Genomic DNA, 130,513 nt, shown 5'->3' on the forward strand with positions numbered 1-130,513 from the left:
TGGAAGGAAAGCAAACATTCTAGCTCGAGGTACAGTGAACACCCCAGGTATACCTAATCTCAAAAACGTGCTATTCGTTGAAGGCTTAACTGCAAATCTGATTAGCGTAAGCCATTTGGCTGACGACTACGAAGATGTATGGTTTAACAAACAGAGATGTTTAGTCTTAAATCAGAAAGGAGAAGGTGTCATGGGAGGTAAGAGATCTTTTGATAACTGTTATCACATTCAAGCTAATGAATCTTCCAGCTCGCAGCCCTGTCTGTCTGTAAAAACTACAGAGGAAACCTTTGAACTCTGGCACAAAAAGATGGGACATGTAAACTATCAGGACTTGCTGAAATTATCTTCCAAGCAATGTGTCCGAGGATTACCAAATTTAAAGGGCAAAACTGACAAGATATGTGGAGACTGCAAAATTGGAAAGCAAACCAAGGCTCCTCACAGGGTGGTGAATTCTGCAACAACCACAAAAGTCTTGGAACTTTTACACATGGATCTCATGGGACCAGCTCAATCTGAAAGCATTGGAGATCCATCACCCTCCTCTATCACACCACCACCAATTGCAGAAGCCTCAACTGATGAAGAGGAAGAGAAGATCCCCGACAACATTTTTGAACCAGCTCCCATCCAAAGGAACGGATTCAAGCAAGTTCAAAAGGACCACTCCTCTCAAGATATCATTGGAAATCTGAAAGATGGACTGACAACAAGGAGAAAAGCTACAACTCAGGTAAGTGCTTCTAAGGTAAGTGAAGGAAATGTATTACTTTGCTTTATTACTGAAAATCTGCTAAGCATGAACATTATATCTCATTTTGGTTTTGTGTCTATCGTTGAACCAAAAAAATATTAAGGAAGCTTTATTGGATGATAATTGGATTAGTGCCATGCAGGATGAGCTAAATCAGTTTACTAGGAATGATGTGTGGTACTTGGTACCTCGACCTAGTAAATGCAATGTTATAGGAACCAAGTGGATTTTCAGAAACAAAAGTGATGAAAGAGGGAATGTGACTAGAAACAAAGCTAGACTAGTAGCTCAAGGATACTCTCAAATTGAAGGTCTCGACTTTGACGAGACATTTGCTCCTGTGGCTAGATTAGAATCAGTTAGATTACTCCTTTCCATAGCATGTCATCTTAGGTTCAAATTGTTTCAAATGGATGCCAAAACTGCTTTTCTAAATGGGAACCTTCAGGAAGAAGTTTATGTGGAACAGCCACCAGGTTTCCAAGATCCACATAACTTAGATCATGTCTACTGTCTCAAGAAAGCTCTCTATGGGCTAAAGCAGGCTCCCCGAGCCTGGTATGAGAGGCTCTCCACTCATCTTGTAGAAAAAGGGTATGCCAGAGGGTCTATAGATAAAACATTGTTTGTAAAACGAACCAAAAATGACATTATCATTGCCCAAGTGTATGTTGATGACATCGTTTTTGGTTCCACTTCTAGATATCTTGTCAAAGAGTTCCAATCTGTCATGGAAAGTGAGTTTGAAATGAGCATGTGTGGTGAACTAACCTTCTTTCTTGAACTGCAAGTAACTCAGATGGACACAGGTTTATTTCTCTCTCAAACAAAATACGCTGAAAATCTGACCAAGAAATTTGGTCTTGAATCTAAGAAGACAGTGAGCAATCCCATGAGTACCACTACTAAGCTGAGCGAAGACCAAGATGGGAAATCAGTTGATCACACAATGTATCGTAGTATGATAGGCAGTCTGCTCTATCTCACTGCCAGCAGACCCGACATATCTTACAGTGTAGGAGTGTGCGCTCGCTTTCAAGCTAATCCTAAAGAATCACACTTGGAAGCTGTCAAGAGAATCATTCGCTATATATCTGGTACAGTTAACTGTGGAATTTTCTATACCTTCGATACTAACGTGGAAATTGCAGGATACTCTGACGCTGACTGGGGAGGAAACTTAAAGGATAGAAAAAGTACTTCAGGGGGATGTTTCTTCATTGGCAACAATCTGGTTGCCTGGCATGGCAAGAAACAAAATTGCATCTCTCTATCTACTGCAGAGGCTGAGTATGTTGCAGCTGGGAGTTGTTGCACACAAATGCTATGGATGAAACAAATGCTTCATGATTATGGCATTCCTCAAGGTAAGTTGTCTATCTTCTGTGACAACACTAGTGCTATCAACATCACCAAGAATCCTGTTCAACACTCTCGCACAAAGCACATTGATCTTCGATATCATTTTATTAGGGATTTGGTTGAACAAAACATACTTGAGTTAAGCTTTGTGCCCACTGAAAATCAACTTGCTGATTTGTTCACTAAGCCTCTTGACACTGCTAGGTTTGAGATGTTGAGAAATGCCCTAGGGATATGTTCTAAGCATTAAGGCACAAGAATGAATGTCCACTATTGATTGAGGAAATTGTGATCTTAGTATCCCTTGACCACAGTCACTAGTGAAATGTACATATTTTCAACTATGTATCTGTTATTGCCATGCCTTATTCTGGACAAATACAATTGTGTACTCATGTTTAGTCACTAGATCACGTAACCCTACTATGCACTCATAGCCTATGTGGTGGCATACTATTTGTTTCCTGTCACAAGAGATTCAGTGAAGTAGAAGAACTGCTTAAAATGCTCAGATGATTCATTCCCTCTTCTCAAAGTAATCAGGTCCTAGTTGAGGTGAACTTTCTAGGGTTTGCAAGAAACGAGAATGGATAACTATCTCTCATCTCTCCGAGTAATCAGGCCTTAGTTGTGGTGAACTTTCTAAGGTTTGCAAGAAACGAGTTGGTGAGTGATCTTTGCACGTAAAATACAATATTGCTGACCACGACTCGAGAATCTCTCCATGGAGCATCCTTGATATGTTTAGTACCCTAAGAACATCTGTTCTGGGAGTTGCTGAGAAGATTCTTGCTACATGAGTTCAAATTGTCACAAAATAAAAGAGGTCACTGACTCAACTTAAAATTCGTGCTTGGGAACAATATTCCCTACTTCTTCTCAGTAGATATCATGAGCTTGGTTACATGGTTGGTTCACCTACTTCACTCCTTCTCCATGTCACTAAACCTATCTCTAAGCCCCACATCCTGGTTATATTCACTTTCCTCACAGCATTATTATCTAAGGTCTGACTATGAGTACCAATTCTTTTTGTTGATAGAATACATCATGCTTCGTACTCTGAACTATGTTCCTTTCACTACGTGCTTTGTGCTTTCTGTGATTAAACTATGCTATATTTTCTCTCTTCAATATGACCAATGCATTCATTGCCTTGATACTTAGCCAAGGAAACGATCATGTGATATAATTGCAGATTATGGGAATATTTCTGTCTCTTCGTTTTCCTTTCACTACAAGAAAAAGAGTTATTAACGACATTTTATTGCGACACATGGAAGCGGCCGTCGTAAATTATTAAAAAAAATTGGGCGGTTATTCAAACCTTGCGCGGTAAATATCGGCCCTTATAGATTTCCGACGCCTGATTTAAAAACGTCGCACAGTTGTCGTAAATAAAGGAAAACATGTTCGTTTGCGACATATTGAAGGTGAAAAAAAAAAAAAAGGGTTTTTTCTTATCTCCTATCTGAGACGATCTCACCCTCTCACGCATTAGCCGCCCACGCACTCTCCATGAAATCTCTCGTCGTTTATTTTTCGCCCACTCTCCTATCTGAGACGGTCTCACCCGCTCCCCAGATTTCTGTCTCTCTGAATGAGGTTACTTCTTTGCTCTTGTTAAGGTTTTCGAAGTTCTATTATTTCAGAAACTAACACGCTGTCCGTCTAATTTAGGTAAACTTATTCAATTCTCTTAATAATGTTTACGGTTGTGGTTTGACGAATCTACTCGCCTGGATGTATCTATGATTTCTGTTCTGCTGCTTTTCCAATTTGATTTCGACATTCACTTTGGGGTTGTCTGTATATCGATCTCCAATGGTATCCTGTTTTTGTTTTTGTTTAATTCTTCAAATTCCATCACTTAATTTCCAATTTTGGGAATGAATTCTAGTTTTTTATGTGCAGAAATGGATATATCAGAGTCTGGGGCTAAAAACCCATTGATGCTTTTGTCTACTTGAAGTGTATTTGGTAATTGATGCTATTTTGTTCGGTAAGATTCATCAAATTTTGCAATCTGAATTACTGGGTGATTGAATTGACTTGTGACCTTTCGTTTTCGAAAAAAATTGTCGCTGCAACTAAGGTTTTAGAATACTCTGATTATCTTAATGGTATTTGAAAGGGGGTGTTAGATTTTCTATGCAGTTAAATCTTGACGTTTTTGTTTTTATTGACATTGTCTTTGATAATTTATGGGTTTTATTTGTATATTATATGAGTTCTTTTTGAATTACATGTAGCTGAAAAAGCCATGAACTCTAGACAGGGCGAAGCTGGCCTCCATGGGTGGTGATGACCAAGGGAGATTGAAGCATTTGGAGAATGCTGAGAGTCTGTTGATACTCAATTGAATAAATAAGGTAGGAGTATTTTAAGTTCCAAGCGTGCAGGAGATGTTTACAAAAGATTTTTGTGTAGTTTGTTTATGCATTTTATTTGGGCTTACCAATTTTCAGGTATTGTTAATTAGAGAACGAGGACTTCAGACTTTACTTTTTTCCTTATAGCAAGAGAATTGTGTCAAACTGACAATAAGTTAATGCTTTTGCTTGATGCAGGTGACACCACCTCATTGTCATCTGAGCTTCACAAACATTGTGAGTGGAGGTATGCTCTTCTCCTCTAATTTAAATGGTTACTGCACTGGGAATTTCCTTTGTGTCTTTGTGTCAGCATAGAATATCATTTCGATCTATTGGCTTTTACTTCAGCAGCTTTACATAATGCATGGTTATTGCTAGGTTTGGTTACTGTATTACTTTGTGAGCTACCATTTGCATAATCAATTACAATATATTTGCAATTGGTTATCTTTAATACTCTACTTTTAGTATTCTATTAGACTTTATTGGTTACTATTATCATCTTTAATTGAGCTCAGATCAATGAATTTTGGATGTCTCTACTGTGAACTAACCTAAGATCTTGTGAACATGCAGACCTTAGACTAGACTCATAAGCCCAAAAGCAATGTACAGATTAAATTTGGAGATTTTACTACTACAAGAGGTGTCAATAAAAAGAGAACATCATTACCAGAGAGTCTCTGTAAGACACCATTGGCCTGCCCAGGGAAATAGAAAAAGAGAAATACGAATGGGATCAAGAAGACAAGAAGCACTTGGATATCTTCCACTGGATTGACATCTACGTGTAGAAGACTTTTCTGAATAGCTTGAAGGCAGTTGGTTTCAATATTAGTAGGAATAAGAATACAAGGGTGCTCTTATTTTAGTTCAAAAACGACCTCATGATTATTTTCATGATATTATTTCCTATTGACATTCAATTGGAGATAATTGTATTTGTCAATTTGTTATTAATATAAATTTGTTTTTTATCATATGATATATATTATGACCATAACTGGGAAACAACATCAATATTGTAATGTATGGAAATTAGTAGAATGAAAGTAGATTTTAATTAAATTTTTTTTTTTAAAAATAGAACAATTGCGACGGGACTCTAATGTCGCCAATAAATTTTTGACTAATAGTGCATTTTTTACGACATACAAAAATGTGTCGCAAAATCCGTCAGAAATAGTATTTACGACGTGTGTAATCTGTCGTAAATAATGGTTAAACATTTGCTACGCGTTTTTTAGCGACGCGTGCTCAAACGTCGCAAAGCCGTCGTAAAAAACTTTTTGCGACGCTTTTTCATATTTTTACGACGTTTTTCATCCGTAGTAAAAAGTCAATTTTTTTGTAGTGTTTCTTTGCTTGCCATCTGGTTGCACTTAAATTCCTTATTGATTAAGCCTAAGTTGAGGGGGAGAAGTAAGTTGCATGCGTGTATCTCGGAACACTAATTGTCATAATTCCTTTCCCCAATTGAGACGATATCCCAACCGGTGTAACCTTTGGTTTTCTAACCCTACTGGTTCAATATATATAGCCTCTCTTGTCTCCCTCGGATGTGCAGGTTCTTTCACCAACTGCCTTCTCCCCATGGTTCGCACAAAGCAAACCACTCGACTTGGTGGACATCGCCGCCTGCCTCCTCCAGAGGAAGGCCGTCAGGCCGCTGCCAGAGCCGGTATTCTCCATCCCGGCATGCATCGTGCACGCAGTCGGAGCCCTCCTCTTCGCTCCTCTGATGCATCCTCTGCTGCTCCTCCTCCTGTCTCTCTGGATAGTCTCCGTGACCAGATCTTGGTGGCCGACTGGCGAATTGCCTGCCTTACTACGGACATGGACGACATGCATTCTCTTCTGGTTCGTACTCGTCATGCTCTGACCACCCTCACACAGGAGATCCGGAACATGCAGCGCCACCCTCCCGGGTTTGACGCTCCCCGTCCTTCCAACGTCATGCAGGAATATCAGGAGCCTATCGCCCCAGAGGCGAGCTCGGATTCCATTGATGAAGAAGAGTTTCTGGACCAAGTCACCAAACTTATTGAGGAGTTCGACGTGCCCTCCCATTCAAAGGGGGAGAAGTAAAGATTTTTTATTGATGTTTCTGTTTTTGCACTTTTAATTTTTTATGGACAAAGTTATTTTCTTTTGAAGTTGTAAGTGCATAAGCACAGATCTTGGGATGCTTATTATTATTAGTATTAAGTAGTTTTATCTTGGCAACTTGGATAGGAAAAGGATGGAAACTGATTCCTTTTTCCAAGTTAGCACCTTTCGTTCACAATATGTATATGTCTGTTTAAAACATAACATGCAGGAATACCAAGATGAAAAATCGTCATATGTTGAATGGGATTGCCCAAAGGGGGAGATTGTAAGTACTTGGACTACTCCCCTCAACACATGACTTTCCCAAGATCTCAAGGAAAACATACATGCAAAGAATAAGGAGGTTATCTCTCCTAATTGCTCGGTGACCTAAAGCAAGGAAAAGAAGATCGCAGAATCATATCATGAAGAGAGATTCAAAGAGGTTGATTCACTGATCTTGAGATAGAGGTGTATTTAATTCATATCATATTTGCATGATTCTAAATTGATATGCATTAATTGTACTTATGCTCAAAATCTCTTTTTGTATGCATATCCGATTACTTGTTCAAAACAGTTTTAAAAACCTTTCTATATTTATCTTATTTTGTAATTAAGATAAGATTTGATTGAGGGGGAGTCTTGCTTCCCTATAAAAGGTTTTGAAAACTATTTTCGATGTAGAGATTTTCCATTTGAAAAAATTGTGGTTATTGAATCATTAGTATTCGTGTTTCAATCGTTTTCTGAAAACTCTCATTTATGTGTTTCATATGTTCATTTGCATAATCAATCATGCTCATAAATCATTCTCAAGATCAGTGATTCGATCAAGAGCAGGGAAGGATTGAAGATAGATTGTCTAGAAAGGTCTATTGTGTTAGTTAGGAGTTAGAACAATTATAAATCAAGTTGGCATTTGTTGCTAAGTGAAAGTGTTTGTTATGAACAACACTACTTGTATATTGTAAACTCCTTTGATTCATATTGGATTGTTTATTCGTGTTGGCTACGTTAAAAGTCACGCAGTGAAGTTTCCTCAGTGGAGAGGTTTACACTGCTTTAGCAAATCTCGTGTTGTGAATTGTACTTTCTCTAAATAAATTCATAGAAGTAAAGTGATTCATCAACACTTGTTCCATCGAGTATTTTCAGTTGACCCGAGGAATATTGCCCGTTTTCGCGGTTTGCGGTGGTGAAACCCAAACTTAGGTCACTTGGGTCAGGCGTTTCGGGCGAGGATTATGAAGAGGGAAGAGATGGAGGGAAGAAGGCGAATTTGACAGCCAAGGTAGAGCACACGCACCCCATTCACAAATCCCATAATAAGATTCAAGCAAAACAACAACCTAGCTCATTGAGTGAGGACAAGATGATAGGCTTCAGATGATTGAAATGGATTTTGGCTTTTGGGGTTGAAGGTGAATGGAAGTACCCACTAAAAAGTTAGTTTGAGGTTTTGTGTTTTGTTTTGTTTTGCTGGAAATGTGTAAGGTGAGCTCATGAGTGAGTTGGATTTGTGAGAGTACTGCAGACTACAGATCGGAGTTCCCATAGAGAGAGAGAGAGAGAGAGAGAGTAGGAAATGCTAAATTACTCTTAAAAAAATGAATAATGACATAGGACTAACGGCGTTATTAATGTCATGTACATATTTTCGGTCAAAATTATGTTCATGTATCGTTTTGATTTGTTTGAAAGAAAATATACCGAACTTCGGAGTCACTCATTCAGTAGTCATTTGTGGGTACTGTTGGTAAAAATTTCCCAAAAGAATAATAGATGGCGTGTAATTTATTTATTTATTTTTTACACTACACGAGAATCAAATCCTTAATCTAATCTAATTTAATTCAATGTAAATGAGCACCGGAAGAATGAGCCAAATCACAAACCAACAAAGGGCCCAAAACAGACAAGGCCCAAGAATCGCCGCTGGCAGTATCAGCAGCATTGTTGGGCCGCTGCTAAAAGCAAAAACCCAGCCTAAGAAAGCCAATTTACATAGTGAGAAGTAAGAACTAAGAAGTAGTTCATCGATCAAGAATGTCTGCTTCCCTGAAATTCACATTTGACAATGATGAACTCTATACATCAAATGGGTAGGAGTTTGATTACATGTCTTGGTGATTAAGGCAGAATGTTACAATTAAGAGAACATGTACAAAAAAAAGAAGAAGAAAGGTTATTATTTTTCTCATATCAAATTATGATATTACAATACTGCGAATGCATGTTATCGATTAAAATTTCTGATTTAAAATTAAAAAGGAAATTAAAGACCAAGTATTTCAAACAACTGAAAAAAAATAACAAATTAAAACTTATCTCAAGTTAAATAGTGATTCATGATTAAAGTTGATATCAAAGAAGGATCCAAAAATTAACCGATCCTTATCGGGAAAAAGAAAAAAAAAAACTCCTCTAATTGATCTTTCGATACATGATGATCATCTTTAAATTTCGAACAATCGCCAGAAAGAAAAGAAAAGAAAAGGCATGTATGTTTTCTCACTTTTATCACCTTTACTTTGTGCAAAGCAAAAAATCAAATGAAAATCACTTTGATCATCTACACACCAAACTAAAGTTACTTACCAAACGAACCTTTAGAAAGTCAATCATAACCGCAACATGGGTTAACATGGCTTTCCCAAAGAACCCGCAATTCACGCTCGCAAATTCAGCAAAAAGGTGACCCCGGTCAACTGGTCAACACCCAGATCCCCTCCTTCTCACCTACACTCAATCTCCGACGTGTAACCTACCCATTGGCCTAAATAAACCAAAAGTCAAAAAACAAAATCAACGACTTATGTTCCTCCAATCCTCATACACCACGTACCCCATCACAGTTAATCCCATTCCACACTGAATCCCAAGAAACGCTTTCTACTGCACCACCACCTTTTACAGGACCCGGTTTACCGACCGAGTCGTGACTCGGACCCCCACCCAAGGCAGCATCATCATCACGCACCCATCATCCTCGGTACCACATAAAATCACACAAGGTGCTTCCTTTCGATGATGGGTTTTGTCCCCAAGCTCCTTATTAATCTCTTCTTGCTGTGAAGGACTGACTAAGCTGACTTGGTTTCTTCTGCAATGGCAGCCGAACCGGTTCCGGGCACGCCCGGTATAAAGGAAATAAGGTCCGACTCCGGGCCCGAGATGTTTCAGTTTAACACGAATGCTGGTCATGGAGGAGGTTCATTGTCGCCGAGTCCGCCGCCCGGGATAAGGAGGGTGAGTTTGAGGGCCGAGATTGATACGTCGCCGCCTTTCGGTTCGGTCAAGGAGGCTGTGACCCGTTTTGGCGGCAGCGGGTCTTGGATACCATACTATAAGCTCGGAGAAAACTATGTAAGTGTTACATGTCTTACTATGCAAGCGTGTCTTTTTTCCACGAAAACTATACAATAACAATTTCACACATTTTGTTACAATTCTTTAGCACAGTTACTAGTATAGTATGATAAGTTTGTTGCCAAGTTGAAAAATTTATACCTTCATGTAAGTTGATAGAGTTTTAAGGTTGGCAATTTGATCCATAGCTTTGAACTTTGTCTGTATATGAAGTTCTTTGCTTTCATTTATACAACAATTCTATGCCTTGTTTCTGACTGCAGAATTTAGCTGTCCAGATGATCACAAACACACTGTTATATGCACTTCTTGCTATGTCTAGCGGTTAATCTAGATAATTAATTAGATAGTAGCTTTTCCGAATGTGATACTGGATTGAGAGCTCGACAATATAACATGTATACCCAGCAGAAGAATTTTCTCGTCTCTCTGTCTTTACTGTGTGTGTTATTTAGTAGTTTAAATGGTGATTCATGAATTAAAAGTAGTGTATATTCTTTCATAATTCTTCTTGGTTTGATTGGGTGTCGTTCTTGGTTTAATTGGAATTTATAAAAGCAGAATGGGGGTGAAGAGTTTGACTTAAAGAAAGTTGAGGAACAAGCAGCAGAGTTGGAGAAGGATCTGATTGTAAAAGAGCTAGAGACGCTTGATGTTTTAGAAGAACTAGCAACAACAAAGAGAATTGTGGAGGAGCTAAAGAGACAGCTGCAGAAAGAAGCATTGAAATGCTTGACAGTTCCACCAGAGTACCATTCAGAAGCAGAGCACATGTCACCATCCCCTGCCATCAAAGAAATGAACAAGGAAAATAATTTCATGATGATGGGAAATTCAAGTCCCAATCACCCTTCTTCCTCACCTGATCTGATCTTGATGGAGCTGAAACAAGCGAAAATGAACCTCGGTAACACGATCAATGACCTAGGGGTGATTCAATCTTCTGTTGAATCTTTGAACAAGAAGATGCAAAACGAGAAAATTTTGCTTGAAAAAACCCGGGAGAGGTTGACTTCACAGTTTGCGGGGGTGTCATCACTAGAGGAGGAGATGAATAGCATAAAAGTGAAGACAAGAGCAGCTGATGATGCAGAAACCAAGACTAAGAAAATGGCCAAAGCTTCGAATTTTGAGGCCAAAACCAGCATGAAGAAGACTGCTGAAATGAGGTGGGTTGCGGCGAAGAAGATGGAAGAAGCAGCTAAGGCAGCAGAAGCTGTTGCTCTTGCTGACCTCAGGGCTCTAACGAGCTACTGTGAGAGCTCATCAGGGTATGTCCTTCCGGAACCGGAGAAACTGAGCTTGAATTCGAGAATGAAATCACCTATAAGCTCAAGAGCTCAAGAAGCTCATGGCTGGTTCAAGAAGAAGCTAGCAGATGCCATGTTCGAAATTGATGAAGCTAATGCATCCAAATTGGCCATACTAAAGAAGTTGAAGGAAGCAACAGAAGAAGTCAATTACAGTAAGCAATTCTTGGAGGAGGCATTGAACAATGTAGAACTCGCGAATCGGAAGCAACTTGCTGCTGAAGAGGCTCTACAGATTTTGGTGCCAGAGCATGGTAAGGGACAGGTGGCTTATAACACAAGCAACGTAAACAATTTCCAACCATCGAATTACCCCCGGAATTCTCCCATTAATGAGATGAGCAGGTCATCAGTCCTAGCAAACGATCTCCATCGTTCAAAGCCCCTTCTAAGGCCAAACGTTTCACTGCGAGATGTACTTAGCAGGAAACAGGTTCTCCCCGAAGATTTTGTTCCGAAAAAGGAATTGGATCGCGGTCATGCTGAGACACATAGAGTGGCTTTGAGTGAAATGCTTCATGCACTGAGGGAGGATCTGACATGTCCTTCAAAAGTTGAGCAGAAAGATGGGAATGATCGACAGAGGAAGAAGTTTGGTTTCATCCAGATTTCACTTCCCTTGTCAAGGCCAAGTAAGAAAAAGATGCAAACTTCGAACGCCAATGGGACACATTAGACTGAGTGATTTGGTACCAACATACATATATATTTTTTAATATTTCGAATTCCTTGGTATTGAGTATGGTTTTGTTAGTGTCTTGAAGGAGTTGTTTTATAGGGTTTCAATCTGTATAGGTGATTTTGTATCGATTGATCTGTATTATTTATTGGAGTGAGAAATGAAGTGATTATTTAGCGTGATATCTAATTTGTTCATAGAATTTAAATGTGAAAACATTTAATTATATTATAAAACGCTATTCAATATATTTTTGCCGAATGTGTGAACATTTTTATTCTTTTCATCTTTCATGACTTATGAAATACTATACTTTTACCAATGAACTTATGAATTATATTGATAATTTATTTGAAAACTTATCTAAGTAGTTGAAAAAGTTGTATGTATATATGATTGTAGTATGGACTCTAAAAATCCAAGATGAACTCTAGGCACCAAGCTGAAAAGAGAGAGTCGCTATGTAGTCTGAGTGGAAGGGCAATTCAAGTGGTTTGTGGTTGTGTTTAATTGGCTTATGATGATTGTTTTTAACAATTTACTCTGTACCTGTAACGCACATTTATTCTAGAGTTATTTGTGGTGCTCTCATTACTCAAATTGTGGATAAGAGAATAACCACAACTTGTCACTTCCATAGTTTGTATTCGTTGTTTATCTATATTATTATTAAGAGAAAATGTCTTATCAGCCAAAATCAAAAATTTTGAATCACAAGAATAAACATAACAATTATAAAATAGATTTTTATTAAAAAAAAAATAAAAAAAAATTTATCCCACAACCCATTCTCTCTCCCACTATTTTTTCTCTGCAATAACTATTTTATTTCATTTTTTTTTTCATTTCTTAAGAAAAAAAAAATTATTACACATACAAAGTATGTATGAAGACAGCTAGTTTAAATAAAGATTTCTTTTATTCTTAAAAAAAAAAAAAAAAAAAAAAAAATAGAACATCGGTAGCATATCGAGGTATGTACGAGGAATGTCATTTGATTAATTGAAAATTCAGGCGCCATTTACATTCGCGGGTTTTCTAACTCACCGCGGGAAATAACTTTTTTTACTTCTCGAAATTTACAGCATTCACCGCTTCCCGCCCAACACTGTAGCGCGCAAGCTAGAAAACTCACACATCACTCGACTACCGTGCACGTCTTTTCGCGCTGGCGCACTATTCCGTAAAATGCGTTGCGCGGGCAATGAACACTCGGCGCTGCATTTTAGGGAAAAAGATTAACAGTGAACCTCGTCTTTTCAACTCGCAGTAAATAATAGCAGAGTCCTATTAATAATCGGAAAGTTTCGAACCCAACAAAGCAAAACAATAAAAAAGTTGCAGAGCTTTCTTCAATGGTGAATCTGAGGAGGACCCGGAAAAGAGTCCGTGCAATCCCTCGTGCCCCAGATGGAAGTGCCTTTCAAAATTGGTATGGCATTTGTTTAGTTTTTTTTCACTCTCCTTTATATTTTGGGTGAAATATTTGGGTTCTTAAATGTGAATTGTGCAGTAATAAATGTGGGGTTTCTGTGCCTATTGCTTTGGCTGTGATGCATGAGTGTGAACCCAACAAGGAGGTGAAGAGGTTTAAAGGTGTAGGCTATGATGTTGAGGAGAAGCAGAGCTTTTGGGACCAACTAGTTGTGATGGCGCCTTTTCATTTCTTCATGTAATTTTTGGAGTATTGTGTTGCTTTTTGTGATTCTGTTGTGTTGATGAGGAAAGGTTTTGGGTTTAATTTTGTGGGTTTATCAGGAAAGAGTTTACAAAGACCAGGAAGGGTGGAGATTGGGTTGAGACTAATCGAGACGGGTTTGAGGTGTGGAAGAAAATGTCCGAGAAGGTAAAACTGTACAAGTGAATCTTGATGCTTATTACTTTATTAGTCCTACCCTGTTGTTACTTTGGGGGAACATATCACATTTGTTTCGAATTTGTTTTTGTTTAGGAGAGGCAACCATATGTCAAAGAAGCAGAGAGGATTGATGAGGCTTATCAGAAAGCTTTGCTCAAAGAATCAAATGATGGGCTAAAGGTATATGGATGCCAACTAAGTTCTGAATATATGGTATTGGAGAGTTAAAAAGGCATATCAGGGATAGAGTTTGATATATAGGGGATGTATTTCATATTTGTAGTGATATATTCGATTGTTTTAGTGGTTGCTGAAGATAGATTTTAATGACTTTCTTGCTCTTTCTTCTATTCCATTTGTGTATGGTTCTGTGTAATTGCGAATGGTGATTCCCTTTGGTGATAATCATGTTCCCAATTTCTAGTGAGGATTTCTGTAATTTAGTTAAATTTAGTTTCAAGAATTCTGCATGATATAAAATGTAGTAGGTGATGACCATTATGTGCGCTTCATCTATAGTTTTACATGTGAAGAGGTTTGGTTGTGCATAGCCACCTTCACTGAAGTGAGTGATTCATTTAGTTGACATCATGTATGGTCTCAAGTTATTTTTTGTCTTAGTGATACCAATTGGATGAGGAAAAACTGTCCTCTCTTTCAAAGTTGTATCCTTTATCTGATGTTACAAACTTAGTGTTACTCTACTTCAATTGCATGTGTTCAATTTGATATTAATGCATGTAGACCCTCTAGCTTATCTCCAGAATGTATAAATCTTACTCTTCCCCTACCCACATATCCAAGAATTGAATATATGATGAGATGGTTGCTCGCAGGTAGATGATGAAGCAGATTCTGCAAATACAGCTGGGAACAATGGGAAGTTTGGTGAGGTGTGGATTGCATTAAGATTCAAGATTCATAATACATTTCTTGTTTATTGGTTGGTTTGATAATTATCTATATCATTCTGATTGTTTCTATCCAGTATGCTCATGCTCATAAACTAATTTTTTTTCGTCTTATGGTTTAATAACAGTTGTATGAAGACTCAGACAGTGAGAGTTCTGATTTTCTTGGTGAATCATGGGACAATTCTGTTAGAACTGGATCTTGGCACACCTACCATCGGTCTCTCTCTCTCCCCCCACATTTGTTCTCATTATTGTTTGGCTACAATTGTTTTTTCCTTTGATCTTTTGTTCTGCATATTCCTGCTACATTCATAACTTTTGCCTTGTGAAACAGGCCAGTGGTGCATCAGTTTACCTCATGAAATAGACAAAAGGTGATTGCTGAGAACTGCATGAACTCATGAACTCTATGAAGTTAAGGAACCCTCCACAAGGTTTCCCTTTTGGCATCTGATCTCATTTTTTGTTCCATTTCAAATGCTTTCAAAGGCAAGTCATTTGGCATTTTGGCTATTGTATAGTAATTGTAGAAGTTGGGGTGCTAGTTTTTTCTCTAGAGTCGAAAAGGTTTGATTTTGACTCACCTAGACTCTATTCATGAAGAAAGAAGAGGTTCGAAACTTTGTAAAAAGTCTGCTATGATTATATTTCTTATATGTTTATTTCAGATCCCAATAATGATTCTATTGACTCTAACGAGGTTATTTGCTAGTATCCCGGCGTGGTGTGTACTTCAGATAGACATGTCTTCGTGTATGTGATACACTAATACTCGTATTGTGATTAATATCTCCATGGCTACAAAACTATTTAGAAACCTAGACCTATATAACCTATTTTTAGGCCATTATCATGACATATGAACGCCGAACGTGAGATATAGCTACAAAATCATTCAGAAACCTTTTTTTTTTTTTTTTTTTTTTTTTGTATCAATTAAATAGAGGATTAGGCGATATTAGTTCCTCTGCGACAGCCGATATGGGGTGACTGGCACCCACCCACAATCTCGAAAGAAAGGGGGCCATCGCAACCGGGAACCCACCGCCCATCCCTCTATTTTATTTTATTAAAAAAGGAAAAGAAAACACAAGAGGAGAGAGGGGGACAAGAACCAAAACCTCTCTGAAAACAAAATGAAATAAAGTACTCAAAGTGAGCACTGAGCTAAAATAGTTACGAACTAATGAATAGAGCAATCATGCAGCAGAAACCACCGTTGCATGAAATCAATCAAGCACTTCAGAATTAGCTAATACGGAAATTCGGTAACCCTTGCAGATTGTGAACAAAGGCAGCTGATGCACAAGGAGGGCAAGAGTCCCACCAATAATGCCCCTCATGATCCACCCCATAGTTAGCTAAGCAATCAGCCACTTGATTCCCTTCTCGATAAATATGTGAAAACTGAATCTGCATAGAGGAGAGAATGGTACAACAATTGACCCAATCAACACTTAGACGCCAAGGGACTGAGTAATTTTTATTGGCAAGAAAGTGAATTGCTACCGCTGAATCACACTCAATCCAGAGAGAAGTCCATCCTTTTCCTGATGCTATTGAAACTGCATGAATAATGGCTTGAAGCTCTGCTTCTAGGGCAGTAGCAATACCCAAGGAACCAGCAAAACAACCCATACAATTACCCAAGTGATCACGAAAAATACCTCCATAGCCCGCGAGTCCAGGCGTCCCACGAGCAGCACCATCTGTATTAACCTTTAATTGAAAAGCACAAGGAGCATGCCAATTTACCTCACGAATTTGATGTGATCTTGAGGCTCTACCGCTGATTCTAAGAGCACTGAAAATACAAAGCTCATCTACTGAGTTACGCATAATTCCTAAACCCCAAGAATCAACCTCTCGAATTTGCTGCTTGATAGAGCGAATCAAATAATCAGTAGTTAAGCGACGCTCATCAAAACGGATAGAATTTCTAGCCTCCCAAAGAGAGTAGAAGCCAGCTCCCATCATTCCCCACCATAGCAATTGCAATTGAGTACCAAAACCATGTTGCAGTGGGTAAGAGAAGAAATCATATATATCCAAGAAATGAATACTAACTTTAAACCAAGATAAAACTGCAGACCATACCTTCATAGAGAAAGAGCACTCAAAAAAAAGGTGGGGGGCAGTCTCAGCAGATGCATGACAGAGAGAGCACATAGAAGCAAAAGAAATGCCTCGCTGAAGTAAGAGATCATCTGTTAAAAGCTTACCATGAAGAAATTTCCATAGAGTAACAGAGTTTCGAGGACGAAAGCATTGACGCCAAACCCATCTATCCCAAAGAACAATTGCCTGTTTACTCCTCTTGAACTCATAGGCTATAGATAAAGATAAACTCCCATCAGAAGAATCCAACCACACCAGCTTATCCTCCATGTCTGAATAAGGAAGTCTAACAGCTGAAATTTCTGACCAAAGTGCAGAAAGATCAGCAATCAAATTTGTAGAGCAATACCAAGAGCCATCTCTGATGAAATCAGAAACTTTGGCACATAATAATTTGCCAAGCGGATGCACAATACCCAATCTATCAACAACCGAACCATTAAGCCAATTACCATGCCAAAAATCAATTGATCGACCATTGCCCACTAACCATTTAGAGTTGTAGAAAATATCCATAAACAAGGGTCGCATGCCAGGCCAAATAGATGATTTTTTATAGTAAGAACATGGCTGACCTGAACGTTGAAGAAACCGAGCAGAAAAAAAAGCAGCCGCTGGTGTAGACTTAGTTAAGAAATCCCAAAATTTTTTTAGGAGGAAACCCTTATTAAGAGCCATAATATTACGAACTCCAAGACCACCCTCCTTCAATGGAGCACAACACTTTTTCCAAGAGACTGGATAATAGGCTCTAGAAGACACATTGCCGGTCCAAATAAAATTCCTCATCCAATTTCGAACTTGTTGCAATACAGTCCTTGGCCAAGCATAAATTGTGAAACTATGGGAAAGCATACTAACCACCACAGAATTGACCAGAGTTACCCGTCCTGCCATGGAAAGAGAATGCCCTCTCCAATTAGACATAACATTACGAATTCGATCAGCCAAGACTTGGAAGTAAATTCGCTTTGGACGGCCAACAAAAATTGGCACACCAAGGTACATGAAAGGCAATTTACCCACTGAAACACCCAACCAAGAATATATTAGAGTACGACGATGAAGAGCTGACTTCCCCAAATAAACATGAGACTTGGTTTTGTTCACCAATTGACCCGAGTTGAGTCCGTACTCCTCAAAGAAAGCCATAAGATTTAGTAGGCTTCTTTTATCTCCCTTACAAAAAACCATTATATCATCAGCAAATAAAACATGAGAAGGGACTTTCACAGCACGAGGAGAGGATATAACTTGGACAAACCTGTATCAGCAATATTTTCTGAATCTGAAACCATTGAAGGAATAATATTTTCAACCAAACCTGTATCAGCAATATTTTCATTCAGAAACCTTGATCTACAAAATTCTTTGTTATGGCATCTTTCATTTAGTACGTAGGTTTTCTTAATTCTCTACTCTTTATGACTTTTATACATAGCATAAATGTGTGGGTTCATAACCACTATAGTCCCTGAACCCTAACTCTCTTCTTCTATCGATCAGCTCGATCGACTTCTCTAATAAGTCTATCTGTTCTCTTCAGCTGGAAAAGAAGCTCTGAGGGCCAATAAATAAAATTCGAAAGTCAGCTCCTCATAATAGGATGGATGAGTTGTCGGATTCCATTCTGGAATCATGCATACTTCCCTTGTTACCGATGAGAGATGAGGTGGAAACTAACCTGATTTCCCATCGGTGGAGGCGCATCTCGAGGCATTCAATTCTCACCAGGCGCAATCTTGAATTCGACATTGCAAATGTCTTTGGAAATAGACCGAGGGATGATATATATGGAGAAGTTTGTGAATGACTATTTGGAGCTCTATCAAGATGAAAGGGTATACTCTTTAAAAGTGAAGCACGTATTTGTCTTAGACCCAGAATCTACTCGCGTCCTTGATCATTGGGTTCGTTTTGCAATTGCAAAGGGAGTTGAAGAGATGCAGCTTTTGTTGTATCGGTCTTTTGGCTACTCTTATAATCCAAGAAACGATATTTATGTTTTTCCTTATCAGTTGCTACTCCAAGGCGCAAGTCTGAAACATTTGTCGTTGCATGGATGTGTTCTGAGACCTCCTCCTGATTTTGACGGGTTTAATAAGCTAAGATCCCTTCGTCTAAGTGAAGTAAGGGTTGATCAAATTTTTATGGCACATCTCTTGTCTGTTTGTTTGTTGCTTGAAAGCTTGACAGTAAAGGATTGTAGGGGACCATCACATCTCAATATTGCTGGTGACCATCTAAGTGATCTATCTGAAGCTGTTGCAGCTGTCGGATTGCGAAAAGATTGAGATTTCGGCACCCAATCTCGTCTCATTGGAATATGTTGGTAATTTTTTTAGGATTGTTTTTGTCAAAACTCCACCACGGTTAGCAATAATTTATTTTGTAACTACTGTCAAATATAACGATACATTACCTTCAGCTCTAACCCAAATTACATCGGTTCCTCTGCCCGAGACTCTTCTGTGGATGTACGACGAAATACCCCCAAATGATCAGCAGCCTCCCTACCTTTAAAAATCTCAAGCAATTGAGCTTAATTTTCTGGCAATGCATGGGGTAGTATATCTTATAATCTCAATCCTCTCCGGTATGTGCCGGACTCCTCAAGGTTGCACCCCTTTTGGAAGAGTTTGTGTTGACTGAATTTACCTTCAGGTTGCCCAATAAGATGAATCAACTAGAAATAAGGAATCTAGAATGTTCAAGATCATTTACACATGATCACTTGAAAAAGGTTAAATTGCAGGGGTTTCATACTTTCATGGTAATTGGTATGAGATAGAGTTTGCCATTTGGATTCTAAGGAATGCAGCAAAGCTCGAGATACTGGTGATTAATCCGGCTGGACAATTCTACGATGTATATTTAGAAAAATGGTGGGATGTTCGAGACGTACAAATGGTACGTATGTTCATCATCTTGGAGAGAAGACAGGATACTTGTCCAAGAAAAAACTCGAGCAAGTAACGACTAATGCTCGACTTATAATTGAGACTGATTTTGTCACTTGAACTCGCAGGCCATTTCTCAAGTATCATGAATTATTCATGATTTGGCAGCAGAACTACCAGTCTACCACCAATACTTTGCTCATTCTGAATGATATATCCGGTTGAAATTTGCATGGTCAACTGTGAATAATTAATCATGTGAAAGCATAATTTCTTTGTGGGTTGTATTTTTTTCTTTTAAATTCTATTAATGGAGTAACAATTACCTATCTAGTACAATTTGATCATGTTACATTACTATTTTTTTTGTTTAGTTGTGTCTAGTACTTGCACTTGGGGGTGTTTAGAGCTCTCATGCTTATTACTTATTAGAGTTACAATTTGATACATTATATCACAACATTTTGGTTGTCTCATCATCCTGATGTTAGATTTTCAATTCAAAGTCAAATTATGGTTCGCCAAAACCATACTTTTACAGTTTTACTATACTACATGATGGGTATGTTTGTTTTATAGGATTGTCATGCCCAACCTAAATTTCTATAGGAATCCAGGACTCCTATAACTTAGCTTATGCTAAATTAATACCTGACTCATGTTTGGTGCTGCATAGGCCTAAGGAGTAGACCGGCATGGTGTCCCTGACCGATGGCCTCCAAGTAGCCACCATAAATCTCTCTCTCTCAAACAACTTTTACGTAACTAGAAATAGAATTCTACAAAGATTAAACAACTTGAGCAATAGAATTCCCAACACAATTTCTCACTGCTCCACCCTAACTTATGTTGATCTTAGTCGAAACAACTTGGTTGGGGAATACTTAGTAGAAACAACTCTTAATCTCTCCGATAACAATCTTAGCCACAAACTCCCAACCGGAGGTCAATTTATGGTGTTCAGCAACTCGTCCTTTGCCAAAATCCCCTTTCTCTGTTTGCCACATAACCTGTCATGCCTGACTATTTGAGCCCTTTGAGCCCACAAAGCATTTGGTACCTCCATGAGAGAGAGAGAGAGAGAGAGAGAGAGAGAGAGAGAGAGAGAGAGAGAGAGAGAGAGAGAGAGAGAGAGAGAGAGAGAGAGAGAGAGAGAGAGAGAGAGAGAGAGAGATATATATATATATATATATATATATGACACAATTAAAGAACCATAAACCTTTCTACATAGAAATAAAGAATCGATCCGAAGATATTGAAAACCCATACGATCCAGAAGGAGCTGAATTGCATGTAAGTAGGTGAGAATGATGAATTGCATGTAAGTAGGTGAGAATGATGAGGCGAGACTGAAGCGAAGAATAAGGTTTCCACAGTTCGATGATTTTTGGTGTCACTCTAGAAGAAGGGGTTGAGTCTTTTTTTGGGACTCTAGAGTCTCATTTGAGTCATGAGTGATGCCAAACACGGGATACCTTCTGTTACACTAGATAAGGCTGTCTGATCACATCTAATCTCACATAACAAACATGCTTTACATGTAGTACGAGTACTACGATAACATTACAGTTCAAGAGACGTTAAACAAGATCACAGAACGATTTGTAATGCAATCGACTAGTTGTATTATAATTACATGCACATAAAACAAAACAACGATACATACCAAGACAAAAAAGAAAAAATTAAATCAAAAACTTGTTATTTGTTCGATTTCCATGTTGAATCTCGGTTGAGCTCTTTTACAGATAATGAGATAAATCAAAATCTCTTTAGCCAAAACAATATAGATCAAAAGAATATCCCCAAAGAAGGACCTATCACGTGACTTCAATGAGCTACGGTCACGTGCACTTCATACCCATCTCAACCCCATCTACACCAAAGATCTTTATACAATTCCACCCCAAAAACCTCAATTTTTTTCCTTCTTTTGTAAATAAAAATAAAATGAAAACCAAAATACAAATTCCAAGTAAAGCAAACTTCTTCTCCTTCTAAGCTTCTCCATTTCGTCTCTCATGGACTGCGCTTGCAGTAATTTCAGAAGCTCTTCTCTGCTTCATCAATGGCGATCTCCCTCTCCGCTTCCTCACCGTCTCTTATCGTCAAAGCTCGCCTTATTGGTAAACCCCCTTTTCATTTCTTCCACTACTTTCTTTTGGCTCAATTTTGGGTGCTGATTGATTGGTTCTGTTTTACAGAGGGTAAAGCGTTTGAACCTGGCTAAGCATGGCCGGCTGGTCACCAGAGCTTGTGGGTCTGACGAAAATAGCTCTGTTAATGGGTTTAACATCACACCCAACAAGCTTTTCATGCAAGAGGTACTCATTTCTCAAACCCCTTTTACTGTTTTGTTTAAATATTGGGTCTTTTTGTATGGTGTGAATGAAAAGCTTGAAAAGTTTCGGTCTTGAATTCTGGGTTTTGGTTTAACTTATCTCTTGGTAGCTAGTTTTGTAAAAATCGATGTTTTCATTTTTTTTTTTTGGTGTTTTAGGCCATTGGAGCTGAATATGGAGAAGGGTTTGAGACTTTTAGACCGGATGGACCTCTTAAGATTGATGTGGTAAGGAGGTTATGAGCTTTCTTTTTCTATTATAAAGAGGATTTCACTCCTACCCCCATGTGACTCGAACCCATGACCTGGATCTCTTAGGTAGTGGGTGCTCTAACCACTAAGCTAACACCACTTCGTCAGGAGGTTATGAGCTATGTGTGTTGTAATCAAGTTGATTTTCTGTGTGATTATGTGAGAATTTAGTTGGTTGTTGTACACTTTTTGATGCTGTTAGTGCGTGGAATATAACTAACTAGTGTTAATTCTTATTCCAAGTAGGATTTTTTGAACGATAGACTGCAAGAAGGTTTTCTTAAACGGATAAGATATGCCATGAAGCCGGATGAAGCTTATGGGCTTATTTTCTCTTTCGACAATGTTGTGGTAAGTTTCTGTAGCACTCATTAGTCGTTACTTATGTGTTTCAAATTTATCTAAGGTTTCTGATAGTCAGAGATGGAAATGTTATTGAATCTGCAAATTTTATATATGACATATCTTGATAATCAAGAAAAGCTTTAAATGTATGATTCTTGGATGATTTGATTGCATATATGCGTTTCAGGCTGATACTCGAGCTTTGAAATTAAATGCTTGGAAGCAGCTTGCTGCAGAAGAGGGTACGTGTAGCCATTTCTCCCCTTTATTATCCCCTGCAGGGCTTTCAGTTTATTCATAAAGTTCAATTAAATGTTGAACTGGTCTGTGTTAATCAGTGGTTTTCCTCTTGGAAGTCCATTGGCTTAGATATTTCATATCTATCTAGGCTTTAGTTTGGAAAGCACTCGTTTATATATATTTGGGTATATATTTTACCTTACCTCTGATATCATGTCTTTATTTTCTATTTTTTGTCAGGAAAGGAAATTCCAAAAGAGGCTGATGTGCAAGGACAGATGCTTTATGCAGGTGCTGATCATGTATTACATAAGGTTGGGATTAATATTCATTTGAGGATATGTGAAAATCAAGTAGACTGATATTTTGAAATGCATCTCTTGTTGGATTGTGGCATTTCTTTATCCTAGACATATCTATCCATTTTCTCTTACAAGTTCCAAAACTTTCAGCTTTTACTCTGGGATAAAGCAGAGACAGAACTGACTAGGTTGGCGTTAAGGTTTTCGCAACTATTTTATGATAATCTTCTCAGGGTGAGTGCTAAACTGCTTGTAAGCTATTTGAAGGACTTCTATATTACGATAATCTTTGCAACTATATATTATGATAATCTTATTTTTCTTTTTCTTTCCTTTTCCAGCTTAGTAAACCCATGGAGGGGCTCAAAGAATGGCTGGAGGCTGTATCTACAGCACGCATCCCTTGTGCTGTTGTTTCAAGTCTTGATCGCAGAAGCATTGTCAAAGCCCTAGAACGAATGGGACTCGAGAAGTATTTTCAGGTTGATGTCCTTTTAAATTACAACATATATTCTTTGAAAATTGGTAGTGAGTTGAGTACCTTTGTAACCAGTACCAGCACATCTCTCAGTTTGTTGTTTCTCACTGACATATAACACATTCCTCAACTGATTGTCATTTCCTTGGGGTTATAGGCAATTGTGACCGAGGAAGATGGCATGGATTCTATAGCTCATAGGTTTCTGTCTGCAGCTGTGAAGGTATTGTTTGCAACATATGATTATTATTTCACAAATGTGTAATACAAGTCTGACCATTAAAGATTGGCTAGTCCGTCACAATGTTTGGAGTTGGTCCATCACTACTTGTATCTCCATATCTTATGGTATATGATAATATACTTACAGAGTAAATCCTACTGGATTAATTTTTCTAGCATCACTCTTTTACCATTTTCATCATACTCTTTGCAGCTGGATCGGAAGCCATCCAAGTGTGTAGTGTTTGAGGATGAGCCTAGAGGTATAACTGCCGCTCACAACTGTACGATGATGGCTGTAGGATTGATCGGCGCCCACCCTGCGTATGTGATCTCACCCCCATAAATATAGAAAGTTTTGCTATTGAAAATAACAGTGTATACTGAGTCTGAGATTCATGGTTGCACACACAGGTATGATCTGGTGCAGGCTGATCTTGCAGTTGCTAGTTTCAATGAACTTTCCGTAATCAATCTCCGAAGACTATTTGCAAACAAGGGTTCTACATTCATGGACCTCCAAAAACAGATCATAGAGAAATCTCCACCGAAGAGGAAGCTTACAATCGATACTATTTTCTGATTCATTTTTATTCTCCTCCCCCTGTAATCTAGGTCATCTAGCAGCTGATATTTTTTTTTTCTTTTCCTTTTCGGTTCTTGGTTTGTACTTCATCTCTTAATTAGCTTTTGTCTTTGATATACGAATTGATTATAGTGAAAAGCAATTCATGTGGATTAGGTCCCCCAGTCAAACTCTTATCCCAAAGTTCCCCGGTCAAACTGTTTTTGGTTTGTACACGATCTGCCTTCAATTTCAGAAAATAACAGCAAACCAGATGTAGACCACAGAATTCTCTCAAAAAAAAAAAAATAAATAAAAATTGTAGACTACAGAAGTTAAATGGATGTGTACAGTCTGCCTAGTGTCGTAAGGGTGCCAATTACCATACCGATCAACACTGTCAGTTTTGGTTAATGATGACTGGCGGATAACGCCACCACCGATCTCTCTCCTCTGTTTTAATGATGACCGGCGGTCGGCGGTTAACACCAACACTGATCTCTCTCTCCTCTTTTTGGGTGGCGTTGATATCGATTTTGTACCATTTTCGGTCGATATCCATCAGTGTTGGTGCTGGAAAACCCCAAATTGATGGATTTAATTCGGTCGGTGTTGGTGTCTCGTGGTTTCGGTTAAGACACCAACTCCGACCGAATTGGACCGATGCCAAAGCTCAAACAAAGTGCCCTAACTATTAAGCAACGCTTAAATGAGCAAACGACAGTCGTATAACCACATCCATTTCCTTAACCGTTGACTGTTGGAGGGGTGTGACATGGCAAAAATCAGAGCCCCCTTATCGTTATTATTATCATCGTCTGACAATCTTGTTGTTCTTCCTTTTCTGTCCAAACTCATACACACTGATATGCAAAGACCTGCTTCTTCTTCATAGAGTGATAAAAGAGACCCAAAGCTTCTTCCTTTGCCTCCAAATATGTCCTGCATTCACAGCTATGGCTCCATAGCTTGCTTCTCTGCTTCCTCCTCCGCTTCATTAACAAGAAGGAGATCCACTCTCTCTCCCAAGCCTCGAGTCCTCTGCGCCGTGGGAGGTAACAAGTTCAAATTTCACATCTTTATTTCTGGGTAATTCTGGGTTTTTTCAACTGTTGCATGGAATTTAAGAACTGGGTTTTGCCCAAGTTGGGATTTTTAAGCACAAAGTTGGTTACTTTCCTAGTTTGATAGATACCCAATTGGGATTTTGACATATTTTGATTCAGGGAGTGTGGCTGAGCCCCAAGTGACCTCTGTGGCTGAGCCGCTTTTGCTCAATGCGGTTCGGGGTGAAGATGTGGAGAGACCTCCGGTTTGGCTCATGAGGCAAGCAGGGAGGTACATGAAGGCAGGTTTATGAATCTAGTACTGTATCACATTGTCTCTGTTAATTGATTCTTAGCTGAGGTATGGTTTTGTGTAGATAGGCTAGTAACTTGTTTCAGTCATTTTGAATTGACAGAGTTACCAAAATCTCTGTGAGAGGCATCCTTCTTTTAGAGAAAGATCTGAAAATGTAGACCTTGTAGTCGAGATTTCGCTGCAGCCCTGGAAGGTTTTCAAGCCTGATGGAGTAAGATCCCGCTTATCTCTGCATTTGTATGATGCCTGTTATCTCTTGTATTAGGTTGTTTGTGTCCTCATTTTCACAGTTCTTTCGCATTGTGACAGGTCATTTTGTTCTCGGACATTCTTACTCCGCTTTCTGGGATGAACATACCATTTGACATTGTTAAAGGCAAGGGTCCGGTGATATTTAATCCTTTGAGTAGTGCTGCGGATGTTGATGAAGTGAGAGAATTTGTTCCTCCAGAGTCAGTTCCGTATGTTGGGGAAGCACTGACAATATTGCGAAAAGAGGTCCCTATGTCTCCTTATTCAATTTCGATATTTTTCATATTCTCAATGTCACTGTAAAACTAGAGCCAGCTATTCGAATGGATCACTAACAGTGTCTAGTTGCTATGGTGTTGATAGTTTGCTGAGAGATATGGAAATTTGGAATAAGTAGCTCTATATTTGCTGTGATGATTGTATTGTTTGACCTCATTCTTTCACAAATTTTACTATATTATGTTGGACAGCATGGATTCTGGAAAATTAATACTGCATACTATGACAATGGATCCCAAATGCTACCATGGGGAAACTTTGAAGTTAACAGCATGCCAAAATTTTACATGATCCCATACTTATAAGTTACAACCTTTACTTGTTTCACATTATTGATATGGATACTTTACATCTAATTATTAGTTCATTATTTACACTATAAAGTTATTGATATTGGATGAAATTTGGATGTCTTTGCTTCAGCGAATATTATAACCTTAGGTATATTAACCCGTGTCTTTACTTTGCCAGGTAGATAATAAGGCAGCGGTGTTGGGTTTTGTTGGTGCTCCTTTCACGTTAGCATCATATGTGGTCGAAGGTGGTTCATCAAAGCACTTCTCAAAAATAAAGAGATTAGCTTTCTCTCAACCCAAGGTAATTTCGGTGCTGCACTGCTGCTTGTATCAAGTTTTACGCAATCTTTTGAGGTTTATTAGCATAGCTTTTACTTTTGCGACTTTATGACTACTTGCGGGGCTTATTGTGTTCTGGATCATTGAACCCTAATGGTTGCAGTGTTACTCCTTTGAAGTTTCTTTTCTTTTTGTGAGTCCAGCAAGTCATTGTATTTGATCTTTCGTTATTCAATCGTTGTTACATGCATTGTGAAACAACCAATATGTAGGTTTCTTTAGCATCCATCTATATTTGCTAAATTTACTAATGGTAATTAGCTCTCATCATCTGGCACCTCTATATTATATCATCTCGGGAATTGGTCAATAGCTTCTAGGGTACTTTCTTTGTGAGGATTTTGTTTCAAATCCATCTTAACATTTCACTAGTACTTTGGTTTTTTCTTTTTCTGGGAGTGGTAAATCTAGAAGTGAATTCGTTTTTTAGTCTACGAATCATTCGTATCTTCTCTCTTGTTTAATGCCTTCTCCTCCTCTTCTCCTCTTTTCTGTCTGTTGACTTATGATTCCTTCCTCAGGTCCTCCATGCATTACTTCAGAAATTTGCAACTTCAATGACAACATATATACAATACCAAGCTGATAGTGGAGCACAAGCTGTTCAGATATTTGACTCATGGGCCACAGAACTCAGCCCTGTGGATTTTGAGGAATTCAGTCTTCCATATTTGAAACAAATTGTGGATGCAGTGAAACTGACTCATCCAGATCTCCCTTTGATTCTTTATGCAAGCGGGTCTGGGGGTTTGCTTGAGAGGCTGGCTTTGACTGGCGTGGATGTAGTTAGCTTGGACTGGAGTGTTGACATGGCTGAAGGTAGAAAGCGATTGGGACCAAATGTAGCCGTTCAAGGTAATGTGGATCCCGGTGTACTCTTTGGTTCAAAAGACTTCATCACCAGCAGAATACATGATACTGTGAGGAAAGCTGGTAGAGGGAAACATATTTTGAATCTTGGCCATGGAATTGTAGTAGGTACACCTGAGGAGAACGTTGCTCATTTCTTTGAAGTCGCAAAAGACATCAGATATTGACAATTTTGCTTAGTTGAGTTCTGTCCTCTGTAATTTTTGGTTCCAATTTGAGTCTTCCCTTGTTAAAGTATACTGCTTTATATAATTTGTTGATGCAGATAACGTATAGTTCAGTTCACCTAGCTATGCTCTCTAAGTTTTTTGGTGTATTATTTCATATTGGTGAATCAATAATCATCAAGGTTAGGATAATGCAACATCTGAGGTCCATGCATGATTATGATTTATAAGGCATAGAGGATCGCACGGTATTCAAGCAATGCGAAATGTGAAGAGTATATGTAGTAGAATTAAAAGATATTGGACATAAAATACTACATTTAGGAAATAGCTTCTTCCCCCTTTTCTACCTTTTCCATTGTTTATATTTGGTGTGGTGATCACCTGATGACTAAGAAATTGATGTTTTAATCTCAACCATTGAATAGAAATCCAATGGTAGGTGACCATAGGAACATCTCTGTTAATTTTTCTTTTATCTTTTAGTTTCTTTGATAAACTGTGAAATTCTGGAACTTGTTTTACATGTGCTTGAGACTTGCCATTCGATCTTTAAAGCCTTTGAAATTAGTATCGTGGAGGTTGGATCCTTGACATGAATAGACAGAAGGTTTTGCCAAGGTCTGTGTATTACTGTATTAGTATTAGTATGTGTATTAGGGGGTTCAAGATTTTTAAATTAGATTCAATTTAGATCTTGGGTAATTTCTTTCTTTTTTTTGTTTTTAGGTCTGAAGATTTTGGACATGTTTTGGAAGATTTGGTAATTTTCTAGTTTCCAGTTTCTTTTAGGTTACTTGTCTTCTAAGCCAAGTTAGTATATTTCCTACTGTTGGTTAAGATTATTTGCTCGTTATAGTAGTTACTTACCGTTTTCTGTTGGTGTCCTATTGTTCTCTATAAAAGCACTTGCTCATGCTTGTAACTTCAGTCGATCAAATTATCAATGTAGTTTAGAGAGTTTCTCTATCTTCTCCAGTGAACTCCAATTTTGCTAAACCTGTGTTCGCGTGATCTTGCTGTGTAGAAATTTCTGAAAAGGGTACCGGAAACTAGTTTTACTGCTGTCCATTAAGGTTCAAGAATGGACAAGAAGTCGAAGGTGTTGATGCAGAAGTTCAAAGTTCAGAAACTTTTAGGGCAAGGTAACTTTGCAAAGGTCTATAGCGCAACGAACCTTGAAACCAATCAGAGTGTAGCCATTAAGGTAATCAGCAAAGACATGGTTGTCAAAACTGGACTGATTGATCAGACCAAAAGAGAGATTACTGCTATGAGATTGCTTAAACACCCAAACATAGTGCAGCTATATGAAGTCATGGCCTCCAAAGCCAAGATCTACCTCATCATGGAATACGCAAAAGGTGGTGAGCTTTTTCAAAAGATAAAGAACGGAAGGCTCAAGGAGGAAGTTGCATGGAATTACTTCCAACAGCTCATCACTGCTGTTGATTTCTGCCACAAAAGAGGTGTTTACCACCGCGATTTGAAGCCCGAGAACTTGCTGCTAGATGAAAATGGAGTGTTGAAGGTATCAGATTTTGGTTTGAGTGCACTTGCTGAGTCGAAGAGGGAAGATGGTTTACTACATACAAATTGTGGCACTCCTTCTCATGTAGCTCCTGAAGTAATCCGCTGTAGAGCCTATGATGGAGCTAAAGCTGATATATGGTCTTGTGGGGTGATCTTGTTTGCACTATTGGCTGGTTATCTTCCCTTCCATGATTCAAATCTAATACATATGTATAAAAAAGTATGTGCATCAGAGTATCAATGTCCCAGGTGGTTTTCGCGTCACGTGAGAAAGCTCTTGCATGGAATCCTCAACCCTATTCCGGATCAAAGGTTTCTTGCTTCGGAGATTATGGAAAGTAGCTGGTTTCAGAAAGGGCTCAACTCCAATTCCATAACAGTAGTGGAAGAGCCAGGTTCGTTGAATGCTGATGGGGGGTGTGATGACTGTGACAGCGAGAACCAAGAGATTATTACACCCACCACTTTGACTGCTTTCGATTTCATATCTCTTGCAAGTGGACTTGATTTATCTGGCTTGATGATGCAAAAGGATTCAAAGAAAGCAGTGCACTTCACATCAGCGCAATCTGCCACATCCATCATGTCGAAGCTGAGGGAGATTACTCGGAAACTGAAGCTGAAAGTGAAGAAAGAAGGAGCATCACTGAATTGTTGGTGAAATCCATGGATGGAAGGACATTATCCATAGAAGCCGAAATTTTTGAGTTCACTCCATCCTTTCATCTAGTGGAGATGAAGAAATCTAACGGAGATACATTCGAGTTTAGGAAGATGGTAGAAGAGGATATAAGGCCGGCTCTCAAAGACGTCGTATGGGCATGGCAGGGTGAGCGCAGTAATAACAACAGCAGCATCTGCGTTTGATATATACAAAATTAACTGCATATATACATTTTTTTGTGGTGCTTGTCTTTAACTGCTTTCAAATTAGATCGACCTATTAAGTATATTAGACTGTAAAGGTGACATGATAATGTAGCTGTTCAATTACCAAGTGACCAATGCTTATGTTTGAGCAATTGAGCTTAAAATTAATACAAATTAATTTCTACATATATCGGTCTGGTATAAGTTTCCTGCATTTTCCATACAATATTTGCAAACAATGGCACTTGTATGTTTCCCATATTAAACAGGAAAGAAGAAAGCTCATGAGTCATTGAGGTGAGAGTTAAGTACTGTGACTCTAGTACTGTTTCATGAATGTTGTATCAGATTTGCAAAATACACAGCTTAAAATCTTGATTGCACATAATCTCTGTGCCATATTTATTCCCGTTATTTGGTCACATTATTCTTAATCATCATATACACATGTTCAAAGTAGGTGGGAAAAGAATGAGCATGCTGGAAAGGACTAGCTAGTGCCCCAGACACCTCTGCTTTGTGCAAGTGGTATTGGTCTTCCCAGTTGGTAAGTAGATGATTACATGTAAGAAAATAAATGCTTGTGCTCGTTTTACTAAAATTGTGGGGTAAAGATAAAAAGGAAATTACTTTGTTACAAATCTTAACCCTAGAGAAAGCCGAAATCTTACAACAGTAAAAGTGTTTCAGATTTCAGAGCAACGTACCTTCGGCAGTTATATAATAAGCCAGGTTAGCCAGCCATGCTTTGGATTGAGAAAGAGATTCAATATTAGTTGGAACTAGTTTTAGAAGGTTTTCAGGATAAGTAAGGTTTCAATTGAGCGTTCTTTAGACTTACAATGAACATCTAGTATGTTGCTCAAATAACATGGTCATTCTACAGATTTTTAGGCCATTCCGGTGATGAAACTGCTTTAGGTAGACCATTTCGCAAGTAATCTGTATCGAAATCTCTTGCCTGCAATGCATGCATTCATCAAACAAAATTTGTAACATCCAGAAAATAAAAAGTACTTTTCGAATAGTTTCCAACATCCCGAAAACTACAGTAATGACATCCAGATCTTCTAAAATTTTCTTTCCTTAATTAATTTGGTTCTACCTCAAAGGATGTATAGGATTATCACCCAACGGCAAATTCAGTTTAGGATTTTTACTTTAGAAATTAGAATTATCTTTTACAAAGTACAAAACGGGAAGGTTTAGGATAAATCCAGTGTTTCAGTATATGTTATTTCATTTTTTTTTCTTCCTACTTTCCTGTTTTGTTTAGTTTTGTTGTCTTGTAAGCCAAGTTTAGTATTCGGTTAAGATTTTGTTCGTTATAGTTACTTCCCGTTTTCTGTTATCCGTTCCTATTTGTTCTCTATAAAAGCACTTGCTCAGTCTTGTAAACAGTTTATCGAATTATCAATGTAACTAGAGATTTCTGTCTTCTCCGGTGTGCTCGAGATTACGCTGTGTTGGAAATTGCTGAAAAGGGTTGAGTAATTTCGTGCCGGAGACTAGTTTGTGGTTATTTTGTGTACTAGGGTTGAAGCTAGATCGAGTTTGAATGGAGAGGACATTCAGAAGTACGAAGTTGATAAATTTTTAGGTCAAGGAACCTTTGCAAAGGTTTATAGAGCAAGGAACCTAGAAACTAATAAGAGTGTGGCTATTAAAGTAATCGCCAGAGACAAGGTTGTAAAAGATGGATTGGTTAATCAAACCAAAAGAGAGATAACTATCATGAGAATGCTTAAACACCCAAACATAGTGCAGCTATATGATGTCATAGCCTCCAGAGACAAGATCTACCTTGTCATGGAATACGCGGAAGGCGGTGAGCTTTTTCACAAAATAGTAAAAGGAAAGCTGGAGGAGGAAGTAGCCAGGAACTACTTCCAACAGTTGATCACCACAGTTGACTTCTGCCACAGGAGAGGTGTTTACCACCACGATTTGAAGCCCGAAAACTTGCTGCTAGATGAAAATGGAGTGTTGAAGGTATCGGATTTTGGGCTAAGTGCGCTTGCTGAATCGAAGAGGGAAGATGGTTTACTACATACAAGTTGTGGCACACCTTCTTATGTAGCTCCTGAAGTGTTAGGCAGGAAAGCCTATGATGGAGCCAAAGCCGATATATGGTCTTGTGGGGTGATCTTGTTTGCACTATTGGCCGGTCATGTTCCATTTCGTGATCCAAATATTACACTCGTGTAGAAAAATTAAATGCCCGAGGTGGTTTCCAGATGAAGTGAGGAGCCTCCTGTCTGGGATCCTCAACCTTGATCCAGATAAAAGGATTCTTATTTCAGAGATGATGGAAACTTGCTGGTTTAGAAAAGGCTCCAAATCCGTTACGACCATACCAGAAGTGGAAGACCCGGGTTTGTTGGGCGCTGATGCAGGGTTTGATGATCGTGACAACAGTGAGAAACAACAGCTTGCTAGACCAACCCTCTTTGAACGCTTTTGATATCATATCTCTTTCAAGTGGATTAGATTTGTCTGGTTTGTTCAAGATATGCCTGGTTCGACTTGTCAGCGTGTGTTCTTCGAAACTCCCAGCTACACTTTCATGAAGTTTGTCTTCAAGTCAAATGTAATTGCAAACTCGTAGCTGCTATACTTTTCAACTGTCCAAATTATACCTTTATTGAGTGGTAGTCTGTAAATGGTGACATGGTAATGTAGCTGTTTACTTGGTAACCAATACTTGTATTTGAGCTCAACATCAATACAAAATTTCTGCTCGATCAGTTCTGTTGTACGTTTTCTACATTTTTTCACACAATACTCGGAAACAATGGCACTATAGTTTATATCATATAAAGTACAGTGGTTTTTTCATACCATCAAATTGTATAACTCAAACAATCTAATAGCAAGTTCTACTCGTTTGTTAAACAAGAGGAAAACTTGGAAACAGAAATTTGTAGGATCTGACATAAAATTGCACTTAATAAGTTGCATATCTATACATATTGTATCAGATTTTCTTGCACAGCTTAAATACTGTCATTGCAATTCAGTGCCACATTTATTTACTTTGTGCCACAGTATATACCTAAGCTAAATATTCCTTGAACGAAAAAGGTTGAGCATGCTGGAAAGTGGCAAGGCATGCCCCAAATACCACTGCTATGTGCCCAACACTGTTGCTCTTCCATGTTGATCAACAATGATTTGAACTTAAAAAGGACATGGAAACCTGTGAAGTGGAGAATAGTAGGTAAGCTGAAAAGCAACTTTGTTATGCTTTTGTTACTTTGTTAAGCTAGAAGTAACTGTGTTATGCTTTTAAACAAGTTAAAACATGACTTTTTACCCAGAATGTGGAAAGAAAAAGGAAACTGTTTTGTTAGGATCTAAAAGTGTACTTCAGAGCACCCTCGGGAAGTTTACAGGCAGAACAGTATTTACAAGCCAGCCATGCTTTTGAGAAAGAGTTTTCAATATCGGAACTAGTTTTAGAAGGTTCTCAGGAGTATAAGTATTTCATTTAGTTTAGTGCCAAATTGTATGTCATGCTGGCAGATCAACTACATGAATACTCGGCCAGTAAAAACATGGTTCTTAGAAATCTCAGACACAGTACCTTTGAGCACAGCCTGAGATTTCGAAATAGACTATCCTGCAATTATGGACTGAAGTTTAATGAGAGAAAAGAAATTGGTTACCTAAGTGTTCATGTTCCACGGAGAGAAATGACACGGTCTTGAATCAACTTCCTTTCCCAATCTGCCATATCCTCAAATGCATATTCAGGAAGATTCTCAAAGGGCTCCTTCCATGGATCATTTTTGGCCAGATCATAAGTGGCTCCTTGTATTGCTCTCTTATTGGGTCCACAGGGTCTCTTGGATGTCAGTGCATCATATGCTGCATTCAGCTGCACATATCCACAATTCAATAGTTGTCATGAATCTAAACAGAGATGAACACCCGAGTTTCTCAAATATATGGTCATGCTTAATTCGGATTTCATAGTACTTTAGACTTCACCAAGGCCTCATTACTACATTGTTGGAATGCTGAAAAGTTCAACAAAAGGATTTTGGCACCATGCATTTTCTTGATGGAACCAAATCGAACCTAGATAAACAAGGACTCACACTCACATTCATTCTGAGGAACCAGTACATGTAAGCTATTGCCACAGCAGGGGCCCTTCCCAATCCAGCAGTGCAATGCACGTACACTTTTCCTTTTCCCTCATATATGGCCCATTCCAGTGATGAAACTGCTTTCGGTAGACCATTTCGCAAGGAATCTGGATCAAAATCTTTTGCCTGATACATAAACAAAGGCAAATGCGCTAAAGTTGTAACATCCAGAAAACATTTACTAGTCATCGAATGGTTTCCAAAACCGTCAAAAAAATAGTGCAATGGATATTTGCTTACAGGCCTCCTCATATGACGGATTCCGACTTCTTTACATCTTTTTATTATCGACTGCAAGTCAATTCCCCAATATTCAACATCATTGTCCTGCTGCAAGTTTAGAATGTATGCCACATTCTCTACTTCTCTCAGGTGATCTATATCTTCTGGTTTCTGAGGTTGGGAGCCCACGATCAAGTTATCCGTTATCAGTGTGTAGTTCATGCCTGAACATTGGACAGTAGCAATCACATTAGCTGAAGAACCAGAATCAATTCCATTGTATCATTCTTCCTACTATCAAAATAACATTGGCAATTGCTTTTTTTTTCTCTTATCATTTATTCCGAATGCAAAACCCAAGCTCTCTTAACTCAAACTTCACCTATTACAATGCCTAGTTATTCTGAATTTGAAGAGAAGATAATGCAACATAAGGTTCTTATTCATTAATGATTGATTGAAAAACTATTTAGGATAACAATTTGACCAAAATGACAATGCTTGCTGCTCAAGTAGTTCAAATAATCAAAAGGCATTTCAGACAAATTAACTAATTTTTCCGACTGTTAAAGAAGAACAGCCTTCTGGGCAAAAAGGAGAAAAGAGAACAAGAAAAACATTTTTAACAGTGAAATGTAATACTGTTTCTGTGGCACCCACTTCCCAAAGTATTAAACTTTAACAACCTCTGAATCTGCTGCAAAGTTTCTTTAAAAAGTGGCCCATTTTCTGGAGAGAGTTGCAATGAAAAGTCAATTAGTCTACCACATTCTAGTAAAAAATCACAACAAAAAAGCTACCCACTGACTAAAAAATCCAAACTTTTTCAATTCATGGGACAAATCTCAAATCCACCACAAGAAAATCCACAAGAAAATGATGATAATTTCAAACAACCTAAGGCATTGGTGGGTTTGGTTTCAATTCCCAACTGTGAATGCGGCAGAAGACAAATAAAATAATATAATGATGGAAAAGAGAACTGACCCAGATCATGATGATATTCATATGGGTTCCTCATCATCCTTTTCATAGCTGTGTTGTAATCCTCAACCACTTTCTTTGAATTTGAGGCTGTGCTGCTTGTGGGTTTCTTTTCAATTCCACTCTCCGGCAATCCACAATAGACTTTGTTCAATTTCAAGGAGTTGTTGGAACCCATTAAACAACTGCATGAACATTTCTTCATCTTCTTCAAGAACACATCTTTTTCAAGAGGAGCTGTGAACACTGAGCTAAAACAACTGTTCCCAACACCGGCCATTTTTCTCCACCTACAAGTGCTCTCTCAGATATCTACCATGATTTGGGAACCAGAAATTATATGTACCACACGACTGGTTTGTCCAAATTGCCCTTGTCCTTCATTCAAAATACCTATTGTGAGAGCCCTCCAGCTCCAAGTTCCAAGATGATATTTTTAGGATCTTTCAATCAGGTTTTCCATGTACCCTATTGATTGTTCAATAAAAAATAAAACTTCCTCTTATTTGGGTAACAGTGTTCTCAATCTAATACACAACTTGTAATTATATTATATATTAAACTTTGGAAAATGGAGACCATCAACTTGGTCACTAGCTCAACAGCATAATCTAAATTTGGTGTCAATTCACATGAGAACCTGCATAGGTGTCCCTAATCCAATGCTTATTTGTCTCCTGGGTCAATGCCTTGAAGTGTTTAAAACAAATCCAAATTGGGGGACACATGCACCACCACCATGTTTGATGTTTCATGTCAGATCAACACAGGCAAGACCGCAAGAATATGTTCTCAACTCAGCTTTGCCCCTTCTCATTTTACCTTTCTTTAATCCCACTGCAGAATTATGGTTATGATCGATAGCAAAAAGAATATTGATCATCTGTCAATTAGACCAGCTTAACCAGCCAATCATGTTCACCAAGTTCTGACTATGTCTATTATTATGTACAAAGAAAAAACCAGAAGAGAGTTCTGGTGCTTTTGGTGCAATCAGTTAAATCCCCACTAGAACAACACAAATGGACAGGTCAGAATTCCCCCACTAAATCCTGCCTCGAAGAACCTTGTGAGTTGTGGTCTTCATATGGGCCAATTCAAAGCCAGAAGTATATGTATGCAACTTTTTCCAGATCTTGACATGAGAATCAGTTGTTATTCTGAATCTGAAGTTTGATTCTACTTCATGTCCTGGTTGTCCTTATGGACTGGATACTGGCCAATACCAATGTACCTTTATTTGCTTCGTTTACTATACTTTATGTCATTGATCTTATCTTGGCAATAAAAATGTATACTTTATGCTTTTCTTGTTTTCCATTGTTTAGTCTTAGTTAGTACCATAACCAATTACAAAGAAGAAGAAAATGACATCTGGGTCAGATAATAAGGTCTTGAGACTTGAGGATAAAAAACTTCAATGGGCCACAAACAAAAAGATAAGAATGAAAAAGATATAGAGAGCTTCTTCTTTCACATTGTCCGGTCTATCTTAACCAATACAGGAACCCATCAAAAGAAACAAAGCGAAAAAACTGTACAAGTCTAAAACTCTAAAGCATGAAATATGTCATATGTAGATCTTGGATAAACAAAGTTCAGCGACCGTAAAGCATGAAAGGTGTTATAAACTGAACTGAATTCTAAAGTATGTCATGTACCGATTCATAATAAAAACGACCCTCCAGATTCAGACAATACATGCATCCGGGTCACAAAAGCAAAAAAAAAAATGAAAACAGAGTTAAACAATATGTAAGTATTTACGTTTATGAATCGAAAATTAATCACTTACCAAAGTAAAAAATAAAAATAAAAAAATGGAAAAAGCTAAACTTCAAGCTCAAGTACTTTTGAAGTTTGGTCTTGTTTGGAATGATCATGCACCACCCCGTTGGACCCAACAGCTTCTTCTTCCTCTTCTTCACCTTTCAAAACTCCCAGCTTGACCAAAAGTTCTCTGCTCCAATCCCACAGGTGCAGAACAATAAAGGTCCCAATGCCACCAATCAAACCATAGGCTATTGAGTAAGTCAACGGCATCAGTATCAAAGTCACAAACGCCGGTATCGCCTGCCTCATATCATCCCACTCTATCTCCACCACCGACTTCATCATCAGCACGCCTACCAATATCAGCGGCGGGCCCACCGCCCAAGCCGGAATGGAAGCCAATAACGGCGTGAAGAATAACGCAAAGAAAAAGTACCCCGCCGCCGTCAGCGCCGTCAGTCCAGTCCGCCCGCCTTCTCTTATCCCAGTCGACGACTCGATAAACGTCGTCACCGGTGACGTGCCGAGCAAGGACCCCACCACGATCGACGTGGCGTCGGACATGAAGGCGAAGTATTGACCTTCGAAATTACCGTCCTGGTCCATGAACCCTGCGAAACGGGCCATGGAGTAGAGGGTACCCGTCGTGTCCAGTATGTCTACGTACAGGAACGTAATTAGGGCTTCCCAGAAATACCCTTTGCCGAAGCTCTTGAAGCTGAGGGCCCCCGCCGTGGTTTGGATCGTATGTACGTCGAAGACTTTTTTGAAATACTCGTAGGCGGTGTCGCCGGCGGCGGTGTTGGGGAACGCCGTTACTTCTGTGTTACGGAACCACGAGACGGCCGTGACGAAGACGATGCCGTAGATCATCGCGCCCTTGATGTTTTTGACGAGGCAGTAGGCGATGATGACGAAGCCGACAATCCCTAGCCAGAATGTGGGGCTCTCCATGCGGCCTTGGGTGCAGAATATGTCACCCGAGACGGTGCCGCCAGCCAGCAGGCTGACGGTGCCGTTCGCGGCCGTTACTACTGGCGCGAGCGACACGCGCTTGGAGGCTGGGCAGGCTCCGAGCGTGACGAGAGTAGAGGAGCTGTAGCCGACGAGTCCGATTCCCTGGTTGGACTGCAGGCCGATGAAGGCGAGGAAGAGGCCGATGCCTGCGGAGGAGCTGATCCGGACGGGTTTGGGGATCAATTTGGCGAGTTGAGCGCGGAGTCCAATTGCGGAAATTAAGAGGAAAATAAGGCCTTCCATGAAAACGGCTGCCAAGGCGCTCTGGTATGAGACGTTGCCTGATCCGTGAAACCCGACGACGGTGTAGGCGAAGTAGGCGTTGGTGCCCATTCCGGGGGCCAAGGCGAGAGGCAGGTTGGCGAATGCGCCCATGATTAGGCAACCGACGAGGGAGGAGGCCACGGTGGCAACGATGAGGTCTTTCCGGACGCGGTCAAGGCAGGCGGTGTAGCCGGGGTTGACCGGATCGAATTTGCATGACTCATCGGGTTGGATGACTGTTCCAGTGCAGTTGTTGACGGAGGATAGGGAGGAGTCGGAGCAGAGGGGGATGCAGTCGGAGACGGAGCAGGTGCCGCCGGAGTCGGTGAGGATGGAGGCGTTGACGGCCAGGATGTATGCCATGGTGAGAAACGTGGCGGTACCGGCGCGGAGCTCGGTGGTGAAGGTTGAGTTGCGCTCGGTGAGTTTGAAGCGCTTGCCGACGCGGCTCTTGGCGACGTAGGTGTTGAGCCGAGTTAAGTGACTGGGCTTCGCAGCCGGCGGAGGAGCCTCCATGACCATTGGTACGTGGAGGTCTCTTGAGGGTTGTGATATATGATGATGACCGTGTGTGACAGTGGTGGGTTTCTGTATATATATATAGTAATTGGGGATGTAGATGGAGATGGGGTAGGGGGAAGAAGATGGAGGATTAGTGACTTACTTGCGTATAAAGGGAGAGATTCCAAGAGGAGAGGGATCTTCTTTTTTAATGTGGAAAAAAGTATCTGGGAAAACCTTACTAGGCTATGATTCTCATTTTGACTCTCTTTGTAAATAGTTTCTCTAAATTGATTTGTAGCAAAACTTGATCCATGAATTTGTAAATTTTTTAAATGATAGAATCAAAATCCAATGAGTATAAATTAGGGTCTTTCTTTTTATAGAATTTTTATAGTATTACATAAATATTAATATTTCGCTTCCATACGATTTTCATATTATATGGAATAAAATATGACAAAGTGTAACATCACTAAAACTTTTGATGACGCTCAATATACACTCGTAGCCAAGGTGAACCGTACCAATGCCACACCAAGCATCAAAACCCCACGAATGCATAGTGAGCAAGGAGATCAGTCACTTTACACTTTCAAGGTTTGTAAGAAATGTGACAAACGCCAGCATGTTTAAACAGCTTGCTATTCCATAAGCAACATTGTTACCATTTCTATTATTGTAACACCCACCTCATTTGTTAAAGTTTTCTGTTTTCTTAATTAGGGACGTTAACAGAGATGCACCTTTTAAGAATAGGCATATGCAACCACGTGGTGTGGTGTGTTGGTCGAATGGCCTAGTCTGGAACCCCCAGGTCTAGCGTTTGAATCCCAGCTCCATCCCGTGGCCAACAGATTTGAGGGACCCTTTGGGTTCGTGCGTCTGCGGTGCAGTGGATTAGTCTAGCTTTGCCAGGCTTTCGCCGCAATGTCGGTGCAGGTGTCCTGACGCTGAAATACCACTGCATAGGTGTGTGAGTTACTAACAACTAACCCGATCAAAAAAAAAAGAAAAAAAAAAGAATAGGCATATGCCATTTAAAGTACTGCAAACACAGTATTATTTAATAAAAGGCGAATCAATATTTCACTTTGTGCTCAATTGTTAAAATGCATTCAATGCAAAACTCGATATCTTGTTATTTGCAAACATTTCGAGAAAGAACGTATCAATATATAAGTTAAGTATTGAATCGGTACTGTATAATACTGTTCTACTTTATTTCAAAAAAATAAATACTGTTCTACTTAATTACATGACGCTTGTTGGAGGAACATGCATGCATGTTTTTTCTTTGGTACAGATGAGGGCCAAATGCACCAACCAGAAGCAACAAACATGAACAAAACATTAGCATGTGCTTCTTCGACCCAAAAAAAAAAAAAAAAAAAAGAAGAAAAGATTTACAATGTATTGATATAGTAGGAAATTATCATCTGGCCAACATTTCCATTAATTCTTATTTACCAGATATATAGCAAAGAAAATAAAAGGAATATTATCTTGGTCAAATTAGGAGGATCATATATTTCTCCAAATATGAAATAAAATTGCGACATATTTGTCAATTGAGAAAGAAAAATTGGTAGAAGCCAGAAATATATATGCATGACGAACTTTTTGGTAATGCAAATGTCATTTCTAGGGTTTTGTGTGTGCGTGTGAAACTGTGAACTGTGGTGTCAAGTGTGAACAATGGATAAGCAGTTTTGTTCTTTCAAAAACTTTGAAATTCAACTATGAATTAAAATAGAGACCAAAATCCACTTAGACCCGTACGCAATTGGTACTCCTAGAGCGTCGGAGTTGAATTAAATTTGCAGAACTAGGTCATTCATCCAAGCAAAATTGATAAAGATCGTGGGTGACTTTCTATAGCTTGAGGCTATTTTCCAGGGCATAGATAGCAACTATTCTATTGTTTCATAGACTTGATTAAAATGTGTGGAGAAAATTGTTTCGTGAATTTTAAACTAATTCCTGATAGAGACAAATTTCTACATGGTGAGGTCGAATCCGAAGTTGACTTGTTCTTCGGAAAATTGTTGTCTGAAATGAATACAAAACTTGTCCTCAGTTATTTTTCTTAGCAAGTAGCCTACTTCGATACCACTCTCTCCCATACGACTTTGACAAATATAAAAACATGCTTGGGAATTGGGGATATTATAACTCATACGTAGCTAGGGTTTATATTCAACTACAACCATAGACTAATTAAGTAATTTAGACCAAATTACCCTAAGAATCTACCTCAATTATACTACATACATAAGAATCTTCTCATCTGCATGCTTAATAATGCACATTGGTGCCTTGTGTCAACAGTGTGCAGCTGGAGCCATGTAATCACAAGCTGTTAAATTGTTAATAAACAAAACCATCTAACCGGCCAAAAGTTTGCATCATGATACTTCATGCAAACTAAGATTAGTTTGTGTGTTTCTACACACACCTACTCACTCGATCTCTGAAAAGGTTTCAGATAAATTTTCAAACTTAACCATTTCCAGTCTACGTACATATATTATATTTGATACAGTTATCAAGATCGCTGATCCTTTTAGGTTATCTTATGAAGGAAAAAAATTACAATATATAGAGATGATGAAAAATCAAACAACTAAACTCTAATCCCTACACGTAATGAGTAGTACCGAAATAGAGTATATTCTGATTAATAAGTTCTCGATCATGCGTTTACTAATATACAGGCCTCATCACTAAATTTTCCCTTTCATTCAACAAGTAGATGTAATTGGAGTAGGTAATTTATTCCAACATTCATACAACTTGTTCTTAGTTCATCACTTCTCTATTTCAGTAAGCATTCTCTAATTCGACTAAATTTCCTCATAAATAGCCCTTGCAAACAGAGGGAGAATACAAACGGTACATCAATCATCAAATAACATACTAAACAAGTACACATTCTCTCGTCCCTTGGTCTCTTCGAGTTCGTTGGTTGAATTGCTTATACAAAATCTCTCAGATGAACTTTCGAGCTTCTCATATTTTTCGGGAAGGAAATAAGATAGCTGATGCGTTGGCAAATCATGGTATGTCTTGTTCTAATTTGGTGTGGTGGGATGATCCTCCACCTTTTATCGTGTCGTATTGTAATAGTGACATTAGAGGTCTGCCTCAATTTCGTTTTAGTTAGTCTGTTGTTTGTTTTTGTTAGGAGGTTTTAGTTTTGGTCCCCCTCCTTCGCTCTTCTTCTTTGATTAATAAAATGGTGTGATAGGGAGACTTTTTCCTCTCCTATCCACGATCTTTTAGCCAAAAAAAAAAAACCTTTTTTTTAGAAAGGGATACCCTTTTTTTTATTTATAATTATATAAAAAACCCTTTTTTTATTATAATTATTTTTAGAAAGGGATACCCTTCTTTCTTCACCTAGCTCATTAGTCATTAATCATATATAGTTGAATATTCAAGTCCATAGCGTGTAAGCGAAAAACCACTCTTCAATTATTGGTGGTGACAACTTCACGAGAGGAGTGTCCTTCTTGGTCAGGGCATAGTGGTTTTCAGAATTGAATGCTCCATCTACTCACCTCCATGGACTGGAACACTATGTGGCCAAATTACTAGTTATATCGATCTCTCTGATACTTGCATATGGCTACGTACTGTTATATTAAATATGGCAACATGCCCCAAACAGATCGAGTCGTAAATGAACTGGCCTCGAGTTGGTGTCTTCTTTTCTGTATAATAATTTCTATATCTTCAGCAAGATCATTTTCTTCCTTCTGCACTATAATTTTGATGTTGAAAACACAGCATGACTTTTGCATGCAATAGTCACCTAAAATGTTTTATCCGTGATGAACTTTTCATGAGGAATTGATATATACCTAATTCCATTTGTAAAAAGATTATAACAATTGATTAACAAATTAAGATGGATAGTTTAGCTGGATACCATTATACTTAGCTGCTTTCTGTTGGTATTATATATGTGAATGGTAATGTAAAAATTTTCCTTTACATGATTATGACAACCACGAAGGAATAAATCCAGAGGGATTCGAAATATCCAGTCATTTCTAATTTTTTTATGTTGAATTGTTGAAATAGGTCGGCCACCACTGCCCTACTATGTGATAATAAAAACGCTAATTAAGACAAAGTTGACTGCTAAATTCTTCTAATTGTATGTTAATTTAAGGGAAAATGATGGCACACACTTGAATAATGCAGGTTAGCCATGTCTTTAATTTCAGATAGAATTGATGGTATATCAGTTATCATTAGCTAGGCTGATCCTGCTTGGACGTAGGTTTGTTTGTCCACTTGTATAATGCATCATGCCATATCTACTAGCACGCGCGTTTGGAGAGATTCACATTTGTGTTCTGATCGATTTGGTATATATAATTATTTGGAAGTGTTTTATAGTTAATTAGTTCTTTCATGCGATTGCATAAGTCTAATTTACTAATTTTGAAGTCCTTTAATTGAAGGTCATGACCGGAAAAAGATCAAATAAATATGAATATGTAGTACATTTAATTATGTGTTTGTGTTCAAGCTCGCAAAACTAAAACAAATAAATGGATATCCTATTTTGATCTATAATTGTTAAATGATTAAATAATTTCTTTTTGCTTCGGTTTTATAATTTATGATGTTCATTACAAATTTATCAATTGCTTTAATCGTGTGAATAATGGATGACAATCGTGGTTGTAGGTGGATCATGTATATATATTGATCAGCACTCGACAATGTTCGTGCATCTCAATTAGTCAGATGATCGAGTATTGAAGCCTCCCAAGCAATGTTGAGACAAGATTAAGTGGGATATTGCTTAATCTAAAGAAACACCTTAATTTCTTGGTCCTTAATGATACCATTAGTCTCACTGAAATCCCAACAGACTTTAGACAAAAAGAAAAAGAATGCACTTCAAATGATGAGACAATAAGAGAAATCAAATCTTGGTATTATTTTTTGGGGGCCCACATTTTAATTTTTCCCATGGTTATAATGTGGCACTTTTCATCTGATTCATTCATTCATTCATTCATTCATCCATGGATGTGGGACTTTCAACTTTGAATGGCCAGGAAGAACTAGGAGGTCAGGTCTTGTTTTGTGACTCCACTCCACTCCACAGTTCTGCATACATAATTCTATAAACAAACATATATTTGGGTGTTTTGAAAGCAAGCAGTGCAGGACAAAGCCTCTTTCGGCTTTCCTTTTGGCTTTGGTTAGTGAAAGCTGATTTGATGTGCAAGTACAAGTTGGTTAAAATATCCCAAACCTCTGTCAATCGATCCCCCCAGCTGTTGCTTCCAGTTGATACATATAAAACCAACCAAAAGATCCATACATTTCTCATTCTCTGTTAAATATATAGTAGTTATTTAGATGAGTATAAAGATAAACGAGCATATATATATATATATATATATATATATATGAATTAGTAACATTTTTTGAATATAAACGGGTGAAATAAAATCTCGAACAGTATTTGTACAAATCAGAGTTCGTCAAAGAATATAGAAGTAACCCGCATTAAACTTGAGCATATGATCTATTTAACAACCAGAGGTGAGAGTAAGGAATTAGCAATGAAAGTGGTTATGTGTGATTGCAAGAGACTAGGAATAGAGAGACGCATGGGCGGATCCAGCCATGTTTTGAGTGGGTTTAAGCGTATCCAAGATTTTTGAGATATTCACATATATATAGACCGTAAGACTGATAACTTGAACACAAGTGAGACAAATTAGACAACCCAAGTTCCCTCCGACCAAGAAGACCAAGCATAAACTGTCAATAGCATAACATTTCTTTCATATATTGGATTATTATGATCGACTTTTGTATTTCATATGTAACATAAGGCTAGAGTGCTAGACTGATGCCAAAATTCCCTTGTACCGTTAAGGTTTACCAAAAAAAAAAAAAAAATTAAATTAAAGCCCACCTAGATTTTAATTCCTGAATCTATTACTGGTGAGACGTATATCTTTTCCTTCAATGTGTGAAGGCATGAGTTTGCTTGGCAATGACGCTTTGTCGTGGTTTAGGGATAAGAATAGTAGTTAAAACTTAACAATAGAATGAGGGCTACACGACTGACATGACAATCAAGAGAATGCGCATCATGGAACTCATTTGATTTTTTTCTTTAGTTGGAAAGGAAAGGATAAACCCTACAAAATAAATTAACACTATCTTTCCCCCCATCTCTTTGAAGCTAATGAAGTTAGGCCACTAATTGAATCATGCACTCAAAAATATCCCAATAAAGTGGTAGACCCCCAATACTACTAAAGCATGTCACATTAGGCAGGTGAACTTTCATGGCCTTTTTTTCTTTCTAAATTTTAATTCCAAGAACAAAAAAAACAAAGAGGATGCTTCTTAGCATCTCATCCGATATTATATAGGATCTGATATCAGATGTTGGGGTTAGAAGGAGGAGAAGAGAATGATATCTTGGATAGGGCGGCCTTGTCAAGTAACAAATCAAAAGCCTCTATTCCAAAATCTCAAACTCATATTGCCTCTATTTTTAGTCTGTAATACTAAAATAAGCCTAATACTAAGAGACCTGCACATATGACTAGTTATAATTTGGTGGTTAGAAAAACTCAATAATCTGACCGTCATACTGAATATCTTATCAGAGAATAGATAGAAGAGACTCAAATCAATTATAGATGCTTTATCAACATAATAATAGTACTATATATACCAATATTATCATCTCTTTTTTTCTGTCTTCTTTGTCCATCTTCAATGGGACAGTGGAGAACCCATTTTTGTTTTTTATTCTTTGAGCTCTTTCTAATTAAGCATTTTCTCTATGAGGAAAATACATGTTGTCTCAATCATTGCTTTTCCTCCTTAATTCTCATATAATCCTTCTTCCTTTGTTTCTAATTTGGTTAAACAATCGCAAATGGGAATTGAATTTTGAGTCAAATCCCTAGTGGGTTGGCAAAGCCAGCAGAATACCAGCAGAAATAAAAGGGCCATGTCATGTGGCCTAGCATGTGATGACCAATCTATCTATCTAATCCAAGTTCAAGTTGAGATTCTTGTAGTTTAGATTCTGATATTTAAAATATGGAGGACAAGTGAGTGGTCAAGCCGTTAAGGTCTGGGAAGTGGAAACTAGAGGTCTCAAAACAAAAATATATGCTTGAGCTTGACAGTGATCAAGTATTTAAAGAAAAATGCATCTTCTTCCCCTCCATCTCTGGTGCCACTAAACAATCAACGGAATATGCTAAACATGTCATGCTAGCTGTTCCAAATGATGATAATGATAAAAGGCTGCCTTTATTATGAAAACTGCAAGTGATGAAGTTGGCAACTAGCAACGGTAAATAGCAAGCTAAACATGTTATGCGATTCCGCTAGCACTTTCTTGTTGCTGATTTACTCATGCAATTGGGTTATGAATATAAACAACAGTGTACATTGTAGGCATCTCAGGTGTAACATTCTCTGTTATTTGAATATTGACTATATACTAGTATGCATCCCACGGGGCCGGCAACAACAGCATGGCGTGCTGCCCATTCTGTCACATCTACAAGAGCTAACAAAACTGCTTGTAAATCCCTAAAAGCTCGTAAATAAGTTTCTTTACAAGTAAAAACGGACAAAAGAACACTAAGGAACCATTAAGAAGTGGAGTGTGTCCGGAGCCTTGCAAGTTCTGCTTGACGGCGCCCTAAATGAAATGCAATCACTATCCACAGCAAACAGACCTGGAGAAGACCAAAACGAAATAGGATACACTCATTATTCTTTATTGGAGAGAAATAATCACGAGAATAATACGAATGCTCTGCATACTCGAAGAGCCAGATACAAGTCGGGAATCCAATTTGTACATCCCAAACCAGAGTTACAGGTTTTGGCACTCGGAATATACTCAAACCCACCGGGTATTGATCCCAGGATTCACCTATCCCATCGTACTTGGAGGGGCAGGAGTTAAAATAAGCTCAAAGGGTCATAATTTATAAACCAACTGAAAAAGGAAAGATATTAATGAAGACAAAGAAAATTGACACATACAGGCAGGCCGTAGAGAGACACAGTTGATGCTCTCCCATTAAGAGTGCTGAAAAGTAGCTTGTACATTCCTGCTGCTGTAGCATCTCCCAGTCTTTGAACAAACACATCAATGCAAACCTGCAGTAGCATGTAATCTGTGAAATCATGGTTCAAACTAGCTCAAAACTGCGTGTGGCACGATTGATGCAATAGAAGACTGATAAAGAGGCAATATACATAGTGGCTGGAATGGCTAAAGCAAAGCCTCTTGTTTGGGGCTTCAATTTTATTTTATATAGCAAAGCACCCAGGGACTCATGCATGCAATGGAGATTAGAGCCTTTACTAGGAAAGTAAGAAACCAATGGCAAGCACCAAGTTGGAAAAGATTTTCTGCAGAAAAGAACTTAGAATGTCATACCTTTGCTTTGTACTTTTCATCCTGTGAGACAACAGTAAATAGGAGTTCTCTGCCAGGCCTGGCTACAACATATGTAACAAACTGCACAATACAGAAAACAAAAAAGTGTGAGATTAAACTTCAAATTTTCTCATATTGATTGGCCATCTAACAAATCAAATGCAAACACCTTGGACCAATTAGGTTTTAAGATATAATGTAAAAGGGCAAAGATGGGACCTGGAAGTTTGAGAATACAAACCTTCCGCAGGGTCTCAGAAATAGCAATGGCTACCCAAGTTGGCCAAATAGCAGTTGCAACCAAATTCGAGAAGGCAACAACTGGAGCAGAACAAATAGCTGTAGTAACTCCCACAACAGTGAGAAAATGCCCCTGTGAAAGTAACACAAGAACACAAGAAAGTGAATATACATATATACCAATACATGATGTCAAATAGATGCATCATAAACATTTACTGGCATTGCATGAAAGTAAATGCACATTTCAACCATATATTAGATCACTCACAATGCACTTTCAGAGCAACATACAATAACTGCATGGATTTACTACCAAAATTCAAGAATTGAGGATTCTAAAAGCCCTTAATTGTTTCAAGGATCTTTAATTTTTAGGACTCCTAGAAACAGAACCACTTAATCACAGTCTGGGCATATTTAGAAACAGAACCATGTATTGGGTTTGACAGACGTAAGTCCTTCAGGCCTGATACTAGCTTTCTTTGTTTAATTTAGTGACATCAGAAATCTACAAAAATAGGATACTCATACTCAATTCTGAGGGCTGAAAAGTGACAATTTCAAAAGCAGCTGCAAACAAGAACTAGCTAAGTGACGTGTGTGCTTTCAGGAAGCAAAACACTATGCATAGCATACGAATGATTACAACAATAAAAACAAGGCAAACACCAATTATTGTAAAAGCTCATCCAAAGAATATCATACCGTTATGGTAAGTTGTCCGGCGAGGATAAAAATAGCAATAAAGCTGTTTATCTGGGCAAGCAATTTTCTTCTTCCAAGAGAACTAGTAACAGTCATGGCAATGACACTTACTTTCTGCAGTTACAGAAAAACAGATAAAGTCAGGAGAGACAGACAGACAGACAAAGAGGTGCTGATTAGATTTAAGTTCGATCCCTGTGATAATAGAGTGACTCCTACCTGAAAATAAAAGAATGAAGAGACAACCGCACTCAGCCACAGGAACAAAGACACATACAATAAGTAAGATGATGACAATATAAGCCGAAATCCATCTAAGATGGCCCAAAGCTGAGGCTTCATCACCGGAGTAGAAGACTTGGGAGAAACTCCTTTGATATTTTGAACGGTTTGCCCATCAGGCTCGTTCTGCTGATCAGGCTCAGCTTTTCTAACACCAAAAAGAAACACAATACATAAAAAAAAAAAAAAGAAGAAGAAAGCTTATAAGAAAACCAACCACTTGGAGTGGCAATGATTTGAAGGAAAAACTAAAAGAATCTTAAAAGAAAACCAACTACCAATCAACAAAGAAATTCCTATTAAGCCAACTTCAATTGTTTATAAAGGTTCAAGCATACATCTAACACTACTGATACAAGTATTATCATGCCAATAAATCTCCTTTATTAGCTAATTTTCATACCTAAATTGCAACCTGTGAAATAACATTTCAAGACAAGAGCATGTATGGATTCTCATTGTCATAGCTCATAAAGCACTTAATATGGAAAAAATGGAAACATTACAAAATTGTAGCAGAGAGAATTCTTGGTCTTGTATGCTTAGTTTTAGCATGAAACAAGGTTCCAGAACCCAGTTTACACGTCCTAGAAAGACAAAAATAGATCCAAATTCACACCCAGCATACTAAATCTTGATTGAATGTCATGCTAAACAATTGAAAAGGAAATTTTGATAATGTAGCTAACCTGATGGGTGTTAGTTCCTCATGGAGATGGGGCACATCCTGGGTTATCCCTTTTGATGACTGTGCTGCAAACTCCATCAGCAAAGCAGAAAACAGTAGTAAAACTGCAAAACACCAATTCATGGTTTAAAATCCATCACAGAGAGAGGGTAAGAAATTCATAAAGATTGAATAAACAAACATACATGGCCCCAAGAAAGCCATTCCGGTGGCAAACAATGACCCACAAAGCTGTCCAAGTGTGGCTCCAGCACCAATAAAACCAAATAATCTGGAACCTGACTGAATATGGAACAGTTAAACGCGTTCCAAAAAAATTATATTTGTCATCAAATTCTTGTGGCAGGATACATACCTCACTGTCCATAACATCGATTACTCTAGCCCAAGTTGAAGAAATTGTAATTAGATTAAGTAGAGAAATCTTCAAAAAGAAACAAAGTTTCATCACTATATAAATTTTTGATACTATTTTTGGGAAGTGAAATTGGCGTCACCCCCTCTTCCATTTTTCATGTGTTTTTCAATGAACATGTGCATGAGAATAGGAAGAAGAGGGTGTGGTGTGCAAAAAAGGGGGTGCCAATTTCACCCTCTTTTTCTTCAATATTCAAAATTTCAAATCAAGCTTCAATAGACTTTGAAAAGAGAAAAAGAATATTCAAATATATCCATACCCAAAGAAACAATCCAATTCGAACAGAAACATAGAACCAATCAAGGTGCTCCCAACCTATGGGATATGCAGTACTAGCTTGATTAACATCACCCTTCCGTTCATTTACTGACGTGGATGTGGCAGTACCCTAGATACAGACAATGGAGCCATTCAGTACAAAATAATCTCCAGAATCATATCTCTGAAGTGCAAAAGCACTAAAATCCTAAAAATATACATATGTATCATTTCACTTCACCTTCAACTGTGACTGCGGATATCCAGCCGATGAAGTATGCCAGAGAATAAAGAACACAACAAGTGACACACTAAAAAACCTGTGCATTAAAACCAAAGCCTGGAATTTCAAGAAGCAAGTATTACAGGGCGATACGTAATCAAACATAAATAACATCTACTCAAAATTCACCTTCTAATACAAAGAATCAAGCTTTACCACAAAAATTAAATCTAAAAATTTCAAATTGCATAGTTAAAATTCAATGTGCTTAGTTCAAAATTCAATCCAAAATCATCTCTGAAATTCGAAATGCCAGTACATTCTGACAGGTCCATACACACCTTTCCTTTCGGAACATTCGGCAAAGAGAAAAAGAGAGTTGCGAGTGGTGCAGCAATGGAAGTCAGAAGCAGAGAACCTATAAATAGGCTCGGAAGGTTCGATAGGCCTAAAGAGATTGCACCTTCATCTCGAAGCGGAAGCACCACGAAGTAAGCGCACAAAATCTGCGTTAAAGAATCAAAATTTTGAGCTCAAATCACCAAAAAAATACACAGAGAATTGGAATGAGTGGAATTAAGCTGGAAATGGAACGGTGGAGCTTACGAAGAAGAAGGAAGCCGAGGAGTGGAGCAGAGCTGAGGTCTCGTGAGGGTGCACCGTAACGAACATGGACAGAATCGCATCCACGCGAGACCTGCTCATCTCTCTCTCTCTCTCTCTCTCTCTCTGTGTAAATATGCAGGATTTGATTTCGGTTTTGATTATATGATCCGGGAAGAAGAAGAAGAAGAAGAAAGAGCGTAACGGGTTTTATGGGCCTGGGCCCGGACTTGAGGCCAATATAATATTTAGCGTTGATACCGAGTGACATTCCGAAGGAGGTCCTGCAGCGCTTCGACTTCCTCCAGCGCTTCGACTTTGAGCCAACAAGAAACCGACATGTCACAGAGAACATCTCGATAACTCATATCGAAATCGTAATGTGTTTTGGATTGAAATTGTTGATTTGTAAATTATTTACTGAAACAAATCTACAATCCAAACATGTGATTTCACAAACGAAAGTAAAGATTGCCGATAAACCTTAATCAGATCCCAACTTGATTTAGTGAACACTAAGTAACTAAAAATATATGAGGCGCTCAAAAGTATGGAACTCTCGAGTTAAATAAATAAAGAAGTAGAAAATAAATAAATTTCACACTGAAAATATACCAACGTGCATTGGTTCAGTTGGGATCGGCGTGCTAGTAGTTGAGCCCCATTTCAAGTTTGATTCCCGCTGCTAAAAGTCTTGCTTTGGGTCGCGCAATCTATAAATCTCTTAGGAAAATCCATATCTGGGGGCTGCGGTGATAGACTGACAATATGTATCGCACATAAGTCCTTCAGAGTTGAAGTTGTAGGTCTATTCTATCCAGACGCGGAGGTAGAGGATAGCCTTTTCGTAAAAAAAAAAAAATGACTGAAAATATTAAGACCTTTCTCTTATGAACCCAATCAGATTGTGCCAGGTGGCGAGTGATTTGTAAATTCGCGGTAATCTCTCTCTCTTTTGACTACACCAAATAGGCCATCAGGCCATGGCGAGCTACCTGTGTAAAGCATCAAGATTACTGAGCCCAACTCCGGCGATCAATCCGTGCAGAAGTTCGGAGCTTTGTTAGGGCTAGGGCTAGGGTTTCGACGATGGCGAGTGGAGAAGGAGCAGTTCGGTTTCCTTTGTCTGATTCAAGCACTCTCGTGATACAAATGGGAGGTATCACCAAGTGGTTCGTCGACGGCTGCACCGACGCCATTGTTAGTCTTCCCTAACCTCTCATTCTCTCTCTGATTATTTAGCTACAGCATCTTCTTTATTGGTTGAGAGAAATTTACAGGCAAAGTTTGAGTCTTTTGTGTTCAAACATGTTTCGAGTCTTTTTCATTGTTTTGTGTTATCTTCTGGGCTTGTGATAGATCACATGGACTTATTTGTTGTCTGTTTTTTTAGCACACTATAGTATCAGTTCCACTGAAATCCCAATCTGGTTTAATGTAATTTTTATTATTAATCTCATATCAATTTTGAGTCCAATGTAGAATGCTTTGGAGTTTTTTTTTTTTTTTTTTTTTTTTGAAAAAGGGTGGTGCGGCTACCCTCAAGTCTTGATTAATGAAACTGTCGAATACAAGGGGGGACATTGAACCTTGTTTTTTTTTTTTTTTGGAGTTTTTTTTTGATACGAATAGAATGCTTGGAGTTAATCCAATAACATCATATTGTGTAGGTTAATTCAGCGAATGAGCGAATGCTTGGAGGTGGTGGTGGAGATGGCGGTAAAATAATGGCTTTCTACTGAAGAACTTTGGAAACGAACTGACTGTTAGTATACTGATTTTCGTTGACCTTGCAGCTATACATAGGGCTGCTGGCCCGGATCTTCTACAGGCATGGCTATGGTGTCCCCGAAGCCAGGCCAGGAGTCCGCTGCCCCACTGGAGAAGCGAGAATTACCCCGTAAGTTATCGTGATTAGAGTACTATGTACACTAATGACTTAATTTTGGTTTTGATTAGTGACCAACCGCATTGTAAATGATGCAGAGGGTTTAAGTTGCCTGCGTCTCATGTAATTCACACTGTTGGACCTGTCTACCGTCCTGGTAGCGTCTACCCTCCTGCTAGCAACCCTGAAGTTTATCTGAGCTCTGCATACAGGTGATTAGGCATAGCTTTGTTTCTTAATGCTGTTACTTTGCTAGGAATGTCAAATTTTTATGCTCATTGAGATTTCTTCAATGCAAATTGATAACAGGAATAGCTTGAGCATAGCCAAAGCACACAACATTCAGTATGTTGCATTTCCTCCCATATCTTGTGGTTCGTATGGGTAAGTTCCCAAATGAACTTCCATCATGACTTGGTTCCATTACATAAACTTTACATGAAGGATATGAATCACAGTACTTCCTCATCATTATGGATCAGCGGATTGAGTTATGATTCATGCCTTTCATCACTTGGAGTCGAAACAGAGTCGTGCTTATATGTCATCTGATTTATTGTATTGAAGTTGAGAACAACTGAACCAAGTGACTGACAGATTAATCTCTTCTTAATTTGTCATGTTCTTCCAGATATCCTTATGATGAAGCTGCCCAAGTGTCTCTATCCACAATTAAGGATTCCGTGAATGACATAAAGGAGGTATGATAGCTTATATTTGCTTCTTGACATGGCTGTAATGTGGGTATTGATTTCCATTTTAATTTTCCATTCTTTCTTCAGGCGATTCCACATGTTTAGTGTCTATTGGATGGGTCATGCTTTATTCTTGTGACAAACAAAACATTGTTTTTCCTAAGTTTGGAAACTATCTTGAGCAATATCTTATCAACAAAAGTTAAATAGAATACTGATCAAACCCTCGAACATTTAATATTCTAAAAAACTCACTGACAGCTACATTCTACTCTTGCAGGTGCACTTTGTCCATTTCTCGGAAGATATTTACAATGTCTGGTTGGAAAAGGCAAAGAAATTGCTTAAAGCCTAATATGCCTTAACAGGGAGCTTGCAGATTTATAAGCCGTTCTGTCAGTCTGCAATGTAAAACTTTCATGTACTGGAGCTTGAGTGTGGTATGGTAACCTCTCATGTGTAAAACCATGTGGAAATATCAGGCATACAAAATTAGTTACCAGTAGAATTGCTAATATCTTGGTGAATTCATGGAACTTCAGAAGCTACTCGGTGATTTATGGTATCTGCTTGGGCATCAAATTATATTACAGCATCACATCAATGATGGATTACCGTTCGTTCTTCTTTTTGGTTAATTGAAATAAAATACTTGCTTCAGACAGAGCTTAAAAGTTTAAACAACTCATAGTCATCTGCTATACATTTCACCAGGTGAATGTTCATTTCATTTCGGGATTTAGAGATAGAAAACCGAGAATATGCTGAAGAATGCACTCATCGGATGACCCATAAAGTTTTACATCCTTGTCAAACAATTGGATAGCAACATATCAATGACTGGACAAGAACAACTGCACCTAAAATGATTGAAACTCAGTGTAAGCCTTGAATGGGGAGTCTGTAACACAGCAGTAACATATACATTACTTTCGTTTTGGATTTAAATTGTTGATTTGTAAAACATTTACTAAAACAAATCTGAAATCTGCAATCCAGACATGTGATTTCACAAACGAAAGTAAATATTGCCAATAGACCTTGGACTCATAATCAAAGCCCAACTTGATATATGGTTCACTAAGTAACTAAAAATACGAGACGTTCAAAATTACGAGACTCTAGAATTAAACAAATAAAGAAATAGAAAATAAATAAATTTCATGACTTCAAAATAGAAATAAAAATATACCAACGTGCATTAGTTCAGTTGGGATCGGCGTGCTAGTGGTTAAGCCCCAATCCAAGTTTGATTCCCGCTGTTAAAAGTCTTGCGTTGAGTCGCGCAATCTATAAATCTCTTACGAAAATCCATATCTGGGAGCTATGGTGACAGACTGACAGGTATGTGTATCGCATGTAATGTAAGTCCTTCAACTCTGAAGTTGTAGGTCTATCCTATTCAGACTCGGAGGTAGAAGATAGCCTTTTCGTAAAAAAGAAAAATGACTGAAAATATTAAGACCTTTCTCTTGTGAACCCAATCAGATTGTGCCAGGTGTCGAGTGATTTGTAAATTCCTGGCACTCTCTCTCTCTCTGATTTTGACTATACTACCAAATAGGCCATGGCGAGCTACCTGTGTATAAAGCATCAAGATTTCTGAGCCCAGCTCCGGCGATCAATTTAAGCCGTGGAAAAGTTGGGAGCTTTGTTAGGGTTAGAGCTAGGGTTTCGACGATGGCGAGTGGAGAAGGAGCAGTTCGGTTTCCTTTGTCTGATTCAAGCACTCTCGTGATACAAATGGGGGATATCACCAAGTGGTTCGTCGACGGCTCCACTGACGCCATTGTTAGTCTTCCCCAACCTCATATTCTCTCTCTCATTATTCAGCTACACCATCTCCTTTATTCGTTGAGAGAAATTTACAGGGAAAGTTTGAGTCTTTAGTGTTCAAACATGTTAAATTTACAGTTTCCTTTTTCCTTGTTTTGCGTTATCTTCTGGGCTTGTTTGTGATTCTCTTTGCGTAAGTTATATGTGTATCACTGAAATCCCAATCTGCTGACATTGAATACTATATATTCTGGTTTAATGTAATTTTTAGTATTAATCTCATATAAATTTTGAGGCCAATGTAGAAAGCTTGGAGTAGTTAATCCATTAACATCATATTGTGTAGGTTAATCCAGCGAATGAGCGAATGCTTGGAGGTGGTGGTGCAGATGGAGGTAAATAATGGTCGTCTAATGAAGAACTTTGGAAATGAACTGACTGTTAGTGTACTGATTTTCGTTGACCTTGCAGCTATACATAGGGCTGCTGGCCCGGATCTTCTACAGGCATGCTATGGTGTTCCGGAAGTCAGGCCAGGAGTCCGCTGCCCCACTGGAGAAGCGAGAATTACCCCGTAAGTTATCGTGATTAGAATACTATGTACACTCATGACTTGATTTTGGTTTTGATTCGCACTGCAGATTAGTGACCAACTGCATTAATGTAAATGATGCAGAGGGTTTAAGTTGCCTGCGTCTCATGTAATTCACACTGTTGGACCTGTCTACCATGCTGGTAACAGCCCTGAAGTCTATCTGAGCTCTGCATACAGGTGGTTAAGCGTAACTTTGTTTCCTAATGCTGCTACTTCGCTAGGAATGTAATTTTTCATGCTCATTGAGATTTCTTTAATGCGGTTAACAGGAATAGCTTGAGCATAGCCAAAGCGCACAACATTCAGTATGTTGCATTTCCTGCCATATCTTGTGGTGTGTATGGGTGAGTTCCCAAATGAACTTCCTTGGTGATTTGGTCCCAGTGAATAAGCTTTACATGAAGGATATGAATCACAGTACTTCCTCATCATTTTGGATCAGCGGATTGACTTATAATTCATTCCTTTCATTACTTGGAGTCGAAACAGAGTGGTGCTGATTTGTCATGTGATTTATTGTATTGAAGTTGTGAACAAATGAACAAGTGACTGACAGATTAATTTCTTCTCAATTTGTCATATTATTCCAGATATCCTTATGATGAAGCTGCCGAAGTGTCCCTATCCACAATTAAAGAATCCGTGAATGACATAAAGGAGGTATGGTAGCTTATATTTGCTTCTAGACATGGCAGTAATGTGGGTTTTCTTTTCCATTTTAAATTTTCATTCTTTCTTCATGCGATTCCACATGTTCATTGTCTCTATTTAGATGCTTTGTTCTTGTGGCAAGCAAAACATTGTTTTCCTCAATATTGGAAACTATCTGAAGCATTATCTTACTAAAGTTAAATAGAATACTGATAAAATCCCTGAACAGTTTAATATTCTAGAAAACTCACTGGCAGCTACATTCTACTTTTGTTGCAGGTGCACTTTGTTCTTTTCTCGGAAGATATTTACAATGTCTGGTTGGACAAGGCAAAGAAATTGCTTAAAGCCTAATATGTATAAGGAGCAAGGAACAGGGAGCTTGCAGATGTATAAGTCGTTCTGTCATTTTGCAATGTAAAACTTTAATGTATTGGATCTGGTGTGGTGACTTCTCATGTGTAAAACTGTGTGGAAAAATTAAGCATATATTAGTTACCAGTAGAATTGCCATTATCTTGGAGAATTCATGGAACTTCAGAAGCTACTTGGTGATTTATGGCATCTGCGTGGGCATCAAATTATTTTACAGTATCACATCCTTGGATCACCTTTTGTTCTTCTTTTTGGTTAATTGAAATAAAATACTTGCTTCAGACAGAGCTTAAAAGTTTAAACAACTCATAGTCATCTGCTATACATTTCACCAGGTGAATGTTCATTTCATTTTGGGATTTAGAGATAGAAAACCGAGAATATGCTGAAGAATGCACTCATCGGATGACCCATAAAGTTTTACATCCTTGTCATACAATTAGATAGCAACATATCAATGACTGGACAAGAACAACTGCACCTAAAATGATTGAAACTCAGTGTAAGCCTTGAATGGGGAGTCTGTAAAACAGCAGCAACATATCTATTACTTTTGGTGTCTGAATCTAAAGTATCTGGATTAAGGGTCTTTGTCTTTGGATGTATTTCTGGGAAGTCTGTTAAAAACACTTTCATCCACGATTTTATAATGCCTTGAAAATTGCCGGTGGATCTTTCCGCAATACTTATCCACAGTCCCTTCATATTTGCTGTACAAGGCAGGAATTGTTATGGACAGGACTGAACCTGCCACCATCAAAGGAGAAGTATAAGTATAAAACCATATTATCAAGTTACGTGTATCCCCCATTTTATCTCCGGACCTCGACCATTAATGCAAAATTTGGATGAAAGAACTCATGACTGCACTAGCAACATAGCATAAGGTGCGTGTATCACCAAATTAATCACAACTCATAAGCAGACAATCCTTGAACAGTATGGTAATGCAATAGGCCACAGGGAAGGTATAGTGACAGTCAATATACAGAAAAAAAAATGTGAAAATTAGAACGAACAAGGGAGATTTACGTCTATGAGACATCATGCAGGTCATTCATTTGACACACCAGGAGTAGCATGCACATACCAATATAAGCGAGCGTGAAGAAAGAGAACAAGCTGCCAATGACAGACATGAGCCACAGACAAACCACAACCTGCCAAATGCAAAGTAGTTCTGTTAGATTCCTTTTCATTTAACTCAGTATTTGGACATATGCAAAGTCAAAAGAGAACTAATTGTGTTCTCAGTCCATATATAATAAATCACAAGAAATATATTCTACTAGTAGAGAGCTCTATAAAGCAAGCAGCATTGGGGTCCCAAATACAACTGTTCCGACTAACTGCCCTGCAAACCAACTATAACAAATTTCATAACCCATCTGGGTACTGTATTGTTATCAGAGAGAATATAAGCCACAGTTTGCTTGATGGTGATTTGCCAAACACAAATGCTTAACACTAAAAACATCTTAAAAAGCCAAAGCCACACCAGGCTTGTTATAACCTCAGTAATTCTTGTATTGTATAATAAAATGCAGATTAATACTCACCTTGAAAAACAATTTAAAATCTTTTCCTATAGTGATGTCATGAGCCATAAGCAGCACGTTGTTGATTTTAACACGAAATGATGCTGCGGCATTGTTAACCATTTCCTCTGATACCACTAGCTCTGGTATTGCTTGCAATTGTCTACACAAAGAATAGGATAGTTATCCTCATTGAAAACAGTTTGAGTGCTTAATATAGGTGAAGAGGATAGAATATCATACTTATTTCGGAAAACAGCATAGTTGGCTCGAAGAAATTGCAATACAACCAAAATCAGCAAGATATCTGAGCAGATTGATAAGCATGATAATCCAGATCGCTCAAACAGAAGCCAAGAGACTGTGGCGGCAACAATAGCACCGATAGAAACACGCCGCCGTCTCCACAACAGAACATCAGCAGCTATAATAAGAAGAAATAGAGAGTAAAATAAAAAATTAAACAGAATGATTATCACACAAGAAAAGAGGTGTACATGCAAATAAGCTGTAGCAGGTAAGAGAAAGTGATGAATTATAACGACTGGTTTGATCCAATTTGTTTAAACTAATTGATACTTTTTCCTTTGATTAGTGAAAGAAACTTCAATCTTCTAGGGCAATGTGGATCTTCTTCTAATGGAGAACTACCAGCTTTACATATATTTCAAACGAAGAAAAGATAATTACAGCCACTTAACTAGGCTACAAAGTACAAATGCATACAGAAGGCAGGGGCTCGAATACTACAGAACAGAAAGGGTTGACGATATACAGAGAAGAGTAACCCAAAAAGTATACACACTACTATACATCAACGAAACACCATTCAAAACCATTCTTAGCTCAGCCGCAAAAGTATTATTATTCAATAATAGAATCAATTCCTACATTCAAGTTGTTCACATATGCATGAATGACTTATTTGGGAACAAGTAGCAAAGCTACTTTACATGACTCCCAAGGAGATTAAATGAAAAATGTCCAGGCAGGTAGAATTTAATGGGGCATACTGATAGAAGCGGTGGATTAAAACTCTTAAGACTATCTGCCTCCTTGTAAGCGAGGGTTCCTGAATCACTAGTGTGTCTATCCGATTCAAGTTCATCAGCAATTCAGCATGCATCAACTAAGTAGTTTTAAGCCTTGCACACAAACCAATGGCACAATGGCACACTGGCATTTGCTATTCACCATCACGATACTAATGCTCTTGGAAGAAAATCTAACAGTAGAGTGATTGCGATGCAAATTAAGTATTACTTTCCCTATGAACATGAAAGACAGTAACTCACCTCATGACTCATGAGGCAAGCCTAGCGAAACAGCCATCTTCTACACTAAAACGCAAGTAACGCCACTCCAACAATGTCATTGGTTTCCTAAAAACCAGATTCTACATCATATCGTCTAATTACTCACAGGAACACGAAAACAAAAGCCGAAACCTTTCCCCTCATAATTTTCAGGCATCTTCTTTTCTTCAGAAGTTTTCACTATCCACACATTGTTTTCAACTATGAACATCATTGTCAATCCCCTCCTCATTTCCATAACCTCAACATTACGCCACTCAACATTGCCCCATTCAATCACAACCAACCGTGATCAGCCTCATCATAAGCTAATCAATAAGCTAAACCACAACATTTTCAAATAACAAACCCTGAACTTTACAAGACGGAAAACAAATCAAAGACAGACCCAAATGTAAAAATCTCATACAAGTCTGATAAAAAGCATAAAGGTTCAATCTTTGCTCACCTTGGCCACCCCCAAAGCAATCATGAACTGAGCCTTGCCGCCCAAACAATCGGAAGTCAGAGGCGCCGGCGGGATAAGAAGTGGAAGTCATGGCCTTCCTACCAGTACCATCCCCTTCTTCCTCCTCTATGCAGCACAAATCGTGGGAATTCTCCATAGTTTCCACACCAAGACTTCAACTTTAACCCACCAACTCAAATTTCCACAAACTGAAATAACTTTAAAGAGATGAACAGCTCTGAATTGGGGTGGTGTTTTCTTGTCAAAATTATTGATGAAACGACAGACTTCTTAGTTTGGGGGATCTGATGTTTCGAGAGTTTGGACTGCTGACGACACTTGGTCCAATCACCGACTACAAAGTGTCTCAGCACTATAAATGAAAACAAAAAAAGTAGAAACCAGTAAACTTTTTTTTTCTAGAACTTTTCATTGAATGTGATTAAAAATGTGGGTGTTAAAGGTTTTAATCTTTTTCTTTGTTTAGCTAAATTAAGGGAATACGGGTTTTTACCAAACTTTTACCAAAGGCCAAAACAATTATTAGGAGGTGGGGAAAATTTGGATCCACAGGACCAAGCAGCACACCATTGACTTGTACCACTAATGAAATGGAATCCAGAATGATTTGGCTAAACAGCAAAACGATCTCCTTTCAAAATATGCTTAGTAATTTTTTGTATCTTATGGAAAACGTTGTTTCTGAAAATTGTAACTTTTGATTTGTATTTGTATTTGTATCATGTAAATTTTTAGTTCAAGAACTAACGAAATGAAAAAACGCGTTATATTTTACTTTTAGAAAATTTTGTATGTCCTTAGTCTTTACTGCCCTACATATATTCTACGGCTCAATATTTGCTCTATCATGTTTTTCTTTTTCTGATAGTTATCACTTTATTTAGAGTGTCATGAATCATGTGAATGGAATAATCCTTTAACTCGTTTTTCTTTATTTTTTTATAGCGTCCCCACAAATTCGAATAACTTCTTACCTTAAAACGTTATGATATTATGATATCGTAACTCTCAATTCTTGTCACAGATCCTGATTCATTCATTTGTAATGTTTGTTTAATTACAGATCCATAGTCAAATATTCAATCTGAATTTTCTGTTTTTGTCCATACTCATGGTTCATTCACGGACCTACACGAGTGAAACGACGTCGGTGCCTGAGAAGTAACCAAGTGATCAGAGGTTCTCTGGCATATAAAGCCACCAAAGACCAAACCTTTTTATAACCAACCTCTCTCTCTATCTCTCTAGGAATAAGAAAGAGACCGGAAACCCACTGAGCTGTTCGAGATTTAGATAAATTTCACTGCTTGACGCAATTGTACCGTTCACCAAATCATAGCAAAGACAGCCCAACTCATTTTTTTGACTCATTGTCAAAACCCATCGCAGTAAATTAGGACCCATTAATCTTGACCCTTTTCAGATCTGGGACTCTGATCCTCTCTCTGAGTGAGTTTCAGTTCTCTTTGTGTGTTTTGGTGCTTGTTTTTGTGGAAAAGGGATTGACTTTTTGATGGGTTTGGGTTTCTGGGTTGTTTTGTAGGCTCAGCTTGAAGTTGGGTTGGAGGGAAGAAGATGGGTGAGGGTGAAAGGTTTCAGCTTGGGACAGTGGGGGCGTTGACTCTCTCTGTGGTTTCTTCTGTCTCCATTGTCATTTGCAACAAGGCCCTCATTAGCTCTCTGGGTTTCACTTTTGGTAAGTTCAATATCTGTTTATAATTCTGGTGTGGTCTGATTGCCTTGTATTGCTGTGTGTTTTTTTGTTAATGGATTTGTTCATTCACTTGTGAATGCATTTGGGATGCTTTTTCTTTTGAAGATTTGATTTTGGTAACAATATTTTCTCTCTTTTTTTTTTTGTTACATTTGAAACTGTTGGAGTTGTTGCTCTTGAAAATGGAGATTTAAGAACAATTTTAATTGTAACTTATTGTTTTAAGAGAAGAAGAAAAGGTTTGGTGGTTGGTTATTGCGACTTAGTCATGGTTCTCCTGCATAATTAGAGCTTTTGATTGCAGTTCAACTTTGATTTGCATTTAACTAGATCGGTCCAGTTTTGTAAGTAATGAGATGGAATTGATCCTTTGACAATTCAGTTGGACATGTTTGCATCTGTTGTGAAGGGAATTATGGGAATGTAGGATCGTTCATTTGTGATAGATGATTTATAATCCTATTCATTTTCATTTGCTGTACCGAGGTTGCTGATATGAGATTCGTATACATATTTTTGCAGCTACAACTTTGACAAGCTGGCATCTATTAGTCACGTTTTGTTCCCTTCATGTGGCTTTGAGGATGAGATTCTTTGAACACAAACCTCTGGATCAAAAGACTGTTACGGGGTTTGGTGTTCTGAATGGGATCTCCATAGGACTTTTAAACCTGAGCCTGGGGTTCAATTCTGTTGGCTTTTATCAGGTACTTTTTTTGCCTTAATTTTGACTTCTTATGAAATTTGGTGTTTCACATCTTTCGTAAGATTTGAATTCTGAATTACTCTTATGTTTTGGCATTCTAGATGACTAAACTGGCAATCATCCCTTGTACTGTACTATTGGAGACCCTTTTTCTTGGGAAGAAATTCAGGTTTGTCTTGACAAACACTTTCCCTCACTAAGATCTCATTTACTGTTATGCTCAAAAACATCCAAAACTTAGGACCAATGCGAAGTCAATTGTTTATTATATACTCTTAGTTTAGTCGGTTATGCTGATTTATTCATATATAGTACTGTATATTCTAGTTGTTTATTTCTTTCTAAAATATAGGTGTAATAATGTAAGCTGGCTCCATGTACCAATTCAGAAAATGCTTTTGAGATAATATTATCCTTGCCCCTACTTCCCCCCCCCCCCCCCCCCCCCCCTTGAGCAATCAATATCTGTCATCGACCCTTACCTTTTCTGCTGTGATGCATTTTAGGTGAAGTTTGATTAGTTGATCATACATTTCTGATTTCCTTACTTCCTAGCTGTACTGATACCATGTTTACATTTATTGGTTTTGCAGTAGGAGCATTCAGTTTGCCCTCCTTATCCTCCTTTTTGGTGTTGGGATTGCTACGGTTACTGACGTTCAACTCAATGCTCTAGGAAGTATCTTGTCTCTACTTGCAATTCTTACAACATGCGTTGCTCAAATTGTATCCTCAATAGAATTGTCTTCTTTTTCTTTTTCATTTTCAAACTGCGTACCTCACTTTTAAAATGAATCATTTGCACATGCATCAATGAAGTTTAAATGGTACTTCGTAATCTTTGGTGCATAGTCTCTGAACCTTGCTTCAAAAGTCTTTTGTGGAGAACTCACTGGAGGTATTAGATTAAGAAGTTCCACAAATGTGGTTTCTCTATATGACAATGCATTCTTTGTTCAGTGGAAGATGGCTAGATGAATAACTGACAAGTTGGTTCCTGTGGTTGTTGGTTACGTACACTGTCAAAGTCTGGCAGTTGATAGTGCTAAATATTCATATTTTAATAATGAGCAACACAAGACTCCTTGTTAAAGTTTCTTTATTCTATGCATGGATGGTAAACAGTGACTATATGTAGGTTGGCGTCTCCAGTTTCGTTTGATATCCTTAATTAGTTTCTTTCAGATGACCAATACCATCCAGAAGAAGTATAAGGTTTCTTCAACACAACTTCTATATCAATCATGTCCCTATCAGTCGGGGACATTATTGATATCTGGCCCATTTCTGGATTGGTTTTTGACTAATCAGAATGTATTTGCTTTCAAATACACAACTCAAGTACTGGTGAGAATCAAAAGAATATATTTTTCAGTTTATCTCTTTGCTGCTGTTATTTGAAAGCACTACTGATTATATGCTCACCCTCTGAAATGCAGGTGTTCATTATTCTATCCTGCCTGATCTCCGTGTCTGTAAATTTTAGCACATTTCTTGTGATTGGAAAGACATCTCCCGTCACCTATCAAGTTCTTGGACATCTGAAGACATGTCTTGTGCTTGCGTTTGGTTATACTTTGCTTCATGATCCATTTGACTGGAAGAACATCCTAGGAATTTTGGTTGCAATTATGGGGATGGTTTTATATTCTTATTTTTGCACTCGGGAGGGTCAGAAAAAGGTCGCTGAAGAAGCAACACAGCAATCAAAGGTTCTAGTCACTTGAGTTAACTTTTCTAATTCGTTTTGTAACACTGAATGATGAAGTGACACTGAACTCCTTTCCTTTTTTCATATATGGTTTCAGGCAGGGGAAGGTGAAACCGAACCTCTAGTGAGTGTGGAAAATGGAAGCGGATTAAAGCTCGCTGTTACTCAGATGTCCCCCCCTTCATGGAAGTCAAACAAAGATCTACACGCGTGATGGCGTTTCAATCTAGTTGATTTACACACCTAATGGCAGCAGCATATTGAGGTGTTAGAGCAATGACAATATATTTGGTGTATGAATTTCTTCACCCATCTGTCTTCAGTTGAACAGGTGCGGGTCCTCCCTCTTCTTCATCGGTGTTTATTAAAGAATTATAGTAAGTTGATATGTCAACAATTAGTTCAAGTGAGGAGTACCTATATTGGAGATTGTTACTGTTGCTAGAGTCGAGAAGAATATGGTTCAATTTTGTACGCATTTGTAATGAAATTTTTATAGTCTATTACATAAAGAGAAGTTACATCCTTTACAGCTAGTCACAACTGTGCTCCATTCTAGTTTGCTTAATATCATAGCTGTTCTCCATTCTGGGTTTGTTTGTTGTGATTATATGTAACAAAGAAAAAGATTAAATTCAGTTTACTCCCGAGGTTTGGGGGTGTCATCATTTCACCCTCTCTACTCTCAATTTTTAATTTTTACCTCTCAAGCTTTCCAATTTTAGTCTTCCGTGTCCAATCTCTCATGTTCCGTCAAATTAGACGTTAACTGCTGACGTGGACCCATGTTTGATGGCAAAATTATGCTTGTAACCCCGCCTTAGAAATCAACCCTATCTTCTTCTTCGATCTCCGGCAACCAAAATCACCGCCCCCCTCACATCCTAACCCTCTCCTACCCTGCACAAACCCATACCTACCCACCACCTTCTCTCTCTGAGCTCCAATGGGCAACTCCAATACCCTAACTTCATCATGTAGGCAATCCACCAATACCCAGAATCTGCAAACGAAAAATTCCTAAACTTTTCACACAATTTGCATTTGCAATAACCACAACTACACTCACATGCCCAGATAACAAAAATCCTATCTTTGATCAAGATGTGGAAGAATTAAGAGTTTTACACTAGAATCACAATCAAATCAAAGCCTAGATAAGAAAAAGCTTACATCAGTGAACCTTTACCGCTCTTCTACCTCCGGTGAACCTCCCCACAGCGAATCCGCCTCCTGGTAACCCTCTCTTCTACCTCTGCTTTCGAATTCATCGTTATCCGAATCCAAATCGGACTCCAACCCAACAACCCGAAGCCCTTGTGGAGCTAGAAAGTCATCGAATTCATAGCCGGAGCCCTGAGAATTTGACTCCACCCCAAACCCTAGCCCCGAATTGAAATTTGACCCCGATATCATCGCCGTCGTCACCTTCGATTTCCAATTCAGTCAAGAACAGATCCGAACTGAAGATGAGAACACAGTCGGTCATCGTCGCCCTTGTCCACTCGTCCTTCGCCACCGTCATCGAAACCTTTCAGAGAGAGAGAGAAGAGAGAAGGGGTTGAGACGAGGATAATGGGGATGGTGGAGCAGAGGCCAGGAGGCCAGAACAACGCTGGATTAGCCCCTAAAAAAGGTTTTTTTTTTGTCATGAAATGACCATTTTAGCCCTCAAAGTGGGCCCTATTATCAGAGTTAACGTCTAATTGTGATGGAACATGAGAGATTGGACACGGAAGACTAAAATTGGAAAGCTTGGAGGTAAAAATTTAAAATTGAGAGTAGAGAGGTGAAATGATGACACCCCCAAATCTCAGAGAGTAAACTAAAATTAATCCCAAAGAAAATATATCCAAGCAGCACCATCATTGATACTATTGATGTTCCTCAACTCCTACCCTCTTAAGTCCCAACTTGTCCCCAATCGCCAACCCAACGCAGACTCACATCTGGTGATGCCATGTAATAAGAAATGAGAACCCCCATTGCTATTGCAGCCACGCTTGATTTGGTTGTTGTACAAGAATTTCCAAGTGCTACCTGGAGAAACAGTCGAGTAAACTAAAAGTTAAAAAACCTTTGTGCTTCCAATAAAAACGTTTTCAACAAAAGCATTTCTAGCGAATTGATTTGAGGATGGAGTTGATCTACGCTTTTATTGTTACTCAACCGCTAGTCTTATTATCCAGAACTAGTCTATCACAACCATGGTAGTGGGGGACTCTATCGAAAAATAAACCATTTGGGGTAGCCTCACTATTGCCCATGCTCACACCCGTGCAAGTGAGGTTAATGGTCCTTGTGCAAGCGATGATAAACACACTAAAAGATGTTAGCCTTTCCAACCATTTGGGAACCAATTCAAGAATTTTCTCAAAAAAAAAAAAAAAAAAATGTATGACACACAATTTTTGGGTTAAAATTGCACGTTCTTATTTTTTCACCAAAATTTCTATCATTGATAAACAATGATTTTTACGCAATTCTAAAATTGACGGAATTCAAAAATCTCGCTTCAATTTGTTTTTACTCAAAAAAAAGAAAAAGAGGGATTGTGGCACATAAGACCACTTTTTATTCAAATTTTTCCGTTCGTCGAGTTGATATCGATGTGTTCATGAATATGTACAAATTTTCCAAACAATAACGTAAAAACAGTGGGCTGTAAAAGTCGGGTACACCTCCCCCGGCCCAAAACGCCAAAACGAATCTGTGAGCCTGAAATGCTGCTGCTGTTGGATTCGGGAGAAAAGTCACCTAGATAAATATCCGACTCCACACAGTTCACTCTCTCATTCGTCACTTCCTCACGGACCTCACCTGCTCTCACTTCTTCTCCCTCCCTTCATCGCCGACGACCTCCTCATGGCTCTACGAGCTCTCGCGGCCAGGAAATCCCTAGCCGGATCAGGTTTCCAGAGAATCCTCGGCGCGCGTGGACTGCAGACGTTCTCTCTCCCCGACCTTCCGTACGACTACGGCGCTCTCGAGCCGGCGATCAGCGGCGAGATCATGCAGCTCCACCACCAGAAGCACCACCAGGCTTACATCACCAACTACAACAAGGATTTGGAGCAGCTCGACGCCGCAATCGCCAAGGGCGACGCTTCCGCCGTCGTTAAGTTGCAGAGCGCCATTAAATTCAACGGCGGAGGTCGGTGATCTCTTTCTCGCTTTTTGTATTGGTTTTGTGATTGTCTAACTGCGATTTTTGCATTAGGAGGAATATGTGTTAACTTTGTTTATCTGTAAAAAAGAACGCTTTCGATTGGTCAATGTTCAATGTGCTACTCGAAATGATCGAATTTGCTTAGGGATGTGATGTAATTGGTAGTTGAAATGCTTAAAAGTGTTTATATTTTAATTATGAGTAACCAAATTTCTTTAGATTCTGTAATGTTGTACTGTTAGTTTGCTAGTCTAAGTTATTAACATGTTAGAGGAAGCTATTTGTTCTTGGAAAGGAAAGGTGTCTGAGAATCGAAATGAACTGGTAGAAAAAGAAATGACTCGTTATGCCGTGAATGCTTAATAAGCATATCATAACTAGAGTTGTTTCATTTGATATAATGTCTTGTTTATGTGGTAGATTTTTCTCGTTGCTTTCACCTTGCAACTCCTATAGAAAATGTAATCTTAACAAGAAGAGAGTCTTATGTTACACGATTTTGCCTGTTCTTTGCTCAAGTGGAATGGATTATTTTCTTGCAGGTCATGTCAACCACTCGATTTTCTGGAATAATCTGAGTCCTGTTAATGTAAGTTTATAAGTTTGCTCTGTGCGGCTATGCCACAAGCCTGTTTTAAGTATTCATCTATCTAATGCAATATTCTTTTTTGTGGCAGGAAGTAGGTGGCGAGCCCCCTCATAGTGCTCTGGGCTGGGCTATTGACCAAAGTTTTGGTTCTTTTGACGCATTAATCACAAAGATGAATGCAGAAGGTGCTGGCTTGCAGGGTTCTGGATGGGTGGTAAGTTTTGCATCTTGTGATTTAAGTGGATGCTTATTCATATTGCTTGATGTCTGCTGATTTGTTGACATGCCTTTTATGTTAGTGGCTGGCTCTAGACAAAGAATTGAAGAAGGTTGTGGTTGAAACCACTGCAAATCAGGTAACCTCAAAAGATATACCATATAACTATTTATTTCTAGTAGTAATCAAGAGTATTCCCTTCTATGTCTGCTTATGAGTGGCCATATTCAAATCCGTCCTGCTTTTGTAGTTATTCACATAGGCTTCACTATTGTTCCCATCGACTTTATGATGCTAGAACCATAGAACTAGTGTTGAAGATCTATTGCTTACTTGCTTTCCTTAAAATTCTGTGTATGCTATCTTCTCAAGACTTGTGATAGTTGTCTGAATATGCAGAGTAGATATAGAAATACTGCTTCTTGTTCGTAATGTAGTTATAATTCTGATTACTTTGTTACAGGACCCATTGGTTACCAAAGGAGCAAGTTTAGTGCCCTTGCTTGGCATTGATGTTTGGGAGCACGCGTACTACTTACAGGTAATATATAACTCATGTCAACTTGACTGACCTAGATATTTGTAGTTAGGTTTGTTAGCATTTTCAATCCGTGAAAGGACAGAGCTTTATGCATTTATGATTGTCATCAGCTGTTGAAACTCTTAGCTATTCTTACTCTGGACATCAACTAGTTATTTGTTAAATTATAACACTAGTTTTGAAGAGTATTCTTTTAACTAGTGAACCACAGAGCCTCGAAAATCAAGATATATATCTTTTTTCCTGGAGTATAAGTTCTGAGTTCATTATATGTGTGTGAAAGGGATTTTCCTTGATATGAAGCATGCAGTTCGGACTTTATCTGTAAAAACTTGAATTAGCATCTGAGGAGGTACTGTGCAGACTGCAGACAAGCCCATAATTTATTCATTTACAAACTTACACCATTATCACTTATCAACTAAGTCCCCAATAAAAACTTTTAAGGTTACTTATCAGTTGTTTTTGGTCTTCTTAGCTTTGCGTCACTATTTTGCTTTCCAGATTTCCTCGTCATGTATGATGTGATATGAATTAATACATGTATCTGGTTTTCATGCTGCAGTACAAGAATGTGAGACCAGATTATCTTAAGAACATATGGAAGGTCATCAATTGGAAGTATGCCTGTCAAGAGTACGAGAAAGAAAGCGCCTGAGCTAAACGAGGGTGGGCATTGCAACTAGTTGAGCAGCTGATGAAATAAACAATCCATGTGACAAATGAAGCTTTCTCACTGATGTATGAAACTGAGATAGTATAAGAGCCATGCACTCTTGTTTTTCTTATTCGATGCCCCTGTAATCAATGTCTTTCCGATACTCCAAAACTGATTTGAAGAAGTTAGTTATGGCATTTAGAGGCTTGTCTGTTTTACTTGCTGGAATAAAATCTGTTTGATATTTCACTTGCTAGTCAACTTGCGGTGTGCTTTTTAATAAGTTTTTTTTTTAATTATGCGATTAGGGAAAATGAGTTCTGTGCATTTTCGTTAGCCTTGAAGGAAATCTCACAACATTAAAGATTTGAGTTTTATGAAAAATTGTGTTATTTATAGCACATTTGGACAAAAAAATTGTCAAATTCCAAGTTAGTGCTAAATTTTTATTCATGCCACAATAAAATCATTTAAGACATTTACGAGATGTTTTCATCACCGAAAATTTATTCTCAAAATAACTACTTAAAAGAGACTACAAACAATGTTTTCTCTCTAAACACCCAAATCACAAGTTATAAACGAGACGAAGTTAGAGATGCATCGAATGCTATATATTTTGGGCTCTTGATTTAATTTTTTTTATTTTTTATATTTATATCTTTTTGTCACAATCGTAGTGAATTAGTGAAAAACTTGTAGCCGAAAAAAAAAAAAAAAACTAGTGAAAAAGTTGGGGTAGGAATTACAAATTTACAACAATCGAAGGCCCATTTTGTTAGCTAGGGCGTCATCCCTCCCCCAATATAAAACCCAAGCCTTCCCAAAACCACTCACTTTCTAAGCTTCTGCAGCACCAAAAAAACCCTAGGCCGCCGAGACCCCCAGAGCTGCAGATCTCGCTCCTCTCTCTCTCTCTCTCTCGGAACACCATGGTACATCTCCGCCTCCATCACTCTCTCTCTCTCTCTCTCTCCTCCGTCTCTTCTTCACTCTTGTCTAATCGTCTCTGTTTTCGCAGACTTTCAAGCGCAGGAATGGCGGCCGCAACAAGCACGGCCGCGGCCACACCAAGTTCATCCGCTGCTCCAACTGCGGCAAGTGCTGCCCTAAGGTAACCGTTAGCGTTAGGGTTAGGGATTCATATCTAATCATCTATGTATCTAAATGTGTATAAAGCATGTGAAGTTGTGGCGGATTGGTTTTTGATTCGAGTGTTTGAATTGGAATAGGACAAGGCTATCAAGAGGTTCTTGGTGAGGAACATCGTGGAGCAAGCTGCGGTGAGAGATGTGCAGGAGGCTTGTGTCTATGAGCGTAAGCTTTTCATTTTCGTGTTGATTTGTATTTGAAATTGTGATTTGGATTTGGATTTGGATATGTGAATGAGAGTGGTTTGTGTTCTTGTGATGTGTAGAATACACTCTGCCGAAGCTGTATGCTAAGATGCAGTACTGTGTGTCCTGTGCTATTCACTCTCACGTTGTGAGGGTTAGGTCTCGCACCAACAGGAGGAACCGTGAGCCTCCACAGAGATTCATCAGACGCAGGGTAAGCTTCTTTTTACAGTTTGTAGAAAACCTATGTTAACTTGTTGATTGATTTATTAGTTTCGGGTTTGTAGATGCTAATGCTGTATTGGATGCTTGTTGATTGAATTGTTCTGTTTCTTTGTTTTCAATTGAAACCAAAAACAGTGACTTCTCTTATACATATAAGCCGATCATTGATCCCTTAGGATAAGTATAAGTATATGCCCATAGAAATGTGCTTCCCTTTGACCTTTGTTAGAAACCTGCTGATGTTTTTTTCTTCTGATTCTTCACACGTGTCAATGGCAGTATATGCCCATAGATATGTGTTGTTGATAATACTGAGAATGAAATCATTTAGACCGAGAGATTCATCTCTTCAAGTTCACTGTTTACAGTATTAAGAACTGTGTTTCATAGTGTTAGGTTTGCTTCTATTAGGCTTTACTTCAGTTGGTTCTTGTGGCTTTATTTGAAACGTGGCATCGTCTTATATTGACTTGATGTCACTCATCTATTTCAATCTTCTGTGCTAGTCATTAGAGGGTCTGGTACTCAGTAATATCCTCTTCTTTTAATATCATATAGAGACAGATGACAATGTCCTTAACTTTTTCATTGCTCTATTCTCATAACTTTTATCTTTGATATATTAGAATTAAAATGTGAAATATTGAGTTTACTTGTTCATTCCAGTATGTGATGGTAGACAGTTGTTCCTTTTTAAATGTTTGTTTTGCTGGTTCATCTTTTTAATTTATCTAATATGTTGAACTTTTGGACTTTTTCAGGATGATGCCCCAAGGCCTGGAGCACCTGGTCAGGGACCCCGACCTGCTGGAGCTGGTGCTCCTGCTCGTACTTGAATGAGCATATGAAGCCTCTTATGTTATTGATGTTTCCGTTTAGCTACACAACTTGCTGGACCTGAGTTTTGTGTAGGAAGTCTTGTTATGGTTTTTGTTGTTCAACTTTTTGAGGATTAAACTATTGTTCATGGATGTTTTATTTTTGCTGATAATGCAACTTAAATAGTTTAATTATGATTTTGTTTCATGGTTTGTTTCCTTAGCTTAATCCCGAGTGAGCATCCAAACACTAATTAAATGCTTATGTTTTATTTCTACTGAACCGGCACGAGCATAGAAACTTTATGTTTCATCCTTGAATGGTTATGTTGGTAATTGGTAATGAAGTTCTTTAGTTTCAGTAATCAAAAGTTTAATTTGTACAGCTGGAGGCTGCAAAATTATTCTGCTCAACTGATTCATATTTGACATTCTAATCGGAAGTATATTGCTCACAGCTTGCGGCTAGTGGATCTTCTAATCAGAAAGTATAATGCTTACAAAAATTACTGGATCTTCTAATCAGAAGTATAATGCTCACAGCTTGAGACTACAAATTTTTCTATGCACCTTAAGAGAAGGAATGGTCAGACTCTCTATTTCTCAATTGTATTATCAATGTTCGCTTCTACTTTACAAGGGTTTCAGAGAGTTCCAAAAATTGGTTGTCATAAAACTGTACTTCTATCAATCCCCCATGAGAAATTTTCAGAATCATGGACAAGCCAATTGTGTGGAAATTTCAGACTCCAAATAGTTATTGCATAAAGCACACATTCTTGCCTTGGAGCGACGACATTTCTTCTCTCATTGAGCATCAACTCTAAGCACTTCTCTCATTGAGCATAAGTTAGATGCAACTTAAACTGGCCTGTGTTCTGGGAGTGAAATCATTCAGCTTTGTATCATTGCTGTAGTTCTTGCGCAATTCTAATGCATTCTGACATTGGACAGTTGGTCTTGAGTGCATTGGACTCGATATGTGACCTACTCACAGCATATCCCTCCTGCAAAAGAATATAACCGACCGGAGTATTAAGCTTTGGACCGAGACAAACTGGTTTCCCATAATACTCCTGAACAACCCCAAACTCCAACATGGACTGATATGAGCTCTTTTTAGCTATCCCCAAAGAAATGGTAGAGTACTGTGGGATTTACCTTTTGAAGGGCAGACACCACAGCTTTGAGTGCTGGTGAATTTACTTTTGCACGGCTTGCTACCTGGAACAGATAAAAGAGATAAAGTCATCATCTATCACAAGAAAAACAACTTCCTGAAATAGAGAAAACAATGACAACAAGTGTGTACCTCGTCCAAGTTGATGAAGCCAAACGGTAATCTGGGGTCGCTCTCAGCCACCATTGTATTTAAAAGTTTGTCAAGATCAGTTCCTGTGTCACTGCCCGCCCATCCCCATTCCTTTGCTAAAGTTAACATGTCTGTAATGTAAGCAGCATCATGAAGAGGCCCTGTCCAGAGAGGACCAGAAACAACTAGTGACATAGAAACCTGGAAAGAACTAACAGTGCTTAGTACATATAATTCTTAAACTCTCAGTGCCTATGAGTAAAAATGTACTTTTGAACATTTATCAACATGCCAATGAGAAAAACTATTATGAAAACTCTCAAGAAAAATGAAAATCTTTAATAAGGGAGCACAAATACTGGCCTACAGCAGCCCTGCACTCATATCAGGAGGCTTTGTTTGAACTCCCTTTAATAAGCTTCCATTTCATAAGAGATTTGACATAATTTAAAAACACAGGTAAGATGAGAATTCATGTAATTGACCTCATAGACTGAAATACAATCAAAATGATGATGATGATGATCTCTTCCACTCTATTAGGGGAGAGGTCGTGGATTTGTCTCCCAATGGCATAGCCAAGTAGGTATCAAAGCCATAAGAGATATCAAATAGCTATCCATTCTCCCGGATCATTAAGCAAAAGAAACTACTTTGCGCTGTAGACAACTTAATCAAAATCCAAAGAACCTCAATGCAAGGATCTCTGTAATTATTGTTCTTAATTTTTCTAAACCCCAAGTTCGAGGAGCAAAGGAAAGAAAAATGATGGAAGGAAAGAAAGGTGAAACCTCAACAAAATATGTTTTAGGGGCTATAAATCATATGAGATTAAGACTACACATGTATTAAAGCCTAAATGTCATAGTCAGAGCAAGGCTCTTCGAGTTCTACAAAAGCAATGCATGCTGAATATGAAAGCTTTTCAGGAAAGAAAGAACAAAAACTAGGGAACAAAATAAGATCATACCATGAATGTTTTACAAAAAAAATTGTTAACTTATACCTTTGAATCACTGCAGGGGCAACTGATCCGACCAAGTTCATCCCATGAAAATTCATGAGAATTTCCACAGTCGCGGCAGTAGCTGATAAAACCGTAGTGTCTGTTTCCATGTAAAGCAAGTAATAAGCACCAACGTAGAGGCATTAATAAATCACACAGTTACCCCAAATACAAAAATCATACAATCACCTGCTATCAGGGAGCTTTCCACGAATGACACGTAGCATGACTCTGAAAACGGGTCCATGATACGAATAGTATGAAAACAGCGGAGTAACACGATACCCCATCACAGAAGCCACCCGCACCACCCCTCCTATAAGCATTCTCAAACCAAGCTCATTCGAATATGGCATAGGCCGAACATAAGCTCCATATGCAGCTAAAGTTCTACTCACACAAATACCAAATCATCAGTCCTACTAAATGGTCAAATACATACAAAGCATCAAACTTGAACAACTAAACAGAGCTCCGAAACACTCACTGTTGCGGCCGGCGGCCACCGGAAGAAAAACCATCGGTGGAGGTGACGTACAGCAAGCCATCCATCCTCAAAGCATTAATCGCCGACCTGAGAAACGACGAGTCGCTGCCAAACGAATCAATGTCAATGAGGTCATAGAAATCCCTGTTCAGATAACACTCGGTCATGATCCGATTCGCATCCATAAGCGTCACCTTCCACCTCTCCTCCTCCTCCTCGCCGGAGCTCCTCAAGTTCTCCGTGATCACATCCCTGCTCTCAACATTTCCATCATTCGCCAACACAAAATCGGCCTCCGCCTCCACCAGGTACCGCAGAGACCGAATCCCGCAGCCGCAGAGGGCATCGAGTACACGCAGTTTCCCTCTAGATTTCTTGTACAGCGTCGCGGCCAGAACACCCAAATCCCGGCCGGTGGCGCTCTCGTGCCGGAAAAATGTCTCTCCGGTGTCGAATTTGAGACCCCTCTCGGTTCGATACTCGCATTTTCGATCAATCGGCTCCGAATTGGGGACTGGATTCTGGTTTAGGGTTGCGAATTTGGGGATTTGGTTTTTGGGGTTTGGTTTTGGGTTGGGGAGAAATGAGAAAGGGGATAGGGTTTTAGGAGCGAGAGCCAACAACATGGCGGGAGTTTGTTGGGTTGGGTTTTCGCGGGTCTTGATAAAATGGGTCATCCATGGACTCTCGCGCACGTGTGATACTCTCCTGCACACGTGTGATGCATTTTCCCTTTCAACACACCACCACCACCACCACCACCACCGTCCGATCGAGACCGCTCTGATCACCCAGAGTCGGTACGATCCTGCCACGTCATCAAGCGTGGGACCCACCATCCCATCCGCCGCCTCTTATATAGATCCCAGTTTCTATTTTTGCTGGGGGGTTTAAGATGTTGCTGATCCTGAACCGGTTACCGTTAGCCGGTTTAACGGTTCATAACCAAGCCGTTAAACCGTGGTCCGTCCCAATCAGACGGCGGACAACTCGTCGGCGCCGAAGGTTTAGGGTTTAAGATGTTGCTCATTCTGGGTTCGGGTGGGTCTAACAAAAGAAGGAAGCTTTAGCTTTAGACCAAGGAAGAAGATGAAGCGCAGGAGAAGAAAGAAAGCCATGGGGCATCATCAAAGGTATATATATATTCTAAAGCTCCCTGGATTGATTTCTATATTGGTTATTGTAGTAAATGATTGTCATAGTTTCTTATTTTGATGTATTTATCTGGGTTGAAGAATGTTACTTGGAATTTAGCTCTTTTGGAAAATGGGACTGTTGATTGATTTTGCAGAATAGGCTGTTATTGATGAAGTTGAGTTTTTTTAAGACCGGCATGATAGAAGGGTTTTGGTAGTTTTGTTTCCTTCACGTTTTCGATTGGCTTCCCCGGTTTTGGTTATAGCATCGTATTGTATGCCAGATATCTTTGATTAAGTTTTATTTTTTGGACGTATCTGTGGCACGATGATGTTAACTGTTAGAGAGATAAACAGAAACATATTGGAAATATTGATGCCGTGCAGACATTATAAAAGAGTTGTTCTTGGACGGTTGGTACTTGAAGTACCTAAGCAACCAAATATAGCAAGAAAGTCAAGAACATGATAACAAGATTAGCTGAAAGTAGGTGTCGTAGTTTCTTTGAATCAATAAATTTCTATGTTGGAAGCCTTCTATGGACCATTTACTTGTATTTTCACGTTTTTGATTGGCTTCCCCGGTTTTCGATTGGAAATAAATACTATTCTTTTGCCTATTCTTTTGAGTCATTTAAAATGATGAGGTATCTTAGGGTTCGATTGTATGGAAGGATTTTCAAGGTTATTGGTTTACATCCATACAGGTGATGGCATATGGCCAATGGTTCTAAGTTGTGTTGTAAGTTGTAACAATGGACTCATATACAATAGAATGTGACTCTACATGGCCTCAACAGAATTAAAGGGATTTTAAGATTGGAATTTATTGATGTACAACCATTAGGAATAGAGGGGAAGGGAGAAGCTTAAGAGTGTGTGATTAAGAATTCAATTTTTTCATTATTCAAGTACCCCAGAGAACTAAATGTGTGTGTGTGTGTGAGGACAGTTATTAAAATCAAATCCCTTAGTCAACTCGTTAAATTAAACACTAGTGGAACCCCTATTAACTTCTCTGTCCAAAATTCAGCTGGAATTCAAGTGTCTGGTTCATCAAATACCCAAACCAAATAAATACTTCAATATCGCTAACGACATTTTTTCCCAACACTTATTCTTTCTCTGACGGGAAAAGTAGGAACTAGAATTTGATTTCTCAATCTTGACTTCAACCTCATCGGATCATTTCCCCCTTAATAATAGTCACTTGCAAAAGGAAAGCCAATGGGAGAACACATCAGCTATGCTCTTCAATTAACAATTTGGTAGTCATTGGATAAATGATGAATACTACCCTGACTTCGTGCCTTATAATATTGGTGCAAGGTCCATGAAAAATTTACTTAACCCTTTTTAACTGTACAAATTTTAAAGTACGAGAGTAGGAATGGTCTATAGCATGAGAGAGTTGTTTCTATCAAAAGAAAATTGTATTGTATATTAGCTTCTTGGTATGGTACCTGAGACTCATGTAATAGGTTCAATCTCCACTAGCTTTGTCTTAAGTTATTTTTGGAAATGGCTTGCTTCAAGATACTATGTCTTAACGTATGCTAGAGCTATTGTATCTAACCCCTTATGTAGGAAAAAAATGGGAGTGCTCTAGAGCCGAAATTTGGTTTGAACATTTACCGTAGGCTAGGACATAAAATTATAATGTCTTCCCAATTGGAGATTCATGTAGTAAGTGGAATTCTCAATTAGATTTATATCATGCATTGTCTCTACTTTGATGTTTATTTGTTTAAAGATTTATTTTCTAAAAGAGATATTGTATTTACTATTTAGAATTCACCCTGGACAAATATATTTACGACAAAATGTACAATGTTGTGGATTTTTTCTTTCTTTCTTTATAATTTTCTCATATGATCAAAAGACAGGGTGATGGTTTTTAAGCCCTTTTGAATTCATAATTAATTTCTGTTTAATGTTTTATAGCTTATATTAATGGGTTTTGAGTTCTATTAAAGTCCAAATGTAGTTATTCTTGTTCTTTATAGTGAATATTGATAAGTAGGTTATGGGAATCACCTTTCAACTGGGATGTAATTTGTTGTTGGATTCCTGCAGTCGCAAATTCACATTTTTGCCATGTCACAAAATTCACAGTTTTCTCCAGCCACAAACACTCACATTTTGCGCTTCAATACTAACACGAAACTATAGGACTCAGGTATGCTGAGTCCCCTGAAGAAATTTTTAAATTCATTGCCGTGCACTCTAATGACAGTGTGGTTAATTCCACCACTTTTTCAGTAGTACCAGACCCAGTCCGCTGGCGCATTGAATAATTTTTGCTGGTCATGAGTTCAAAATAAATGTAGACATGCTGATGTGCACAACTGAGGGCGAGTTGGTGTGGGCAATGTAGCAGAGTCAATTTCCCTCTCTAAAATGGTATGTAGTTTCCTGGAGACTTCATTGCATTTATTGGGTACCCCTGTAGGTTGTAACTGATGCTTTAAAAGGAAGATAAGTGACTGTAGTATTGGTATAACAACAAATTTTAAATCTCTTTGCCACCCCAGTGCAGTTTGATTTTTATTTTTTTTCACCACTGCAATTAATACTCAATTTGGGGGAGAATGGATAGGATTCATTATTAATGAGGGTCATTAATTATTGTTAGGGTAAAAGTTGGAGAGGCAACCATGAGAAATACCCCAAGGATGGACTAATGTTGTCTTTAGTACCATGTTTGGATGCAGAATTTACATTTTTAACCTTATTGCATTTATCTTATTCTGTTAACTCATTTATGATGAAGAATCCATTGCAAACCTGCAAATTTGAGTAGAGTGAGACTGAACTTTATTTCGCAGAGACTCTTAATCGAGACCTTTCCATTGTTAGTATGAGTCCCCTTAGCAGAAAGATGTGTTCTAATTTGTCCTATTGCATTTCTTTGCTTTTCACTATTTTGTTTCTTTTCTGCTCTTTGCTTTTAAGTCCAAGTTGGGAGCTTTCCCATGAGGGGAGAAAGGATGACAGTTATTTTTTTTTCTGTATTATATATATAATATATTACTTCTGTCCTTTTCTTTTACTTTTTTTCCTTATTTGCAGAGCCTTTTCTTCATATATTTTCCTTGAGGACTTAAATCTCTTCTTCTCTGTTTTTTCTTCTTATAAGTTCCCTTACCTATCTTCATGTCACACATGTCACAATAGCCCCAATACATCTCTTCTGAGCATGATTTTTATCAGCATGTCCAATGCTATATAAAACAGAGTTAAGGATGTATGAACCTACTCCGGAAGAATTCTTAAATATCCAATTTGGTGGTTAGTTTCAAATTTCTGCTGAACATTCATATCCTGGATTAAGCTGTACTGATCTATCAGATATTTCAATTGCTATTCATCGACTCAAAATTCCCTTGGATCACAAAGTTTTGGTATCCTTCTCACTTTGTTCTCAGAATTTTTTTGACCCATATCATTCCTCCTCCCAGGTCCAAACTATTATTTATTTATTTATTTATTTTAAACTTCTTAATTCCCCAGGGTTCTAGAACTGTGCATCAGTCACTTGTTAAAATCCTCGCTTGGAACTGCCTGTGGATTCCTTTGGTATATTCAACAGCTCAAAGTTTCATCTTTTGTGCTGATGGAAGATTGCTCTTCTTCTGAAATATCAATGGATAAATGGTTGACAGCTGAGCATAGGGTCCAAGAGATTTTATGGGCTGTTCAACCTAATGTAGCCTCTGAGTGGAGGAGGAGGGAGCTAATCGATTATGTTCAAAGGATAATCAAAGGTCATTTCGGAACTGAGGTGTGACTTCCCCCAGCTCCTAGTTTCCCTTCCTTTGTGGGCGTATATTTTTCTTACTGTTTTATTTTTTGTTTTGTTTAGAGGGTGGGGGATGAATTGGTTTTGGTTCACAGTAGTGGATACTTTGTATCACATGCAGGCCATGCTACTTTGGAGTCTTTGGATGATGAATAAAATTGTAGTTAATGAATTGCTTCAGTACCGGGCTTGATAAATAGGGTTTTCTTGGTTAAATCTTTAGGTTGTCTAGTCTAAAACTGGAAGAATGACATAGCTAAAAAGGTCCTCGATTTATTATGGACAGCTCATTTTTTTATAATATATGTGCTCCATCCTTAGCTCTTTGAACCATTCCTGCTATTACCATTATCAGTTGGGATCTGTAGCAAAACATACCTAGGTAATTAATTTGATTTCCCATTTCCATGGAAAGAGCTTGCGTGACTACACGCATTCAAGTTTGGTGTACTGTTACAGCCAAAGAAGCCAAACAAATCTGTAATAATAAACTTCTGGGGTAATACTCTTTGAATTTACTGCTGTCCTTCAATCCCACACTAACTAGCTTCGTAGAACTTTTTATATCGTCTTCTCATTGTCGATCAATTGAACATTTGCTTTATTTTGTATCAGAAAAATCTTTAAAATCTCTGATGAATTCAAAGGTTTTTGAATTTCATTTAAATTTCAAGTTATATTCCTGTATCATTCTGCTATATCTTACTCATGTTTTGGGAACTTATATAGAAAGCTTCCACTTAAGGAATGTTCTATCATACCATATGTTACTTTTGGTGTTGGACATGCTTATAGTATCGGCCATTTGAAGAGTTATCATATGTATTGGCCTAAGTGGCTATTCATATCAGGAATCTCTTGAAATCAATGTGTTTCATTCTGTGGATGTGGACCTAAAGTGCATGTGTATGTTCTTATTAAAATTTTACAGAAGTGGCCACTTTATAGGATCTGTGTCACTTGCATTGATTCCACGTGTTTTATCCTGTGGATGTGGACCTGAAATCCACGTGCTTTTCTTTCTCGATTAAAACTTTGTCTGTGTGACCATACATAGGAATCTGATTGTCACTTGCTTGAAATCCACGTGTTTCATCTTGTGGACGTTAGACCCGAAATTTAATATCGTGTCTATAATGTTCACTCTGCTGACGGAAGTTAATGATTAGTTTATTTCATTAGTGACATGCTTTTATTTAATGTTCCTTGATAAATTGAGGATATTTCCTTTCCCAAATAAAAGAAGAAGAGGTTATTAACATCAGCATGTGCATGCCTTACAGGTGTTGTCCTTTGGCTCAGTTCCTTTAAAAACGTATCTCCCTGATGGAGATATTGATTTGACAGTACTCTGTCATCGGAACCAGGAGGAAGACTTAGCTAGGGCTATCTGCAGTCGCCTTCAAGGTGAACCTAAGGAACCTGGGTTTCTGGTTGAAGATGTTAAATATGTTTATGCAAAGGTTTAGATTTCTTATCTTTGGTCCTACAATTGCCCTGCATTTGTTTAAAATCTTGGTGAAGTATATTCTCTATTTAATTTGTTCTTAATTGTCTACATTTTAGTTGTTGCATCGAGGGCTATTTACATCTTTACTCTTTGAATGGAAAAGTCCAAAAGCTAAAATTTGTCTATTCTTTTTCTTCCTCCCACGTCTTATAGTGTTAATGAGGCAAATCTGAACCCCCTTGTATCATATTAGACAACCCTAATACTGTAGATCCTTCTCAGTATTCAGAGACTGGGCAATGACCTGTATTATGTGTGATTTTTCTTCATCTTGGCAACTAGTGATTTTCAAAAGGCATTTGACAAAGTAAGAAATATCTACTCCATCATCCCAACCAGTACCTTCGGCACCTGGCACTTTAAAAGACAGCCTATTTAAATTATGTCCAGAATATACAAAACAGTGCCTCACCAAAACTGGTTTTGTTCTACTCCCTTCTTCGATGGCTCTTAAATGCTTAACATACTTTACAATGTTCACTTAACAGCTTCATGTACACTCAATGAGTAATCTTGGTCCATGTCCATGCTGAAGTAGGGTCTTATGTGTCTGAGATTGCCTGTTATTTCAGAGCATGACCTGATCTCAGTGTCTGCAAATCTCAGATTGCCAAAGTTTTTATTCATGTTTTTTATGAGAACTTTCGATAAAAAGGTGAATTACGTATTGATGACGCTGAGATCCTGAATCATAAATGTCTCAGGTTGATATGGAAATAGCAACAGAGTTTGGAAATGCATGGAGTGTATAAATTCTCCCTTTTTAAGAAAACTCAAGATAAAGTTAATAATTTAATGTGTTCGAGAGGGAAAAAAAAGAAAAAGAAAGGAAAGATGAGGAATGAGCATAAGAAAAACCTGAAATTGGCTGTGCTTTAGTATAGTTCAACCTAGAGACCAGTGGTCCATTGCTTTACCCCGTCCTTATTTTTCTTATATGCCCCTTTCCCACTTCTGCTCTTAATGAGGCTCAATATCATGCTTTCTTTTGCAATAAGGATAAAGAATTTTGTGCTTCCCTTTTTGGTATGCGAGGATACTCTTCTCACACTTGTGTATCTACATCATTATGTGTACAGAAATTATTTCCAATGCTCATTTACTAGAGGAAAGGAAACATTTTCACTGCCTACGGATTGATTTTTTTTTTTTTTTTGCCAATCATGTTGCATAAAGGAAGGTATTATAATTTCTTAATTTTCTGGACAAAAAGAAAAGGGGGCTCACCTGTATCTTTGTCATCTTGTTTTTGGTTTTTGTGTGGCAGGTTAAGATCATAAAATGCACTGTGAATAATATAGCAGTTGATATTTCATTTAATCAGGTGGCTGGGCTGTGTACACTGTGCTTTCTGGAGCAGGTTCAGTCATAACCCTATGCATATGAAATTAAATAATGTCAAAGATACTTTCTTTCAAGTGGCTTGAATTTTTCCTTATAAGAGCTTGATACTTTTGTACTATTGACTGCGACGCCACTGTTCACATTTACATTTCATTACCTGTGACTTTTTTGTATTTGCTACCTCCTCCATTTCAACTTTATACACGATCTATTGGTAGGTTTGGACCCCATTGTTTGACTTTATCTGTGCTTTTATCTCTTTGTTGACATAAATTGTCTATGTTTTGATGTTCTAAAAGAAATGCAGCGGGGCTCCTTTTGCTTTCCTTTTCTTTTCTTTTTTTTCCGTTGCAGTTTATGTGGTTATCGTATAAGTCAGGTATACTTTATTATTATAATTATTGTTGTTCCATATCAAGCATCTAAAATTTTTGGGTACATTGGTAAACCAAAAAAAGATAAAATATTATCTATTTATAGATACTGACATAGTATCAGAGTCGGAGATCCCCAGTTTGAATCTCTACAATCTGCAATCTTCCAATTCATATTTAGTTTTACTTCAGTAGTTGAAACCCAATAAAACTTAATATCTACACATAGCAATAGACTTATTTTCTTCTTGTGAAAACACTTGGCAGTAGACTTCATGTCTCTTTATTTCAATACGTTCTCTCACTTGATCATTTCAAAATTTCATATGCCTTAATATTTCTATTTTAAATGACATGCCTGGTGTTGCCTTCTATTCAGGTGGACCAGGTCATTGGAAGAGACCACCTTTTTAAAAAGAGTATAATCTTGATCAAAGCTTGGTGCTATTATGAGAGCCGAACTGTTGGTGCACCCCATGGCTTGATTTCAACATATGCCCTAGAAACACTGGTCTTGTATATCATCAATCTCTTTCATTCATCACTCCATGGACCTCTACAGGTGTTTCCTTTTTCCTTTTTCTTAGCATGTCTAATTTTCAGTTTAGCATTGGCATTTGCATTTGTGAAGCTTGAATGTGACTTTACATTCTTTTAACAGGTTCTTCATATATTTTTGGAATACTATAGCAAATTTGATTGGACAAATTATTGCATCAGTATAAATGGTCCGGTTTCCTTATCATCCGTTCTTAAAATCAGAGGTAAGTTATGTTTGATAACATAAATTGTAATTGATCTGTAACTTCTTTAGTGGGGATCTTCTAACTATAGTGCTTGATATAGAGACACCAGAAAATGAGGGGGAGAATTTACTGTTCACCAAGGAATTTTTGAAGAAATGTAGAGTTGCATTTTCAGATCCAAGAAGAATCAGTGAAGCTAGACTGCAGGAATTCCCAATCAAGTGCTTCAACGTAGTGGATCCTCTAAAAGACAACAACAATCTAGGCCGTAGTGTTACTTCAGGTACTTGTCCACTTTTTCTTGCTGTATAACTGTTTGGTCCTTCCCTAAGGGGAAGTGGAGGTCACTGAATTTGCAATATTCATACCACGTCCAATTCCTAAGATTGAAATAGGGAATTATTTCAAAGTCACGGTGATAAATTGGAGCAGAATATTTATGGAGAATAAGGAAGCCAGGAATTATTTGTTTGTATCACCAAAGCAGGCTCAAGGAGGAGAGATTTGAATAGAGCATACTATTAGCATTTCTGCAGGAAGTTCTTCTTTAAGAGTTGACCTAGCCCTTGTGCTTGTCAGTATATTAGTGACTGACAGTTTAGATTTATTGTCTTTAAATAATAATAACTCACTCTTGGAGGATTCTTATATAGAGAGTTGATTAGGAAGATTATGGTATCTTTTAAACAATCTTTCATCCATTTTGGATTACAGTTTATTAAAAGTCTCTAATTCAAATTGCATACATTCCACTCATGTATTTAAATCATTTTCTTACTAGTTTTGTATGTTAATTGGCTAATGATGGTGCACCAACTAATTCTCTCCAGGAAACTTCACTCGCATTAAATCTGCTTTTGCATTTGGAGAAAATGAGCTCAGGAGAATTCTAGCGCTACCGGGTGAAAGCATTGGCCAAGAACTTCAAAAAGATTTTTTTCGCGTCACTTTAAATAGGAATGGGAGGGGACAAAGACCAGATTTGCAAGCTCCTGTACCAGCATTTGGTAGTGGAAGATATGTACAATCTAACCTCACTGGGGACTTTGATTATTATTATGGGGGAATATTGTATGCGCAGTGGCTTCATGATGAAAGCTTACATCTTTCTTCACACCCAAGTCCGCCACCTTCTCAAGTCCAGAATAACACCACATGGAATGCCAGGACTTGGTCAGTGAATGTCTTTGATCAAATGTCAATGAATGCACGTGCATTACCTTTCTATCATCACTGTGCTTCCCAACAGACTGCTCATATAAGGACATTGCCAGGAACTGGCATGTACATACCTGATCCGGTATATCAAATTCACCCTTTTCTTTTCTATTTTTGGTGTATGGACTGTCAAAATTGACAGATTTTTGTCATATGCTTGGTAACTGAGAGACTAGCTGGTTTTTCATTCTAAAACTAAAATGCTCATGTAATTGCAGAGTCCTCATTACAGACAGATGTATTCAAGGGCGAGGGGAAGGAACGAGTCTAAAAATCGTCGGGTGATGATGAAACCACCCCAAAAGGTTAACCAGTCAGAAACAAGTACTGGTGTACATGTAAGCAGCATTGATCTTTCACTTGAGGAAGTTCCACATCTTCCAGGCATTCAACCGCCCCCACCTCCACAAGTCTCTCAATCTGGTAAGCCCTGGCCATCTCTTCAATCCCAGGTGCCCCCTCAGACCAATGAGGATCATAAGCTTGGGGTTTTGGGGCCTGCATCATTGCCTTTGGGAATGCATTCACTTGAAGCAAAGGCAGATTCTTGTAGTTCATATGCTAGCACCGAAGGTCCCTGTAATGGGAATGCCAAGTCAACAAGTACGTTCAAGCATTGACGAGATCAATAAAGAGCCGTTCCAGTTGGAAAATGAAAATAAAGATTTTCCGCCTTTGGGTAGCAAAACAAATCTCTGAGACTTCACTTACGTTCTGGAAGTTCCAAGTTGAGTTTTCATTGGCACCCTTTGGACCGTGCAGAGACTTGTGCATGCATGGAGGGAGGGGCATTCAGGATTATTACCTATTCTTCACTAAAGAAGGCAATATTACAAAAGAAAAGACCTCTGTCTCTGATTGCGACAGTGAAGTTTTGTATCTCCTACCTTTTCTGGATGATTATGCAAAATTTGTTTCATGTGCTTACAGATCTTTTTCATTTTGGTATATTTTCAGTTTAAAGAAAATCTATGTTTATGAGAGAAGAACCTATAGCTTCCATTGATCATACTTATTATCAAATGCAACAGGTGAAGAAATTGCAAGGCCAATGTGCTATTGCTATAACTGAACCCAAATGAGTGACGGAAACAATATTATATGTACCCTGCAGTATGACTATATGAGGATAGGACTCGGATGATGAGCAAAAGTGAAACCGACACTTCCCAAGCACAATACGGTCACTCAGTCCTAGTCCCCTGGTCAGTAGCTGACCAGGGATGATTTGGTCACTGACTGTCCGATTGAGATCGGACGGTTGACAACTCTCATTTAAGATCTCATCACTTAGCTGTCAACCGTCCGATCTCAATCGAACGGTCATTGACCAAATCATCCCTGGTCAGTAGCTGACCAGGGGAACGGGATCGTACTGTCACTACTCAAAACAACTGTAGTATCTATATATGACAGAGATTTATAGTATCTACATATGACACAAAGAACTAGAAGATGCAATGCAAGGTCCAAATACCGTGTCAACACTCAATATCAACTTGATTCAATTTTTGCCCCACAATAAGAATCCTAAGGTTCCCTTGAAAAAAAAAAAAATTTAAATAAATAAATCCTAGTCATTTAGGAGAAGAAATTAAGAATATGCTCCTACCCTTAAAAATTACTTCTTAAAAATTACAATTTTTGCCCCAAATTCATTTTTAACTGCTGGCCAGAATGATATACTCAAAAGAGTTAAAGACTACAATCCATAAGAACAAGTAACTTTATCATGTGGAGAACCTCAAGTTCTGCGTCACATAAAAATCTGTAGTCATAAAGAGGAGGGACTTCAGGCCCTCATATAATTGGAGATCCAAGAAACTTGAGGTTTCAATTTTTTTCAATTTATAACAACCTCTTAAGGTCCTAGATAATTGGATTTAGAAACATTTAGTTTCAATGAAAACTCAAGAGGTTACAATAAATCTGTAGAATAACACAATAGTGCTTTCAAGTTGCTTATTGTAAGTAAAAGACGTCATGCATGTAAGATGAATCTCAATGTTCTTATTTGTCAATGCAATTTAATTTGACCAGTGCCCTTTTGAAAGTGGCTTGATAATCATCCACCATATAGTGTATCATATGCGACACACACCCAATTTACAATTTCCTCACATATGTGGATGTTAGGATAGTATTTACATTGACTCCTGATTTCTCTCTTGCCATGATCCACTTCTGGTGGCATTTCATGGTATAGCCATGTCAATCGGCTTTCTTATCAATGAGATCCATGAGAAGTAGAGGTTATACATCTCTGGTAATATTGGAGACACAGAATGCAAAGAGACAATATATGTGCTCCTCTGGAGCCATCTATCAGATATGTACGATCTGACATGTTGTTATATTAGCCCCATAAACATAAACATTAATAATGTTTTCTGGACACTATGGATAAAATTGCATTGCCTGAAAGTCACTCAAAAATTTTGAAGATGACACAAGTCAAATTCATAAGAATTGAACAGTGGATCTCATAGGATATACACGAAGCTTCTGGTCCGTGTTATACAGGTAAAACATGACGTTCAATTATTGTATTGTTGTTTGATGTAGATCAACATCAAATGCATTTTGAACTTCTGGCCAAAATAATATACTCGAAATGTCGAGTTTAAACTTCATGACCATAACTTATGAGTGAAGGACTTTAGATGGTCATCTAGTTAGTTTGATCATTGAGGAACTTCAAGTCCACATGTAATTAAGGATCAAGGAACTACAGGTTCTGATCTCTTTTAATTACAAAAATTCACGATCACAAATTTGGGGTATAAAACTCTTTTAATTACTCATTCGTCATAAACCAACGGTTAAATATCTGATTACTTTTAAATTGGTATCAAAATAATCCCCTCAAAGCTTCAGGTTTGAGGTTGACCCAGATTAAAACTTTATGATAAATTGTCTATATATTCACTCGAGACTTATGACTCGAGTCTGCACAATTAGAACTTCAGGTTCTAAGGTGGAATGCTTTAAGCAAGCATAAAGAAGAATGTATATATCAATCGACATATGAAAATTTACTCGAACTAGTTGACATAAAGTCAAATAAACTATGAATGAATTATATGTGTAATCGAAGCTTCAGGTTCGAATTTTTTTCTATGAACTGCAAGTTCCAAGATTTTGTAATTTGAACTTGGGGTTCAAATAAATTTGGTGCTCGAAACTTCAGGCTCGAGGTGAGTAAAGTGAATCTTCAAGTTCACTTTTAACTAATTTATATTTTATACTCAAAGCTTTAGGTTTGAGTTTTACTGTTAGAACTTCAGGTTATACTATGAAATTTTGAACTTCTGGTTCAAAAATATTACACTCAAAATTCATATGTTCGAGGTATAAGACTGTTGGTCCGTATGAGTAACAATTTTTTTTTTTTTAAAGATAAGTACTGTAACGAAAGTATATAACAGAATAGGAAAATTGCAGGGAAGAAAAATAAACAAATAAATAGTGCAAACTTCTAGTTCCGTGAATGAATAAAGTACACAGAACTTCTGGTCTGCTTAACTTTACAAATATGATAATCTTGTGTCACTCCTCTAATTGCACAAGAACATAATATCAAAATAAGGTGAGGAACTTCAAAATCACATTGTTGTGCGGAGGAGGGAACCCCAATACCTAAAAATTTTGAGGAACTTCTGGCCCTCTTATAATTATTGGGATAAAAAATATGTGAGTTCATATACTTGATTATATAACTCTGAGGATCTTCTGGCCCTCGTAATTGCATAAGTTCTAAAGAGCTTCATGTCATAATTTCAATTTACATTTCATGACCCTTGAGGAACTCCAAGTCCCCCATATGACCAGGGATCACTACATGTGGTCATTGTATAACTTTCAGGAACTTCTAGCCCTCGTTAAATGTATAGGCTCTGAGAAACTTCATGTTGCAATTTTGATAATATAACCCTCTAGAAACTCCAGGCCCTCATGTTATCGGATCAAGAAACTTCAGGTATCGATCTATTTTGATCCACAACTAGTGAACTATTTTATTATATAAGTTTCTCAAACAAATGAAATCCAAATAATAGGTTAATAAAAAATATACCAAGAACGTACCCAGAATAGAAGACAATATTTGGTATATATGAAATGTTTGGTAGAGCGTGCTTTGCGGTGTGTATGCAGACACAAAAAAAGGAATGCAATAATATATTTGTCAGATGTAATTGCTTTGACTACCCTTAACCAAGGGGTTGAAAATTTGGGAACTGATCAATGATCGATAATAAACGGAAAACAAAAAAGAAACAAAAAAAAACCATTCATATTGGTGAATGAGTAATAACATATATGTGGGCCTGTAATAGCAAATATCAAATTGAAACCATAAACTTACGAACAAAGGATCAGATTGCGCATAATTATCTCATGCATATCAAGTAAATCAAAGGATCAGATTGCTCATATCACGACATTGGGAATAACAAATTGATAAACCAAACAATGAAAATTAAGAGTACTGACAAAGGGTTGCTAAATCCAATCGAACCAAATGATTTGACAGCAAGTCAGCAGCTAGCCGTCCCTTAATCAAGAATTCAAGATGGTAATATATCCAAATCAAAACAATTTGTTTGCATAATTATATAACCTGTGAATCAAAAACATATATAGGTTACACAAAATCAACCGATATAATTATGAAAATTAAAACTCATAGATCATGAATCATGGTCAAAAGCAACAAACATTGCGCCAAGACATCTTAGATCACCATCGAGTTTTTAAGAAAAAAAAGAAAAAAAAGAGCAAAACGTGCTGATAACGTGTTATAAAGTAGAGAGAAGATGGAGATAAAATAGTTGGGAGGAAGTAGAAGTGTTATTATTTAGTCTCATTAGCCTCCTTTATAGAGGTAGGGTTTACATCAAAATACATAACTAATGAGTATTTACGTGAACATCCACATAGATAATTATATTTACAACACTTCTTACTAATTATTATTGATTTCAACAGTCCAGATAATGCAGCGCAAAGCCGCAAATGTGCTGTTCGTGATCCATTTTATTATTTGAACAGCGGATCATTGTTCTATACAAGTACACAGAATATACACACTGGAACACAACAGTCAGACCTGACAAAGATTCAAAATAGATGACAGAGCTTTCAAGTTCGGGTAAAAGCACTGATTACAGCCACAAACTCTTCCAGAAGAAGGTTCCGATGCACTACGAAATGGGCATCCTAGAAGGGTGCTTTAAGCGAAGGCTAAAGTACTTAGTGACTCAGTCTTGGGGGTGAAGAGGTACAGGTGACAGTCATGAGCTTCAACCAGAGCACCAAATGATGATACGGCATCCTCCTTAACTAGTTTGTGCTGCAAGCAGTTGGGATATGAAATAAGTATAAAATAGATAAACTTAGTTAGACAGTAAAAATTGAAGCTAACCAAAGCTGTGACTAGTTAGATTTACATAGAGGTCAGCTTCCTCACCTGCCACAAATCTCTCACTGAGACACTAATGCTGGATTGCAGTCCAAGTGCTTCCCATTTAGCTGTTATAGTCTTTGCTGTTGAACCCCGATTCCAAAGAGCAACAGCCAAACGATGTCCAGATAGAGGACCCGCCCAAACCTGGAAGAACGAATCATATTAATCAACAATTTTGCCAGTCAAGCTACATGCAGCAAGCCAGCAAGGAGTTATTTTCTGCCCAAATAATAGATGTCAGTCATGTCACTGACTCACTGCATAACTACCAGATTTTCTTTGCTAATTTTGCTGTAACACAGAAACTGTTAACCATTTAGACAGCACAGGCAGGAGCATGTGCAACTGCATATATTCTGGATCATATTTTCAGAAAAAGTTGTATCATTATTGGGGGAAGAGGGCAGGCAGAGGAAAGAAAGACACTTCCCAACAAAGCCCCACATGGCCACATTGGTAGGGAGCTTGTAATAGTCACATATGAGTATATGACCTAGGAAAGTTGAGTGGGCATTTTAATGGTTGTAGCATCACTTTTTTAGTTTTTTATCTATTGAGGAGGACGGACCTGATAGACCCCATCTGTTCCTGAAACATTCACTTTCCTTCCCTGAACCCCAAGAGAATCTGCGAAAAAAAAAAGTCATCACTCATTTAGTTTTCACAAGTTTGAATAGATGTGACATGCGATTGTATATGCAAGCAAAAATTGCAAGATACGGCAAAATCTTACTTCAGAGACATTAGACACACAGACACAGGCCACCAACATGGCAACATTAGATATTACCTTGGTTTATAGCAATAACCTCCTCATTGCTCAGAATTTCGTATGTTTCTGCAGTCATGTTTCTAACATCACAACCAATCAAAAGAGGGGCCTGGAAAATCCAAATCCCAATTTTCAGTATGTGAATTAAAGATAGTAAAGCTAATATGGGTGAATGACACAAACGTATATATGTAAATGTCTCATGTGCTGACTGGAATTGAATTAGGTTCATTTATACCCACGGGCAAACAACCAGACTGAACAGCATGGTGGGAAACTAATATTGAAGATTAATAAACCTTAATGAACTATCTTATAAGATTCTTTCTCAAACAACTAGAAAACTGGAAGGAAGGTTCAATCTGAATTACTGGGATAGGATATTTAACAAACTTATGTATATCCAAATATCAGACCAGGAAAAGAGAAAAGAACTTCACGAACCTTCATCAAAGCCCAGATGCTAAAATGAGCACGGTATTCCTGGTAACTCATGCCTCCATTGCCAACTTCCAACATATCTGGATCTGTTCAATAAAATAAGATGGAGAGGTGAGAAAAATCAAATCATAGTTGGTACTAATGCCCTTGCCTTCACAAAATCTGATTCAAAAAGGTCAAGTCTATACCATTCCATCCACCAGGTCCTGCATACGACGCCCACTTGTCATTCAAATCAGCAATTGTAGTCATGCTGAATAACAGAGGAAAAACAAACTTACTAGGTATAAAATTAAATTCAAATAAAACTAACACATTCTTCTTGCGAGTAGAACTAAAGATCACGTATATAAGATCTCGGAACCAAAAGAGAACAGAAAGAAGCAACACAAAACAAGTGTAAAACATTCTATCCCGAACCAAAAGAGAACAGAAAGAAGCAACACAAAACAAGTGTGAAACATTCTATCCCATTGCTGAATTAAGCACACATGTAAGCCCCATCAACTTGGAACTAATTAGGCATTTCAGCATTTGTAAACCTAAAGATTTCATCTGAGGTGAAAGCATTTACCTCAGACTATAGTGAGTGTTAGGATTTGGTTGAATGATTGTTAAGAGTCCTTATTTGAGTTGAGTGGTAAGGATTTATTTGTTTCAGTCAAAATAAACTCCTATTTAGTTGGAGAAGTCTGTTAGGGTTTACCTATTCTTTAGTTAACGAACCACGATCTCAGGGATGTTGAGAAGTGGTCAGCTTTGTTGCTTCCAGTACTTGTAATGGCTATATAAGCCAATCTATGTTTGTTCAATAAAGATATCATTCATCATACTTGAAAACCCTACTGTGTGTGCTTGGTTTCTAACAAAGTGGTATCAGAGCTCCTTATTGGGGCCTGATCGTGAGAGAAGAAGAGTGAGAAAGAAGGTTAGAAAAGAGAGAAACACGAAAGGGAGTGAGTGAGGAATGGCCTCAGAAGGCAACTTTGTTCAGGCAGCCATTCCCAAGTTTGATGGTCATTATGATCACTGGTCGATGTTAATGGAGAATTTTCTTCGATCGAAGGAATACTGGAGTCTAGTTGATGGAGGGATCTTGGTAGTAGAAGAAGGAGTGGTGCCAACGGAAACTCAGAGAAAGACAATGGAGGAACAAAGGCTGAAAGACCTTAAGGTAAAAAATTACCTATTCCAGGCAATCGATCGTACCATTATGGAGACGATACTTAACAAAGACACCTCCAAGAACATCTGGGATTCTATGAAGCAGAAGTACCAAGGGAGCACGAGAGTCAAAAGGGCACAACTCCAGGCCTTGAGGAAAGAATTCGAAGTGCTTCAGATGAGAGAAGGAGAAAAGGTAGATGATTACTTCGCTCGCACGCTTAAAATTGCTAATAAGATGAAAGCTCGTGGGGAGAAGATGGAGCAAGTTGTGATCATAGAAAAAATCTTGAGGTCTATGACTTCAAAGTTTGATTATGTAGTCTGCTCAGTGGAGGAATCAAATGACCTTGACACTCTTACAATAGATGAGCTTCAGAGTAGCCTACTTGTACATGAGCAGCGGATGCGAAGTCACAATGATGAGGAGCAGGTGTTGAAAGTCACAACTGAAGATAGAAGTGGAATGAGAGGAAGAGGAAGAGGAATGGTGCGAGGAAGAGGCAGAGGCAGAAGTAGAGGTTTCAACAAGGCAACCATTGAATGCTATAAATGCCATCAGTTAGGGCATTTTCAGTATGAGTGTCCCAAATGGGAGAAAGCAGCCAACTACGCTGAATGGGACGAAGAGGAAGAGCTTCTTCTGATGGCCTACGTGGAGCTCAATAACTCAAGTCGAGAAGGCGTGTGGTTTCTCGACTCAGGCTGTAGTAATCACATGACAGGAAGCAAACAGTGGTTCACAGAGTTGGATGAGGAATATAGACACTCAGTGAAGTTAGGAAACAACATGAGGATGGCCGTAATGGGTAAAGGAAATATCAAGTTGCAAATTGGAGGAGTAAAGCAGGTAGTGTCTGATGTTTATTACATTCCTGATTTGAAGAATAACCTGCTTAGCATAGGTCAGCTACAAGAGAAAAGCCTGACCATTATAATTCAAGATGGAGCATGCAAGGTTTATCACAAGAGAAGGGGACTTATCATGCAAACACAGATGACAGCTAACCGAATGTTTGTGTTGCTCGCAACTATGACATCACAGCCATCAACTTGCCTCAAAGCAACTACTGAAGACATCACAGGACTATGGCATCAAAGGTTCGGTCACCTAAGTCAGAAAGGGCTTCGAACCTTGCAACACAAGAAACTGGTGAAGGGGCTACCTGAGTTCGAATCCACAAGCAAGGTGTGTACTAGTTGCATGGTGGGAAAACAACATCGTGATGTAATACCAAGAAAAAGCCAGTGGAGAGCATCTGAGAAACTTCAGCTCATACATGCCGATATATGTGGACCCATAACTCCAACTTCAAACAGTGAGAAAAGGTACATCTTGAGCTTTATTGATGATTATAGTAGAAGAATATGGGTGTATTTTCTTACTGAGAAGTGTGAGGCTTTTTTAATGTTCAAAGTCTTTAAAAGTCTAGTGGAAAAGGAGATAGGATTGTATATTTGTTGCCTAAGAACAGATAGAGGGGGTGAGTTCACCTCAAAAGAGTTTAACGACTTTTGTAAAGCTCAAGGAATCAAGAGGCAGCTTACTGCTGCTTACACACCTCAGCAGAATGGAGTAGCAGAACGTAAGAATCGTACTATCATGAATATGGTACGATGCTTACTCACGGAGAAGAACATGCCAAAGACTTTCTGGCCAGATGCAGTTAGATGGGCAGTCCATGTTCTTAATAGAAGTCCCACTGTGGCTGTGAAAGATAAAACCCTGGAAGAGAGCTGGAGTGGTGTTAAGCCAAATGTTGATTACTTCAGGGTTTTTGGGTGTATAGGTCATGTGCATATCCCAGATGTCAAGAGATCGAAGCTTGACAATAAGAGTTACAAGGCTGTATTGCTTGGAGTAAGCGAAGAATCAAAAGCCTACAGACTCTTTGATCCCGTAACCAGAAGAGTTGTGATCAGTAGGGACGTTGTGTTCGAAGAAAATGAGAACTGGAACTGGGAAAGAAGTGATGAAGAGGTCAGACTTGATGTGCTTGAGTGGGGAGACAATGAAGAAGAAGAAGCTAGTGATGCATCTGAAAGTGAGAGTGGGGCTGACGAAGATCAAAGTGAAGAGGTACCAAGCAGTAGCAGCCCACCTGAAAATGCCACACCAAACTCACCAGAAGAAGTGGTACGTGAAGGAAGAACTCGGAGAGTTCCAGATTGGATGCAAGACTACGAAAGTGGGGAGGGACTCTCTGATGAAGAAAATTTGCAGAATTTGGCCATGTTCATCTCCTATGAAGATCCTACATACTATGAGGAAGCTGCAAGAAGTGGTAAATGGAGGAGTGCAATGGATTTAGAGATTGAGTCAATAGAAAAGAATGGGACGTGGGAGCTAGTGGATCTACCTGTGGGAGCCAAGAAGATTGGTGTGAAATGGGTATATAAGACCAAACTGAACGAAAATGGAGAGATTGACAAGTATAAAGCACGTTTGGTGGCAAAAGGATATGCTCAGGAATATGGAATAGATTATAATGAGGTGTTTGCTCCAGTGGCTCGTTGGGATACAATTCGGATGGTCCTAGCTTTGGCAGCTCAGAGAGGGTGGACTATGTTCCAACTTGATGTCAAGAGTGCTTTTTTGCACGGAGAATTGAATGAGGCAGTTTACATTGATCAGCCTCCAGGATATGTCAAAGAGGGTGAAGAAAATAAAGTTTACAAGCTTAAGAAAGCATTGTACGGATTGAAGCAGGCACCGAGAGCATGGTATAGCAGGATTGAAGGATATTTTGCTAAGGAAGGCTTCGAGAGGTGTAGTTATGAGCATACACTTTTTGTGAAGATTGAAGGAGGAGGTAAAATTTTGATCGTAAGCCTTTATGTTGATGATCTAATCTTTACAGGAAATGATATGAGCATGATTGAGAAATTCAAAAGCTCTATGATGCATGAGTTCGAAATGACTGATTTGGGGGAGATGAAATATTTTTTGGGAGTTGAAATTCGACAAAGTGCAGAAGGTATTCACTTGTGTCAAAGCAAGTATGCTAGAGAAGTTCTTGAAAGATTTGGAATGGGAAAGAGTAATCCGGTGAGGAATCCGATTGTTCCTGGTTCTAAGTTATCAAAAGAGGATGGAGGAGCTGAAGTTGATGGCACAATGTACAAACAGCTTGTTGGCAGTCTCATGTACTTGACTGCTACGAGACCCGATCTAATGTACGTGGTATGCCTCATTAGCAGATTCATGGCACATCCGAGAGAAGCACACTTGTCTGCAGCTAAGAGAGTGCTACGCTATCTCAAGGGAACAACTGAGTTGGGAGTGTTTTATAAGAGGGGAGTTGGTGATGAGTTAGTGGCGTACACTGATAGCGATTACGCCGGTGATATGGATGGCAAACGAAGTACATCTGGCTTCGTGTTCATGTTAAGTAATGGTGCAGTGTCATGGTCTTCACGAAAGCAGCCTGTGGTAACACTATCCACTACGGAGGCCGAGTATGTAGCTGCTTGTGCTTGTGCTTGTCAAAGTGTATGGATGCAGCGAGTGTTTAACATGCTTGGCTACTCTCAATGTAAGTGTGTTACTATGTTTTGCGATAATAGCTCTAGCATTAAGTTATCCAAGAATCCTGTTTTTCATGGAAGAAGTAAACACATCGATGTAAGATTTCATTTCTTACGTGATCTTACAAAAAATGGAGTCGTGGAGCTTAAGTTTTGTGGCAGTAATGAGCAAATTGCAGACATACTAACCAAACCCTTGAAGATGGAAAGATTTGAGAAGCTTCGTGGATTACTTGGAGTCAAAGCTAAAGTTGAAGTAAACTGAGTTGCTTTCAGCAGCTTCAGTTTAGGGGAGGGATTGTTAGGATTTGGTTGAATGATTGTTAAGAGTCCTTATTTGAGTTGAGTGGTAAGGATTTATTTGTTTCAGTCAAAATAAACTCCTATTTAGTTGGAGAAGTCTGTTAGGGTTTACCTATTCTTTAGTTAACGAACCACGATCTCAGGGATGTTGAGAAGTGGTCAGCTTTGTTGCTTCCAGTACTTGTAATGGCTATATAAGCCAATCTATGTTTGTTCAATAAAGATATCATTCATCATACTTGAAAACCCTACTGTGTGTGCTTGGTTTCTAACAGTGAGGGTTTTCATGAAACTATTTGTTTCAATGTGAGTGCATGTAGAACAGTAACAAAACACTGGAGTTATAAAGAGTTGTAACCTTGCCCATGTATCATTGATATCATCTGTTGTACGCCAACTATTCCCAAGTCTCCCGGCCCATAAAGCAGGATCATCAACACCCCTGTCATAGTTTATGGATTAATGTTTCTGTCAGGTTAACAGAGAATTAAGCCAGACATCATAAGCACGATCGATAAACTGCATTACCATTCAGAAATTGAATAGAAAATTGTGCGTCCAGATGCATTTAGGGCCTCACGCATGGGTGGGTACCTGGAAATTATGAAACCATATCAAATCAATATAAAGCCACTCTGTGATTCCTTAGCAACTAAAGTGAGACTAAGAGGAGGTGATACCGTTCTTTTGGTGGGATGCCCAGATTGTAACAGTTGTCATACTTCAAATAATCGATGTCCTAAAATGTTAACATTATGCATTGATTATTAGTAATATCCAAGACAAGGAGTAAAATAACAAAGTAACTCCAAATAACACTTCAAACAACTTTTTGTTTGCAAACATCAAAACACAAAAGAAGTCTAATGACATTGTGGGTAATCAAGTTAGAAGAAGAGGCTCTAATTTTCAGTAGAAATGAGCACATCTCACATCGAGGTCAATCTGTTCAATATGGCATGAGTCCACCACAAGGTCACAACTTACAATGCAGAAAACAGTATATAATGATGCCAAATCAAGTCAAAGATACTCTTTGGATCAAAATTCATTCAATCAGAAACTAACCCAAGAAGCAAACAGCTTGGCATCATCACTTTCATGATAAATTGAACCTGGTCGAACTTGACATGTAAAAACCCTACAAAATGCAATTGGTTACTTGAGATAAGTGGCCAGGAAATTCTAGTCTGCATAACGAACAAATATTCAACTAAAAACTAGAAACACCTAAAAGTTTCATCCTACCCGGCATCAGAATATATTCCAAGCTTAAGGCCCTTCCCATGTATATAATCGGCAAGAGCTTTAATTCCCGATGGAAATGTTTTAGGATCAAAGACCAGTTGACCCTGGTCAATCAAATAAGAACTATGAGGAATTCCAAATTTTACTAATATATGCATTCACAAGTCACAAGTGCTTTCCAATGAAAATAAACTTTTCTATAAAAGAAAAGTTTGCAAATATTTCTCTCTTATGAATTTAGACGTATTGAAATCAGATATAGCAGTCACATTTGAAGCAGCTACATAAAATAAATAAAGATGGTGTTCCCCAAGGCCACAAAATCAACAAATGCAGATAGAAATTATAAATAAGGTGAGAACTATATTTTGATCAAAGAAATAGAATTCAAACCGACCTCAGAATTTCGTGCTGGTAAAGACCAGCAGTCATCTGCAGTAAATGATGGTGAATTACGTCATAAATATACAAATTCTTGAATCAACCGAATACTAGAAGGTAAGGCAGAATAATACCTATATTGACATACACATAACCTAAATCAGCTAATCCGGTTGAGATGAGCGCATCAGCTGTCATACATCAAATAAAAGTCAGTGCTTCCGGATATTTTGAGTGGAGGTGAAGAAAGGTTTTCCTTCTTTGAACCAATAGAACAATGCTAGTAACTTTTTCAGTTATAGAAACATATATTCACCAAACATAATAAGACTTTCATGTGTCAGATACTCATCATCACAAAACCGTTGATCAATAACGAATTGCTAACACTTCATGTAAATGACTAAATGGTAAGGGGAAAACTCAATACCTGTTTCCTTGATCACGGTTTCATTAATATCACAAGCGAAGAAATTCCAGCTATTCCACCTGCCCACATATAGGTGAAAACACAAAATCAATACAAGAAGAACTAAACCAACCTAATATAGCAATCATGCAACAACAGCTTCACACAATCAACTACAATTCCCATTCATATATGCAAAACCACCACATGGGTATTAACATAACTGCAATTCCAAATCAAAGCCCCTCCCTAAAAATTCAAAACCCCCCAAAAGATTGCACTTTACCATGAACTAACCAAATCCCAAAAAATGGGTAGTTGTAAAACCAATAAAGAACAGAACTTTATAAACCACAACACAAAACAAAACAATCAGCAAATCGGGACTCACCCCATTTGAGGCGTGTGAGCCAATCCGTTGTTGAGTTGCAGAGTACCATACATTGAAGTATCGTAAATGCGACTAAAAGTTGGTGTCAGGAAACTGGGTTTGTCCTGGAATTGCAACAGAGGCACAGCTACTCTGCCTGCAATTGCAATAGCCAGAGCTGACAGATAGAGAATCAGAGTGAACACAGAGAAAGTGATGATCTTGCTCTTCGCCATGACTCGATGCTCTGTTTCTTTTGTTTTTCTCTGTTCTGTAAAAGTCTTATGAAGGCATGAAGTAGAAGCTTCTGTGTTGAGAATTTTTGCATATGACACGTCAGCATTTCCCTCCATAATTATCTCTAATTAATTATGGATTAGGTTCCCTAATTAGCATATATGTTTTGGCACTAATTGGCTACTAGCCTGGCTTTGCTGCTTGTCGTGTCATGGAAGTATGAAACTCGTGATCCTCTGTTGTTCTATGTGCTATCATATCACGTTTACTGTTACCCTTACACAATCCCATCGTTTTTTAACGTTCATGGTTTCCGGAAAAATTTGCGGAATTTTACTATGTTTCCAAATATGTTATGACATGTTTCTCTACCTTTGATCAGAAGAGAAAAAAAAAAAATTAGAGGAAAAAATTGTACGAAGAATAGTTTTGCTTGTGCAAGAATTGTTCACTAGTGATTAATTATGATTTTTTAGAAAACGAAAAGAGAAGGCACTTGATAAACATATAGGTAGATTTCTTGCAAAAAGTCTCTAATTTGTTCCGTTCTAAATCTTTCATTAGAAGATGATTAGGATAAGATGAAAAGTTGAAAACTTCTCATAAAAGAATATAAAATAATAATTTTGTCAACCCACGTGTTGACGACACCAGCCTTCACAAAAAAACAGAAGAAAAAAACAAAAAACAAAGGCAAAATAGCCAAATTACCCCCTAACTTTTCTCATGACTGTTGATTTACCCCCTGACATTCCAATTTTGATTATTTACACCCTCGCTTTTCTAAATGTTGTAAATTTACACCCTATAGTCAAATTCTCATATGAATGTTTGAAATATTAATGACCAGTCCGGCCTTCAAAGAAAAAGAAAACCAGAAACCTAAATGATCAAAGACCGTTTCTCCTTCAGTGATATGATCATCCAATCATTTGATGTGACTAGCAAATATTAATTAAGCGATCAGTTGCAGGCTAACGACCAATCTTGAAATAAAGGGAGTGAAGAAGAAGAAGAGATGGACAAGGAATAAGCGACAAAGGGCAAGTTTTTTTCTTTTTTCTTTTTTAACGAAGGACAGTTTTGTTTTTTTTTTATCTTTTTTTTATTTGACGATGTGTTGGTTTGTTTAAATTTTTTTTTTTTGGGTGATAGTTAAAAAGACGAAAAAGCCCCTCACGTGCTAACCAAATTAACTGAAAATTGGATGGAAAGTCTAAAAAATAATGATAGGGTGTAAATTGGCAACAATTAGAAAAGTGAGGGTGTAGATAATCAAAAGTGAGGGTGTAGATAATCATAATTGAAGACTGCCCCAATGGCAGCAATACGGTCCAGGATCCGAGAAAGGGTGGTCGAGCTCGGAGAGGGCAGATCGATCTACATCTGTTGTGGTATAGGGGGCGAGAACAGGCAAGGAGCAGCGCTGGGGTGATGGACGGCGGTGGGCTCTGACGTCGCCACTGCGGTCGGGATCTAGGCCGTGGATGGATCTACGTTTTCACGGCGGATACGAGCCCAGAGAGGTTCTGCTTCGCGTGGGGCTCCGATCTCGGTCTTCGGCAGGGCTTTGGGGCATTCTTCGTAAGGGCGCGGCGTTGCAACGGCGTAGGGATGCGCGGCGGAGACCGGGCGGTGCATGGTGGCGGTGTTGTGTTGGGGGAGGGCGCTGGCAGCAAACTTGGTGGAGTGCGGCGCTGGTTTCTGGTGGGAAGAGGAGGTTGGGCCGAGCCTTGGTGTTTGAGCCTTGCTACTTGGACGGGCTTTTGTGTTCAGTTGTTTTTGTTGTAGTTAGTTTGAGTTGTTTACTTTTCGTAGTTTGTGGCTTTATGCCGGTAATAAGTCCTTACCGAGTTGTGGTAGGGCGACGTGGGCTTGGTCCCGGACTGCACATTGTGTGTGCCTGGTCTGCCCTAGGTAGGCGGCGAGTTCCTTGCTTTTGCAAATGGTCGCAGCCTTCTAGTGGCAGTAATGTATCTGCTCTAGGTAGGCGGCGAGTTCGTTGCTTGGTCAAATTGTCGTTGCCTCCTAGTGGCAGGGTGAAACTGAGTGCCACTGGATTTAATTTCCAGTGGCAACATGATGGGAAAGCTGTGCGTATGGAAATTATGCTAAGCTGTAATCGAGTTGCAGATCAAGTTATCTTTCCGTCGTGTCACCGCTGTGTGACTTATGTCAAAGCAAATAGAGACGCCAGTAGAGCGCTCTTTGCTAGTTGGTGCTTTGTTGAATACAGTTGTTTAGTAGAGACTCATGATAGTATTTCAGGATGTTCTCTAGTTGCGTATTGTAATCAGGGGTTTTGGTTCATTGTCCCCCCCTTGTATTCGACAGTTTCATTAATGAAGGCTTGAGCCAAACGCATTATCATCTTCCGGATTCGGTATTATCATCTTCACTTTCATCTCCCTCTTGTCCGGCCACTGGACGTGTGTTTCCCCTTTGTTCGGCCATATTGGATATAAACAAATTTGGATGATGAGAGCTATATGAAGAGGAGGAAGGTGTAACTATGAAATCTAATTTTTTGGGTGTGAGATGTAAAAAAAATGGTAGGTATTTATAGAGAAATTTTTAGAATTTTTTTTCTTACCATTTTGTTACCGTTTGATTTAATATATATATACATATTAATTGTTTGCCATCAGATCTGCATGTTAATTGAAACCAAGGGTTGGGATTTCATGACCGTTACTTTCAGATTTCAAAGCCCTCCAACGGCTCTCTTCCACGTGGATCAGGCCGGCCCATTCTATGTCGCTACGCGACAAGCGATTGCACGCACGCATGCGGAAGTTGCGGCGCCACGCGTCAGCTGCTTGTCCTCCACTTCCGTCGATCAGTGCGTCTCCTTCTCCACTCAAGACGATGATGTCACCCACGTTCCGGGCTGGGCCGAGCTGGCAAACGCCTTGGCTGGGTCAAGGAATTAGTCAGGGCCTTGACTAAATTCTTGGCTTCGGTCAAGAAAGGCTGGCTTTTGGCTAGTCAGAAGCCCACCGCTGGAAGAGAGTTTTTTCCCTTCATAGTCACCACCTCAGCTTTTCCTAGCTGGTGACCGGTCAAATTCACACCGGTGGAGTTGCTCTAACAGAACAAGTGGATGAGCATATTGTCTTTCTTCTTCTTCTTGTCACCCATAAATGTACCAATCGATTAAGTAAATATTAAGAAAAACTTGCATGTTTCACTTATTAACTGAACATGATATATTGCAATTGTAATTACCCCTTGCATATGATTGGTGTTCTGGAAAGAGCTCCAGGACAGCCATTGATGGAGATCGACTAACAAAAAGAGAACTTCACAGGGAGGAGGAGGGAGAAGGAGGAGGGAAGGGAGAGAGAGATACACGTTCTTGGCGGTGGTGCCGCCGGAGAGACGTGGCGTTATATTTTTTTTTTATTATTATTATTTAGTTTTGTATTTTTACCTAAAGTAATTTATTTTATATTTTAATGGAGCTATAAGAACTATCGGTTATAGTTAAATTTAAATGCTAAAAAGGTGTGTAAAAAATGTGTCAAAATATATGTACATTAATCCTGACCCTATATATTTGTTCTTAACCAATCGATTAATGAACTCCTTTTCCCATTCAAATTTGATCTTCATTAGTTCAGCAATTTTCTGTTTGATTTAATTCCCTAATTCATCAACACTTTTCAAGCAATTAAGTCCTCAACAAATTATGGAATCCCACATCGAAATAGTGTGTTAAGAAGGAGTGGAAGGATTAGTATAAAAGAGGTGGACTATGAGCTTTCAAAGCATACTTTTCTCGGCCTCTCGGCTAAGATCAAGTGTAGTATCTGTTCTTATCAGTTTAATATCTGATATGTGGGTCACTGATCCATATGATATTAAATTAATGTTAAGGCCTGCAACAGCAAGCTATTGTTGAGGTATTCAAGCGTTGGCTATGCATTGCACTATAGCATGGTGTTGGCGCACCCTACAAACCTAGTTCAAAATTTACTTATATTTTCCACATAATATATTCGCATCATTCAATTGTACACGTATTATTTGCACTCTTACATATATGTATGTTTTGCTACTCTAAAGTCCAAGGTTTATCTATTCTTATCCTTTCGATTTTACACGTATTAGCGTACATGTAGATACGTGACATGTTTTTCTACTCTAAAGTCTAAGGTCGATCTATATGGGCTCTTTCCACTATGATGGCTTTGACACCATTGTTTTTTCCTTTTTATCATATGCGTTTGGCTCCATGATAGCAATGTCACTCGGGAGTTTGATCCAATCCTTCGTTACAACAACAAAGTATTGTTATAAAATTGAATTAGTAGACAAAAATAACTACAAACCCACCAAACATTCCCATTCTGATCCATCAATACTTTTTAAAAGTGACAGATTCCCGCTCATGTCTCAAGATCAATACAAATCCTCGTAATTCTTAGACAGAATCAATATCCTAAACTTAACCACGTTCTCCCAGTATTAAAATGCTTTATACAAATCACTCTTTTAGAGTTTTAGTCTTTTATCAATAGAATAGTGAATAGTGTGAAGCTTTTATAGGGTGACATTCGCAATGGTCGGTTGGTACACACATTTCAGAGACTCTGGTAGTCTGGTGCGTTCATTTTATCTTCATATGTATAACCAAATCCCCCGCGATTCACTCTCACTGTCATATAAGCTTTTTTCATGAACACTCAAATCAGCACCAAATCACCCCATTTTCTGGCACAAGTTGAGGTACTAATTTTTTGTTTGTTTTGCCTTCTAATTTGTATGTTTAACTATAAAGTTGATGACTTTAGCTTCTGATGTTGAAGCACAAACTGGTTTATTGATGGTTGATTTCACAAAAGGCAGAATCTTGAAGAAAGGAATCTGATTGTCACTTGCACAAATTGGTCTTGGGACCATACATAGGAATCTGATTGTCACTTGCACAATAAATTATGGAGTAGGCTGGAATGAACCAAAAGTTTTGTAGACCAAAGGGGCCCCACTGACGTGGCCAGTTCATAGCCTCATAATTTGGATACTTTTTGTTGACCCTTACTGAGACGTGAAGTGTAATTTCTGTGCCGTGATGTAAAATGAGGAGGGGTTTCTGGTATTTATCTCCTAACCCAGCTTCCTATAGAAGCTGCCTCACAAACATCTGCCTTCCGCGATATCTGTTCCCCTTTAAAAGCAGAGAGAGAGCAAACCAATCCCGGGATCAATCAGCCTAAATACCGGCGACTCTGGCTCTGTCATTGTTGTTATGCAGATGGATTTTAAATATTGTTATTCAGTTTGATTTTGGTTGGAGAAGATAAGATATATGGATTTCCACCTGTGTTAGTAAGTCAATGAAGGCGCATTACTTTTCTAATTGGGTAGGCGATTGGATAGCAGATGATCATCAGAATGCCAACAAGCCAAACAAAATTCGAAGCAACAGAAAGCCCATATCTTGAGCATATAGTTTGTGGAATAATCTAACCCAGAATGGCAAGTCACAAGTCAATCGCAATCCCAATATCCCATTGCATCTCAATGAGCTTATGATAAATCAAGTAAGCAAAAATACCTCTCTGAAAATTAGAACAAATGTTACAGACAGCGAAACGGCAACAACATGGTCAAAGATTTCATCAAGGTATAAAGGAAGGGCCTGAAAAATAAAAATAAAAATAAAATCCAATGAACAATACACAGATAAGCACTTTCCAGATCCGAAACAGTATTTAAAGATCCTAAATTTACAGCAGAAGAATCCAATTCAGATAGAATTGATGCTTGGTTTCGAAGAAGATGACATTGACATGCATCCACAAATGGCAGCAAAGCAAACTTGGACTGTGAATAACCTCAAAACTTTCTCAGTGTCTGGGTGATTCTTCTTCTACTTCACAGTAAGATCAAGGACCCAAAATCGATCAAACTATTTTTAGTCTTTGCAAACTTCTCTCCTCCTCGACGCAGCCGCCTATGTCCTTCTCCCCTAAAAGCCCCTGTGTAACTTCATACTTTACAGTTTCATCTAACTTGTCCTATGTGAGTTGACCTGGTCAGTCTAACAGAAAAACAGACGGCATCTGCTGGTCTACAAATCTTTTGGTTCATTCCAGACTTCTCCATAAATTGTAGTGACCGACAGTTTAGATTTATTGTCTTTAATAATAATAACTCACTCTTGGAGGATTCTTATATGGAGAGTTGATTAGGAAGATTATGGTATCTTTCAAACAATCTTTAATCCATTTTGGATTACAGTTTATTAAAAGTCTCTAATTCAAATTGCATACATTCCACTCATGTATTTAAATCATTTTCTTACTAGTTTTGTATGTTAATTGGCTAATGATGGTGCACCAACTAATTCTCTCCAGGAAACTTCACTCGCATTAAATCTGCTTTTGCATTTGGAGAAAATGAGCTCAGGAGAATTCTAGCGCTACCGGGTGAAAGCATTGGCCAAGAACTTCAAAAAGATTTTTTTCGCGTCACTTTAAATAGGAATGGGAGGGGACAAAGACCAGATTTGCAAGCTCCTGTACCAGCATTTGGTAGTGGAAGATATGTACAATCTAACCTCACTGGGGACTTTGATTATTATTATGGGGGAATATTGTATGCGCAGTGGCTTCATGATGAAAGCTTACATCTTTCTTCACACCCAAGTCCGCCACCTTCTCAAGTCCAGAATAACACCACATGGAATGCCAGGACTTGGTCAGTGAATGTCTTTGATCAAATGTCAATGAATGCACGTGCATTACCTTTCTATCATCACTGTGCTTCCCAACAGACTGCTCATATAAGGACATTGCCAGGAACTGGCATGTACATACTGTAAAACCATAGTTACATGCTCACAACATATGCACAACAATCATAAAAGGATTAAGGCTTACATTCAGCAATAACATGCATGGATTCCATCTTATGCAACTGCTTAACTCGATCACTGAATGTGGTCTTCTGTTACTTACCAACTTGCTTCTCAATGGACAGAACAATATGCAATAGTCGTGGTAGTAATCAGGGACCAGTTCATCTGTATATATATGAGACTTAAACCTCAAGAAGCTTCCCATTAAAGCATTCCTTGTCGGTTTAGGTTTCACTATTAGATTCCTAATGTATCACAACTTGTAGCCTTTCTTGTCGACTAAGCAATGGATTACTATCCTTAATGAATTGATACACTACTTCATTAAGTCACTAGTATTGATTTACTGTTTGTATCCATGTTAAACTAGGATTGATATTAAGCTAATCATCAATTACTTTATGATGATATGTGTTATGTCCATATTTGATCTTACAATCTCCCCCTTGGACTCACACATATCATGCTCGATGATTTGCACCAGAAAACATCAAAACCTACATAACTTACTGAAGTGCGCGCCAGATAACAAACTCAAATCGAAAATCCATTCCAACATGGTCAGATCACAGTTACTTATGCAGAGCAAGAAACAGTATACATTTTAACAAAAATGCAGAGTTTCAAAACCACTAACACAAGCTTCTGCAATCCACATATGTTCAACCAGAAGTGATACAATATATGTTAATGTGTATCAACAAGTAAACATATATTAGGTCCTACTTTATGTTTCTAAAACCAGAAACTCAAGCAAATTCACTGAACACTGATGGCTTAAAAAGATTGCTTGAACCTTATCATCATGCTTCACATGATTTAAGCCATCTGATAGCAAGTATAACTTTAAACACAAAATCGATAATTTTCAGAACATTTAATAAAAGCTGCAGCAATAACCAAAATCTGAAAACACCTCAAAATTTATTAATAATAAAATCTGTCATTACAAATAAGTTGTGATAAATAAAGTCAAAAGATCACAACTAAAAAAAAACAAGAACTCAAAAACCTTAGAAATTTAAATTGCTCCAACTAGATTAACTCTCTACTGAACCTAAGCATCTAGATTAGCTAAAACTCCAATGTTGGCTGTATGCTTCTGGAATGCTGCTACTGACAATGCCTTGGTGAAGGGGTCTGCTAGCTGTGAATTCGTGTCAATGCTCAAAACAGCTATCTCACCATGCTTAACCCTTTCTCTAACACTGTAATACTTTAAATCAATGTGTTTAGAATTATTTGACCTTTTACTGTTCTTGCTAAAGAAAACTGCTGCTTCATTATCACAATAAATCACAAGTGTGCCTGCCACAATGTGACTTAACACTTTGGTCTGCATCAAGAAATTCCTGATCCAAAGTCCTTCACACACAGTTTCATATACTGCAATAAATTCAGCTTGCATGGTGGAGGTTGAAACTAGTGTTTGCTTCATGGTTTTCCAAGCAACTGCACCTCCTGCTAGCATGTACACATATCCACAAGTTGACTTCTTGGAGTCTGGATAGTTCCCTGCGAAATCAGAATCTGAAAATCCAACGAGTTTCAGATCCTCCACTTGCCTATAAACTAGCATGTGATTCTTTGTTTTCTGCAGGTACCTCAACACTTTCTTCCCAGCTACCCAATGTTCATGGCCTGGATTAGATTGGAATCTCGATAAAATCCCTACTGCAAAAGACAAGTCTGGCCTAGTGCAGACTTGTGCATACATGAGACTTCCTACAAGTCTAGCATAAGGCTTTGACTCCATATCTTCTTCCTCAACATCACTTTTGGAACTTTGCTTCTTGGTTAGTTTATCTCCTTTGGACATGGGGACTTCTCCAGCTGCACACTTCTCCATACCAAATCTCTTCAAAACTTTGGTAATATAATTCTGTTGAGACAAACCAAGTAGTCTCTGTGCTCTATCTCTTTTAATCTCAATGCCTAGTACATAGGATGCTTCTCCTAAGTCTTTCATGTCAAAATTCTTTGACAGAAAGCTCTTGGTGTCTTTAAGCAGTTTAATGTTACTGCTAGCCAAAAGTATATCATCCACATAGAGAACTAGGAAAATAAAATTGTTCCCAACTGTCTTCAAGTAAACACACTCATCAACAAGATTCTCTGTAAATCCAAAAATAGAAATCACAGAATCAAATTTCTTGTACCACTGTCTAGAAGCTTGTTTAAGGTCATAAATTGATTTTCTTAATCTGCATACTAAGTTTTCACTTCCAGCTTGCACAAAACCTTCTGGCTGCCTCATATAAATCACTTCATCTAGTTCACCATTCAAGAAGGCTGTTTTAACATCCATTTGGTGCAGCTCCATATCAAAATGAGCCACTAAAGCCATGATTATCCTAAACGAGTCTTTTGTAGAAACTGGAGAAAAAGTCTCAGTAAAATCAATGCCCTCCTTCTGTGTAAAACCCTTGGCAACTAATCTTGCTTTATGTCTCTCTAAATTGCCATTTGCATCTCTTTTGGTTTTGAAAACCCATTTACAACCTATAGGTTTCTGATTAGGGTCAGGTTCAACTAATTCCCAAACTGCATTTTGGCTCATGGAATCAATTTCTGCTTCCATTGCTAGCTGCCATTGGTGAGATTCATTACTTTCAATAGCCTGGTTAAAAGTAGTCGGATCATTGTCCTCTGCACAGTCCATTTCAATTTCTGCTTCTTGCAGATAAACAATGTAGTCACTATCTTCCCCCCCATAAGTTGGTTTTCTTGCTCTCTGTGATCTTCTAGGCTGAGGGTTGACAGGGACTTGATCAGTTACATGGTCAGTTACTTGACCAGTGACAGTTACTTGGTTAGTTACTTGACCAGTGACATGGTCAGTTACTTGTCCAGCGACAGTTACTTGGTCAGTGACTTGACCAGTGACAAGTACTTGACCAGTTACATGGTCAGTTACATGACCAGGTACAGTTACTTGGTCAGTTACATGATCAGTGACATGACCAGTTACATGACCGGTTACTTGATCAGGGACAGTTACGTGGTCAGTTACTCGACCAGTGACTCGATCAGTTACATCTTGTTCTAAAGGCAATACAACACTTATATTCTCATCCGACACAATTTCCTCAAAATCTGAGGTTAAATCCTCAAGGTTTGTATTGTGAACTTTTTCACTTAGAAACTTTACTTGATGTGTTTCAAAAATTCTAGGTGAATGATGAGCAGAATATAATTTATAGCCTTTAGATTTATCTGGATAACCTATAAAATAGCAACTAACTGTCTTAGGATCAAGTTTATTCAAGCTTGGATTATAAATCCTAGCTTCTGCATGACATCCCCAAACATGGCAGTGATGAAGACTAGGTTTTCTGCCACACCAAAGCTCAAAAGCAGTATTTTCTATGGCTTTGCTAGGTGTTCTGTTGCAAATATAATTTGCAGTTTTTAAAGCCTCACCCCACAGAAATTTAGGCAAACCTGTTGTACACATCATACATCTAACCATGTTCAAAAGAGTCCTATTCTTTCTCTCTGCAACACCATTCTGTTGTGGGTTATAGGGTGTTGTATATTGAGCTTTAATTCCATTGTCTTGCAAAAACAAGGCAAATGGACCCTTTTGTTGGCCGGATTCAGTGTACTTGCCATAGAACTCACCCCCTCTATCTGATCTTACTGTTTTGATTTTCTTTTCTAGTTGATTTTCTACCTCAGACTTAAAGATTTGAAAAGCTTTCAATGCTTGTGCCTTTTCTGAAAGTAGATAAACATAACTGTATCTAGAAAAATTATCAATGAATGTGATAAAATACACATTCCCACAGATAGTTTGATGCCTAAATGGTCCACATATATCAGTGTGTATGAGTTCTAATAAATTTTGGCTTCTATATGCAGTCTTCTTTCTAGTATTAGTTATTTTTTTCCCTTAAAGCATTCAACACAATCTGTTAGATCAGAAAAATCAAGTTCATTTAGGATGTTGTTTTTCACCAAAATTTTCAGTCTCTCTTTTGAAACATGGCCGAGTCTTCTATGCCATAAAAATGCAGACTTTTCATTTAGTTTGGTTCTTTTAACACCTGTTAAAGTGCTAGTACTGTTGGTGTTATTTTCAACAAGTAAAATTTCTTGTTGAGCCATTGAACAATTTAACTGTAAATAATCATTCATAATAACACCAGAACCAATTTGAACAGAATTTTTAGAAATAAGAATTCCATTACTATCCATAACAAGTCTACAACCAGATTTTACTAAAAGAGAAACTGAAACCAAATTCCTTCTCATGGAAGGTACATAAAAAACATTGTCCAGAACTAATAATTTTCCTAATCCTAAATCGAGCTTTAAGGTTCCAATAGCCTTGACTGCCACTCTCATGCCGTTGCCTACACACAGGTTCACTTCATCACTTTTTGGGATTCTCCTCCTTATGAATCCCTGCAAAGAATTAGTAATATGAATAGGTGAGCCTGAATCTATCCACCAAGACTGTGGTTCAACATTTATAAGATTAATTTCTAAGGAAAAAACTGTATTAGAAAAAATCTTACCCTTTTTGGCTAACCAATTCTTATAGCCAGTGCAGTCCTTTTTCATGTGTCCTACTCTTTTGCAAAAGTAGCACTTGAACCTGAATGGCCTGTTTTCCTTAGCCACTGCAGCTGTTGAACTCTTAGTTATGGCTTTGGTAGGCTTGAGCTTGTTCTGGGGCTTTTTCCTTTTAGGCTTCTCAATGAGGTTAATGGTTGTAGCAGGTTCCTTTTCTTCCTTGATCCTAGATTCCTCATCCACACAGATGGATATAAGTTCATCTAGAGTCCAGTTTCCCTTTTGAGAGTTGTAACTGGTCCTAAGATGACTAAAACTGTTAGGCAAGGAATGTAGTGCATAATGCACTACTTGCTCATCCCTAACCCCCATTAAGAGTTCCCTGAGTCTGTCATTTATATTGATCATCTTCATAATATGCTCTCTAACTCCCCCTGAACCCATGTACTTCAAATCATGAAACTCCTTAGTCAGCCTAGCTGCTTCTGCTTTTTCACTTTCTTTAAACGTAGCACCTATGAGTTCCAGAAAATCTGATGCTAGCTCAGGCTCTTCTATACTTCCCCTGACAGTCTTAGACATAGATGTTCTGATGAGGTTCTTAGCCATTCTATTGGATCTATGCCACTTCTTGTAAAGGTCAGTATCTTTCTTGGTGCTCTCTTCATTTAACTCTTCAGGCTTATTCTCAGTAAAGCAGTAGTCTATGTTCTCATGCATTCCCATATAATTTTCCACAGAGTCTAGCCAAGCTCTATAGTTGGTTCCAGTTAACATCAAGACACTGTTCAAGTTCATGTAAGAGTTACCTTCAGGAGCAAAACAAAAATTCGAGTGAGTTCTCAGTTTGTAAAGAAAATATGTTTAAGTTTTCTGTGTTTTATTTAGCTTTAAGTAACCAAAACAAGAACATACAGAAAACCTAAACAACCATACTTGCATTCATGTCAATCCATAACAAAAACAATATTAAGCATCACTTTTGAGCAGAAACTTAATATCCTGGAGTTCTTTATCAATATGCCATGTTCAATGAAAACAAGTTATCCAAAGAAATTTATCCACATCTTTAGACAGAAGAAAAATTTCTAAGTATCCGTATTTATTTTCATCTAGCATGCATACTGCTGTTTTGTATTCTAAAACCATACTTTACCACTTCTTTGGAAGATAAAACTGAAGCATAGTTTTAAAACACAAAACACAATTTCAGTTTTGTTACTCGATCAGGTACAGTTACTTGGTCAGTTGCTTGGTCAGTTACTTGACCAGTTACACGTACCTGATCAATGTTTTCTGCCAACATCAATGAAGGATGCTTTGTGCATCATAATCACTTATGCCAACAGAAAACCACAAAACATATGAGCTCTTTTACTTTACATTCTATCCAGATTCATCCTTGTAAGAAAATTAAGCTCTTGTATCTGTCAACTTTAACGTGTAAACAAAATCTGGGAGATTTCTGTTCTTCATACAATTTTACACAATCACAGATACAATACCATATCATCAATCAATTCAACATGCATATTCAAGCATAACCAAAATTGATTCGATTCCAAGAAACCACAGAACAATCAAGAAATTGTAAATTTCATCCGGTCACCATCTACTCTAGCCTAACGCACGTCGGGAATGCAACTAGGGTTCTTGAGCACAATCAAAAATTCAATTATCATGCTTTGAACCGAAAACAATTTTCACAGAAAAACCTGTTTTTGCTTTTTCCCCAATTTGCTGCTTAAGAAATCATAGCGGAAGCGTGAATTTTATAATTAACCAGATGCAGCAGTCGACTTAAGTAACTTACCTTGATCAGGTACCTGACCAGTTACTTGGTCAGTTACCTGGTCAGTTACTTACTTGGTCAGATACCTGACCAGTTACATGACCAGTGACTTGGTCAGTAACCTGATCAATTACTTGACCCGTAAAGCAAAAAACTCTTAAAAAATTTTATGTTTGTTTTGCAAAACCCTAAAACGATTTTTCATATTTGTGAACCTGGCTCTGATACCAATTGTAAAACCATAGTTACATGCTCACAACATATGCACAACAATCATAAAAGGATTAAGGCTTACCTTCAGCAATAACAGGCATGGATTCCATCTTATGCAACTGCTTAACTCGATCACTGAATGTGGTCTTCTGTTACTTACCAACTTGCTTCTCAATGGACAGAACAATATGCAATAGTCGTGGTAGTAATCAGGGACCAGTTCATCTGTATATATATGAGACTTAAACCTCAAGAAGCTTCCCATTAAAGCATTCCTTGTCGGTTTAGGTTTCACTATTAGATTCCTAATGTATCACAACTTGTAGCCTTTCTTGTCGACTAAGCAATGGATTACTATCCTTAATGAATTGATACACTACTTCATTAAGTCACTAGTATTGATTTACTGTTTGTATCCATGTTAAACTAGGATTGATATTAAGCTAATCATCAATTACTTTATGATGATATGTGTTATGTCCATATTTGATCTTACACATACCTGATCCGGTATATCAAATTCACCCTTTTCTTTTCTATTTTTGGTGTATGGACTGTCAAAATTGACAGATTTTTGTCATATGCTTGGTAACTGAGAGACTAGCTGGTTTTTCATTCTAAAACTAAAATGCTCATGTAATTGCAGAGTCCTCATTACAGACAGATGTATTCAAGGGTGAGGGGAAGGAACGAGTCTAAAAATTTTCGGGTGATGATGAAACCACCCCAAAAGGTTAACCAGTCAGAAACAAGTTCTGGTGTACATGTAAGCAGCATTGATCTTTCACTTGAGGAAGTTCCACATCTTCCAGGCATTCAACCGCCCCCACCTCCACAAGTCTCTCAATCTGGTAAGCCCTGGCCATCTCTTCAATCCCAGGTGCCCCCTCAGACCAATGAGGATCATAAGCTTGGGGTTTTGGGGCCTGGATCATTGCCTTTGGGAATGCATTCACTTGAAGCAAAGGCAGATTCTTGTAGTTCATATGCTAGCACCGAAGGTCCCTGTAATGGGAATGCCAAGTCAACAAGTACGTTCAAGCATTGATGAGATCAATAAAGAGCCGTTCCAGTTGGAAAATGAAAATAAAGATTTTCCGCCTTTGGGTAGCAAAACAAATCTCTGAGACTTCACTTACGTTCTGGAAGTTCCAAGTTGAGTTTTCATTGGCACCCTTTGGACCGTGCAGAGACTTGTGCATGCATGGAGGGAGGGGCATTCAGGATTATTACCTATTCTCGACTAAAGAAGGCAATATTACAAAAGAAAAGACCTCTGTCTCTGATTGCGACAGTGAAGTTTTGTGTCTCCTACCTTTTCTGGATGATTATGCAAAATTTGTTTCATGTGCTTACAGATCTTTTTCATTTTGGTATATTTTCAGTTTAAAGAAAATCTATGTTTATGAGAGAAGAACCTATAGCTTCCATTGATCATACTTATTATCAAATGCAACAGGTGAAGAAATTGCAAGGCCAATGTGCTATTGCTATAACTGAACCCAAATGAGTGACGGAAACAATATTATATATATGTACCCTGCAGTATGACTATATGAGGATAGGACTCGGATGATGAGCAAAAGTGAAACCGACACTTCCCAAGCACAGTACTGTCACTACTCAAAACAACTGTAGTAACTATATATGACAGAGATTTATAGTATCTACATATGACACAAAGAACTAGAAGATGCAATGCAAGGTCCAAATACCGTGTCAACACTCAATATCAACTTGATTCAATTTTTGCCCCACAATAAGAATCCTAAGGTTCCCTCGAAAAAAAAATAAATAAATAAATCCTAGTCATTTAGGAGAAGAAATTAAGAATATGCTCCTACCCTTAAAAATTATCATAATGATTATTGATTCCAACAGTCCAGATAATGCAGCGCAAAGCCGCAAATGTGCTGTTCGTGATCCATTTTATTATTTAAACAGTGGATCATTGTTCTATACAAGTACACAGAATATACACACTAGCTGGAACACAACAGTCAGACCTGACAAAGATTCAAAATAGATGACAGAGCTTTCAAGTTCGGGTAAAAGCACTGATTACAGCCACAAACTCTTCCAGAAGATGGTTCCGATGCACTACGAAATGGGCATCCTAGACGGGTGCTTTAAGCAAAGGCTAAAGTACTTAGTGACTCAGTCTTGGGGGTGAAGAGGTACAGGTGACAGTCATGAGCTTCAACCAGAGCACCAAATGATGATACGGCATCCTCCTTAACTAGTTTGTGCTGCAAGCAGTTGGGATATGAAATAAGTATAAAATAGATAAACTTAGTTAGACAGTAAAAATTGAAGCTAACCAAAGCTGTGACTAGTTAGATTTACATAGAGGTCAGCTTCCTCACCTGCCACAAATCTCTCACTGAGACACTAATGCTGGATTGCAGTCCAAGTGCTTCCCATTTAGCTGTTATAGTCTTTGCTGTTGAACCCCGATTCCAAAGAGCAACAGCCAAACGATGTCCAGATAGAGGACCCGCCCAAACCTGGAAGAACGAATCATATTAATCAACAATTTTGCCAGTCAAGCTACATGCAGCAAGCCAGCAAGGAGTTATTTTCTGCCCAAATAATAGATGTCAGTCATGTCACTGACTCACTGCATAACTACCAGATTTTCTTTGCTAATTTTGCTGTAACACAGAAACTGTTAACCATTTAGACAGCACAGGCAGGAGCATGTGCAACTGCATATATTCTGGATCATATTTTCAGAAAAAGTTGTATCATTATTGGGGGAAGAGGGCAGGCAGAGGAAAGAAAGACACTTCCCAACAAAGCCCCACATGGCCACATTGGTAGGGAGCTTGTAATAGTCACATATGAGTATATGACCTAGGAAAGTTGAGTGGGCATTTTAATGGTTGTAGCATCACTTTTTTAGTTTTTTATCTATTGAGGAGGACGGACCTGATAGACCCCATCTGTTCCTGAAACATTCACTTTCCTTCCCTGAACCCCAAGAGAATCTGCGAAAAAAAAAAGTCATCACTCATTTAGTTTTCACAAGTTTGAATAGATGTGACATGCGATTGTATATGCAAGCAAAAATTGCAAGATACGGCAAAATCTTACTTCAGAGACATTAGACACACAGACACAGGCCACCAACATGGCAACATTAGATATTACCTTGGTTTATAGCAATAACCTCCTCATTGCTCAGAATTTCGTATGTTTCTGCAGTCATGTTTCTAACATCACAACCAATCAAAAGAGGGGCCTGGAAAATCCAAATCCCAATTTTCAGTATGTGAATTAAAGATAGTAAAGCTAATATGGGTGAATGACACAAACGTATATATGTAAATGTCTCATGTGCTGACTGGAATTGAATTAGGTTCATTTATACCCACGGGCAAACAACCAGACTGAACAGCATGGTGGGAAACTAATATTGAAGATTAATAAACCTTAATGAACTATCTTATAAGATTCTTTCTCAAACAACTAGAAAACTGGAAGGAAGGTTCAATCTGAATTACTGGGATAGGATATTTAACAAACTTATGTATATCCAAATATCAGACCAGGAAAAGAGAAAAGAACTTCACGAACCTTCATCAAAGCCCAGATGCTAAAATGAGCACGGTATTCCTGGTAACTCATGCCTCCATTGCCAACTTCCAACATATCTGGATCTGTTCAATAAAATAAGATGGAGAGGTGAGAAAAATCAAATCATAGTTGGTACTAATGCCCTTGCCTTCACAAAATCTGATTCAAAAAGGTCAAGTCTATACCATTCCATCCACCAGGTCCTGCATACGACGCCCACTTGTCATTCAAATCAGCAATTGTAGTCATGCTGAATAACAGAGGAAAAACAAACTTACTAGGTATAAAATTAAATTCAAATAAAACTAACACATTCTTCTTGCGAGTAGAACTAAAGATCACGTATATAAGATCTCGGAACCAAAAGAGAACAGAAAGAAGCAACACAAAACAAGTGTGAAACATTCTATCCCATTGCTGAATTAAGCACACATGCAAGCCCCATCAACTTGGAACTAATTAGGCATTTGTAAACCTAAAGATTTCATCTGAGGTGAAAGCATTTACCTCAGACTATAGTGAGGGTTTTCATGAAACTATTTGTTTCAATGTGAGTGCATGTAGAACAGTGACAAAACACTGGAGTTATAAAGAGTTGTAACCTTGCCCATGTATCATTGATATCATCTGTTGTACGCCAACTATTCCCAAGTCTCCCGGCCCATAAAGCAGGATCATCAACACCCCTGTCATAGTTTATGGATTAATGTTTCTGTCAGGTTAACAGAGAATTAAGCCAGACATCATAAGCATGATCGATAAACTGCATTACCATTCACAAATTGAATAGAAAATTGTGCGTCCAGATGCATTTAGGGCCTCACGCATGGGTGGGTACCTGGAAATTATGAAACCATATCAAATCAATATAAAGCCACTCTGTGATTCCTTAGCAACTAAAGTGAGACTAAGAGGAGGTGATACCGTTCTTTTGGTGGGATGCCCAGATTGTAACAGTTGTCATACTTCAAATAATCTATGTCCTAAAATGTTAACATTATGCATTGATTATTAGTAATATCCAAGACAAGGAGTAAAATAACAAAGTAACTCCAAATAACACTTCAAACAACTTTTTGTTTGCAAACATCAAAACACAGAAGAAGTCTAATGACATTGTGGGTAATCAAGTTAGAAGAAGGCTCTAATTTTCAGTAGAAATGAGCACATCTCACATCGAGGTCAATCTGTTCAATATGGCATGAGTCCACCACAAGGTCACAACTTAAAATGCAGAAAACAGTATATAATGATGCCAAATCAAGTCAAAGATACTCTTTGGATCAAAATTCAATCCATCAGAAACTAACCCAAGAAGCAAACAGCTTGGCATCATCACTTTCATGATAAATTGAACCTGGTCGAACTTGACATGTAAAAACCCTACAAAATGCAATTGGTTACTTGAGATGAGTGGCCAGGAAATTCTAGTCTGCATAACGAACAAATATTCAACTAAAAAGTAGAAACAAGTAAAAGTTTCATCCTACCCGGCATCAGAATATATTCCAAGCTTAAGGCCCTTCCCATGTATATAATCGGCAAGAGCTTTAATTCCCGATGGAAATGTTTTAGGATCAAAGACCAGTTGACCCTGGTCAATCAAATAAGAACTATGAGGAATTCCAAATTTTACTTATATATGCACTCACAAGTCACAAGTGCTTTCCAATGAAAATAAACTTTTCTATAAAAGAAAAGTTTGCAAATATTTCTCTCTTATGAATTTAGAGGTATTGAAATCAGATATAGCAGTCACATTTGAAGCAGCTACTTCAAAATAAATAAAGATGGTGTTCCCCAAGGCCACAAAATCAACAAATGCAGATAGAAATTACAAATAAGGTGAGAACTATATTTTGATCAAAGAAATAGAATTCAAACCGACCTCAGAATTTCGTGTTGGTAAAGACCAGCAATCATCTGCAGTAAATGACGGTGAATTACGTCATAAATATACAAATTCTTGAATCAACCGAATACTAGTAGGTAAGGCAGAATAATACCTATATTGACATACACATAACCTAAATCAGCTAATCCGGTTGAGATGAGCGCATCAGCTGTCATACATCAAATAAAAGTCAGTGCTTTCGGATATTTTGAGTGGAGGTGAAGAAAGGTTTTCCTTCTTTGAACCGATAGAACAATGCTAGTAACTTTTTCAGTTATAGAAACATATATTCACCAAACATAATAAGACTTTCATGTGTCAGATACTCATCATCACAAAACCGTTGATCAATAACGAATTGCTAACACTTCATGTAAATGACTAAATGGTAAGGGGAAAACTCAATACCTGTTTCCTTGATCACGGTTTCATTAATATCACAAGCAAAGAAATTCCAGCTATTCCACCTGCCCACATATAGGTGAAAACACAAAATCAATACGAAATATCCTCAAGAACTAAACCAACCTAATATAGCAATCATGCAACAACAGCTTCACACAATCAACTACAATTCCCATTCATATATGCAAAACCACCACATGGGTTATTAACATAACTGCAATTCCAAACCAAACTCCCTCCCTAAAAGTCCAAAACTCCCCAAAAGATTGCACTTTACCATGAACTAAGCAAATCCCAAAACATGGGTAGTTGTAAAAACCAATAAAGAACAAAACTTTATGAACCACAACACAAAACAAAACAATCCACAAATCGGGACTCACCCCATTTGAGGCGTTTGAGCCAATCCATTATTGAGTTGCAGAGCACCATACATTGAAGTATCGTAAATGCGACTAAAAGTTGGTGTCAGGAAACTGGGTTCGTCCTGGAATTGCAACAGAGGCACAGCTACTCTGCCTGCAATTGCAATAGCCAGAGCTGACAGATAGAGAATCAGAGTGAACACAGAGAAAGTGATGATCTTGCTCTTCGCCATGACTCAATGCTTTTGTTTTCCTCTGTTCTTTAAAGTCTTATGAAGACATGAAGTAGAGAAGAAGGTGTTGAGAAGTTTTGACAAGAAAGCAGATTTGTCTATAAAGACAAGATTAGACGGCAGTTTAGAATATAAAAATCAATTCCCAATTATCCGCATATTTTTGCATATGACACGTCAGCATTTCCCTCCATAATTATCTCTAATTAATTATGGATTGGTTTCCCTAATTAGCATAAATGTTTGGCACTAATTGGCTACTAGCCTGGCTTTGCTGCTTGTCATGTCATGGAAGTATGAAACTCGTGATCCTCTGTTGTTCTATGTGCTATCATATCACGTTTACTGTTACCCTTACACAATCCCATCGTTTTTTAACGTTCATGGTTTCCGGAAAAAATTGCGGAATTTTACTATGTTTCCGAATATGCTATGACATGTTTTCTCTACCTTGATCAGAAGAAAAAAAAAATAGAGGAAGAAATTGTACGAAGAATAGTTTTGCTTGTGCAAGAATAAGAGAGCTGTTGTTTGTGTTATTGTGGGCAGTTTGGCATGAGAGAAATAATGTGATCTGGAATGATGGTTGTTTCCAGCCTTGGAATACTTTGTGTTGGGCTGTGAAATGGTTGAATGAGTACCAAATGGTGCATAAGGTTGAAAGTAGAAAACAGAAGAGACCACATGTGTACTGGCAGTTCCCTCCTAGGGGCAGACTGAAGATAAACGTGGATGGCGCTTATCAGTTGGAGAGTGGTCAGGGAGGCATTGGGGTTGTAGCCAGGAATGATAAGGGAGAATGTGTTGCAGCTCTTACTCAGCCATTTAGCCACGCTGCATCCGCCCTTTATTTAGGTACGTACTCCTCATTGCAATCCATCAAGGTTGGATGGAAGTGGAAGTTGAATGTGATTATGCAGTTCTTGCAGCTGCAGTAGCACGCACAAGTGATGATTGCTCTGATGTGGGTCGCATTGCAGACGATTGTAAGTCCTATATGGATGCTTTCAATTGGCTACAAGTGCAACATATTTATCGGAAAGCAAATGGCACGGCTAATAGGTTAGTGCATCTTGCTTGTTATTCTTATTTTGATGAGTTCTAGATTGAAGAGGCACCTGCTATTATTTAGGATGCACTCTTTGAGGATTTATGTAAGGCTTCTAATGTAGCCCGGAGTTTAGACTTTTTGTCCCCTCCGAGGCACAATGTTATATTTTCTCATCAATAAAGGTGGGTGAAGGGAACTATATCCCTCACCTGTTTCCAGTCAAAATATATATATATATATATATATATATATATATATATATATATATATATATATTCCTCTACTATCAGTCATTTTATCAAAAAAATATATATATAAATAAACATAAAATAGAATGACTATTACATCTTCATTTTCTTTAATTTTTTAGCTACACCGCGTTCCCAAGATTACTTTCATATATAGTATAACTACGGACTAAATTCAGATTGCCTCCTCCAACTTTGGAGCAAACATCAGTTTGGTCCCTGATCTTTTTTTTTAATCATGATGGTCCATGCACTTCCGATTTTCATCACCTATGTCCAAATTTCAATTTTGACTCCAAATATGACGTCATAAGCTGAGTTGGCACCGACACGAGGGCCTACTTTTTAGATTTTGACCTTCAGTTTGGAAGAAATGTGCAAATTACCCTTTGTTTTGATTTTGCTTCATTCCACCCTCATTCGACCTTCCACCTCATTCTTTACCTCTGGTAATGGGGTTAAGTAGGTTCTGCAAAACTGGGTTACCAAGCGACTTTGTGGTGAAAGTTGAAGATACGACCTTCGATCTTCACAAGGTCAGTCAACCTAAAGCCAAAAGCTTCACAACCTAATCATAAACCACAACAAGAATTAGAAGACGAGCCAAACAAAATTGAAGAAGTGCAGGGTCAAATAGTCATCTCCACCGTCCAATCGATCTTAACCTCAAAACTTAAATTTGCTTCTTCGTCTTTTCTCCAAATTTGAGTTTAGGTCTCTGCAATCTAATTCCACAATCTAGTTTCTGGCCTTGATTAGATGTACTGGGATCTAATTTCTCTTTCTCACCTTCTCTAAATCAACCATGTACAAAACTGAAACCCGTTCACACAAATTCAATCAGTAAGAGGCAAACCCATCACAACCAGACCCAAAACTCGAGACGCCATTCTCAACCATGACCCAAGCTCGGACGCCTTCCCACGATTGTAGCACGCTCATGGTCTCGTCATTGACCTTAAACCCGGCATGCAAAACGATGTTGTTGAGCCAGTACTTCGGATCCAGTGGTCGCGCGATGATGTCATCATGGGTCTCGAAGAGGCGGAGGTTATGGAACTTGAAGACAAGATAGGCGGTGGAGAAGAGCGACTGAGCTCTGGCTTTGTCGCTTAGCGTGGTGAACTGGATGGGGCCGCAACCCAACGATTTCCAGTTCTTGACGATTTCGATGGCGAAGATCAAGTCGGGTCTGAGAGTGGGTATGGGTATGGGTCAGAAAGAAGAAGAGAGAGAATTGGAGTGGGATGCAGAATAGAAAGAAGAGGGAGATGTAGAAGCTTGCAAGTGAATGGGATCTCGTTTTCTTTGTGTTATTTGGATTAATTTGGGCTATGTTCTTATGGGTTTTCTACATGACATAGGATTGATTGTTATTGTTTGAATCGGTTTTTCATGATCTAATTGGGTATTGGGGGGTTCAAGGAATTTGTAGGATGTTGGTAATTGAAGAGATATGTTGGGGAGCTGAGGTTGATAATCTCTGTTGAAGAAATAGATGAACTGAAATCTAGGATTGCTGAAGAAGGAGCTGGGTCGTATGGAATTGGAAGCAATGAGGAAGAAGAAAAAAAAAGGGAGAGAAGTTCATTTTGCCCTTCGTGTGCTAAAATTCAGATTAAGGTGGGCTCTTGTGTCGGTGCCAACTCAGCTTATGACGTTATGTTTGGAATCAAACTTGAAATTTGGACGCCGGTGATGGAAATCAGAAGTGTAAGGATCATCATGATTAAAAAAAAAAATAGAAAATTACATACAAGTAACAGACCAAATTTACAAAAACAGAAACCCCATCTTGTATTACATTTATACAATTAAGGACACAAAGCCCAAGCCCAAGAGGAATAGAGTAGACTTAACCTCTGAAATTTCATGTGTAATTACGAATTAATACAATTTTTCATTAAAATTACTGCACTGCCATTATCAGACCTCTCATCTCTCATCTCTCATCAGATTTTCTTCGATTTCTAATGGAAGACATGAATATCAAGAAGCAAGTTGGGAGCTACGAGTTCGACTCGGAGACTCGGTCGAAGTTAAGCGACTTAGAGAAGACCTACTAGACTTCCTCGACGATTCTGATCCCGTTCCAGCAACAGACTCATTCATGAAAGGCTTCGAGGAATAGATCTCCAATTCTTGTTCAACGTCGCCTCCTCCAACTCCGGACACTGCCACAGCTTCGGTGCCGGTGGTTGATCTCACGTCAGATTTCGGCGAGTCCAACTCGAAGCTCTGGAAAATGCAAAACCCGCCGGAGCTGCTATACGCTTTCCGGCATTCGTACTCCGTCCACGGTGCACGATCAGAACAACCACAAGCGTGACGGCGACGGTGTGAAGAACCGAACGCGACAAGTTTCCAGGCCGGAGGTGGTCGGAGAGAAGAATTCCGGTCGGATCTTGATTTGGGTCGCGGGTCGTCGATCGGGGTCGAAGAAGCTTGAAGCTTCTGGTAAAATCTGGTGTGCTCGGTCCTATTCCAGCCACTATATTCTTGATCTCAACGGTTGATATCAAGTGATGGAGATAACACACGGACCAGATCGGGCCAATATTTTTTTTTATTTTCTGAAATAATTTCTTTAATACTAAAACTGCTAAAATTCATAAAAATTAGTTTGGGTATCCGAAAAATTCTCCGAAAATTCCTACAAACTCGTCTTGTCGCGAACTTTATTATCAAACTCTTAAATTAAGATCAGTAAGAGTGCAATAGCAGAACTAGACGAGTATGAGTGCAGTAGCAGGATTAGATGATGAAGAGTGTAGTAGCAGGATTAGACGATGACGAGTGCAGTAGCAGAACACGAGTACAAGTGTAGTAGCAGAATTGGACGAGTATGAGTGCAGTAGCAGGATTTGACGAATGCAGTAGCAGGAATAGGTGATGACGAGTGCAGTAGCAGAACACGAGTACAAGTGTAGTAGCAGAACTGAACGAGTATGAGTGCAGTAGCAGGATTGTACGAGTGCAGTAGCAGAACACGAGTACAAGTGTAGTAGCAAAACTGGACGAGTATGAGTGCAGTAGCAGGATTAGGGGATGAAGAGTGTAGTAGCAGAATTAGGCGATGACGAGTGCAGTAGCAGAACACGAGTAGCAGAACTGGACGAGTATGAGTGCAGTAGTAGGATTAGGCGATGACGAGTGCAGTAGCAGAAAACGAGTAGCAGAACTGGACGAGTATGAGTGCAGTAGCAGGATTAGATGATGAGATGAGAGTAGTAGGAGAGTAAGGTTTTGTGAAGTAACAGAAAGAGATTATTCTCTAGGAAAAAAAAAAGTAACATAAACGGATTATACTCAGAAGAAAAAAAAAAAGTAACATAAAAGGATTATTATAAAAAAAAAAAAGTAACATAAAGAATTATTCTCAGAAAAAAAAAAGTAACATAAGGGGATTAGAAGTCAAAAGAAATAGTTAATGGTAAAAAAATAAATTAATTCATGACATGTGACAAGTGGAGAGCACATTGTCCTTATTTGTAAGATTTGATCCTTATAAAGAGCTTAGAAGTTAAAAGAAGTAGTTAAGGGTAAAAAAGTAAATTAACTCATGACATGTGGCAAGTGGAGAGCACATTGTCCTTATTTGTAAGATTTAGTCCTTATATGTTTAATTCAATCTTTAGAGGATGTATTTGTTAAGTCATCTTTTGTCAATAACTTATATGTAATTTGTTAAAAAAAAAAAATCAGAGACCAAACTGATGTTTGTCCTAAAATTGGAGGAGACAAACTGAATTTAGTCCAATAATTAATTGCTTGCTTGTTTGAAACCAGAAATTAAGGATTAGATAGTAAAGAATAAGAAGCCAATTTGAACGTGCCGATGACAAACCCAGTATTAATTACATTCTTTTCTTTTTCCTTCTAATATTACTTACAAAATCGTTACGTTTAGGCCTCGTTTGGTTCACAGAATTGAGGACTCAGGAAAGGAAAGTAATTCTTTGTTTGGTAACCACAAACTCTGGAATACTTTCCTGACAGAGGGGAAAGTAGGGGGGAAAATCATTCCACTCAGACCTCATGGGATTGATTTTCCCTTCCCATTTCCCAGCATTTATTACAAAAGTTTTGGACAACAATACCCTCTCTTGCATGGGTTAACTACAAAGCTCTACCAGACAACAAGTTTTTTGACAACAAAGTCCACAACCTTTTCCCTTATACAATTAAGGACACACACTATTCTCCTTTTATCTTTTTACTCATTACACAGTATCAGCTCCTACACAGTATCAGCTCATGTTTTACTTTTCCAGACTAAACACAGTATCAGCCTAAGAACTAGCCTTCAACATGCCACAATTTCGCCTAACGACTTCCTGTCTAAGCGGCTACTAACAAGGCGGAATCACTGCTGCCTTAGGATGCTAAAGGGTTCAGTCTTTTATAGCAAAATAGAATAACTGCTACTGCTTACTAACTGCTACTGTTAAAAACATAAATGTAAAAACAACAAAATATTTTTGTGACAAGGTACTGGGCACAAACTGAATTCATTTATTCAAACATAAACTTCAGATACAGAATCCAGAGCCTCACTCTTGGGTAAACAGCTAAAAAGCTGTTTAGCTATCCATAAGAGTGATTACAGGTACTTACTTGTAATGAAAGCACACTGCTTCACACTAAACAGGAAGGGAAGAGCACACTGCTACTATGGCTTTCTTATTTGAGAGACTCTGAGTCTTTCTCAATTTTCGAATCTAAAACTGATATGGAAATCTTTTCGAATATCGGACTGATGTTTCCCAATTTCGAATGCCTTTCAAATGAAACTAAAGCTCTTTATATAGAGAGCGGAACTCAAACTAGAATTCAAAACATCACAATGTACAGAACAACTCCGTGACTTTTCAGCTTTCTTACTGCTCCTGATGATGGAGGTCGGATGGAGAAAGCAGAAAAGGATTGGGTGAAGTGTCTCTTTCTTCTTTTGAAAAAGCAAAAGTAGCTTTAGAAAAAGTCTAAAGTTCTACAGTTGCAAATTTGGAGCTTTATTCTTCTCTTGTAGCTTCACATGTTCTCGTCTGTTTCAGAATTGTGGCCAAAGACAAAGGAGTTGTTGTCTGTCTGGGCCATGCGAGTGGTTGTAGCGTTGTCTTCGACATCTGTATCAACATACATCTTATAGTGGTTGTCATTTTCAAGCTTTTCCACCCACTGCATGCATGCCATTGTCGAGTCTATCTCTTTTCTGGTGAGAGATAGGAATAGATCACTGCTGACTACGTCAGGATGATCATAGGCAGTGATAATCGTTTTCTCTCCTGCTGCCAGGAAGGTATTGCTGATGTCTTCAGAGATGATCTTTTTAATGTACTCCAGGGCCATGGCCTTCATCCATGGGATGCTTGAGTTTGGCTGACCATTGTACCCAACGCAGGCAGGTTGTAGATATTTTCTTTGAATAATTCTCACATAATGATATGGAGAAATATATTCAACCTCACCGTTTGCCTTTCGGATCCATTCTGGGGGAGTAGATCTAAACTTTAGTCGAAGTGTGCTGTCAGCATTTCTGACATTCTTGACAGTATTGACGATGATGGGCGGCAAACCCTTTAGATCATCATTTGTTTTAGTCCACAGATTATGGACAAAACCATTTTCAGCAAGCCAAAGCTTGTGTTCTTGGGGATGTTCACTCTGAACATTTACCAGGTATCTTCCAACATATGGTCCTGCTATGATGAAGAGGGTTGGAGGAACTAGGTCTTCTGAATTGTGTCTTCCTATCAGATTGTGGAAGTCATGCCAATCTGTTTCAGTGAGTGCCATGATAGGGATCCTAGCACTTTCTGGATTTTCAAGGAAATTAATTTTTTCTTTCTTGACAGCACTCTGCTGAAGTTCTTCGAACTGTGGCCTGCCATTTTCATAGAGTTCCTCAGCTAAAGCGAAAAGAGCTGGGAACATTAGACCACTGCTTCTTTCTTGGAAGGCGAATAAAAGATTGTCCAGAATTGCCTTCTGGTGGTAGGTGAGTCTCCTGCCAGTTCTAAACACAGGAGTATCAAAAGTTCGAAGTTCATAATTAAAAACATTAATTACTCCAGTTGGAGTAGGTTTGCTTTTTGGCAAAGCAACAGCCGTCAACGGTCTTGATGAGCCTTTACCGTCTGCCGTTTGAGACGGGCTAGCCAATCCTTTACCCTGGGATTGATCAGTTATGGCTGGTCTTTTTGGACCTAGCAGGAATTTTTTGAGGATTTCTTCTTTGGGATCCTCGATATCCTCATGTTCTTTCCCAAGTCTTCTGCTTCTGGGATTGCGACCTTCGTCATCATCTCTTCTGTTGAACATGGCTAATTCTCTTGTCAAGGCGTCTGGAAGATAGTTCTTGTTTCCTGCAATTAATTCAACAACATAATCGTATTGGTTAAGAAATAATTGCCAGTTAGCTAATCTTCCTCTATCAGCAGCTTTATCAAGTTTGAAATTTTTGAAATTCTTTACTCTTGCACAATCGGTGCGAACAGTAAAGGGTTTTCCAAGAAAAGCTGGAGAATTTAAAATCGTTTTCTTTACAGCCAAAATTTCTTTTTCCCCTGTGGGATAATTCAGTTCTGCAGGGCTGAACTTGCCACTACAAAATTTACAGATTTTTTCAATGTTAGTTCCGGGCGTTTTTGCCAGAACAACACCGGACCAGTAATTATCACTCGCATCTGTTTGGAGGATAATTTCATCATTCTCTTCTGGTTGTTGAAGAGGAGGGAGGTTTTTGCAGAGATTCTTTATCTGCTTCACAGTTTTTTCATCATCTTCTGTGAAGTTCCATTTTCTTTTGGAACTTGTCTTTGGGGATAACATTGCTGTTAACCCTGAGATCTTGGAGATGAAATCTCTCCCATAATTTATGACACCAAGGAATCTCTCTAGACTCTTAGCATCAGGAATTTTATCTGGGAATTTCCAGATTTTCTCAAGGATATGAGGTTGGAGTTTTATCACTCCATTTTCGATATTTATACCTAGGAAATCAACTTCATCAAGGATAAAGAAGATTTTCTTTTCTCCTAGGATAATTCCATGCTGAACTATCAGCTTTACAACCTCATGGAGGTGTTTCATATGTTCTTCTCTGTTTTTGGAGAAGACCAGAATGTCATCTATGTAGACGACGCAAAACTCCGCAACGTGCTTGAAGATATTATCCATTTTTCTCTGGAATATTGAGGGAGCTTGCTTTAAACCAAAAGACATTACTAACCATTCGTAATGTCCTTGTGGTGTTCCAAATGCAGTGAGAGGTACACTCTCAGGATGCATTTTGACTTGCCAAAAACCTGATTTTGCATCAAATTTTGAAAAGACTTTAGCTCCTCTGAGCTGGTTGATCAATACTCTTACTTGAGCAATTTGATAGCCATCTTTGACAGTCTTCTTATTGACATCTCGATAGTCAATAACCATTCTAGCTTTTCCTCGAAGGGTTTCTGCATGATTTCTCACGTAGAATGCTGGAGCATGATGAGGGTTAGTGGAAGGTTGAATCAATCTCTTGTTCAGGAGATCTTCAATATCTTTTCTGAATTCTTTTTGGTCTTCCTCTTTGTACTGAGGAATGGCTTTGACATGACAGATAGCATTCATGTCATGTAATCTTAATTCACAGACCACTGGGTCTTTTTCCCAAAACTTCTGAGGGTCTACATCGATGTTCTGCTCGAGTAGTTTCTTGATTTTTTCAAGAGTGGGAATTTTCTGAGACTCAAGCTTATTCTGAAAGTGCTTGAGGTTATGCTCATGGATGAAACTAGCTTCTTCTTCTTCACTAGTTTCTGCTTCTTCTTCTTCTTCAGAAGATTCTTCAACAAATAATTCTTCTTGTTTGATTTGGAGTGTGGGTTCAAATTTGGGTTTGTAGGGGGTAAGATCACCACTATTCTGTTGCGATCTCTGATATTGGGTAGTAAAGTTTGGACCTACAATACTTTTGGCCTGAGTAAGCCTATCAGCCCAGAACACCCGTTCTCCTTTTCTGAAGCCGATTGCTTCTTCATCCTGAATAAATCTCTGTTGGAGAATGAAATCATTACCCAACAAGAAATCTGCGCCTTGGCCTTCAGATTTCCAGACGTTATGGATGATAAATGTTCCTCCACCAATGGTAATGTGAACATTTTTTGCTACTTTATTCATGGTGAGATGGCTTCCATCGAAAGTAACACCAGTAGCTGTTTTCTTTTCTTCTTTCCAGAGTTTTTCTGGAATTGCAAATCTCTTTGCAACTGTAAATCCTGATCCATTATCTACAAAGGCATGTAGATGATATTTTTTGTGATCAGGGAATTTTAGTCCAATCTCTATGTAGTTGCTGTATCTACTCGTAGAGACGACTTTTGATTGTTGAAGCTCATTTTCTTGAGCTTGTCCCTTTGGAATGAACGGTTTACATTCTTCTGGAACAATTTCTGGTGGTTCAACCAGTTCATAATTTAAATTTTCATTGGTTTTTTCTTCTTCGATGATTTCTTCCTTTATTTTTGAGGAAGATGGTTCTATAAGTTCTTGGAACAAAGTTTCTACTTCTTTCTCTTTTTTCTCAGAGAAATATTCTTCATATTCTTGATCTACCAATTGGCTGACAAGGCCATTCTTGATTTTTCTTCTTGCTTGAGCTATGAAGCATTCTTTGTGATAAGTCTTTTTTGACTCTTCACAAAACATAGGGAGACCATTCTTTTCATGACATAAACAGTAGTCACAAACGAATATACCAGGGTTCACCTGGTAAGAAGACATTAAGGATTCTGTCTTGCTTTCTTCCCAGTTTTTGATTCTCAAAACATTCATTTGTCTGGATTCGAAGTACTCTACTTCAGAATCTGTCTCAGACTCAGATGAATCTTCTTCTTCAGACCAGGCAGAGTAAACTGACCTGTCGTCTTCTTCATCATCAGAATAGGCTATTTCATAGCCTTTCATATTTGCTGATTCTACTATATGCTCATATTCTTCAAAGAGAGCCTTAGTAGAAGATTTTTTACCCTTTTCCGGGCATTCATTGGCATAGTGCCCTTCAGCTTTACATAACCAACATCTGCAAGCTTTCTTGCTTGGTTGTTTATGTTGATGAGTATTCTTCTTTTTCTTGAAGAATTTCTTTTTTGGATCTTCATCCTGTTGTTTCTTGTAATTGGAACTTTTCTTGAATTTCCAATTCTTTCTTTGATTACTCTTGAACTTTTTAGAGTAATATTTTCCTTTCTTTTTTCTGTGGAACTTGGATTCATGACATCCCCAGTTGGTTGGCATATCCAGTATTCCATAACAGAAATTTTCAACTCCTTTGAGTTGTTTCTTGGCCATCTTAGCTCTAAGATTGGCTTTGCATTGTTCTTTCAGTAATTGCCGGATTCTGTCGGCAATTCCTCCAACTGGAAATCTTTCAATTGGTTTTTCTGCTATGCTTTCTCGCACAGCTGTTCTCCATGGTTCAGGGAGTTTCCTGTGCAACAGGTTGACTAGATCAATGCTTTCTAGTTCACCAATTGTACAGTAATATTCTTGAAATTCATTCAAGTATTCTTCAAAATATCTCATGTCACAAATTTTGAGAGCATAGATATTTGATTTGGCCGTTTCTCTGGCCTTTTCACTCATATATGCAGAATCTCCACAGAACTGATCGTACAGGGGTACTGCAAAATCATACGGAGATTTTGAAGCTTTGATATCTTCAAGCCATTCTTTTCCTCTGGCCGTTTCTTTGAAAGAGAAATAATATTTCTTTGCTACTCTTGTGAGAGTAGTTTCAAAGTACATCTGAAGATCAGGAGCTTCGAATTTTCCAAAGGTGAGAGCAGATGCCATCATCAGGCTGTCTACC

General features: G+C 38.3%; 16 protein-coding genes, 1 long non-coding RNA gene, 1 other non-coding gene and 3 pseudogenes across 30 annotated transcripts; 14 read left to right on the forward strand and 7 right to left on the reverse strand.

Moving 5' to 3' along the window:
- The first annotated feature begins 3,813 nt into the window (after positions 1-3,813).
- LOC133714237 (uncharacterized) lies at positions 3,814-5,388 on the forward strand. Its single transcript, XR_009848507.1, has 5 exons — positions 3,814-3,946; positions 4,034-4,121; positions 4,398-4,491; positions 4,690-4,738; positions 5,071-5,388. It is a non-coding gene; the product is annotated as an uncharacterized LOC133714237 (long non-coding RNA).
- A 4,207-nt stretch (positions 5,389-9,595) lies between these two features.
- LOC133717829 (WEB family protein At2g40480) lies at positions 9,596-12,128 on the forward strand. Its single transcript, XM_062144572.1, has 2 exons — positions 9,596-9,954; positions 10,519-12,128. Exons 1-2 carry the CDS (start codon positions 9,697-9,699, stop codon positions 11,941-11,943), a joined length of 1,683 nt encoding a protein of 560 aa, XP_062000556.1. The 5' UTR covers positions 9,596-9,696; the 3' UTR covers positions 11,944-12,128.
- Positions 12,129-13,241: 1,113 nt separating this feature from the next.
- Positions 13,242-15,380, forward strand: LOC133718721 (uncharacterized). Its single transcript, XM_062145589.1, has 7 exons — positions 13,242-13,378; positions 13,460-13,618; positions 13,705-13,792; positions 13,898-13,984; positions 14,641-14,697; positions 14,844-14,935; positions 15,053-15,380. Exons 1-7 carry the CDS (start codon positions 13,302-13,304, stop codon positions 15,078-15,080), a joined length of 588 nt encoding a protein of 195 aa, XP_062001573.1. The 5' UTR covers positions 13,242-13,301; the 3' UTR covers positions 15,081-15,380.
- Positions 15,381-21,668: 6,288 nt separating this feature from the next.
- Positions 21,669-24,669, forward strand: LOC133714802 (5-amino-6-(5-phospho-D-ribitylamino)uracil phosphatase, chloroplastic). The gene is made up of 11 exons (XM_062141058.1): positions 21,669-21,865; positions 21,944-22,063; positions 22,240-22,308; positions 22,579-22,683; positions 22,865-22,919; positions 23,158-23,231; positions 23,370-23,453; positions 23,561-23,701; positions 23,855-23,920; positions 24,134-24,243; positions 24,334-24,669. The coding sequence occupies exons 1-11, from the start codon at positions 21,761-21,763 to the stop codon at positions 24,500-24,502; spliced, it is 1,098 nt and encodes a 365-aa protein (XP_061997042.1). The 5' UTR covers positions 21,669-21,760; the 3' UTR covers positions 24,503-24,669.
- Positions 24,670-25,274: 605 nt separating this feature from the next.
- On the forward strand, positions 25,275-28,167 carry LOC133714801 (uroporphyrinogen decarboxylase). Its single transcript, XM_062141057.1, has 6 exons — positions 25,275-25,539; positions 25,711-25,832; positions 25,947-26,057; positions 26,156-26,344; positions 26,849-26,974; positions 27,534-28,167. The coding sequence occupies exons 1-6, from the start codon at positions 25,422-25,424 to the stop codon at positions 28,047-28,049; spliced, it is 1,182 nt and encodes a 393-aa protein (XP_061997041.1). The 5' UTR covers positions 25,275-25,421; the 3' UTR covers positions 28,050-28,167.
- A 150-nt stretch (positions 28,168-28,317) lies between these two features.
- Positions 28,318-30,540, forward strand: LOC133714800 (CBL-interacting protein kinase 18-like; annotated as a pseudogene).
- A 783-nt stretch (positions 30,541-31,323) lies between these two features.
- Positions 31,324-33,631, forward strand: LOC133716918 (CBL-interacting protein kinase 18-like; annotated as a pseudogene).
- LOC133714123 (phosphoglucan phosphatase LSF2, chloroplastic) lies at positions 33,360-36,225 on the reverse strand. Its single transcript, XM_062140202.1, has 5 exons — positions 35,816-36,225; positions 34,847-35,052; positions 34,562-34,732; positions 34,121-34,332; positions 33,360-33,651 (listed from the first exon to the last, which is right to left on the reverse strand). Exons 1-4 carry the CDS (start codon positions 36,090-36,092, stop codon positions 34,129-34,131), a joined length of 858 nt encoding a protein of 285 aa, XP_061996186.1. The 5' UTR covers positions 36,093-36,225; the 3' UTR covers positions 33,360-33,651; positions 34,121-34,128.
- A 1,025-nt stretch (positions 36,226-37,250) lies between these two features.
- Positions 37,251-39,577, reverse strand: LOC133714122 (adenine/guanine permease AZG1). The gene has a single exon (XM_062140201.1). It carries the CDS (start codon positions 39,386-39,388, stop codon positions 37,643-37,645), a length of 1,746 nt encoding a protein of 581 aa, XP_061996185.1. The 5' UTR covers positions 39,389-39,577; the 3' UTR covers positions 37,251-37,642.
- Positions 39,578-46,836: 7,259 nt separating this feature from the next.
- Positions 46,837-52,002, reverse strand: LOC133717277 (uncharacterized). 3 transcript variants are annotated; one of them, XM_062143963.1, is made up of 15 exons: positions 51,867-52,002; positions 51,255-51,567; positions 50,990-51,154; positions 50,667-50,765; positions 50,427-50,555; positions 50,105-50,173; positions 49,935-50,031; positions 49,751-49,853; positions 48,999-49,209; positions 48,780-48,893; positions 48,073-48,204; positions 47,832-47,912; positions 47,432-47,548; positions 47,207-47,331; positions 46,837-47,118 (listed from the first exon to the last, which is right to left on the reverse strand). In XM_062143963.1, the coding sequence occupies exons 2-15, from the start codon at positions 51,351-51,353 to the stop codon at positions 47,100-47,102; spliced, it is 1,560 nt and encodes a 519-aa protein (XP_061999947.1). In that variant the 5' UTR covers positions 51,354-51,567; positions 51,867-52,002; the 3' UTR covers positions 46,837-47,099. The 3 variants fall into 3 exon arrangements, with proteins under 3 accessions (XP_061999947.1, XP_061999948.1, XP_061999949.1); XM_062143964.1 differs by lacking the exons at positions 47,207-47,331; positions 51,867-52,002 and having other exon boundaries at positions 51,255-51,498; XM_062143965.1 differs by lacking the exons at positions 51,255-51,567; positions 51,867-52,002 and having other exon boundaries at positions 50,667-50,745; positions 50,990-51,148.
- Positions 52,003-52,160: 158 nt separating this feature from the next.
- LOC133717278 (uncharacterized) lies at positions 52,161-54,419 on the forward strand (annotated as a pseudogene).
- A 946-nt stretch (positions 54,420-55,365) lies between these two features.
- On the forward strand, positions 55,366-57,382 carry LOC133713953 (uncharacterized). Its single transcript, XM_062139972.1, has 7 exons — positions 55,366-55,625; positions 55,957-56,005; positions 56,082-56,184; positions 56,287-56,382; positions 56,475-56,549; positions 56,796-56,865; positions 57,136-57,382. Exons 1-7 carry the CDS (start codon positions 55,515-55,517, stop codon positions 57,208-57,210), a joined length of 579 nt encoding a protein of 192 aa, XP_061995956.1. The 5' UTR covers positions 55,366-55,514; the 3' UTR covers positions 57,211-57,382.
- Positions 57,383-57,520: 138 nt separating this feature from the next.
- Positions 57,521-60,875, reverse strand: LOC133713952 (reticulon-like protein B16). The gene is made up of 5 exons (XM_062139971.1): positions 60,534-60,875; positions 59,013-59,193; positions 58,791-58,932; positions 58,322-58,391; positions 57,521-57,978 (listed from the first exon to the last, which is right to left on the reverse strand). The coding sequence occupies exons 1-5, from the start codon at positions 60,688-60,690 to the stop codon at positions 57,812-57,814; spliced, it is 717 nt and encodes a 238-aa protein (XP_061995955.1). The 5' UTR covers positions 60,691-60,875; the 3' UTR covers positions 57,521-57,811.
- An 846-nt stretch (positions 60,876-61,721) lies between these two features.
- LOC133713951 (UDP-xylose transporter 3-like) lies at positions 61,722-65,211 on the forward strand. Its single transcript, XM_062139970.1, has 8 exons — positions 61,722-62,003; positions 62,098-62,250; positions 62,791-62,975; positions 63,076-63,143; positions 63,568-63,700; positions 64,160-64,321; positions 64,414-64,686; positions 64,783-65,211. The coding sequence occupies exons 2-8, from the start codon at positions 62,130-62,132 to the stop codon at positions 64,897-64,899; spliced, it is 1,059 nt and encodes a 352-aa protein (XP_061995954.1). The 5' UTR covers positions 61,722-62,003; positions 62,098-62,129; the 3' UTR covers positions 64,900-65,211.
- Positions 65,212-67,430: 2,219 nt separating this feature from the next.
- Positions 67,431-70,120, forward strand: LOC133717088 (superoxide dismutase [Mn], mitochondrial-like). Its single transcript, XM_062143723.1, has 6 exons — positions 67,431-67,839; positions 68,397-68,443; positions 68,532-68,657; positions 68,743-68,799; positions 69,124-69,201; positions 69,767-70,120. The coding sequence occupies exons 1-6, from the start codon at positions 67,551-67,553 to the stop codon at positions 69,857-69,859; spliced, it is 690 nt and encodes a 229-aa protein (XP_061999707.1). The 5' UTR covers positions 67,431-67,550; the 3' UTR covers positions 69,860-70,120.
- Positions 70,121-70,635: 515 nt separating this feature from the next.
- On the forward strand, positions 70,636-72,447 carry LOC133718454 (small ribosomal subunit protein eS26y). The gene is made up of 5 exons (XM_062145304.1): positions 70,636-70,794; positions 70,881-70,973; positions 71,092-71,176; positions 71,277-71,410; positions 72,183-72,447. The coding sequence occupies exons 1-5, from the start codon at positions 70,792-70,794 to the stop codon at positions 72,255-72,257; spliced, it is 390 nt and encodes a 129-aa protein (XP_062001288.1). The 5' UTR covers positions 70,636-70,791; the 3' UTR covers positions 72,258-72,447.
- A 373-nt stretch (positions 72,448-72,820) lies between these two features.
- Positions 72,821-75,736, reverse strand: LOC133718453 (tRNA (guanine(26)-N(2))-dimethyltransferase). The gene is made up of 6 exons (XM_062145303.1): positions 75,045-75,736; positions 74,747-74,947; positions 74,558-74,657; positions 73,552-73,752; positions 73,401-73,463; positions 72,821-73,246 (listed from the first exon to the last, which is right to left on the reverse strand). The coding sequence occupies exons 1-6, from the start codon at positions 75,719-75,721 to the stop codon at positions 73,145-73,147; spliced, it is 1,344 nt and encodes a 447-aa protein (XP_062001287.1). The 5' UTR covers positions 75,722-75,736; the 3' UTR covers positions 72,821-73,144.
- Positions 75,737-75,910: 174 nt separating this feature from the next.
- Positions 75,911-86,180, forward strand: LOC133718452 (uncharacterized). Of its 11 annotated transcripts, none has more exons than XM_062145292.1 (12): positions 75,912-76,177; positions 78,257-78,359; positions 78,443-78,583; positions 79,532-79,584; positions 79,694-79,964; positions 81,266-81,445; positions 82,760-82,852; positions 83,590-83,772; positions 83,872-83,974; positions 84,057-84,239; positions 84,787-85,256; positions 85,393-86,180. In XM_062145292.1, exons 3-12 carry the CDS (start codon positions 78,581-78,583, stop codon positions 85,792-85,794), a joined length of 1,941 nt encoding a protein of 646 aa, XP_062001276.1. In that variant the 5' UTR covers positions 75,912-76,177; positions 78,257-78,359; positions 78,443-78,580; the 3' UTR covers positions 85,795-86,180. The 11 variants fall into 11 exon arrangements, with proteins under 11 accessions (XP_062001280.1, XP_062001276.1, XP_062001277.1 ...); XM_062145293.1 differs by having other exon boundaries at positions 78,446-78,583; XM_062145296.1 differs by lacking the exon at positions 78,257-78,359 and having other exon boundaries at positions 75,911-76,177; positions 84,066-84,239.
- Positions 86,181-90,065: 3,885 nt separating this feature from the next.
- On the reverse strand, positions 90,066-99,571 carry LOC133716386 (alpha-galactosidase 3-like). The gene is made up of 15 exons (XM_062143099.1): positions 99,279-99,571; positions 98,909-98,967; positions 98,613-98,669; positions 98,495-98,529; positions 98,098-98,201; positions 97,918-97,990; positions 97,530-97,588; positions 97,378-97,443; positions 97,208-97,291; positions 92,043-92,107; positions 91,858-91,940; positions 91,432-91,522; positions 91,210-91,268; positions 90,645-90,785; positions 90,066-90,527 (listed from the first exon to the last, which is right to left on the reverse strand). Exons 1-15 carry the CDS (start codon positions 99,491-99,493, stop codon positions 90,408-90,410), a joined length of 1,311 nt encoding a protein of 436 aa, XP_061999083.1. The 5' UTR covers positions 99,494-99,571; the 3' UTR covers positions 90,066-90,407.
- A 3,695-nt stretch (positions 99,572-103,266) lies between these two features.
- LOC133719069 (U2 spliceosomal RNA) lies at positions 103,267-103,453 on the forward strand. Its single transcript, XR_009850801.1, has one exon. It is a non-coding gene; the product is annotated as a U2 spliceosomal RNA (small nuclear RNA).
- Positions 103,454-114,772: 11,319 nt separating this feature from the next.
- LOC133715549 (alpha-galactosidase 3-like) lies at positions 114,773-119,455 on the reverse strand. Its single transcript, XM_062142083.1, has 15 exons — positions 119,147-119,455; positions 118,767-118,825; positions 118,471-118,527; positions 118,353-118,387; positions 117,955-118,058; positions 117,775-117,847; positions 117,389-117,447; positions 117,237-117,302; positions 117,067-117,150; positions 116,650-116,714; positions 116,465-116,547; positions 116,039-116,129; positions 115,817-115,875; positions 115,252-115,392; positions 114,773-115,134 (listed from the first exon to the last, which is right to left on the reverse strand). Exons 1-15 carry the CDS (start codon positions 119,359-119,361, stop codon positions 115,015-115,017), a joined length of 1,311 nt encoding a protein of 436 aa, XP_061998067.1. The 5' UTR covers positions 119,362-119,455; the 3' UTR covers positions 114,773-115,014.
- Between the last annotated feature and the right edge of the window lie 11,058 nt (positions 119,456-130,513).

The sequence above is a fragment of the Rosa rugosa genome, chromosome 6, assembly GCF_958449725.1.
Source record: "Rosa rugosa chromosome 6, drRosRugo1.1, whole genome shotgun sequence".
Lineage (NCBI taxonomy): Eukaryota > Viridiplantae > Streptophyta > Magnoliopsida > Rosales > Rosaceae > Rosa > Rosa rugosa.

What these genes read in the sequence shown, in the direction of transcription:
- LOC133717829 (XM_062144572.1), top strand. Translation starts at nt 9,697, where the DNA reads ATGGCAGCCGAACCGGTTCCGGGCACGCCCGGTATAAAGGAAATAAGG. An exon ending in ATAAGCTCGGAGAAAACTAT is followed by an intron (nt 9,955 to 10,518) that starts GTAAGTGTTACA and finishes TTATAAAAGCAG; the next exon opens with AATGGGGGTGAAGAGTTTGA.
- LOC133718721 (XM_062145589.1), top strand. Translation starts at nt 13,302, where the DNA reads ATGGTGAATCTGAGGAGGACCCGGAAAAGAGTCCGTGCAATCCCTCGT. An exon ending in GGAAGTGCCTTTCAAAATTG is followed by an intron (nt 13,379 to 13,459) that starts GTATGGCATTTG and finishes TGAATTGTGCAG; the next exon opens with TAATAAATGTGGGGTTTCTG. An exon ending in AATCAAATGATGGGCTAAAG is followed by an intron (nt 13,985 to 14,640) that starts GTATATGGATGC and finishes GGTTGCTCGCAG; the next exon opens with GTAGATGATGAAGCAGATTC.
- LOC133714802 (XM_062141058.1), top strand. Translation starts at nt 21,761, where the DNA reads ATGGACTGCGCTTGCAGTAATTTCAGAAGCTCTTCTCTGCTTCATCAA. An exon ending in GCAGCTTGCTGCAGAAGAGG is followed by an intron (nt 22,920 to 23,157) that starts GTACGTGTAGCC and finishes ATTTTTTGTCAG; the next exon opens with GAAAGGAAATTCCAAAAGAG. An exon ending in GACTCGAGAAGTATTTTCAG is followed by an intron (nt 23,702 to 23,854) that starts GTTGATGTCCTT and finishes TTGGGGTTATAG; the next exon opens with GCAATTGTGACCGAGGAAGA.
- LOC133714801 (XM_062141057.1), top strand. Translation starts at nt 25,422, where the DNA reads ATGTCCTGCATTCACAGCTATGGCTCCATAGCTTGCTTCTCTGCTTCC. An exon ending in AGTCCTCTGCGCCGTGGGAG is followed by an intron (nt 25,540 to 25,710) that starts GTAACAAGTTCA and finishes ATTTTGATTCAG; the next exon opens with GGAGTGTGGCTGAGCCCCAA. An exon ending in TAGCTTTCTCTCAACCCAAG is followed by an intron (nt 26,975 to 27,533) that starts GTAATTTCGGTG and finishes TTCCTTCCTCAG; the next exon opens with GTCCTCCATGCATTACTTCA.
- LOC133714123 (XM_062140202.1), bottom strand. Translation starts at nt 36,092, where the DNA reads ATGGCCGGTGTTGGGAACAGTTGTTTTAGCTCAGTGTTCACAGCTCCT. An exon ending in TGAATATCATCATGATCTGG is followed by an intron (nt 35,053 to 35,815) that starts GTCAGTTCTCTT and finishes TCCAATGTTCAG; the next exon opens with GCATGAACTACACACTGATA. An exon ending in TCCGTCATATGAGGAGGCCT is followed by an intron (nt 34,733 to 34,846) that starts GTAAGCAAATAT and finishes TTTATGTATCAG; the next exon opens with GCAAAAGATTTTGATCCAGA.
- LOC133714122 (XM_062140201.1), bottom strand. Translation starts at nt 39,388, where the DNA reads ATGGTCATGGAGGCTCCTCCGCCGGCTGCGAAGCCCAGTCACTTAACT.
- LOC133717277 (XM_062143963.1), bottom strand. Translation starts at nt 51,353, where the DNA reads ATGAGCAGGTCTCGCGTGGATGCGATTCTGTCCATGTTCGTTACGGTG. An exon ending in GAATTGGATTGTTTCTTTGG is followed by an intron (nt 50,174 to 50,426) that starts GTATGGATATAT and finishes TTCTTTTTGAAG; the next exon opens with ATTTCTCTACTTAATCTAAT. An exon ending in CTTCATTCTTTTATTTTCAG is followed by an intron (nt 48,894 to 48,998) that starts GTAGGAGTCACT and finishes CTGTAACTGCAG; the next exon opens with AAAGTAAGTGTCATTGCCAT.
- LOC133713953 (XM_062139972.1), top strand. Translation starts at nt 55,515, where the DNA reads ATGGCGAGTGGAGAAGGAGCAGTTCGGTTTCCTTTGTCTGATTCAAGC. An exon ending in ACGGCTCCACTGACGCCATT is followed by an intron (nt 55,626 to 55,956) that starts GTTAGTCTTCCC and finishes CATATTGTGTAG; the next exon opens with GTTAATCCAGCGAATGAGCG. An exon ending in ATATCTTGTGGTGTGTATGG is followed by an intron (nt 56,550 to 56,795) that starts GTGAGTTCCCAA and finishes ATATTATTCCAG; the next exon opens with ATATCCTTATGATGAAGCTG.
- LOC133713952 (XM_062139971.1), bottom strand. Translation starts at nt 60,690, where the DNA reads ATGGAGAATTCCCACGATTTGTGCTGCATAGAGGAGGAAGAAGGGGAT. An exon ending in TTGCTTTGGGGGTGGCCAAG is followed by an intron (nt 59,194 to 60,533) that starts GTGAGCAAAGAT and finishes TTCTTATTATAG; the next exon opens with CTGCTGATGTTCTGTTGTGG. An exon ending in ATTTTAAATTGTTTTTCAAG is followed by an intron (nt 58,392 to 58,790) that starts GTGAGTATTAAT and finishes TGCATTTGGCAG; the next exon opens with GTTGTGGTTTGTCTGTGGCT.
- LOC133713951 (XM_062139970.1), top strand. Translation starts at nt 62,130, where the DNA reads ATGGGTGAGGGTGAAAGGTTTCAGCTTGGGACAGTGGGGGCGTTGACT. An exon ending in ATTCTGTTGGCTTTTATCAG is followed by an intron (nt 62,976 to 63,075) that starts GTACTTTTTTTG and finishes TTGGCATTCTAG; the next exon opens with ATGACTAAACTGGCAATCAT. An exon ending in TTTCTTGGGAAGAAATTCAG is followed by an intron (nt 63,144 to 63,567) that starts GTTTGTCTTGAC and finishes TTGGTTTTGCAG; the next exon opens with TAGGAGCATTCAGTTTGCCC.
- LOC133717088 (XM_062143723.1), top strand. Translation starts at nt 67,551, where the DNA reads ATGGCTCTACGAGCTCTCGCGGCCAGGAAATCCCTAGCCGGATCAGGT. An exon ending in CATTAAATTCAACGGCGGAG is followed by an intron (nt 67,840 to 68,396) that starts GTCGGTGATCTC and finishes ATTTTCTTGCAG; the next exon opens with GTCATGTCAACCACTCGATT. An exon ending in TTGAAACCACTGCAAATCAG is followed by an intron (nt 68,800 to 69,123) that starts GTAACCTCAAAA and finishes ACTTTGTTACAG; the next exon opens with GACCCATTGGTTACCAAAGG.
- LOC133718454 (XM_062145304.1), top strand. An exon ending in GGAGGCTTGTGTCTATGAGC is followed by an intron (nt 71,177 to 71,276) that starts GTAAGCTTTTCA and finishes TGTGATGTGTAG; the next exon opens with AATACACTCTGCCGAAGCTG. An exon ending in AGAGATTCATCAGACGCAGG is followed by an intron (nt 71,411 to 72,182) that starts GTAAGCTTCTTT and finishes GGACTTTTTCAG; the next exon opens with GATGATGCCCCAAGGCCTGG.
- LOC133718453 (XM_062145303.1), bottom strand. Translation starts at nt 75,721, where the DNA reads ATGACCCATTTTATCAAGACCCGCGAAAACCCAACCCAACAAACTCCC. An exon ending in GGTGGCCGCCGGCCGCAACA is followed by an intron (nt 74,948 to 75,044) that starts GTGAGTGTTTCG and finishes TTGTGTGAGTAG; the next exon opens with AACTTTAGCTGCATATGGAG. An exon ending in GCTTCATCAACTTGGACGAG is followed by an intron (nt 73,464 to 73,551) that starts GTACACACTTGT and finishes TATCTGTTCCAG; the next exon opens with GTAGCAAGCCGTGCAAAAGT.
- LOC133718452 (XM_062145292.1), top strand. An exon ending in AGGCCGTAGTGTTACTTCAG is followed by an intron (nt 84,240 to 84,786) that starts GTACTTGTCCAC and finishes AATTCTCTCCAG; the next exon opens with GAAACTTCACTCGCATTAAA. An exon ending in GCATGTACATACCTGATCCG is followed by an intron (nt 85,257 to 85,392) that starts GTATATCAAATT and finishes ATGTAATTGCAG; the next exon opens with AGTCCTCATTACAGACAGAT.
- LOC133716386 (XM_062143099.1), bottom strand. Translation starts at nt 99,493, where the DNA reads ATGGCGAAGAGCAAGATCATCACTTTCTCTGTGTTCACTCTGATTCTC. An exon ending in GCTCACACGCCTCAAATGGG is followed by an intron (nt 98,968 to 99,278) that starts GTGAGTCCCGAT and finishes ATATGTGGGCAG; the next exon opens with GTGGAATAGCTGGAATTTCT. An exon ending in GGTTATTGCTATAAACCAAG is followed by an intron (nt 91,269 to 91,431) that starts GTAATATCTAAT and finishes TTTTTTTCGCAG; the next exon opens with ATTCTCTTGGGGTTCAGGGA.
- LOC133715549 (XM_062142083.1), bottom strand. Translation starts at nt 119,361, where the DNA reads ATGGCGAAGAGCAAGATCATCACTTTCTCTGTGTTCACTCTGATTCTC. An exon ending in ATCAATGATACATGGGCAAG is followed by an intron (nt 116,715 to 117,066) that starts GTTACAACTCTT and finishes TCTGTTATTCAG; the next exon opens with CATGACTACAATTGCTGATT. An exon ending in GAACAGATGGGGTCTATCAG is followed by an intron (nt 115,393 to 115,816) that starts GTCCGTCCTCCT and finishes TCGTTCTTCCAG; the next exon opens with GTTTGGGCGGGTCCTCTATC.